Source organism: Stenella coeruleoalba, assembly GCF_951394435.1.
Source record: "Stenella coeruleoalba genome assembly, chromosome: 7".
Lineage (NCBI taxonomy): Eukaryota > Metazoa > Chordata > Mammalia > Artiodactyla > Delphinidae > Stenella > Stenella coeruleoalba.
The window spans coordinates 122,988,026-123,122,820 of NC_137153.1; positions in this window are offsets into that span (position 1 = coordinate 122,988,026).

Genomic DNA, 134,795 nt, shown 5'->3' on the forward strand with positions numbered 1-134,795 from the left:
TTAGGATTAGGGGACGGGTGAGGGTCAGGCTTCGGGGAAGGGTTAGGGTTAGGGTTCGGGCTAGGGTTAGTCTTAGGGGATGGGGACGGTTTAGGGTCCAGGTGAGGGTACGGCAACGCTTTAGGGGGAGCATGCGTGTGAATGCGCCGGTTAGTGTTAGCGTACGGGTTAGGATTAGGGCAAGGGTGAAGGTCAGTCTTCGGGGAAGGGTTAGGGTTTGGGTTCGGACTAGGGTTAGGGTTAGGGGACGGGGACTGTTCAGGGTCCAGGTGAGGGTACGGCAACGCTTTAGGAGGAGCGTGCGTGTGAGGGCGCGGGTTAGTGTTAGCGTACGGGTTAGGATTAGGGGACGGGTGAGGGTCAGGCTTCGGGGAAGGTTTACGGTTAGGGTTCGGGCTAGGGTTAGGGTTAGGGGACGGGGACGGTTCAGGGTCCAGGTGAGGGTACGGCAACGCTTTAGGGGGAGCGTGCGTGTGAGGGCGCGGGTTAGTGTTAGCGTACGGGTTAGGATTAGGGGACGGGTGAGGGTCAGGTTTCGGGGAAGGGTTAGGGTTAGGGTTCGGGCTAGGGTTAGGGTTAGGGGACGGGGACGGTTTAGGGTTCAGGTGAGGGTACGGCAACGCTTTAGGGTAACGTGCGTGTGAGGGCGCGGGTTAGTGTTAGCGTACGGGTTATGATTAGGGGACGGGTGAGGGTCAGGCTTCGGGGAAGGGTTAGGGTTAGGGTTCGGGCTAGGGTTAGGGTTAGGGGACGGGGACGGTTCAGGGTCCAGGTGAGGGTACGGCAACGCTTTACTGGGAGAGTGCGTGTGAGGGCGCGGGTTAGTGTTAGCGTACGGGTTAGGATTAGGGGACGGGTGAGGGTCAGGCTTCGGGGAAGGGTTAGGGTTAGGGTTCGGGCTAGGGTTAGGGTTAGGGTTAGGGGACGGTTTAGGGTCCAGGTGAGGGTACGGCAACGCTTTAGGGGGAGCGTGCATGTCAGGGCGCGGGTTAGTGTTAGCGTACGGGTTAGGATTAGGGGACGGGTGAGGGTCAGGCTTCGGGGAAGGGTCAGGGTTAGGGTTCGGGCTAGGGTTGGGGTTAGGGGACGGGGACGGTTTAGGGTCCAGGTGAGGGTACGGCAACGCTTTAGGGGGAGCGTGCGTGTGAGGGCGCGGGTTAGTGTTAGCGTACGAGTTAGGATTAGGGGACGGGTGAGGGTCAGGCTTCGGGGAAGGGTCAGGGTTAGTGTTCGGGCTAGGGTTAGGGTTAGGGGACGGGGACGGTTTAGGGTCCAGGTGAGGGTATGGCAACGCTTTAGGGGGAGCGTGCGTGTGAGGGCGCGGGTTAGTGTTAGCGTACGGGTTAGGATTAGGGCAAGGGTGAGTGTCAGGCTTCGGGGAAGGATTAGGGTTAGGGTTCGGGCTAGGGTTAGGGTTAGGGGACGGGGATGGTTCAGGGTCCAGGTGAGGGTACGGCAACGCTTTAGGGGGAGCGTGCGTGTGAGGGCGCGGGTTAGTGTTAGCGTACGGGTTAGGATTAGGGGACGGGTGAGGGTCAGGCTTCGGGGAAAGGTTAGGGTTAGGGTTCGGGCTAGGGTTAGGGTTAGGGGACGGGGACGGTTCAGGGTCCAGGTGAGGGTACGGCAACGCTTTAGGGGGAGCGTGCGTGTGAGGGCGCGGGTTAGTGTTAGCGTACGGGTTAGGATTAGGGGACGGGTGAGGGTCAGGCTTCGGGGAAGGGTTAGGGTTAGGGTTCGGGCTAGGGTTAGGGTTAGGGGACGGGGACGGTTTAGGGTCCAGGTGAGGGTACGGCAATGCTTTAGGGGGAGCGTGCGTGTGAGGGCGCAGGTTAGTGTTAGCGTACGGGTTAGGATTAGGGGACGGGGAGGGTCAGGCTTCGGGGAAGGGTTAGGGTTAGGGTACGGGCTAGGGTTAGGGTTAGGGGACGGGGACGGTTCAGGATCCAGGTGAGGGTACGGCAACGCTTTAGGGGGAGCGTGCGTGTGAGGGCGCAGGTTAGTGTTAGCGTACGGGTTAGGATTAGGGGACGGGTGAGGGTCAGGCTTCGGGGAAGGTTTAGGGTTAGGGTTCGGGCTAGGGTTAGGGTTAGGGCACGGTGACGGTCCAGGGTCCAGGTGAGGGTACGGCAACGCTTTAGGGGGAGCGTGCGTGTGAGGGCGTGGGTTAGTGTTAGCGTACGGATTAGGATTAGGGGACGGGTGAGGGTCAGGCTTCGGGGAAGGGTTAGGGTTAGGTTTCGGGCTACGGTTAGGGTTAGGGGACGGGGACCGTTTAGGGTCCAGGTGACGGTACGGCAACGCTTTAGGGGGAGCGTACGTGTGAGGGCGCGGGTTAGTGTTAGCGTACGGGTTAGGATTAGGGGACGGGTGAGGGTCAGGCTTCGGGGAAGTGTCATTGTTAGGGTTCGGGGTAGGGTTAGGGTTAGGGGACGGGGACGGTTTAGGGTCCAGGTGAGGGTACGGCAACGCTTTAGGGGGAGCGTGCGTGTGAGGGCGCGGGTTAGTGTTAGCGTACGGGTTAGGATTAGGGGACGGGTGAGGGTCAGGCTTCGGGGAAGGGTCAGGGTTAGGGTTCGGGCTAGGGTTAGGGTTAGGGGACGGGGACGGTTTAGGGTCCAGGTGAGGGTACGGCAACGCTTTAGGGGGAGCGTGCGTGTGAGGGCGCGGGTTAGTGTTAGCGTACGGGTTAGGATTAGGGGACGGGTGAGGGTCAGGCTTCGGGGAAGGGTTAGGGTTAGTGTTCAGGCTAGGGTTAGGGTTAGGGGACGGGGACGGTTTAGGGTCCAGGTGAGGGTACGGCAACGCTTTAGGGGGAGCGTGCGTGTGAGGGCGCGGGTTAGTGTTAGCGTACGTGTTAGGATTAGGGGACGGGTGAGGGTCAGGCTTCGGGGAAGGGTTAGGATTAGGGTTCGGGCTAGGGTTAGGGTTAGGGGACGGGGACGGTTTAGGGTCCAGGTGAGGGTACGGCAACTCTTTAGGGGGAGCGTGCGTGTGAGGGCATGGGTTAGTGTTAGCGTACGGGTTAGGATTAGGGGACGGGTGAGGGTCAGGCTTCGGGGAAGGGTTCGGGTTAGGGATCGGGCTAGGGTTAGGGTTAGGGTTAGGGGACGGGGACGGTTTAGGGTCCAGGTGAGGGTACGGTAACGCTTTAGGGGGAGCGTGCGTGTGAGGGCGCGGGTTAGTGTTAGCGTACGGGTTAGGATTAGGGGACGGGTGAGGGTCAGGCTTCGGGGAAGGGTTAGGGTTAGGGTTCGGGCTAGGGTTAGGGTTAGGGTTAGGGGACGGTTCTGGGTCCAGGTGATGGTACGGCAACGCTTTAGGGGGAGCGTGCGTGTGAGGGCGCGGGTTAGTGTGAGCGTACGGGTTAGGATTAGGGGACGGGTGAGGGTCAGGCTTCGGGGAAGGGTTAGGGTTAGGGTTCGGGCTAGGGTTAGGGTTAGGGTTAGGGGACGGTTCTGGGTCCAGGTGAGGGTACGGCAACGCTTTAGGGGGAGCGTGCGTGTGAGGGCGCGGGTTAGTGTTAGCGTACGGGTTAGGATTAGGGGACGGGTGAGGGTCAGGCTTCGGGGAAGGGTTAGGGTTAGGGTTCGGGCTAGTGTTAGCGTTAGGGACGGGGACGGTTCTTGGTCCAGGTGAGGGTATGGCAACGCGTTAGGGGGAGCGTGCATGTGAGGGCGCGGGTTAGTGTTAGCGTACGGGTTAGGATTAGGGGACGGGTGAGGGTCAGGCTTCGGGGAAGGGTTAGGGTTAGGCTTCGGGCTAGGGTTAGGGTTAGGGGACGGGGACGGTTCAGGGTCCAGGTGAGGGTACGGCAACGCTTTAGGGGGAGCGTGCGTGTGAGGGCGCGGGTTAACGTTAGCTTACGGGTTAGGATTAGGGGACGAGTGAGGGTCAGGCTTCGGGGAAGGGTTAGGGTTAGGGTTCGGGCTAGGGTTAGGGTTAGGGGACGGGGACGGTTTAGGGTCCAGGTGAGGGTACGGCAACGCCTTAGGGGGAGCGTGCGTGTGAGAGCGCGGGTTAGTGTTAGCGTACGGGTTAGGATTAGGGGACGGGTGAGGGTCAGGCTTCGGGGAAGGGTTAGGGTTAGGGTTCAGGCTAGGGTTAGGGTTAGGGGACGGGGACGGTTTTGGGTCCAGGTGAGTGTACGGCAAAGCTTTAGGGGGAGCGTGCGTGTGAGGGCGCTGGTTAGTGATAGCGTACGGGTTAGGATTAGGGGACGGGTGAGGGTCAGGCTTCGGGGAAGGGTTAGGGTTAGGGTTCGGGCTAGGGTTAGGGTTAGGGGATGGGGACGGTTTAGGGTCCAGGTGAGGGTACGGCAACGCTTTAGGGGGAGCGTGCGTGTGAGGGCGCGGGTTAGTGTTAGCGTACGGGTTAGGATTAGGGGACGGGTGAGAGTCAGGCTTCGGGGAATGGTTAGAGTTAGGGTTCCGGCTAGGGTTAGGGTTAGGAGACGCGGACGGTTTAGGGTCCAGGTGAGGGTACGGCAACGCTTTAGGGGGAGCGTGCGTGTGAGGGCGCGGGTTAGTGTTAGCGTACGGGTTATGATTAGGGGACGGGTGAGGGTCAGGCTTCGGGGAAGGGTTAGGGTTAGGGTTCGGGCTAGGGTTAGGGTTAGGGGACGGGGACGGTTTAGGGTCCAGGTGAGGGTACGGCAACGCTTTAGGGGGAGCGTGCGTGTGAGGGCGCGGGATAGTGTTAGAGTACGGGTTAGGATTAGGGGACGGGGTGGGTCAGGCTTCGGGGAAGGGTTAGGGTTAGGGTACGGGCTAGGGTTAGGGTTAGGGGACGGGGACGGTTTAGGGTCCAGGAGAGGGTACGGCAACGCTTTAGGGGGAGCGTGCGTGTGAGGTCGCGGGTTAGTGTTAGCGTACGGGTTAGGATTAGGGGACGGGTGAGTGTCAGGCTTCGGGGAAGGGTTAGGGTTAGGGTTCGGGCTAGGGTTAGGGTTAGGGTACGGGGACGGTTTAGGGTCCAGGTGAGGGTACGGCACCGCTTTAGGGGGAGCGTGCGTGTGAGGGCGTGGGTAGGTGTTAGCGTACGGGTTAGGATTAGGGGACGGGTGAGGGTCAGGCTTCGGGGAAGGGTTAGGGTTAGGGTTCGGGCTAGGGTTAGGGTTAGGGGACGGGGACGCTTTAGGGTCCAGGTGAGGGTACGGCAACGCTTTAGGGGGAGCGTGCGTGTGAGGGCGCGGGTTAGTGTTAGCGTACTGGTTAGGATTAGGGGACGGGTGAGGGTCAGGCTTCGGGGAAGGGTTAGGGTTAGGGTTCGGGCTAGGGTTAGGGTTAGGGGACGGGGACGGTTTAGGGTCCAGGAGAGGGTACGGCAACGCTTTAGGGGGAGCGTGCGTGTGAGGGCGCGGGTTAGTGTTAGCGTACGGGTTAGGATTAGGGGACGGGTGAGGGTCAGGCTTCGGGGAAGGGTTAGGGTTAGGGTTCGGGCTAGGGTTAGGGTTAGGGTACGGGGACGGTTTAGGGTCCAGGTGAGGGTCCGGCAACGCTTTAGGGGGAGCGTGCGTGTGAGGGCGCGGGTTAGTGTTAGCGTACGGGTTAGGATTAGGGGACGGGTGAGGGTCAGGCTTCGGGGAAGGGTTAGGGTTAGGGTTCGGGGTAGGGTTAGAGTTAGGGGACGGGGACGGTTTAGGGTCCAGGTGAGGGTACGGCAACACTTTAGGGGGAGCGTGCGTGTGAGGGCGCGGTTTAGTGTTAGCGTACGGGTTAGGATTAGGGGACGGGTGAGGGTCAGGCTTCGGGGAAGGGTCAGGGTTAGGGTTCGGGCTAGGGTTAGGGTTAGGGGACGGGGACGGTTTAGGGTCCAGGTGAGGGTACGGCAACGCTTTAGGGGGAGCGTGCGTGTGAGGGCGCGGGTTAGTGTTAGCGTACGGGTTAGGATTAGGGGACGGGTGAGGGTCAGGCTTCGGGGAAGGGTCAGGGTTAGGGTTCGGGCTAGGGTTAGGGTTAGGGGACGGGTACGGTTTAGGGTCCAGGTGAGGGTACGGCAACGCTTTAGGGGGAGCGTGCGTGTGAGGGCGCGGGTTAGTGTTAGCGTACGGGTTATGATTAGGGGACAGGTGAGGGTCAGGCTTCGGGGAAGGGTTAGGGTTAGTGTTCAGGCTAGGGTTAGGGTTAGGGGACGGGGACGGCTTAGGGTCCAGGTGAGGGTACGGTAACGCTTTAGGGGGAGCGTGCGTGTGAGGGCGCGGGTTAGTGTTAGCGTACGGGTTAGGATTAGGAGACGGTTGAGGGTCAGGCTTCGGGGAAGGGTTAGGATTAGGGTTCGGGCTAGGGTTAGGGTTAGGGGACGGGGACGGTTTAGGGTCCAGGTGAGGGTACGGCAACTCTTTAGGGGGAGCGTGCGTGTGAGGGCATGGGTTAGTTTTAGTGTACGGGTTAGGATTAGGGGACGGGTGAGGGTCAGGCTTCGGGGAAGGGTTCGGGTTAGGGATCGGGCTAGGGTTAGGGTTAGGGTTAGGGGACGGGGACGGTTTAGGGTCCAGGTGAGGGTACGGTAACGCTTTAGGGGGAGCGTGCGTGTGAGGGCGCGGGTTAGTGTTAGCGTACGGGTTAGGATTAGGGGACGGGTGAGGGTCAGGCTTCGGGGAAGGGTTAGGGTTAGGGTTCGGGCTAGGGTTAGGGATAGGGGACGGGGACGGTATAGGGTCCAGGTGAGGGTACGGCAACGCTTTAGGGGGAGCGTGCGTGTGAGGGCGTGGGTTAGTGTTAGCGTACTGATTAGGATTAGGGGCGGGTGAGGGTCAGGCTTCGGGGAAGGGTTAGGGTTAGGGTTCGGGCTAGGGTTAGGTTTAGGGGATGGGGACGGTTTAGGGTCCAGGTGAGGGTATGGCAACGCTTTATGGGGAGTGTGCGTGTGAGGGCGCGGGTTAGTGTTAGCGTACGGGTTAGGATTAGGGGACGGGTGAGGGTCAGGCTTCGGGGAAGGGTTAGGGTTAGGGTTCGGGCTAGGGTTAGGGTTAGGGGATGGGGATGGTTTAGTGTCCAGGTGAGGGTACGGCAACGCTTTAGGGGGAGCGTCCATGTGAGGGCGCGGGTTAGTGTTAGCGTACGGGTTAGGATTAGGGATCGGGTGAGGGTCAGGCTTCGGGGAAGGGTTCGGGTTAGGGATCGGGCTAGGGTTAGGGTTAGGGTTAGGGGACGGGGACGGTTTAGGGTCCAGGTGAGGGTACGGTAACGCTTTAGGGGGAGCGTGCGTGTGAGGGCGCGGGTTAGTGTTAGCGTACGGGTTAGGATTAGGGGACGGGTGAGGGTCAGGCTTCGGGGAAGGGTTAGGGTTAGGGTTCGGGCTAGGGTTAGGGTTAGGGTTAGGGGACGGTTCTGGGTCCAGGTGATGGTACGGCAACGCTTTAGGGGGAGCGTGCGTGTGAGGGCGCGGGTTAGTGTGAGCGTACGGGTTAGGATTAGGGGACGGGTGAGGGTCAGGCTTCGGGGAAGGGTTAGGGTTAGGGTTCGGGCTAGGGTTAAAGTTAGGGTTAGGGGACGGTTCTGGGTCCAGGTGAGGGTACGGCAACGCTTTACGGGGAGCGTGCGTGTGAGGGCGCGGGTTAGTGTTAGCGTACGGGTTAGGATTAGGGGACGGGTGAGGGTCAGGCTTCGGGGAAGGGTTAGGGTTAGGGTTCGGGCTAGTGTTAGCGTTAGGGGACGGGGACGGTTCTTGGTCCAGGTGAGGGTATGGCAACGCGTTAGGGGGAGCGTGCGTGTGAGGGCGCGGGTTAGTGTTAGCGTACGGGTTAGGATTAGGGGACGGGTGAGGGTCAGGCTTCGGGGAAGGGTTAGGGTTAGGCTTCGGGCTAGGGTTAGGGTTAGGGGACGGGGACGGTTCAGGGTCCAGGTGAGGGTACGGCAACTCTTTAGGGGGAGCGTGCGTGTGAGGGCGCGGTTTAGTGTTGGCGTACGGGTTAGGATTAGGGGACGGGTGAGGGTCAGGCTTCGGGGAAGGGTTAGGGTTAGGGTTCGGGCTAGGGTTAGGGTTAGGGGACGGGGACTGTTCAGGGTCTAGGTGAGGGTACGGCAACGCTTTAGGGGGAGCGTGCGTGTGAGGGCGCGGGTTAGTGTTAGCGCACGGGTTAGGATTAGGGGACGGGTGAGGGTCAGGATTCTGGGAAGGGTTAGGGTTAGGGTTCCGGCTAGGGTTAGGGTTAGGGGACGGGGACGGTTTAGGGTCCAGGTGAGGGTACGGTAACGCTTTAGGGGGAGCGTGCGTGTGAGGGCGCGGGTTAACGTTAGCTTACGGGTTAGGATTAGGGGACGAGTGAGGGTCAGGCTTCGGGGAAGGGTTAGGGTTAGGGTTCGGGCTAGGGTTAGGGTTAGGGGACGGGGACGGTTTAGGGTCCAGGTGAGGGTACGGCAACGCCTTAGGGGGAGCGTGCGTGTGAGAGCGCGGGTTAGTGTTAGCGTACGGGTTAGGATTAGGGGACGGGTGAGGGTCAGGCTTCGGGGAAGGGTTAGGGTTAGGGTTCGGTCTAGGGTTAGGGTTAGGGGACGGGGACGGTTTTGGGTCCAGGTGAGTGTACGGCAAAGCTTTAGGGGGAGCGTGCGTGTGAGGGCGCTGGTTAGTGATAGCGTACGGGTTAGGATTAGGGGACGGGTGAGGGTCAGGCTTCGGGGAAGGGTTAGGGTTAGGGTTCGGGCTAGGGTTAGGGTTAGGGGACGGGGACGGTTCTGGGTCCAGGAGAGGGTACGGCAACGCTTTAGGGGGAGCGTGCGTGTGAGGGCGCCGGTTAGTGTTAGCGTACGGGTTAGGATTAGGGGACGGGTGAGGGTCAGGCTTCGGGGAAGGGTTAGGGTTAGGGTTCGGGCTAGGGTTAGGGTTAGGGGATGGGGATGGTTTAGTGTCCAGGTGAGGGTACGGCAACGCTTTAGGGGGAGCGTCCATGTGAGGGCGCGGGTTAGTGTTAGCGTACGGGTTAGGATTAGGGCTCGGGTGAGGGTCAGGCTTCGGGGAAGGGTTCGGGTTAGGGATCGGGCTAGGGTTAGGGTTAGGGTTAGGGGACGGGGACGGTTTAGGGTCCAGGTGAGGGTACGGTAACGCTTTAGGGGGAGCGTGCGTGTGAGGGCGCGGGTTAGTGTTAGCGTACGGGTTAGGATTAGGGGACGGGTGAGGGTCAGGCTTCGGGGAAGGGTTAGGGTTAGGGTTCGGGCTAGGGTTAGGGTTAGGGTTAGGGGACGGTTCTGGGTCCAGGTGATGGTACGGCAACGCTTTAGGGGGAGCGTGCGTGTGAGGGCGCGGGTTAGTGTGAGCGTACGGGTTAGGATTAGGGGACGGGTGAGGGTCAGGCTTCGGGGAAGGGTTAGGGTTAGGGTTCGGGCTAGGGTTAAAGTTAGGGTTAGGGGACGGTTCTGGGTCCAGGTGAGGGTACGGCAACGCTTTACGGGGAGCGTGCGTGTGAGGGCGCGGGTTAGTGTTAGCGTACGGGTTAGGATTAGGGGACGGGTGAGGGTCAGGCTTCGGGGAAGGGTTAGGGTTAGGGTTCGGGCTAGTGTTAGCGTTAGGGGACGGGGACGGTTCTTGGTCCAGGTGAGGGTATGGCAACGCGTTAGGGGGAGCGTGCGTGTGAGGGCGCGGGTTAGTGTTAGCGTACGGGTTAGGATTAGGGGATGGGTGAGGGTCAGGCTTCGGGGAAGGGTTAGGGTTAGGCTTCGGGCTAGGGTTAGGGTTAGGGGACGGGGACGGTTCAGGGTCCAGGTGAGGGTACGGCAACTCTTTAGGGGGAGCGTGCGTGTGAGGGCGCGGTTTAGTGTTGGCGTACGGGTTAGGATTAGGGGACGGGTGAGGGTCAGGCTTCGGGGAAGGGTTAGGGTTAGGGTTCGGGCTAGGGTTAGGGTTAGGGGACGGGGACTGTTCAGGGTCTAGGTGAGGGTACGGCAACGCTTTAGGGGGAGCGTGCGTGTGAGGGCGCGGGTTAGTGTTAGCGCACGGGTTAGGATTAGGGGACGGGTGAGGGTCAGGATTCTGGGAAGGGTTAGGGTTAGGGTTCCGGCTAGGGTTAGGGTTAGGGGACGGGGACGGTTTAGGGTCCAGGTGAGGGTACGGTAACGCTTTAGGGGGAGCGTGCGTGTGAGGGCGCGGGTTAACGTTAGCTTACGGGTTAGGATTAGGGGACGAGTGAGGGTCAGGCTTCGGGGAAGGGTTAGGGTTAGGGTTCGGGCTAGGGTTAGGGTTAGGGGACGGGGACGGTTTAGGGTCCAGGTGAGGGTACGGCAACGCCTTAGGGGGAGCGTGCGTGTGAGAGCGCGGGTTAGTGTTAGCGTACGGGTTAGGATTAGGGGACGGGTGAGGGTCAGGCTTCGGGGAAGGGTTAGGGTTAGGGTTCGGTCTAGGGTTAGGGTTAGGGGACGGGGACGGTTTTGGGTCCAGGTGAGTGTACGGCAAAGCTTTAGGGGGAGCGTGCGTGTGAGGGCGCTGGTTAGTGATAGCGTACGGGTTAGGATTAGGGGACGGGTGAGGGTCAGGCTTCGGGGAAGGGTTAGGGTTAGGGTTCGGGCTAGGGTTAGGGTTAGGGGACGGGGACGGTTCTGGGTCCAGGAGAGGGTACGGCAACGCTTTAGGGGGAGCGTGCGTGTGAGGGCGCCGGTTAGTGTTAGCGTACGGGTTAGGATTAGGGCACGGGTGAGGGTCTGGCTTCGGGGAAGGGTTAGGGTTAGGGTTCGGGCTAGGGTTAGGGTTAGGGTACGGGGACGGTTTAGGGTGCAGGTGAGGGTCCGGCAACGCTTTAGGGGGAGCGTGCGTGTGAGGGCGCGGGTTAGTGTTAGCGTACGGGTTAGGATTAGGGGACGGGTGAGGGTCAGGCTTCGGGGAAGGGTTAGGGTTAGGGTTCGGGCTAGGGTTAGGGTTAGGGGACGGGGACGGTTTAGGGTCCAGGTGAGGGTACGGCAACGCTTTAGGGGGAGCGTGCGTGTGAGGGCGCGGTTTAGTGTTAGCGTACGGGTTAGGATTAGGGGACGGGTGAGGGTCAGGCTTCGGGGAAGGGTCAGGGTTAGGGTTCGGGCTAGGGTTAGGTTTAGGGGACGGGGACGGTTTAGGGTCCAGGTGAGGGTACGGCAACGCTTTAGGGGGAGCGTCCGTGTGAGGGCGCAGGTTAGTGTTAGCGTACGGGTTAGGATTAGGGGACGGGTGAGGGTCAGGCTTCGGGGAAGGGTTAGGATTAGGGTTCGGGCTAGGGTTAGGGTTAGGGGACGGGGACGGTTTAGGGTCCAGGTGAGGGTACGGCAACGCTTTAGGGGGAGCGTGCGTGTGAGGGCGCGGGTTAGTGTTAGCTTACGGGTTATGATTAGGGGACGGGTGAGGGTCAGGCTTCGGGGAAGGGTTAGGGTTAGTGTTCAGGCTAGGGTTAGGGTTAGGGGACGGGGACAGTTTAGGGTCCAGGTGAGGGTACGGCAACGCTTTAGGGGGAGCGTCCGTGTGAGGGCGCGGGTTAGTGTTAGCGTACGGGTTAGGATTAGGGGACGGGTGAGGGTCAGGCTTCGGGGAAGGGTTAGGATTAGGGTTCGGGCTAGGGTTAGGGTTAGGGGACGGGGACGGTTTAGGGTCCAGGTGAGGGTACGGCAACTCTTTAGGGGGAGCGTGCGTGTGAGGGCATGGGTTAGTGTTAGTGTACGGGTTAGGATTAGGGGACGGGTGAGGGTCAGGCTTCGGGGAAGGGTTCGGGTTAGGGATCGGGCTAGGGTTAGGGTTAGGGTTAGGGGACGGGGACGGTTTAGGGTCCAGGTGAGGGTACGGTAACGCTTTAGGGGGAGCGTGCGTGTGAGGGCGCGGGTTAGTGTTAGCGTACGGGTTAGGATTAGGGGACGGGTGAGGGTCAGGCTTCGGGGAAGGGTTAGGGTTAGGGTTCGGGCTAGGGTTAGGGTTAGGGTTAGGGGACGGTTCTGGGTCCAGGTGATGGTACGGCAACGCTTTAGGGGGAGCGTGCGTGTGAGGGCGCGGGTTAGTGTTAGCGTACGGGTTAGGATTAGGGGACGGGTGAGGGTCAGGCTTCGGGGAAGGGTTAGGGTTAGGGTTCGGGCTAGTGTTAGCGGTAGGGGTCGGGGACGGTTCTTGGTCCAGGTGAGGGTATGGCAACGCGTTAGGGGGAGCGTGCATGTGAGGGCGCGGGTTAATGTTAGCGTACGGGTTAGGATTAGGGGACGGGTGAGGGTCAGGCTTCGGGGAAGGGTTAGGGTTAGGCTTCGGGCTAGGGTTAGGGTTAGGGGACGGGGACGGTTCAGGGTCCAGGTGAGGGTACGGCAACTCTTTAGGGGGAGCGTGCGTGTGAGGGCGCGGTTTAGTGTTGGCGTACGGGTTAGGATTAGGGGACGGGTGAGGGTCAGGCTTCGGGGAAGGGTTAGGGTTAGGGTTCGGGCTAGGGTTAGGGTTAGGGGACGGGGACTGTTCAGGGTCTAGGTGAGGGTACGGCAACGCTTTAGGGGGAGCGTGCGTGTGAGGGCGCGGGTTAGTGTTAGCGCACGGGTTAGGATTAGGGGACGGGTGAGGGTCAGGATTCTGGGAAGGGTTAGGGTTAGGGTTCCGGCTAGGGTTAGGGTTAGGGGACGGGGACGGTTTAGGGTCCAGGTGAGGGTACGGTAACGCTTTAGGGGGAGCGTGCGTGTGAGGGCGCGGGTTAACGTTAGCTTACGGGTTAGGATTAGGGGACGAGTGAGGGTCAGGCTTCGGGGAAGGGTTAGGGTTAGGGTTCGGGCTAGGGTTAGGGTTAGGGGACGGGGACGGTTTAGGGTCCAGGTGAGGGTACGGCAACGCCTTAGGGGGAGCGTGCGTGTGAGAGCGCGGGTTAGTGTTAGCGTACGGGTTAGGATTAGGGGACGGGTGAGGGTCAGGCTTCGGGGAAGGGTTAGGGTTAGGATTCAGGCTAGGGTTAGGTTTAGGGGACGGGGACGGTTTTTGGTCCAGGTGAGTGTACGGCAAAGCTTTAGGGGGAGCGTGCGTGTGAGGGCGCTGGTTAGTGATAGCGTACGGGTTAGGATTAGGGGACGGGTGAGGGTCAGGCTTCGGGGAAGGGTTAGGGTTAGGGTTCGGGCTAGGGTCAGGGTTAGGGGATGGGGACGGTTTAGGGTCCAGGTGAGGGTACGGCAACGCTTTAGGGGGAGCGTGCGTGTGAGGGCGCGGGTTAGTGTTAGCGTACGGGTTAGGATTAGGGGACGGGTGAGAGTCAGGCTTCGGGGAATGGTTAGAGTTAGGGTTCCGGCTAGGGTTAGGTTTAGGAGACGGGGACGGTTTAGGGTCCAGGTGAGGGTACGGCAACGCTTTAGGGGGAGCGTGCGTGTGAGGGCGCGGGTTAGTGTTAGCGTACGGGTTATGATTAGGGGACGGGTGAGGGTCAGGCTTCGGGGAAGGGTTAGGGTTAGGGTTCGGGCTAGGGTTAGGGTTAGGGGACGGGGACGGTTTAGGGTCCAGGTGAGGGTACGGCAACGCTTTAGGGGGAGCGTGCGTGTGAGGGCGTGGGATAGTGTTAGAGTACGGGTTAGGATTAGGGGACGCGGTGGGTCAGGCTTCGGGGAAGGGTTAGGGTTAGGGTACGGGCTAGGGTTAGGGTTAGGGGACGGGGACGGTTTAGGGTCCAGGAGAGGGTACGGCAACGCTTTAGGGGGAGCGTGCGTGTGAGGTCGCGGGTTAGTGTTAGCGTACGGGTTAGGATTAGGGGACGGGTGAGTGTCAGGCTTCGGGGAAGGGTTAGGGTTAGGGTTCGGGCTAGGGTTAGGGTTAGGGTACGGGGACGGTTTAGGGTCCAGGTGAGGGTACGGCACCGCTTTAGGGGGAGCGTGCGTGTGAGGGCGTGGGTAGGTGTTAGCGTACGGGTTAGGATTAGGGGACGGGTGAGGGTCAGGCTTCGGGGAAGGGTTAGGGTTAGGGTTCGGGCTAGGGTTAGGGTTAGGGGACGTGGACGGTTTAGGGTCCAGGTGAGGGTACGGCACCGCTTTAGGGGGAGCATGCGTGTGAGGGTGCGGGTTAGTGTTAGCGTACTGGTTAGGATTAGGGGACGGGTGAGGGTCAGGCTTCGGGGAAGGGTTAGGGTTAGGGTTCGGGCTAGGGTTAGGGTTAGGGGATGGGGACGGTTTAGGGTCCAGGAGAGGGTACGGCAACGCTTTAGGCGGAGCGTGCGTGTGAGGGCGCGGGTTAGTGTTAGCGTACGGGTTAGGATTAGGGGACGGGTGAGGGTCAGGCTTCGGGGAAGGGTTAGGGTTAGGGTTCGGGCTAGGGTTAGGGTTAGGGTACGGGGACGGTTTAGGGTCCAGGTGAGGGTACGGTAATGCTTTAGGGGGAGCGTGCGTGTGAGGGCGCGGGTTAACGTTAGCTTACGGGTTAGGATTAGGGGACGAGTGAGGGTCAGGCTTCGGGGAAGGGTTAGGGTTAGGGTTCGGGCTAGGGTTAGGGTTAGGGGACGGGGACGGTTTAGGGTCCAGGTGAGGGTACGGCAACGCCTTAGGGGGAGCGTGCGTGTGAGAGCGCGGGTTAGTGTTAGCGTCCGGGTTAGGATTAGGGGACGGGTGAGGGTCAGGCTTCGGGGAAGGGTTAGGGTTAGGGTTCAGGCTAGGGTTAGGGTTAGGGGACGGGGACGGTTTTGGGTCCAGGTGAGTGTACGGCAAAGCTTTAGGGGGAGCGTGCGTGTGAGGGCGCTGGTTAGTGATAGCGTACGGGTTAGGATTAGGGGACGGGTGAGGGTCAGGCTTCGGGGAAGGGTTAGGGTTAGGGTTCGGGCTAGGGTTAGGGTTAGGGGACGGGGACGGTTTAGGGTCCAGGTGAGGGTACAGTAACGCTTTAGGGGGAGCGTGCGTGTGAGGGCGCGGGTTAGTGTTAGCGTACGGGTTAGGATTAGGGGACGGGTGAGAGTCAGGCTTCGGGGAATGGTTAGAGTTAGGGTTCCGGCTAGGGTTAGGGTTAGGAGACGGGGACGGTTTAGGTTCCAGGTGAGGGTACGGCAACGCTTTAGGGGGAGCGTGCGTGTGAGGGCGCGGGTTAGTGTTAGCGTACGGGTTATGATTAGGGGACGGGTGAGGGTCAGGCTTCGGGGAAGGGTTAGGGTTAGGGTTCGGGCTAGGGTTAGGGTTAGGGGACGGGGACGGTTTAGGGTCCAGGTGAGGGTACGGCAACGCTTTAGGGGGAGCGTGCGTGTGAGGGCGCGGGATAGTGTTAGAGTACGGGTTAGGATTATGGGACGGGGTGGGTCAGGCTTCGGGGAAGGGTTAGGGTTAGGGTACGGGCTAGGGTTAGGGTTAGGGGACGGGGACGGTTTAGGGTCCAGGAGAGGGTACGGCAACGCTTTAGGGGGAGCGTGCGTGTGAGGTCGCGGGTTAGTGTTAGCGTACGGGTTAGGATTAGGGGACGGGTGAGTGTCAGGCTTCGGGGAAGGGTTAGGGTTAGGGTTCGGGCTAGGGTTAGGGTTAGGGTACGGGGACGGTTTAGGGTCCGGGTGAGGGTACGGCAACGCTTTAGGGGGAGCGTGCGTGTGAGGGCGTGGGTAGGTGTTAGCGTACGGGTTAGGATTAGGGGACGGGTGAGGGTCAGGCTTCGGGAAAGGGTTAGGGTTAGGGTTCGGGCTAGGGTTAGGGTTAGGGGACGGGGACGGTTTAGGGTCCAGGTGAGCGTACGGCAACGCTTTAGGGGGAGCGTGCGTGTGAGGGCGCGGGTTAGTGTTAGCGTACTGGTTAGGATTAGGGGACGGGTGAGGGTCAGGCTTCGGGGAAGGGTTAGGGTTAGGGTTCGGGCTAGGGTTAGGGTTAGGGGACGGGGACGGTTTAGGGTCCAGGAGAGGGTACGGCAACGCTTTAGGGGGAGCGTGCGTGTGAGGGCGCGGGTTAGTGTTAGCGTATGGGTTAGGATTAGGGGACGGGTGAGGGTCAGGCTTCGGGGAAGGGTTAGGGTTAGGGTTCGGGCTAGGGTTAGGGTTAGGGTACGGGGACGGTTTAGGGTCCAGGTGAGGGTCCGGCAACGCTTTAGGGGGAGCGTGCGTGTGAGGGCGCGGGTTAGTGTTAGCGTACGGGTTAGGATTAGGGGACGGGTGAGGGTCAGGCTTCGGGGAAGGGTTAGGGTTAGGGTTCGGGCTAGGGTTAGGGTTAGGGGACGGGGACGGTTCAGGGTCCAGGTGAGGGTACGGCAACGCTTTAGGGGGAGCGTGCGTGTGAGGGCGCGGTTTAGTGTTAGCGTACGGGTTAGGATTAGGGGACGGGTGAGGGTCAGGCTTCGGGGAAGGGTCAGGGTTAGGGTTCGGGCTAGGGTTAGGGTTAGGGGACGGGGACGGTTTAGGGTCCAGGTGAGGGTACGGCAACGCTCTAGGGGGAGCGTGCGTGTGAGGGCGCGGGTTAGTGTTAGCGTACGGGTTAGGATTAGGGGACGGGTGAGGGTCAGGCTTCGGGGAAGGGTCAGGGTTAGGGTTCGGGCTAGGGTTAGGGTTAGGGGACGGGGACGGTTTAGGGTCCAGGTGAGGGTACGGCAACGCTTTAGGGGGAGCGTGCGTGTGAGGGCGCGGGTTAGTGTTAGCGTACGGGTTAGGATTAGGGGACGGGTGAGGGTCAGGCTTCGGGGAAGGGTTAGGGTTAGTGTTCAGGCTAGGGTTAGGGTTAGGGGACGGGGACGGTTTAGGGTCCAGGTGAGGGTACGGCAACGCTTTAGGGGGAGCGTGCGTGTGAGGGCGCGGGTTAGTGTTAGCGTACGGGTTAGGATTAGGGGACGGGTGAGGGTCAGGCTTCGGGGAAGGGTTAGGATTAGGGTTCGGGCTAGGGTTAGGGTTAGGGGACGGGGACGGTTTAGGGTCCAGGTGAGGGTACGGCAACGCTTTAGGGGGAGCGTGCGTGTGAGGGCATGGGTTGGTGTTAGTGTACGGGTTAGGATTAGGGGACGGGTGAGGGTCAGGCTTCGGGGAAGGGTTCGGGATAGGGATCGGGCTAGGGTTAGGGTTAGGGTTAGGGGACGGGGACGGTTTAGGGTCCAGGTGAGGGTACGGTAACGCTTTAGGGGGAGCGTGCGTGTGAGGGCGCGGGTTAGTGTTAGCGTACGGGTTAGGATTAGGGGACGGGTGAGGGTCAGGCTTCGGGGAAGGGTTAGGGTTAGGGTTCGGGCTAGGGTTAGGGTTAGGGTTAGGGGACGGTTCTGGGTCCAGGTGATGGTACGGCAACGCTTTAGGGGGAGCGTGCGTGTGAGGGCGCGGGTTAGTGTGAGCGTACGGGTTAGGATTAGGGGACGGGTGAGGGTCAGGCTTCGGGGAAGGGTTAGGGTTAGGGTTCGGGCTAGGGTTAGGGTTAGGGTTAGGGGACGGTTCTGGGTCCAGGTGAGGGTAAGGCAACGCTTTAGGGGGAGCGTGCGTGTGAGGGCGCGGGTTAGTGTGAGCGTACGGGTTAGGATTAGGGGACGGGTGAGGGTCAGGCTTCGGGGAAGGGTTAGGGTTAGGGTTCGGGCTAGGGTTAGGGTTAGGGGACGGGGACGGTTCAGGGTCCAGGTGAGGGTACGGCACCGCTTTAGGGGGAGCGTGCGTGTGAGGGCGCGGGTTAGTGTTAGCGTACGGGTTAGGATTAGGGCACGGGTGAGGGTCAGGCTTCAGCGAAGGGTTCGGGCTAGTGTTAGGGTTAGGGGACGGGGACGGTTTAGTGTCCAGGTGAGGGTACGGCAACGCTTTAGGGGGGAGTGCGTGTTAGGGCGCGGGTTAGTGTTAGCGTACGGGTTAGGATTAGGGGACGGGTGAGGGTCAGGCTTCGGGGAAGTGTTAGGGTTAGGGTTCGGGCTAGGGTTAGGGTTAGGGGACGGGGACGGTTTAGGGTCCAGGTGAGGGTACGGCAACGCTTTTGGGGGAGTGTGCGTGTGAGGGCGCGGGTTAGTGTTAGCGTACGGGTTAGGATTAGGGGACGGGTGAGGGTCAGGCTTCGGGGAAGGGTTAGGGTTAGGGTTCGGGCTAGGGTTAGGGTTAGGGGACGGGGACGGTTCAGGGTCCAGGTGAGGGTACGGCAACGCTTTAGGGGGAGCGTGCGTGTGAGGGCGCGGGTTAGTGTTAGCGTACGGGTTAGGATTAGGGGACGGGTGAGGGTCAGGCTTCGGGGAAGGATTAGGGTTAGGGTTCGGGCTAGGGTTAAGGTTAGGGGACGGGGACGGTTCAGGGTCCAGGTGAGGGTACGGCAACGCTTTAGGGGGAGCGTGCGTGTGAGGGCGTGGGTTAGTGTTAGCGTACGGGTTAGGATTAGGGGACGGGTGAGGGTCGGGCTTCGGGGAAGGGTTAGGGTTAGGGTTCGGGCTAGGGTTAGGGTTAGGGGACGAGGACGGTTTAGGGTCCAGGTGAGGGTACGGCAACGCTTTAGGGGGAGCGTGCGTGTGAGGGCGCGGGTTAGTGTTAGCGTACGGGTTAGGATTAGGGGACGGGTGAGGGTCAGGCTTCGGGGAAGGGTTAGGGTTAGGGTTCGGTCTAGGGTTAGGGTTAGGGGACGGGGACGGTTTAGGGTCCAGGTGAGGGTACGGCAACGCTTTAGGGGGAGCGTGCGTGTGAGAGCGCGGGTTAGTGTTAGCGTACGGGTTAGGATTAGGGGACGGGTGAGGGTCAGGCTTCGGGGAAGGGTTAGGGTTAGGGTTCGGGCTAGGGTTAGGGTTAGGGGACGGGGACGGTTTAGGGTCCAGATGAGGGTACGGCAACGCTTTAGGGGGAGCGTGCGTGTGAGGGCGCGGGTTAGTGTTAGCGTACGGGTTAGGATTAGGGGACGGGTGAGGGTCAGGCTTCGGGGAAGGGTTAGGGTTAGGGTTCGGGCTAGGGTTAGGGTTAGGGGACGGGGACGGTTTAGGGTCCAGGTGAGGGTACGGCAATGCTTTAGGGGGAGCGTGCGTGTGAGGGCGCGGGTTAGTGTTAGCGTACGGGTTAGGATTAGGGGACGGGGAGGGTCAGGCTTCGGGGAAGGGTTAGGGTTAGGGTACGGGCTAGGGTTAGGGTTAGGGGACGGGGACGGTTCAGGATCCAGGTGAGGGTACGGCAACGCTTTAGGGGGAGCGTGCGTGTGAGGGCGCAGGTTAGTGTTAGCGTACGGGTTAGGATTAGGGGACGGGTGAGGGTCAGGCTTCGGGGAAGGGTTAGGGTTAGGGTTCGGGCTAGGGTTAGGGTTAGGGCACGGTGACGGTCCAGGGTCCAGGTGAGGGTACGGCAACGCTTTAGGGGGAGCGTGCGTTTGATGGCGTGGGTTAGTGTTAGCGTACGGATTAGGATTAGGGGACGGGTGAGGGTCAGGCTTCGGGGAAGGGTTAGGGTTAGGTTTCGGGCTACGGTTAGGGTTAGGGGACGGGGACCGTTTAGGGTCCAGGTGACGGTACGGCAACGCTTTAGGGGGAGCGTACGTGTGAGGGCGCGGGTTAGTGTTAGCGTACGGGTTAGGATTAGGGGACGGGTGAGGGTCAGGCTTCGGGGAAGTGTCATTGTTAGGGTTCGGGGTAGGGTTAGGGTTAGGGGACGGGGACGGTTTAGGGTCCAGGTGAGGGTACGGCAACGCTTTAGGGGGAGCGTGCGTGTGAGGGCGCGGGTTAGTGTTAGCGTACGGGTTAGGATTAGGGGACGGGTGAGGGTCAGGCTTCGGGGAAGGGTCAGGGTTAGGGTTCGGGCTAGGGTTAGGGTTAGGGGACGGGGACGGTTTAGGGTCCAGGTGAGGGTACGGCAACGCTTTAGGGGGAGCGTGCGTGTGAGGGCGCGTGTTAGTGTTAGCGTACGGGTTAGGATTAGGGGACGGGTGAGGGTCAGGCTTCGGGGAAGGGTTAGGGTTAGTGTTCAGGCTAGGGTTAGGGTTAGGGGACGGGGACGGTTTAGGGTCCAGGTGAGGGTACGGCAACGCTTTAGGGGGAGCGTGCGTGTGAGGGCGCGGGTTAGTGTTAGCGTACGTGTTAGGATTAGGGGACGGGTGAGGGTCAGGCTTCGGGGAAGGGTTAGGATTAGGGTTCGGGCTAGGGTTAGGGTTAGGGGACGGGGACGGTTTAGGGTCCAGGTGAGGGTACGGCAACTCTTTAGGGGGAGCGTGCGTGTGAGGGCATGGGTTAGTGTTAGCGTACGGGTTAGGATTAGGGGACGGGTGAGGGTCAGGCTTCGGGGAAGGGTTCGGGTTAGGGATCGGGCTAGGGTTAGGGTTAGGGGACGGGGACGGTTTAGGGTCCAGGTGAGGGTACGGTAACGCTTTAGGGGGAGCGTGCGTGTGAGGGCGCGGGTTAGTGTTAGCGTACGGGTTAGGATTAGGGGACGGGTGAGGGTCAGGCTTCGGGGAAGGGTTAGGGTTAGGGTTCGGGCTAGGGTTAGGGTTAGGGTTAGGGGACGGTTCTGGGTCCAGGTGATGGTACGGCAACGCTTTAGGGGGAGCGTGCGTGTGAGGGCGCGGGTTAGTGTGAGCGTACGGGTTAGGATTAGGGGACGGGTGAGGGTCAGGCTTCGGGGAAGGGTTAGGGTTAGGGTTCGGGCTAGGGTTAGGGTTAGGGTTAGGGGACGGTTCTGGGTCCAGGTGAGGGTACGGCAACGCTTTAGGGGGAGCGTGCGTGTGAGGGCGCGGGTTAGTGTTAGCGTACGGGTTAGGATTAGGGGACGGGTGAGGGTCAGGCTTCGGGGAAGGGTTAGGGTTAGGGTTCGGGCTAGTGTTAGCGTTAGGGACGGGGACGGTTCTTGGTCCAGGTGAGGGTATGGCAACGCGTTAGGGGGAGCGTGCATGTGAGGGCGCGGGTTAGTGTTAGCGTACGGGTTAGGATTAGGGGACGGGTGAGGGTCAGGCTTCGGGGAAGGGTTAGGGTTAGGCTTCGGGCTAGGGTTAGGGTTAGGGGACGGGGACGGTTCAGGGTCCAGGTGAGGGTACGGCAACGCTTTAGGGGGAGCGTGCGTGTGAGGGCGCTGGTTAGTGATAGCGTACGGGTTAGGATTAGGGGACGGGTGAGGGTCAGGCTTCGGGGAAGGGTTAGGGTTAGGGTTCGGGCTAGGGTTAGGGTTAGGGGATGGGGACGGTTTAGGGTCCAGGTGAGGGTACGGCAACGCTTTAGGGGGAGCGTGCGTGTGAGGGCGCGGGTTAGTGTTAGCGTACGGGTTAGGATTAGGGGACGGGTGAGAGTCAGGCTTCGGGGAATGGTTAGAGTTAGGGTTCCGGCTAGGGTTAGGGTTAGGAGACGCGGACGGTTTAGGGTCCAGGTGAGGGTACGGCAACGCTTTAGGGGGAGCGTGCGTGTGAGGGCGCGGGTTAGTGTTAGCGTACGGGTTATGATTAGGGGACGGGTGAGGGTCAGGCTTCGGGGAAGGGTTAGGGTTAGGGTTCGGGCTAGGGTTAGGGTTAGGGGACGGGGACGGTTTAGGGTCCAGGTGAGGGTACGGCAACGCTTTAGGGGGAGCGTGCGTGTGAGGGCGCGGGATAGTGTTAGAGTACGGGTTAGTATTAGGGGACGGGGTGGGTCAGGCTTCGGGGAAGGGTTAGGGTTAGGGTACGGGCTAGGGTTAGGGTTAGGGGACGGGGACGGTTTAGGGTCCAGGAGAGGGTACGGCAACGCTTTAGGGGGAGCGTGCGTGTGAGGTCGCGGGTTAGTGTTAGCGTACGGGTTAGGATTAGGGGACGGGTGAGTGTCAGGCTTCGGGGAAGGGTTAGGGTTAGGGTTCGGGCTAGGGTTAGGGTTAGGGTACGGGGACGGTTTAGGGTCCAGGTGAGGGTACGGCACCGCTTTATGGGGAGCGTGCGTGTGAGGGCGTGGGTAGGTGTTAGCGTACGGGTTAGGATTAGGGGACGGGTGAGGGTCAGGCTTCGGGGAAGGGTTAGGGTTAGGGTTCGGGCTAGGGTTAGGGTTAGGGGACGGGGACGGTTTAGGGTCCAGGTGAGGGTACGGCAACGCTTTAGGGGGAGCGTGCGTGTGAGGGCGCGGGTTAGTGTTAGCGTACTGGTTAGGATTAGGGGACGGGTGAGGGTCAGGCTTCGGGGAAGGGTTAGGGTTAGGGTTCGGGCTAGGGTTAGGGTTAGGGGACGGGGACGGTTTAGGGTCCAGGAGAGGGTACGGCAACGCTTTAGGGGGAGCGTGCGTGTGAGGGCGCGGGTTAGTGTTAGCGTACGGGTTAGGATTAGGGGACGGGTGAGGGTCAGGCTTCGGGGAAGGGTTAGGGTTAGGGTTCGGGCTAGGGTTAGGGTTAGGGTACGGGGACGGTTTAGGGTCCAGGTGAGGGTCCGGCAACGCTTTAGGGGGAGCGTGCGTGTGAGGGCGCGGGTTAGTGTTAGCGTACGGGTTAGGATTAGGGGACGGGTGAGGGTCAGGCTTCGGGGAAGGGTTAGGGTTAGGGTTCGGGGTAGGGTTAGGGTTAGGGGACGGGGACGGTTTAGGGTCCAGGTGAGGGTACGGCAACACTTTAGGGGGAGCGTGCGTGTGAGGGCGCGGTTTAGTGTTACCGTACGGGTTAGGATTAGGGGACGGGTGAGGGTCAGGCTTCGGGGAAGGGTCAGGGTTAGGGTTCGGGCTAGGGTTAGGGTTAGGGGACGGGGACGGTTTAGGGTCCAGGTGAGGGTACGGCAACGCTTTAGGGGGAGCGTGCGTGTGAGGGCGCGGGTTAGTGTTAGCGTACGGGTTAGGATTAGGGGACGGGTGAGGGTCAGGCTTCGGGGAAGGGTCAGGGTTAGGGTTCGGGCTAGGGTTAGGGTTAGGGGACGGGTACGGTTTAGGGTCCAGGTGAGTGTACGGCAACGCTTTAGGGGGAGCGTGCGTGTGAGGGCGCGGGTTAGTGTTAGCGTACGGGTTAGGATTAGGGGACAGGTGAGGGTCAGGCTTCGGGGAAGGGTTAGGGTTAGTGTTCAGGCTAGGGTTAGGGTTAGGGGACGGGGACGGTTTAGGGTCCAGGTGAGGGTACGGTAACGCTTTAGGGGGAGCGTGCGTGTGAGGGCGCGGGTTAGTGTTAGCGTACGGGTTAGGATTAGGAGACGGTTGAGGGTCAGGCTTCGGGGAAGGGTTAGGATTAGGGTTCGGGCTAGGGTTAGGGTTAGGGGACGGGGACGGTTTAGGGTCCAGGTGAGGGTACGGCAACTCTTTAGGGGGAGCGTGCGTGTGAGGGCATGGGTTAGTTTTAGTGTACGGGTTAGGATTAGGGGACGGGTGAGGGTCAGGCTTCGGGGAAGGGTTCGGGTTAGGGATCGGGCTAGGGTTAGGGTTAGGGTTAGGGGAAGGGGACGGTTTAGGGTCCAGGTGAGGGTACGGTAACGCTTTAGGGGGAGCGTGCGTGTGAGGGCGCGGGTTAGTGTTAGCGTACGGGTTAGGATTAGGGGACGGGTGAGGGTCAGGCTTCGGGGAAGGGTTAGGGTTAGGGTTCGGGCTAGGGTTAGGGATAGGGGACGGGGACGGTTTAGGGTCCAGGTGAGGGTACGGCAACGCTTTAGGGGGAGCGTGCGTGTGAGGGCGTGGGTTAGTGTTAGCGTACTGATTAGGATTAGGGGCGGGTGAGGGTCAGGCTTCGGGGAAGGGTTAGGGTTAGGGTTCGGGCTAGGGTTAGGTTTAGGGGATGGGGACGGTTTAGGGTCCAGGTGAGGGTATGGCAACGCTTTATGGGGAGTGTGCGTGTGAGGGCGCGGGTTAGTGTTAGCGTACGGGTTAGGATTAGGGGACGGGTGAGGGTCAGGCTTCGGGGAAGGGTTAGGGTTAGGGTTCGGGCTAGGGTTAGGGTTAGGGGATGGGGATGGTTTAGTGTCCAGGTGAGGGTACGGCAACGCTTTAGGGGGAGCGTCCATGTGAGGGCGCGGGTTAGTGTTAGCGTACGGGTTAGGATTAGGGCTCGGGTGAGGGTCAGGCTTCGGGGAAGGGTTCGGGTTAGGGATCGGGCTAGGGTTAGGGTTAGGGTTAGGGGACGGGGACGGTTTAGGGTCCAGGTGAGGGTACGGTAACGCTTTAGGGGGAGCGTGCGTGTGAGGGCGCGGGTTAGTGTTAGCGTACGGGTTAGGATTAGGGGACGGGTGAGGGTCAGGCTTCGGGGAAGGGTTAGGGTTAGTGTTCGGGCTAGGGTTAGGGTTAGGGTTAGGGGACGGTTCTGGGTCCAGGTGATGGTACGGCAACGCTTTAGGGGGAGCGTGCGTGTGAGGGCGCGGGTTAGTGTGAGCGTACGGGTTAGGATTAGGGGACGGGTGAGGGTCAGGCTTCGGGGAAGGGTTAGGGTTAGGGTTCGGGCTAGGGTTAAAGTTAGGGTTAGGGGACGGTTCTGGGTCCAGGTGAGGGTACGGCAACGCTTTACGGGGAGCGTGCGTGTGAGGGCGCGGGTTAGTGTTAGCGTACGGGTTAGGATTAGGGGACGGGTGAGGGTCAGGCTTCGGGGAAGGGTTAGGGTTAGGGTTCGGGCTAGTGTTGGCGTTAGGGGACGGGGACGGTTCTTGGTCCAGGTGAGGGTATGGCAACGCGTTAGGGGGAGCGTGCGTGTGAGGGCGCGGGTTAGTGTTAGCGTACGGTTTAGGATTAGGGGACGGGTGAGGGTCAGGCTTCGGGGAAGGGTTAGGGTTAGGCTTCGGGCTAGGGTTAGGGTTAGGGGACGGGGACGGTTCAGGGTCCAGGTGAGGGTACGGCAACTCTTTAGGGGGAGCGTGCGTGTGAGGGCGCGGTTTAGTGTTGGCGTACGGGTTAGGATTAGGGGACGGGTGAGGGTCAGGCTTCGGGGAAGGGTTAGGGTTAGGGTTCGGGCTAGGGTTAGGGTTAGGGGACGGGGACTGTTCAGGGTCTAGGTGAGGGTACGGCAACGCTTTAGGGGGAGCGTGCGTGTGAGGGCGCGGGTTAGTGTTAGCGTACGGGTTAGGATTAGGGGACGGGTGAGGGTCAGGATTCTGGGAAGGGTTAGGGTTAGGGTTCCGGCTAGGGTTAGGGTTAGGGGACGGGGACGGTTTAGGGTCCAGGTGAGGGTACGGTAACGCTTTAGGGGGAGCGTGCGTGTGAGGGCGCGGGTTAACGTTAGCTTACGGGTTAGGATTAGGGGACGAGTGAGGGTCAGGCTTCGGGGAAGGGTTAGGGTTAGGGTTCGGGCTAGGGTTAGGGTTAGGGGACGGGGACGGTTTAGGGTCCAGGTGAGGGTACGGCAACGCCTTAGGGGGAGCGTGCGTGTGAGAGCGCGGGTTAGTGTTAGCGTACGGGTTAGGATTAGGGGACGGGTGAGGGTCAGGCTTCGGGGAAGGGTTAGGGTTAGGGTTCGGTCTAGGGTTAGGGTTAGGGGACGGGGACGGTTTTGGGTCCAGGTGAGTGTACGGCAAAGCTTTAGGGGGAGCGTGCGTGTGAGGGCGCTGGTTAGTGATAGCGTACGGGTTAGGATTAGGGGACGGGTGAGGGTCAGGCTTCGGGGAAGGGTTAGGGTTAGGGTTCGGGCTAGGGTTAGGGTTAGGGGACGGGGACGGTTTAGGGTCCAGGTGAGGGTACGGCAACGCTTTAGGGGGAGCGTGCGTGTGAGGGCGCGGGATAGTGTTAGAGTACGGGTTAGGATTAGGGGACGGGGTGGGTCAGGCTTCGGGGAAGGGTTAGGGTTAGGGTACGGGCTAGGGTTAGGGTTAGGGGACGGGGACGGTTTAGGGTCCAGGTGAGGGTACGGCAACGCTTTAGGGGGAGCGTGCGTGTGAGGGCGCGGGTTAGTGTTAGCGTACTGGTTAGGATTAGGGGACGGGTGAGGGTCAGGCTTCGGGGAAGGGTTAGGGTTAGGGTTCGGGCTAGGGTTAGGGTTAGGGGACGGGGACGGTTCTGGGTCCAGGAGAGGGTACGGCAACGCTTTAGGGGGAGCGTGCGTGTGAGGGCGCCGGTTAGTGTTAGCGTACGGGTTAGGATTAGGGGACGGGTGAGGGTCAGGCTTCGGGGAAGGGTTAGGGTTAGGGTTCGGGCTAGGGTTAGGGTTAGGGTACGGGGACGGTTTAGGGTCCAGGTGAGGGTCCGGCAACGCTTTAGGGGGAGCGTGCGTGTGAGGGCGCGGGTTAGTGTTAGCGTACGGGTTAGGATTAGGGGACGGGTGAGGGTCAGGCTTCGGGGAAGGGTTAGGGTTAGGGTTCGGGCTAGGGTTAGGGTTAGGGGACGGGGACGGTTTAGGGTCCAGGTGAGGGTACGGCAACGCTTTAGGGGGAGCGTGCGTGTGAGGGCGCGGTTTAGTGTTAGCGTACGGGTTAGGATTAGGGGACGGGTGAGGGTCAGGCTTCGGGGAAGGGTCAGGGTTAGGGTTCGGGCTAGGGTTAGGTTTAGGGGACGGGGACGGTTTAGGGTCCAGGTGAGGGTACGGCAACGCTTTAGGGGGAGCGTCCGTGTGAGGGCGCGGGTTAGTGTTAGCGTACGGGTTAGGATTAGGGGACGGGTGAGGGTCAGGCTTCGGGGAAGGGTTAGGATTAGGGTTCGGGCTAGGGTTAGGGTTAGGGGACAGGGACGGTTTAGGGTCCAGGTGAGGGTACGGCAACGCTTTAGGGGGAGCGTGCGTGTGAGGGCGCGGGTTAGTGTTAGCGTACGGGTTATGATTAGGGGACGGGTGAGGGTCAGGCTTCGGGGAAGGGTTAGGGTTAGTGTTCAGGCTAGGGTTAGGGTTAGGGGACGGGGACAGTTTAGGGTCCAGGTGAGGGTACGGCAACGCTTTAGGGGGAGCGTCCGTGTGAGGGCGCGGGTTAGTGTTAGCGTACGGGTTAGGATTAGGGGACGGGTGAGGGTCAGGCTTCGGGGAAGGGTTAGGATTAGGGTTCGGGCTAGGGTTAGGGTTAGGGGACGGGGACGGTTTAGGGTCCAGGTGAGGGTACGGCAACTCTTTAGGGGGAGCGTGCGTGTGAGGGCATGGGTTAGTGTTAGTGTACGGGTTAGGATTAGGGGACGGGTGAGGGTCAGGCTTCGGGGAAGGGTTCGGGTTAGGGATCGGGCTAGGGTTAGGGTTAGGGTTAGGGGACGGGGACGGTTTAGGGTCCAGGTGAGGGTACGGTAACGCTTCAGGGGGAGCGTGCGTGTGAGGGCACGGGTTAGTGTTAGCGTACGGGTTAGGATTAGGGGACGGGTGAGGGTCAGGCTTCGGGGAAGGGTTAGGGTTAGGGTTCGGGCTAGGGTTAGGGTTAGGGTTAGGGGACGGTTCTGGGTCCAGGTGATGGTACGGCAACGCTTTAGGGGGAGCGTGCGTGTGAGGGCGCGGGTTAGTGTGAGCGTACGGGTTAGGATTAGGGGACGGGTGAGGGTCAGGCTTCGGGGAAGGGTTAGGGTTAGGGTTCGGGCTAGGGTTAGTGTTAGGGTTAGGGGACGGTTCTGGGTCCAGGTGAGGGTACGGCAACGCTTTAGGGGGAGCGTGCGTGTGAGGGCGCGGGTTAGTGTTAGCGTACGGGTTAGGATTAGGGGACGGGTGAGGGTCAGGCTTCGGGGAAGGGTTAGGGTTAGGGTTCGGGCTAGTGTTAGCGGTAGGGGTCGGGGACGGTTCTTGGTCCAGGTGAGGGTATGGCAACGCGTTAGGGGGAGCGTGCATGTGAGGGCGCGGGTTAATGTTAGCGTACGGGTTAGGATTAGGGGACGGGTGAGGGTCAGGCTTCGGGGAAGGGTTAGGGTTAGGCTTCGGGCTAGGGTTAGGGTTAGGGGACGGGGACGGTTCAGGGTCCAGGTGAGGGTACGGCAACTCTTTAGGGGGAGCGTGCGTGTGAGGGCGCGGTTTAGTGTTGGCGTACGGGTTAGGATTAGGGGACGGGTGAGGGTCAGGCTTCGGGGAAGGGTTAGGGTTAGGGTTCGGGCTAGGGTTAGGGTTAGGGGACGGGGACTGTTCAGGGTCTAGGTGAGGGTACGGCAACGCTTTAGGGGGAGCGTGCGTGTGAGGGCGCGGGTTAGTGTTAGCGCACGGGTTAGGATTAGGGGACGGGTGAGGGTCAGGATTCTGGGAAGGGTTAGGGTTAGGGTTCCGGCTAGGGTTAGGGTTAGGGGACGGGGACGGTTTAGGGTCCAGGTGAGGGTACGGTAACGCTTTAGGGGGAGCGTGCGTGTGAGGGCGCGGGTTAACGTTAGCTTACGGGTTAGGATTAGGGGACGAGTGAGGGTCAGGCTTCGGGGAAGGGTTAGGGTTAGGGTTCGGGCTAGGGTTAGGGTTAGGGGACGGGGACGGTTTAGGTTCCAGGTGAGGGTACGGCAACGCCTTAGGGGGAGCGTGCGTGTGAGAGCGCGGGTTAGTGTTAGCGTACGGGTTAGGATTAGGGGACGGGTGAGGGTCAGGCTTCGGGGAAGGGTTAGGGTTAGGGTTCAGGCTAGGGTTAGGGTTAGGGGACGGGGACGGTTTTTGGTCCAGGTGAGTGTACGGCAAAGCTTTAGGGGGAGCGTGCGTGTGAGGGCGCTGGTTAGTGATAGCGTACGGGTTAGGATTAGGGGACGGGTGAGGGTCAGGCTTCGGGGAAGGGTTAGGGTTAGGGTTCGGGCTAGGGTCAAGGTTAGGGGATGGGGACGGTTTAGGGTCCAGGTGAGGGTACGGCAACGCTTTAGGGGGAGCGTGCGTGTGAGGGCGCGGGTTAGTGTTAGCGTACGGGTTAGGATTAGGGGACGGGTGAGAGTCAGGCTTCGGGGAATGGTTAGAGTTAGGGTTCCGGCTAGGGTTAGGGTTAGGAGACGGGGACGGTTTAGGGTCCAGGTGAGGGTACGGCAACTCTTTAGGGGGAGCGTGCGTGTGAGGGCGCGGGTTAGTGTTAGCGTACGGGTTATGATTAGGGGACGGGTGAGGGTCAGGCTTCGGGGAAGGGTTAGGGTTAGGGTTCGGGCTAGGGTTAGGGTTAGGGGACGGGGACGGTTTAGGGTCCAGGTGAGGGTACGGCAACGCTTTAGGGGGAGCGTGCGTGTGAGGGCGTGGGATAGTGTTAGAGTACGGGTTAGGATTAGGGGACGGGGTGGGTCAGTCTTCGGGGAAGGGTTAGGGTTAGGGTACGGGCTAGGGTTAGGGTTAGGGGACGGGGACGGTTTAGGGTCCAGGAGAGGGTACGGCAACGCTTTAGGGGGAGCGTGCGTGTGAGGTCGCGGGTTAGTGTTAGCGTACGGGTTAGGATTAGGGGACGGGTGAGTGTCAGGCTTCGGGGAAGGGTTAGGGTTAGGGTTCGGGCTAGGGTTAGGGTTAGGGTACGGGGACGGTTTAGGGTCCAGGTGAGGGTACGGCACCGCTTTAGGGGGAGCGTGCGTGTGAGGGCGTGGGTAGGTGTTAGCGTACGGGTTAGGATTAGGGGACGGGTGAGGGTCAGGCTTCGGGGAAGGGTTAGGGTTAGGGTTCGGGCTAGGGTTAGGGTTAGGGGACGTGGACGGTTTAGGGTCCAGGTGAGGGTACGGCACCGCTTTAGGGGGAGCATGCGTGTGAGGGTGCGGGTTAGTGTTAGCGTACTGGTTAGGATTAGGGGACGGGTGAGGGTCAGGCTTCGGGGAAGGGTTAGGGTTAGGGTTCGGGCTAGGGTTAGGGTTAGGGGATGGGGATGGTTTAGGGTCCAGGAGAGGGTACGGCAACGCTTTAGGCGGAGCGTGCGTGTGAGGGCGCGGGTTAGTGTTAGCGTACGGGTTAGGATTAGGGGACGGGTGAGGGTCAGGCTTCGGGGAAGGGTTAGGGTTAGGGTTCGGGCTAGGGTTAGGGTTAGGGTACGGGGACGGTTTAGGGTCCAGGTGAGGGTCCGGCAACGCTTTAGGGGGAGCGTGCGTGTGAGGGCGCGGGTTAGTGTTAGCGTACGGGTTAGGATTAGGGGACGGGTGAGGGTCAGGCTTCGGGGAAGGGTTAGGGTTAGGGTTCGGGCTAGGGTTAGGGTTAGGGGATGGGGACTGTTCAGGGTCTAGGTGAGGGTACGGCAACGCTTTAGGGGGAGCGTGCGTGTGAGGGCGCGGGTTAGTGTTAGCGCACGGGTTAGGATTAGGGGACGGGTGAGGGTCAGGATTCTGGGAAGGGTTAGGGTTAGGGTTCCGGCTAGGGTTAGGGTTAGGGGACGGGGACGGTTTAGGGTCCAGGTGAGGGTACGGTAACGCTTTAGGGGGAGCGTGCGTGTGAGGGCGCGGGTTAACGTTAGCTTACGGGTTAGGATTAGGGGACGAGTGAGGGTCAGGCTTCGGGGAAGGGTTAGGGTTAGGGTTCGGGCTAGGGTTAGGGTTAGGGGACGGGGACGGTTTAGGGTCCAGGTGAGGGTACGGCAACGCCTTAGGGGGAGCGTGCGTGTGAGAGCGCGGGTTAGTGTTAGCGTACGGGTTAGGATTAGGGGACGGGTGAGGGTCAGGCTTCGGGGAAGGGTTAGGGTTAGGGTTCAGGCTAGGGTTAGGGTTAGGGGACGGGGACGGTTTTGGGTCCAGGTGAGTGTACGGCAAAGCTTTAGGGGGAGCGTGCGTGTGAGGGCGCTGGTTAGTGATAGCGTACGGGTTAGGATTAGGGGACGGGTGAGGGTCAGGCTTCGGGGAAGGGTTAGGGTTAGGGTTCGGGCTAGGGTTAGGGTTAGGGGACGGGGACGGTTTAGGGTCCAGGTGAGGGTACAGTAACGCTTTAGGGGGAGCGTGCGTGTGAGGGCGCGGGTTAGTGTTAGCGTACGGGTTAGGATTAGGGGACGGGTGAGAGTCAGGCTTCGGGGAATGGTTAGAGTTAGGGTTCCGGCTAGGGTTAGGGTTAGGAGACGGGGACGGTTTAGGTTCCAGGTGAGGGTACGGCAACGCTTTAGGGGGAGCGTGCGTGTGAGGGCGCGGGTTAGTGTTAGCGTACGGGTTATGATTAGGGGACGGGTGAGGGTCAGGCTTCGGGGAAGGGTTAGGGTTAGGGTTCGGGCTAGGGTTAGGGTTAGGGGACGGGGACGGTTTAGGGTCCAGGTGAGGGTACGGCAACGCTTTAGGGGGAGCGTGCGTGTGAGGGCGCGGGATAGTGTTAGAGTACGGGTTAGGATTAGGGGACGGGGTGGGTCAGGCTTCGGGGAAGGGTTAGGGTTAGGGTACGGGCTAGGGTTAGGGTTAGGGGACGGGGACGGTTTAGGGTCCAGGAGAGGGTACGGCAACGCTTTAGGGGGAGCGTGCGTGTGAGGTCGCGGGTTAGTGTTAGCGTACGGGTTAGGATTAGGGGACGGGTGAGTGTCAGGCTTCGGGGAAGGGTTAGGGTTAGGGTTCGGGCTAGGGTTAGGGTTAGGGTACGGGGACGGTTTAGGGTCCAGGTGAGGGTACGGCAACGCTTTAGGGGGAGCGTGCGTGTGAGGGCGTGGGTAGGTGTTAGCGTACGGGTTAGGATTAGGGGACGGGTGAGGGTCAGGCTTCGGGGAAGGGTTAGGGTTAGGGTTCGGGCTAGGGTTAGGGTTAGGGGACGGGGACGGTTTAGGGTCCAGGAGAGGGTACGGCAACGCTTTAGGGGGAGCGTGCGTGTGAGGGCGCGGGTTAGTGTTAGCGTACGGGTTAGGATTAGGGGACGTGTGAGGGTCAGGCTTCGGGGAAGGGTTAGGGTTAGGGTTCGGGCTAGGGTTAGGGTTAGGGTACGGGGACGGTTTAGGGTCCAGGTGAGGGTCCGGCAACGCTTTAGGGGGAGCGTGCGTGTGAGGGCGCGGGTTAGTGTTAGCGTACGGGTTAGGATTAGGGGACGGGTGAGGGTCAGGCTTCGGGGAAGGGTTAGGGTTAGGGTTCGGGCTAGGGTTAGGGTTAGGGGACGGGGACGGTTCAGGGTCCAGGTGAGGGTACGGCAACGCTTTAGGGGGAGCGTGCGTGTGAGGGCGCGGTTTAGTGTTAGCGTACGGGTTAGGATTAGGGGACGGGTGAGGGTCAGGCTTCGGGGAAGGGTCAGGGTTAGGGTTCGGGCTAGGGTTAGGGTTAGGGGACGGGGACGGTTTAGGGTCCAGGTGAGGGTACGGCAACGCTCTAGGGGGAGCGTGCGTGTGAGGGCGCTGGTTAGTGTTAGCGTACGGGTTAGGATTAGGGGACGGGTGAGGGTCAGGCTTCGGGGAAGGGTCAGGGTTAGGGTTCGGGCTAGGGTTAGGGTTAGGGGACGGGGACGGTTTAGGGTCCAGGTGAGGGTACGGCAACGCTTTAGGGGGAGCGTGCGTGTGAGGGCGCGGGTTAGTGTTAGCGTACGGGTTAGGATTAGGGGACGGGTGAGGGTCAGGCTTCGGGGAAGGGTTAGGGTTAGTGTTCAGGCTAGGGTTAGGGTTAGGGGACGGGGACGGTTTAGGGTCCAGGTGAGGGTACGGCAACGCTTTAGGGGGAGCGTGCGTGTGAGGGCGCGGGTTAGTGTTAGCGTACGGGTTAGGATTAGGGGACGGGTGAGGGTCAGGCTTCGGGGAAGGGTTAGGATTAGGGTTCGGGCTAGGGTTAGGGTTAGGGGACGGGGACGGTTTAGGGTCCAGGTGAGGGTACGGCAACTCTTTAGGGGGAGCGTGCGTGTGAGGGCATGGGTTAGTGTTAGTGTACGGGTTAGGATTAGGGGACGGGTGAGGGTCAGGCTTCGGGGAAGGGTTCGGGTTAGGGATCGGGCTAGGATTAGGGTTAGGGTTAGGGGACGGGGACGGTTTAGGGTCCAGGTGAGGGTACGGTAACGCTTTAGGGGGAGCGTGCGTGTGAGGGCGCGGGTTAGTGTTAGCGTACGGGTTAGGATTAGGGGACGGGTGAGGGTCAGGCTTCGGGGAAGGGTTAGGGTTAGGGTTCGGGCTAGGGTTAGGGTTAGGGTTAGGGGACGGTTCTGGGTCCAGGTGATGGTACGGCAACGCTTTAGGGGGAGCGTGCGTGTGAGGGCGCGGGTTAGTGTGAGCGTACGGGTTAGGATTAGGGGACGGGTGAGGGTCAGGCTTCGGGGAAGGGTTAGGGTTAGGGTTCGGGCTAGGGTTAGGGTTAGGGTTAGGGGACGGTTCTGGGTCCAGGTGAGGGTAAGGCAACGCTTTAGGGGGAGCGTGCGTGTGAGGGCGCGGGTTAGTGTTAGCGTACGGGTTAGGATTAGGGGACGGGTGAGGGTCAGGCTTCGGGGAAGGGTTAGGGTTAGGGTTCGGGCTAGTGTTAGCGTTAGGGGACGGGGACGGTTCTTGGTCCAGGTGAGGGTATGGCAACACGTTAGGGGGAGCGTTCATGTGAGGGCGCGGGTTAGTGTTAGCGTACGGGTTAGGATTAGGGGACGGGTGAGGGTCAGGCTTCGGGGAAGGGTTAGGGTTAGGGTTCAGGCTAGGGTTAGGGTTAGGGGACGGGGACGGTTTTGGGTCCAGGTGAGTGTACGGCAAAGCTTTAGGGGGAGCGTGCGTGTGAGGGCGCTGGTTAGTGATAGCGTACGGGTTAGGATTAGGGGACGGGTGAGGGTCAGGCTTCGGGGAAGGGTTAGGGTTAGGGTTCGGGCTAGGGTTAGGGTTAGGGGACGGGGACGGTTCAGGGTCCAGGTGAGGGTACGGCAACGCTTTAGGGGGAGCGTGCGTGTGAGGGCGCGGGTTAGTGTTAGCGCACGGGTTAGGATTAGGGGACGGGTGAGGGTCAGGCTTCGGGGAAGGGTTACGGTTAGGGTTCGGGCTAGGGTTAGGGTTAGGGGACGGGGACGGTTCAGGGTCCAGGTGAGGGTACGGCACCGCTTTAGGGGGAGCGTGCGTGTGAGAGCGCGGGTTAGTGTTAGCGTACGGGTTAGGATTAGGGGACGGGTGAGGGTCAGGCTTCGGGGAAGGGTTAGGGTTAGGGTTCGGGCTAGGGTTAGGTTTAGGGTACGGGGACAGTTTAGGGTCCAGGTGAGGGTCCGGCAACGCTTTAGGGGGAGCGTGCGTGTGAGGGCGCGGGTTAGTGTTAGCGTACGGGTTAGGATTAGGGGACGGGTGAGGGTCAGGCTTCGGGGAAGGGTTAGGGTTAGGGTTCGGGCTAGGGTTAGGGTTAGGGTTAGGGGACGGTTCTGGGTCCAGGTGATGGTACGGCAACGCTTTAGGGGGAGCGTGCCTGTGAGGGCGCGGGTTAGTGTGAGCGTACGGGTTAGGATTAGGGGACGGGTGAGGGTCAGGCTTCGGGGAAGGGTTAGGGTTAGGGTTCGGGCTAGGGTTAGGGTTAGGGTTAGGGGACGGTTCTGGGTCCAGGTGAGGGTAAGGCAACGCTTTAGGGGGAGCGTGCGTGTGAGGGCGCGGGTTAGTGTTAGCGTACGGGTTAGGATTAGGGGACGGGTGAGGGTCAGGCTTCGGGGAAGGGTTAGGGTTAGGGTTCGGGCTAGTGTTAGCGTTAGGGGACGGGGACGGTTCTTGGTCCAGGTGAGGGTATGGCAACACGTTAGGGGGAGCGTTCATGTGAGGGCGCGGGTTAGTGTTAGCGTACGGGTTAGGATTAGGGGACGGGTGAGGGTCAGGCTTCGGGGAAGGGTTAGGGTTAGGGTTCAGGCTAGGGTTAGGGTTAGGGGACGGGGACGGTTTTGGGTCCAGGTGAGTGTACGGCAAAGCTTTAGGGGGAGCGTGCGTGTGAGGGCGCTGGTTAGTGATAGCGTACGGGTTAGGATTAGGGGACGGGTGAGGGTCAGGCTTCGGGGAAGGGTTAGGGTTAGGGTTCGGGCTAGGGTTAGGTTAGGGGACGGGGACGGTTCAGGGTCCAGGTGAGGGTACGGCAACGCTTTAGGGGGAGCGTGCGTGTGAGGGCGCTGGTTAGTGTTAGCGCACGGGTTAGGATTAGGGGACGGGTGAGGGTCAGGCTTCGGGGAAGGGTTACGGTTAGGGTTCGGGCTAGGGTTAGGGTTAGGGGACGGGGACGGTTCAGGGTCCAGGTGAGGGTACGGCACCGCTTTAGGGGGAGCGTGCGTGTGAGAGCGCGGGTTAGTGTTAGCGTACGGGTTAGGATTAGGGGACGGGTGAGGGTCAGGCTTCGGGGAAGGGTTAGGGTTAGGGTTCGGGCTAGGGTTAGGTTTAGGGTACGGGGACAGTTTAGGGTCCAGGTGAGGGTCCGGCAACGCTTTAGGGGGAGCGTGCGTGTGAGGGCGCGGGTTAGTGTTAGCGTACGGGTTAGGATTAGGGGACGGGTGAGGGTCAGGCTTCGGGGAAGGGTTAGGGTTAGGGTTCGGGCTAGGGTTAGGGTTAGGGTTAGGGGACGGTTCTGGGTCCAGGTGATGGTACGGCAACGCTTTAGGGGGAGCGTGCGTGTGAGGGCGCGGGTTAGTGTGAGCGTACGGGTTAGGATTAGGGGACGGGTGAGGGTCAGGCTTCGGGGAAGGGTTAGGGTTAGGGTTCGGGCTAGGGTTAGGGTTAGGGGATGGAGACGGTTTAGGGTCCAGGTGAGGGTACGGCAAAGCTTTAGGGGGAGCGTGCGTGTGAGGGCGCGGGTTAGTGTTAGCGTACGGGTTAGGATTAGGGCACGGGTGAGGGTCAGGCTTCAGCGAAGGGTTCGGGCTAGTGTTAGGGTTAGGGGACGGGGACGGTTTAGTGTCCAGGTGAGGGTACGGCAACGCTTTAGGGGGGAGTGCGTGTTAGGGCGCGGGTTAGTGTTAGCGTACGGGTTAGGATTAGGGGACGGGTGAGGGTCAGGCTTCGGGGAAGTGTTAGGGTTAGGGTTCGGGCTAGGGTTAGGGTTAGGGGACGGGGACGGTTTAGGGTCCAGGTGAGGGTACGGCAACGCTTTTGGGGGAGTGTGCGTGTGAGGGCGCGGGTTAGTGTTAGCGTACGGGTTAGGATTAGGGGACGGGTGAGGGTCAGGCTTCGGGGAAGGGTTAGGGTTAGGTTTCGGGCTAGGGTTAGGGTTAGGGGACGGGGACGGTTCAGGGTCCAGGTGAGGGTACGGCAACGCTTTAGGGGGAGCGTGCGTGTGAGGGCGCGGGTTACTGTTAGCGTACGGGTTAGGATTAGGGGACGGGTGAGGGTCAGGCTTCGGGGAAGGCTTAGGGTTAGGGTTCGGGCTAGGGTTAAGGTTAGGGGACGGGGACGGTTCAGGGTCCAGGTGAGGGTACGGCAACGCTTTAGGGGGAGCGTGCGTGTGAGGGCGTGGGTTAGTGTTAGCGTACGGGTTAGGATTAGGGGACGGGTGAGGGTCGGGCTTCGGGGAAGGGTTAGGGTTAGGGTTCGGGCTAGGGTTAGGGTTAGGGGACGAGGACGGTTTAGGTTCCAGGTGAGGGTACGGCAACGCTTTAGGGGGAGCGTGCGTGTGAGGGCGCGGGTTAGTGTTAGCGTACGGGTTAGGATTAGGGGACGGGTGAGGGTCAGGCTTCGGGGAAGGGTTAGGGTTAGGGTTCGGTCTAGGGTTAGGGTTAGGGTACGGGGACGGTTTAGGGTCCAGGTGAGGGTACGGCAACGCTTTAGGGGGAGCGTGCGTGTGAGAGCGCGGGTTAGTGTTAGCGTACGGGTTAGGATTAGGGGACGGGTGAGGGTCAGGCTTCGGGGAAGGGTTAGGGTTAGGGTTCGGGCTAGGGTTAGGGTTAGGGGACGGGGACGGTTTAGGGTCCAGGTGAGGGTACGGCAACGCTTTAGGGGGAGCGTGCGTGTGAGGGCGCGGGTTAGTGTTAGCGTACGGGTTAGGATTAGGGGACGGGTGAGGGTCAGGCTTCGGGGAAGGGTTAGGGTTAGTGTTCAGGCTAGGGTTAGGGTTAGGGGACGGGGACGGTTTAGGGTCCAGGTGAGGGTACGGCAACGCTTTCGGGGGAGCGTGCGTGTGAGGGCGCGGGTTAGTGTTAGCGTACGGGTTAGGATTAGGGGACGGGTGAGGGTCAGGCTTCGGGGAAGGGTTAGGGTTAGGGTTCGGGCTAGGGTTAGGGTTAGGGGACGGGGACGGTTTAGGATCCAGGTGAGGGTACGGCAACGCTTTAGGGGGAGCGTGCGTGTGAGGGCGCGGGTTAGTGTTAGCGTATGGGTTAAGATTACGGGACGGGTGAGGGTCAGGCTTCGGGGAAGGGTTAGGGCTAGGGTTCGGGCTAGGGTTAGGGTTAGGGGACGGGGACGGTTTAGGGTCCAGGTGAGGGTACGGCAACGCTTTAGGGGGAGCGTGCGTGTGAGGGCGCGGGTTAGTGTTAGCTTACGGGTTAGGATTAAGGGACGAGTGAGGGTCAGGCTTCGGGGAAGGGTTAGGGTTAGGGTTCGGGCTAGGGTTAGGGTTAGGGGACGGGGACGGTTTAGGGTCCAGGTGAGGGTACGGCAACGCCTTAGGGGGAGCGTGCGTGTGAGAGCGCGGGGTAGTGTTAGCGTACGGGTTAGGATTAGGGGACGGGTAGGGTCAGGCTTCGGGGAAGTGTTAGGGTTAGGGTTCGGGCTAGGGTTAGGGTTAGGGGACGGGGACGGTTTTGGGTCCAGGTGAGTGTACGGCAACGCTTTAGGGGGAGCGTGCGTGTGAGGGCGCTGGTTAGTGTTAGCGTACGGGTTAGGATTAGGGGACGGGTGAGGGTCAGGCTTCGGGGAAGGGTTAGGGTTAGGGTTCGGGCTAGGGTTAGGGTTAGGGGATGGGGACGGTTTAGGGTCCAGGTGAGGGTACGGCAACGCTTTAGGGGGAGCGTGCATGTGAGGGCGCGGGTTAGTGTTAGCGTACGGGTTAGGATTAGGGCACGGGTGAGGGTCAGGCTTCAGCGAAGGGTTCGGGCTAGGGTTAGGGTTAGGGGACGGGGACGGTTTAGCGTCCAGGTGAGGGTACGGCAACGCTTTAGGGGGGAGTGCGTGTGAGGGCGGGGGTTAGTGTTAGCATACGGGTTAGGATTAGGGGACGGGTGAGGGTCAGGCTTTGGGGAAGGGTTAGGGTTAGGGTTCGGGCTAGGGTTAGGGTTAGGGGACGGGTACGGTTCAGGGTCCAGGTGAGGGTATGGCAACGCTTTAGGGGATCGTGCGTGTGAGGGCGCGGGTTAGTGTTAGCGTACGGGTTAGGATTAGGGGACGGGTGAGGGTCAGGCTTCGGGGAAGGGTTAGGGTTAGGGTTCGGGCTAGGGTTAGGGTTAGGGGACGGGCACGGTTTAGGGTCCAGGTGAGGGTACAGCAACGCTTTAGGGGGAGCGTGCGTGTGAGGGCGCGGGTTAGTGTTAGCGTACAGGTTAGGATTAGGGGACGGGTGAGGGTCAGGCTTCGGGGAAGGGTTAGGGTTAGGGTTCGGGCTAGGGTTAGGGTTAGGGGACGGGGACGGTTTAGGGTCCAGGTGAGGGTACGGCAACGCTTTAGGGGGAGTGTGCGTGTGAGGGCGCGGGTTAGTGTTAGCGTACGGGTTAGGATTAGGGGACGGGTGAGGGTCAGGCTTCGGGGAAGGGTTAGGGTTAGGGTTCGGGCTAGGGTTAGGTTTAGGGTACGGGGACAGTTTAGGGTCCAGGTGAGGGTCCGGCAACGCTTTAGGGGGAGCGTGCGTGTGAGGGCGCGGGTTAGTGTTAGCGTACGGGTTAGGATTAGGGGACGGGTGAGGGTCAGGCTTCGGGGAAGGGTTAGGGTTAGGGTTCGGGCTAGGGTTAGGGTTAGGGTTAGGGGACGGTTCTGGGTCCAGGTGATGGTACGGCAACGCTTTAGGGGGAGCGTGCGTGTGAGGGCGCGGGTTAGTGTGAGCGTACGGGTTAGGATTAGGGGACGTGTGAGGGTCAGGCTTCGGGGAAGGGTTAGGGTTAGGGTTCGGGCTAGGGTTAGGGTTAGGGTTAGGGGACGGTTGTGGGTCCAGGTGAGGGTAAGGCAACGCTTTAGGGGGAGCGTGCGTGTGAGGGCGCGGGTTAGTGTTAGCGTACGGGTTAGGATTAGGGGACGGGTGAGGGTCAGGCTTCGGGGAAGGGTTAGGGTTAGGGTTCGGGCTAGTGTTAGCGTTAGGGGACGGGGACGGTTCTTGGTCCAGGTGAGGGTATGGCAACACGTTAGGGGGAGCGTTCATGTGAGGGCGCGGGTTAGTGTTAGCGTACGGGTTAGGATTAGGGGACGGGTGAGGGTCAGGCTTCGGGGAAGGGTTAGGGTTAGGGTTCAGGCTAGGGTTAGGGTTAGGGGACGGGGACGGTTTTGGGTTCAGGTGAGTGTACGGCAAAGCTTTAGGGGGAGCGTGCGTGTGAGGGCGCTGGTTAGTGATAGCGTACGGGTTAGGATTAGGGGACGGGTGAGGGTCAGGCTTCGGGGAAGGGTTAGGGTTAGGGTTCGGGCTAGGGTTAGGGTTAGGGGACGGGGACGGTTCAGGGTCCAGGTGAGGGTACGGCAACGCTTTAGGGGGAGCGTGCGTGTGAGGGCGCGGGTTAGTGTTAGCGCATGGGTTAGGATTAGGGGACGGGTGAGGGTCAGGCTTCGGGGAAGGGTTACGGTTAGGGTTCGGGCTAGGGTTAGGGTTAGGGGACGGGGACGGTTCAGGGTCCAGGTGAGGGTACGGCACCGCTTTAGGGGGAGCGTGCGTGTGAGAGCGCGGGTTAGTGTTAGCGTACGGGTTAGGATTAGGGGACGGGTGAGGGTCAGGCTTCGGGGAAGGGTTAGGGTTAGGGTTCGGGCTAGGGTTAGGTTTAGGGTACGGGGACAGTTTAGGGTCCAGGTGAGGGTCCGGCAACGCTTTAGGGGGAGCGTGCGTGTGAGGGCGCGGGTTAGTGTTAGCGTACGGGTTAGGATTAGGGGACGGGTGAGGGTCAGGCTTCGGGGAAGGGTTAGGGTTAGGGTTCGGGCTAGGGTTAGGGTTAGGGTTAGGGGACGGTTTTGGGTCCAGGTGATGGTACGGCAACGCTTTAGGGGGAGCGTGCGTGTGAGGGCGCGGGTTAGTGTGAGCGTACGGGTTAGGATTAGGGGACGGGTGAGGGTCAGGCTTCGGGGAAGGGTTAGGGTTAGGGTTCGGGCTAGGGTTAGGGTTAGGGGATGGAGACGGTTTAGGGTCCAGGTGAGGGTACGGCAAAGCTTTAGGGGGAGCGTGCGTGTGAGGGCGCGGGTTAGTGTTAGCGTACGGGTTAGGATTAGGGCACGGGTGAGGGTCAGGCTTCAGCGAAGGGTTCGGGCTAGTGTTAGGGTTAGGGGACGGGGACGGTTTAGTGTCCAGGTGAGGGTACGGCAACGCTTTAGGGGGGAGTGCGTGTTAGGGCGCGGGTTAGTGTTAGCGTACGGGTTAGGATTAGGGGACGGGTGAGGGTCAGGCTTCGGGGAAGTGTTAGGGTTAGGGTTCGGGCTAGGGTTAGGGTTAGGGGACGGGGACGGTTTAGGGTCCAGGTGAGGGTACGGCAACGCTTTTGGGGGAGTGTGCGTGTGAGGGCGCGGGTTAGTGTTAGCGTACGGGTTAGGATTAGGGGACGGGTGAGGGTCAGGCTTCGGGGAAGGGTTAGGGTTAGGGTTCGGGCTAGGGTTAGGGTTAGGGGACGGGGACGGTTCAGGGTCCAGGTGAGGGTACGGCAACGCTTTAGGGGGAGCGTGCGTGTGAGGGCGCGGGTTAGTGTTAGCGTACGGGTTAGGATTAGGGGACGGGTGAGGGTCAGGCTTCGGGGAAGGCTTAGGGTTAGGGTTCGGGCTAGGGTTAAGGTTAGGGGACGGGGACGGTTCAGGGTCCAGGTGAGGGTACGGCAACGCTTTAGGGGGAGCGTGCGTGTGAGGGCGTGGGTTAGTGTTAGCGTACAGGTTAGGATTAGGGGACGGGTGAGGGTCGGGCTTCGGGGAAGGGTTAGGGTTAGGGTTCGGGCTAGGGTTAGGGTTAGGGGACGAGGACGGTTTAGGGTCCAGGTGAGGGTACGGCAACGCTTTAGGGGGAGCGTGCGTGTGAGGGCGCGGGTTAGTGTTAGCGTACGGGTTAGGATTAGGGGACGGGTGAGGGTCAGGCTTCGGGGAAGGGTTAGGGTTAGGGTTCGGTCTAGGGTTAGGGTTAGGGGACGGGGACGGTTTAGGGTCCAGGTGAGGGTACGGCAACGCTTTAGGGGGAGCGTGCGTGTGAGAGCGCGGGTTAGTGTTAGCGTACGGGTTAGGATTAGGGGACGGGTGAGGGTCAGGCTTCGGGGAAGGGTTAGGGTTAGGGTTCGGGCTAGGGTTAGGGTTAGGGGACGGGGACGGTTTAGGGTCCAGGTGAGGGTACGGCAACGCTTTAGGGGGAGCGTGCGTGTGAGGGCGCGGGTTAGTGTTAGCGTACGGGTTAGGATTAGGGGACGGGTGAGGGTCAGGCTTCGGGGAAGGGTTAGGGTTAGGGTTCGGTCTAGGGTTAGGGTTAGGGGACGGGGACGGTTTAGGGTCCAGGTGAGGGTACGGCAACGCTTTCGGGGGAGCGTGCGTGTGAGGGCGCGGGTTAGTGTTAGCGTACGGGTTAGGATTAGGGGACGGGTGAGGGTCAGGCTTCGGGGAAGGGTTAGGGTTAGGGTTCGGGCTAGGGTTAGGGTTAGGGGACGGGGACGGTTTAGGATCCAGGTGAGGGTACGGCAACGCTTTAGGGGGAGCGTGCGTGTGAGGGCGCGGGTTAGTGTTAGCGTATGGGTTAAGATTACGGGACGGGTGAGGGTCAGGCTTCGGGGAAGGGTTAGGGCTAGGGTTCGGGCTAGGGTTAGGGTTAGGGGACGGGGACGGTTTAGGGTCCAGGTGAGGGTACGGCAACGCTTTAGGGGGAGCGTGCGTGTGAGGGCGCGGGTTAGTGTTAGCTTACGGGTTAGGATTAAGGGACGAGTGAGGGTCAGGCTTCGGGGAAGGGTTAGGGTTAGGGTTCGGGCTAGGGTTAGGGTTAGGGGACGGGGACGGTTTAGGGTCCAGGTGAGGGTACGGCAACGCCTTAGGGGGAGCGTGCGTGTGAGAGCGCGGGTTAGTGTTAGCGTACGGGTTAGGATTAGGGGACGGGTAGGGTCAGGCTTCGGGGAAGTGTTAGGGTTAGGGTTCGGGCTAGGGTTAGGGTTAGGGGACGGGGACGGTTTTGGGTCCAGGTGAGTGTACGGCAACGCTTTAGGGGGAGCGTGCGTGTGAGGGCGCTGGTTAGTGTTAGCGTACGGGTTAGGATTAGGGGACGGGTGAGGGTCAGGCTTCGGGGAAGGGTTAGGGTTAGGGTTCGGGCTAGGGTTAGGGTTAGGGGATGGGGACGGTTTAGGGTCCAGGTGAGGGTACGGCAACGCTTTAGGGGGAGCGTGCATGTGAGGGCGCGGGTTAGTGTTAGCGTACGGGTTAGGATTAGGGCACGGGTGAGGGTCAGGCTTCAGCGAAGGGTTCGGGCTAGGGTTAGGGTTAGGGGACGGGGACGGTTTAGCGTCCAGGTGAGGGTACGGCAACGCTTTAGGGGGGAGTGCGTGTGAGGGCGCGGGTTAGTGTTAGCATACGGGTTAGGATTAGGGGACGGGTGAGGGTCAGGCTTTGGGGAAGGGTTAGGGTTAGGGTTCGGGCTAGGGTTAGGGTTAGGGGATGGGTACGGTTCAGGGTCCAGGTGAGGGTATGGCAACGCTTTAGGGGGATCGTGCGTGTGAGGGCGCGGGTTAGTGTTAGCGTACGGGTTAGGATTAGGGGACGGGTGAGGGTCAGGCTTCGGGGAAGGGTTAGGGTTAGGGTTCGGGCTAGGGTTAGGGTTAGGGGACGGGCACGGTTTAGGGTCCAGGTGAGGGTACAGCAACGCTTTAGGGGGAGCGTGCGTGTGAGGGCGCGGGTTAGTGTTAGCGTACAGGTTAGGATTAGGGGACGGGTGAGGGTCAGGCTTCGGGGAAGGGTTAGGGTTAGGGTTCGGGCTAGGGTTAGGGTTAGGGGACGGGGACGGTTTAGGGTCCAGGTGAGGGTACGGCAACGCTTTAGGGGGAGTGTGCGTGTGAGGGCGCGGGTTAGTGTTAGCGTACGGGTTAGGATTAGGGGACGGGTGAGGGTCAGGCTTCGGGGAAGGGTTAGGGTTAGGGTTCGGGCTAGGGTTAGGTTTAGGGTACGGGGACAGTTTAGGGTCCAGGTGAGGGTCCGGCAACGCTTTAGGGGGAGCGTGCGTGTGAGGGCGCGGGTTAGTGTTAGCGTACGGGTTAGGATTAGGGGACGGGTGAGGGTCAGGCTTCGGGGAAGGGTTAGGGTTAGGGTTCGGGCTAGGGTTAGGGTTAGGGGACGGGGATGGTTTAGGGTCCAGGTGAGGGTACGGCAACGCTTTAGGGGGAGCGTGTGTGTGAGGGCGCGGGTTAGTGTTAGCGTACGGTTTAGGATTAGGGCACGGGTGAGGGTCAGGCTTCGGGGAAGGGTTAGGGTTAGGGTTCGGGCTAGGGTTAGGGTTTGGGGACGGGGACGCTTTAGGGTCCAGGTGAGGGTACGGCAACGCTTTAGGGGGAGCGTGCGTGTGAGGGCGCGGGTTAGTGTTAGCGTACGGGTTAGGATTAGGGGACGGGTGAGGGTCAGGCTTCGGGGAAGGGTTAGGGTTAGGGTTCGGGCTAGGGTTAGGGTTAGGGGACGGGGACGGTTTAGGGTCCAGGTGAGGGTACGGCAACGCTTTAGGGGGAGCGTGCGTGTGAGGGCGCGGTTTAGTGTTAGCGTACGGGTTAGGATTAGTGGACGGGTGAGGGTCAGGCTTCGGGGAAGGGTTAGGGTTAGGGTTCGGGCTAGGGTTAGGGTTAGGGGACGGGGACGGTTTAGGGTCCAGGTGAGGGTACGGCAACGCTTTAGGGGGAGCGTGCGTGTGAGGGCGTGTGTTAGTGTTAGCGTACGGGTTAGGATTAGGGGACGGGTGAGGGTCAGGCTTCGGGGAAGGGTTAGGGTTAGGGTTCGGGCTAGGGTTAGGGTTAGGGGACGGGGACGGTTTAGGGTCCAGGTGAGGGTACGGCAACGCTTTAGGGGGAGCGTGCGTGTGAGGGCGCGGGTTAGTGTTAGCGTACGGGTTAGGATTAGGGGACGGGTGAGGGTCAGGCTTCGGGGAAGGGTTAGGGTTAGGGTTCGGGCTAGGGTTAGGGTTAGGGGACGGGGATGGTTTATTGTCCAGGTGAGGGTACGGCAACGCTTTAGGGGGAGCGTGCGTGTGACGGCGCGGGTTAGTGTTAGCATAAGGTTTAGGATTAGGGCACGGGTGAGGGTCACGCTTCGGGGAAGGGTTAAGGTTAGGGTTAGGGCTAGGGTTAGGGTTAGGGGACGGGGACGGTTTAGGGTCCAGGTGAGGGTACGGCAACGCTTTAGGGGGAGCGTGCGTGTGAGGGCGCGGGTTAGTGTTAGCGTAGGGGTTAGGATTAGGGGACTGGGAGGGTCAGGCTTCGGGGAAGAGTTAGGGTTAGGGTTCGGGCTAGGGTTAGGGTTAGGGGACGGGGACGGTTCAGGGTCCAGGTGAGGGTACGTCAACGCTTTAGGGGGAGCGTGCGTGTGAGGGCGCGGGTTAGTGTTAGCGTACGGGTTAGGATTAGGGGACGGGTGAGGGTCAGGCTTCGGGGAAGGGTTAGGGTTAGGGTTCGGGCTAGGGTTAGGGTTAGGAGACGGGGACGGTTTAGGGTCCAGGTGAGGGTACGGCAACGCTTTAGGGGGAGCGTGCGTGTGAGGGCGTGGGTTAGTGTTAGCGTACGGGTTAGGATTAGGGGACGGGTGAGGGTCAGGCTTCGGGGAAGTATTAGGGTTAGGGTTCGGGCTAGGGTTAGGGTTAGGGGACGGGGACGGTTCAGGGTCCAGGTGAGGGTACGGTACCGCTTTAGGGGGAGCGTGCGTGCGAGGGCGCGGGTTAGTGTTAGCGTACGGGTTAGGATTAGGGGACGGGTGAGGGTCAGGCTTCGGGGAAGGGTTTTGGTTAGGGTTCGGGCTAGGGTTAGGGTTAGGGGATGGGGACGGTTTAGGGTCCAGGTGAGGGTACGGCATCGCTTTAGGGGGAGCGTGCGTGTGAGGGCGCGGGTTAGTGTTAGCGTACGGGTTAGGATTAGGGGACGGGTGAGGGTCAGGCTTCGGGGAAGGGTTAGGGTAGGGTTCGGGCTAGGGTTAGGGTTAGGGGACGGGGACGGTTTAGGGTCCAGGTGAGGGTACAGCAATGCTTTAGGGGGAGCGTGCGTGTGAGGGCGCGGGTTAGTGTTAGCGTACGGGTTAGGATTAGGGGACGGGTGAGGGTCAGGCTTCGGGGAAGGGTTAGGGTTAGGGTTCGGGCTAGGGTTAGGGTTAGGGGACGGGGACGGTTTAGGGTCCAGGTGAGGGTACGGCAACGCTTTAGGGGGAGCGTGCGTGTGAGGGCGCGGGTTAGTGTTAGCGTACGGGTTAGGATTAGGGGACGGGTGAGTGTCAGGCTTCGGGGAAGGGTTAGGGTTAGGGTTCGGTCTAGGGTTAGGGTTAGGGGACGGGGACGGTTTAGGGTCCAGGTGAGGGTACGGCAACGCTTTAGGGGGAGCGTGCGTGTGAGGGCGCGGGTTAGTGTTAGCGTACGGGTTAGGATTAGGGGACGGGTGAGGGTCAGGCTTCGGGGAAGGGTTAGGGTTAGGGTTCGGGCTAGGGTTAGGGTTAGGGGACGGGGACGGTTTAGGATCCAGGTGAGGGTACGGCAACACTTTAGGGGGAGCGTGCGTGTGAGGGCGCGGGTTAGTGTTAGCGTATGGGTTAAGATTACGGGACGGGTGAGGGTCAGGCTTCGGGGAAGCGTTAGGGTTAGGGTTCGGGCTAGGGTTAGGTTTAGGGGACGGGGACGATTTAGGGTCCAGGTGAGGGTACGGCAACGCTTTAGGGGGAGCGTGCGTGTGAGGGCGCGGGTTAGTGTTAGCGTACGGGTTAGGATTAGGGGACGGGTGAGGGTCAGGCTTCGGGGAAGGGTTAGGGTTAGGGTTCGGGCTAGGGTTAGGGTTAGGGGACGGGGACGGTTTAGGGTCCAGGTGAGGGTACGGCCACGCTTTAGAGGGAGCGTGCGTGTGAGGGCGCGGGTTAGTGTTAGCGTACGGGTTAGGATTAGGGGACGGGTGAGGGTCAGACTTCGGGGAAGGGTTAGGGTTAGGGTTCGGGCTAGGGTTAAGGTTAGGGGATGGGGACGGTTCTGGGTCCAGGTGAGGGTACGGCAATGCTTTAGGGGGAGCGTGCGTGTGAGGGCGCGGGTTAGTGTTAGCGTACGGGTTAGGATTAGGGGACGGGTGAGGGTCAGGCTTCGGGGAAGGGTTAGGGTTAGGGTTCGGTCTAGGGTTAGGGTTAGGGGACGGGGACGGTTTAGGGTCCAGGTGAGGGTACGGCAACGCTTTAGGGGGAGCGTGCGTGTGAGGGCGCGGGTTAGTGTTAGCGTACGGGTTAGGATTAGGGGACGGGTGAGGGTCAGGCTTCAGGGAAGGGTTAGGGTAGGGTTCGGGCTAGGGTTAGGGTTAGGGGACGGGGACGGTTTAGGGTCCAGGTGAGGGTACAGCAATGCTTTAGGGGGAGCGTGCGTGTGAGGGCGCAGGTTAGTGTTAGCGTACGGGTTAGGATTAGGGGACGGGTGAGGGTCAGGCTTCGGGGAAGGGTTAGGGTTAGGGTTCGGGCTAGGGTTAGGGTTAGGGGACGGGGACGGTTTAGGGTCCAGGTGAGGGTACGGCAACGCTTTAGGGGGAGCGTGCGTGTGAGGGCGCGGGTTAGTGTTAGCGTACGGGTTAGGATTAGGGGACGGGTGAGGGTCAGGCTTCGGGGAAGGGTTAGGGTTAGGGTTCGGTCTAGGGTTAGGGTTAGGGGACGGGGACGGTTTAGGGTCCAGGTGAGGGTATGGCAACGCTTTAGGGGGAGCGTGCGTGTGAGGGCGCGGGTTAGTGTTAGCGTACGGGTTAGGATTAGGGGATGGGTGAGGGTCAGGCTTCGGGGAAGGGTTAGGGTTAGGGTTCGGGCTAGGGTTAGGGTTAGGGGACGGGGACGGTTTAGGATCCAGGTGAGGGTACGGCAACACTTTAGGGGGAGCGTGCGTGTGAGGGCGCGGGTTAGTGTTAGCGTATGGGTTAAGATTACGGGACGGGTGAGGGTCAGGCTTCGGGGAAGGGTTAGGGTTAGGGTTCGGGCTAGGGTTAGGTTTAGGTGACGGGGACGGTTTAGGGTCCAGGTGAGGGTACGGCAACGCTTTAGGGGGAGCGTGCGTGTGAGGGCGCGGGTTAGTGTTAGCGTACGGGTTAGGATTAGGGGACGGGTGAGGGTCAGGCTTCGGGGAAGGGTTAGGGTTAGGGTTCGGGCTAGGGTTAGGGTTAGGGGACGGGGACGGTTTAGGGTCCAGGTGAGGGTACGGCCACGCTTTAGAGGGAGCGTGCGTGTGAGGGCGCGGGTTAGTGTTAGCGTACGGGTTAGGATTAGGGGACGGGTGAGGGTCAGGCTTCGGGGAAGGGTTAGGGTTAGGGTTCGAGCTAGGGTTCGGGTTAGGGGACGGGGACGGTTCTGGGTCCAGGTGAGGGTACGGCAATGCTTTAGGGGGAGCGTGCGTGTGAGGGCGCGGGTTAGTGTTAGCGTACGGGTTAGGATTAGGGGACGGGTGAGGGTCAGGCTTCGGGGAAGGGTTAGGGTTAGGGTTCGGTCTAGGGTTAGGGTTAGGGGACGGGGACGGTTTAGGGTCCAGGTGAGGGTACGGCAACGCTTTAGGGGGAGCGTGCGTGTGAGGGCGCGGGTTAGTGTTAGCGTACGGGTTAGGATTAGGGCACGGGTGAGGGTCAGGCTTCGGGGAAGGGTTAGGGTTAGGGTTCGGGCTAGGGTTAGGGTTAGGGGACGGGGACGGTTTAGGGTCCAGGTGAGGGTACGGCAACGCTTTAGGGGGAGCGTGCGTGTGAGGGCGCGGGTTAGTGTTAGCGTACGGGTTAGGATTAGGGGACGGGTGAGGGTCAGGCTTCGGGGAAGGGTTAGGGTTAGGGTTCGGGCTAGGGTTAGGGTTAGGGGACGGGGACGGTTTAGGGTCCAGGTGAGGGTACGGCAACGCTTTAGGGGGAGCGTGCGTGTGAGGGCGCGGGTTAGTGTTAGCGTACGGGTTAGGATTAGGGGACGGGTGAGGGTCAGGCTTCGGGGAAGGGTTAGGGTTAGGGTTCGGTCTAGGGTTAGGGTTAGGGGACGGGGACGGTTTAGGGTCCAGGTGAGGGTACGGCAACGCTTTAGGGGGAGCGTGCGTGTGAGGGCGCGGGTTAGTGTTAGCATACGGGTTAGGATTAGGGCACGGGTGAGGGTCAGGCTTCGGGGAAGGGTTAGGGTTAGGGTTCGGGCTAGTGTTAGGGTTAGGGGACGGGGACGGTTTAGGGTCCAGGTGAGGGTACGGCAACGCTTTAGGGGGAGCGTGCGTGTGAGGGCGCGGGTTAGTGTTAGCGTACCGGTTAGGATTAGGGGACGGGTGAGGGTCAGGCTTCGGGGAAGGGTTAGGGTTAGGGTTCGGGCTAGGGTTAGGGTTAGGGGACGGGGACGGTTTAGGGTCCAGGTGAGGGTACGGCAACGCTTTAGGGGGAGCGTGCGTGTGAGGGCGCGGGTTAGTGTTAGCGTACGGGTTAGGATTAGGGGACAGGTGAGGGTCAGGCTTTGAGGAAGGGTTAGGGTTAGGGTTCGGGCTAGGGTTAGGTTTAGGGGACGCGGACGCTTTAGGGTCCAGGTGAGGGTACGGCAACGCTTTAGGGGGAGCGTGCGTGTGAGGGCGCGGGTTAGTGTTAGCGTACGGGTTAGGATTAGGGGACGGGTGAGGGTCAGGCTTCGGGGAAGTGTTAGGGTTAGGGTTCGGGCTAGGGTTAGGGTTAGGGGACGGGGACGGTTTTGGGTCCAGGTGAGGGTACGGCAACGCTTTAGGGGGAGCGTGCGTGTGAGGGCGCGGGTTAGTGTTAGCGTACCGGTTAGGATTAGGGGACGGGTGAGGGTCAGGCTTCGGGGAAGGGTTAGGGTTAGGGTTCGGGCTAGGGTTAGGGTTAGGGGATGGGGACGGTTTAGGGTCCAGGTGAGGGTACGGCAACGCTTTAGGGGGAGCGTGCGTGTGAGGGCGCGGGTTAGTGTTAGCGTACCGGTTAGGATTAGGGCACGGGTGAGGGTCAGGCTTCAGCGAAGGGTTCGGGCTAGGGTTAGGGTTAGGGGACGGGGACGGTTTAGGGTCCAGGTGAGGGTACGGCAACGCTTTAGGGGGGAGTGCGTGTGAGGGCGCGGGTTAGTGTTAGCGTACCGGTTAGGATTAGGGGACAGTTGAGGGTCAGGCTTCGGGGAAGGGTTAGGGTTAGGGTTCGGGCTAGGGTTAGGGTTAGGGTTAGGGGACGGTTCAGGGTCCAGGTGAGGGTACGGCAACGCTTTAGGGGGAGCGTGCGTGTGAGGGCGCGGGTTAGTGTTAGCGTACGGGTTAGGATTAGGGGACGGGTGAGGGTCAGGCTTTGGGGAAGGGTTAGGGTTAGGGTTCGGGCTAGGGTTAGGGTTAGGAGACGGGGACGGTTCAGGGTCCAGGTGAGGGTACGGCAACGCTTTAGGGGGAACGTGCGTGTGAGGGCGCGGGTTAGTGTTAGCGTACGGGTTAGGATTAGGGGACGGGTGAGGGTCAGGCTTCGGGAAGGGTTAGGGTTAGGGTTCGGGCTAGGGTTAGGGTTAGGGGACGGGGACGGTTCAGGGTCCAGGTGAGGGTACGGGAACGCTTTAGGGGGAGCGTGCGTGTGAGGGCGCGGGTTAGTGTTAGCGTGCGGGTTAGGATTAGGGGACGGGTGAGGGTCAGGCTTCGGGGAAGGGTTAGGGTTAGGGTTCCGGCTAGGGTTAAGGTTAGGGAACGGGGACGGTTTAGGGTCCAGGAGAGGGTACGGCAACGCTTTAGGGGGAGCGTGCGTGTGAGTTCGCTGGTTAGTGTTAGCGTACGGGTTAGGATTAGGGGACGGGTGAGTGTCAGGCTTCGGGGAAGGGTTAGGGTTAGGGTTCGGGCTAGTGTTAGGGTTAGGGGACGGGGACGGTTCTGGTTCCAGGTGAGGGTACGGCAACGCTTTAGGGGGAGCGTGCGTTTGAGGGCGCGGGTTAGTGTTAGCGTACGGGTTAGGATTAGGGGACGGGTGAGGGTCAGGCTTCGGGGAAGGGTTAGGGTTAGGGTTCGGGCTAGGGTTAGGGTTAGGGGACGGGGACGGTTTAGGGTCCAGGTGAGGGTACGGCAACGCTTTAGGGGGAGCGTGCGTGTGAGGGCGCGGGTTAGTGTTAGCGTACGGGTTAGGATTAGGGGACGGTTGAGGGTCAGGCTTCGGGGAAGGGTTAGGGTTAGGGTTCGGGCTAGGGTTATGGTTAGGGGACGGGGAGGGTTTAGGGTCCAGGTGAGGGTACGGCAACGCTTTAGGGGGAGCATGCGTGTGAGGGCGCGGGTTAGTGTTAGCGTACGGGTTAGGATTAGGGGACGGGTGAGGGTCAGGCTTCGGGGAAGGGTTAGGGTTAGGGTTCGGGCTAGGGTTAGGGTTAGGGGACGGGGACGGTTTAGGGTCCAAGTGAGGGTACGGCAACACTTTAGGGGGTGCGTGCGTGTGAGGGCGCGGGTTAGTGTTAGCGTACGGGTTAGGATTAGGGGACGGGTGAGGGTCAGGCTTCGGGGAAGGGTTAGGGTTAGGGTTCGGGCTAGGGTTAGGGTTAGGGGACGGGGACGGTTTAGGGTCCAGGTGAGCGTACCGCAACGCTTTAGGGGGAGCGTGCGTGTGAGGGCGCGGGTTAGTGTGAGCGTACGGGTTAGGATTAGGGGACGGGTGAGGGTCAGGCTTCGGGAAGGGTTAGGGTTAGGGTTCGGGCTAGGGTTAGGGTTAGGGGACGGGGACGCTTTAGGGTCCAGGTGAGGGTACGGCAACGCTTTAGGGGGAGCGTGCGTGTGAGGGCGCGGGTTAGTGTTAGCGTACGGGTTAGGATTAGGGGACGGGTGAGGGTCAGGCTTCGGGGAAGGGTTAGGGTTAGGGTTCGGGCTAGGGTTAGGGTTAGGGGACGGGGACGGTTTAGGGTCCAGGTGAGGGTATGTCAACGCTTTAGGGGGAGCGTGTGTGTGAGGGCGCGGGTTAGTGTTAGCGCACGGTGTAGGATTAGGGCAGGGGGAGGGTCAGGCTTCGGGGAAGGGTTAGGGTTAGGGTTCGGGCTAGGGTTAGGGTTAGGGGACGGGGACGGTTTAGGGTCCAGGTGAGGGTACGGCAACGCCTTAGGGTTAGGGTTAGGGTTAGGGTTAGGGGATGGGGACGGTTTAGGGTCCAGGTGAGTGTACGGCAACGCTTTAGGGGGAGCGTGCGTGTGAGGGCGCGGGTTAGTGTTAGCGTACCGGTTAGGATTAGGGCACGGGTGAGGGTCAGGCTTCAGCGAAGGGTTCGGGCTAGGGTTAGGGTTAGGGGACGGGGACGGTTTAGGGTCCAGGTGAGGGTACGGCAACGCTTTAGGGGGGAGTGCGTGTGAGGGCGCGGGTTAGTGTTAGCGTACCGGTTAGTATTAGGGGACAGTTGAGGGTCAGGCTTCGGGAAGGGTTAGGGTTAGGGTTCGGGCTAGGGTTAGGGTTACGGTTAGGGGACGGTTCAGGGTCCAGGTGAGGGTACGGCAACGCTTTAGGGGGAGCGTGCGTGTGAGGGCGCGGGTTAGTGTTAGCGTACGGGTTAGGATTAGGGGACGGGTGAGGGTCAGGCTTTGGGGAAGGGTTAGGGTTAGGGTTCGGGCTAGGGTTAGGGTTAGGGGACGGGGACGGTTCAGGGTCCAGGTGAGGGTACGGCAACGCTTTAGGGGGAACGTGCGTGTGAGGGCGCGGGTTAGTGTTAGCGTACGGGTTAGGATTAGGGGACGGGTGAGGGTCAGGCTTCGGGGAAGGGTTAGGGTTAGGGTTCGGGCTAGGGTTAGGGTTAGGGGACGGGGACGGTTCAGGGTCCAGGTGAGGGTACGGGAACGCTTTAGGGGGAGCGTGCGTGTGAGGGCGCGGGTTAGTGTTAGCGTACGGGTTAGGATTAGGGGACGGGTGAGGGTCAGGCTTCGGGGAAGGGTTAGGGTTAGGGTTCGGGCTAGGGTTAGGGTTAGGGGACACGGACGGTTTAGGGTCCAGGTGAGGGTACGGCAACGCTTTAGGGGGAGCGTGCGTGTGAGGGCGCGGGTTAGTGTTAGCGTACGGGTTAGGATTAGGGGCCGGGTGGGGGTCAGGCTTCGGGTAAGGGTTAGGGTTAGGGTTCGGGCTAGGGTTAGGGTTGGGGACGGGGACGGTTTAGGGTCCAGGTGAGGGTACGGCAACGCTTTAGGGGGAGCGTGCGTGTGAGGCGCGGGCGGGTTAGTGTTAGCGTACGGGTTAGGATTAGGGGACGGGTGAGGGTCAGGCTTCGGGGAAGGGTTAGGGTTAGGGTTCGGGCTAGGGTTAGGGTTAGGGGACGGGGACGGTTTAGGGTCCAGGTGAGCGTACCGCAACGCTTTAGGGGGAGCGTGCGTGTGAGGGCGCGGGTTAGTGTGAGCGTACGGGTTAGGATTAGGGGACGGGTGAGGGTCAGGCTTCGGGGAAGGGTTAGGGTTAGGGTTCGGGCTAGGGTTAGGGTTAGGGGACGGGGACGCTTTAGGGTCCAGGTGAGGGTACGGCAACGCTTTAGGGGGAGCGTGCGTGTGAGGGCGCGGGTTAGTGTTAGCGTACGGGTTAGGATTAGGGGACGGGTGAGGGTCAGGCTTCGGGGAAGGGTTAGGGTTAGGGTTCGGGCTAGGGTTAGGGTTAGGGGACGGGGACGGTTTAGGGTCCAGGTGAGGGTATGTCAACGCTTTAGGGGGAGCGTGTGTGTGAGGGCGCGGGTTAGTGTTAGCGCACGGTGTAGGATTAGGGCAGGGGGAGGGTCAGGCTTCGGGGAAGGGTTAGGGTTAGGGTTCGGGCTAGGGTTAGGGTTAGGGGACGGGGACGGTTTAGGGTCCAGGTGAGGGTACGACAACGCTTTAGGGGGAGCGTGCGTGTGAGGGCGCGGGTTAGTGTTAGCGTACGGGTTAGGATTAGGGCACGGGTGAGGGTCAGGCTTCGGGGAAGGGTTAGGGTTAGGGTTCGGGCTAGGGTTAGGGTTAGGGGACGGGGACGGTTTAGCGTCCAGGTGAGGGTACGGCAACGCTTTAGGGGGAGCGTGCGTGTGAGGGCGCGGGTTAGTGTGAGCGTACGGGTTAGGATTAGGGGACGGGTGAGGGTCAGGCTTCGCGGAAGGGTTAGGGTTAGGGTTCAGGCTAGGGTTAGGGTTAGGGTACGGGGACGGTTCAGGGTCCAGGTGAGGGTACGGCTACGCTTTAGGGGGAGCATGCGTGTAAGGGCGCGAGTTAGTGTTAGCGTACGGGTTAGGATTAGGGGACGGGTGAGGGTCAGGCTTCGGAGAAGGATTAGGGTTAGGGTTCGGGATAGGGTTAGGGTTAGGGGACGGGGACGGTTCAGGGTCCAGGTGAGGGTACGGCACCGCTTTAGGGGGAGCGTGCGTGTGAGGGCGCGGGTTAGTGTTAGCGTACGGGTTAGGATTAGGGCACGGGTGAGGGTCAGGCTTCAGGGAAGGGTTAGGGTTAGGGTTCGGGCTAGGGTTAGGGTTAGGGGACGGGGACGGTTTAGGGTCCAGGTGAGGGTACGGCAACGCTTTAGGGGGAGCGTACGTGTGAGGGCGCGGGTTAGTGTTAGCGTACGGGTTAGGATTAGGGGACGGGTGAGGGTCAGGCTTCAGGGAAGGGTTAAGGTAGGGTTCGGGCTAGGGTTAGGGTTAGGGGACGGGGACGGTTTAGGGTCCAGGTGAGGGTACAGCAATGCTTTAGGGGGAGCGTGCGTGTGAGGGCGTGGGTTAGTGTTAGCGTACGGGTTAGGATTAGGGGACGGGTGAGGGTCAGGCTTCGGGGAAGGGTTAGGGTTAGGGTTCGGGCTAGGGTTAGGGTTAGGGGACGGGGACGGTTTTGGGTCCAGGTTAGTGTACGGCAACGCTTTAGGGGGAGCGTGCGTGTGAGGGCGCTGGTTAGTGTTAGCGTACGGGTTAGGATTAGGGGACGGGTGAGGGTCAGGCTTCGGGGAAGTGTTAGGGTTAGGATTCGGGCTAGGGTTAGGATTAGGGGATGGGGACGGTTTAGGGTCCAGGTGAGGGTACGGCAACGCTTTAGGGGGAGCGTGCATGTGAGGGCGCGGGTTAGTGTTAGCGTACGGGTTAGGATTAGGGTACGGGTGAGGGTCAGGCTTCAGCGAAGGATTCGGGCTAGGGTTAGGGTTAGGGGACGGGGACGGTTTAGGGTCCAGGTGAGGGTACGGCAACGCTTTAGGGAGGAGTGCGTGTGAGGGCGCGGGTTAGTGTTAGCGTACCGGTTAGGATTAGGGGACAGTTGAGGGTCATGCTTCGGGGAAGGGTTAGGGTTAGGGTTCGGGCTAGGGTTAGGGTTAGGGTTAGGGGACGGTTCAGGGTCCAGGTGAGGGTATGGCAACGCTTTAGGGGGAGCGTGCGTGTGAGGGCGCAGGTTAGTGTTAGCGTACGGGTAAGGATTAGGGGAGGGGTGAGGGTCAGGCTTCGGGGAAGGGTTAGGGTTAGGGTTCGGGCTAGGGTTAGGGTTAGGGGACGGGGACGGTTCAGGGTCCAGGTGAGGGTACGGCAACGCTTTAGGGGGAACGTGCGTGTGAGGGCGCGGGTTAGTGTTAGCGTACGGGTTAGGATTAGGGGACGGGTGAGGGTCAGGCTTCGGGGAAGGGTTAGGGTTAGGGTTCGGGCTAGGGTTAGGGTTAGGGGACGGGGACGGTTTACGGTCCAGGAGAGGGTACGGCAACGCTTTATGGGGAGCGTGTGTGTGAGGGCGCGGGTTAGTGTTAGCGTACGGGTTAGGATTAGGGGACGGGTGAGGGTCAGGCTTCGGGGAAGGGTTAGGGTTAGGGATCGGGCTAGGGTTAGGGTTAGGGGACGGGGACGGTTCTGGGTCCAGGTGAGGGTATGGCAACGCTTCAGGGGGAGCGTGCGTGTGAGGGCATGGGTTAGTGTTAGCGTACGGGTCAGGATTAGGGGACGGGTGAGGGTCAGGCTTCGGGGAAGGGTTAGGGTTAGGGTTCGGGCTAGTGTTAGGGTTAGCGGACGGTGACGGTTCTGTGTCCAGGTGAGGGTACAGCAACGCTTTAGGGGGAGCGTGCGTGTGAGGGCGCGGGTTAGTGTTAGCGTACGGGTTAGGATTAGGGGACGGGTGAGGGTCAGGCTTCGGGGAAGGGTTAGGGTTAGGGTTCGGGCTAGGGTTAGGTTTAGGGGACGGGGACGGTTTAGGGTCCAGGTGAGGGTACGGCAACGCTTTAGGGGGAGCGTGCGTGTGAGGGCGCGGTTTAGTGTTAGCGTACGGGTTAGGATTAGGGGACGGGTGAGGGTCAGACTTCGGGGAAGGGTTAGGGTTAGGGTTCGGGCTAGGGTTAGGGTTAGGGGACGGGGACGGTTTAGGGTCCAGGTGAGGGTACGGCAACGCTTTAGGGGGAGCGTGCGTGTGAGGGCGCGGGTTAGTGTTAGCGTACGGGTTAGGATTAGGGGACGGGTGAGGGTCAGGCTTCGGGGAAGGGTTTTGGTTAGGGTTCGGGCTAGGGTTAGGGTTAGGGGACGGGGACGGTTTAGGGTCCAGGTGAGGGTACGGCATCGCTTTAGGGGGAGCGTGCGTGTGAGGGCGCGGGTTAGTGTTAGCGTACGGGTTAGGATTAGGGAACGGGTGAGGGTCAGGCTTCAGGGAAGGGTAAGGGTAGGGTTCGGGCTAGGGTTAGGGTTAGGGGACGGGGACGGTTTAGGGTCCAGGTGAGGGTACAGCAATGCTTTAGGGGGAGCGTGCGTGTGAGGGCGCGGGTTAGTGTTAGCGTACGGGTTAGGATTAGGGGACGGGTGAGGGTCAGGCTTCGGGGAAGGGTTAGGGTTAGGGTTCGGGCTAGGGTTAGGGTTAGGGGACGGGGACGGTTTAGGGTCCAGGTGAGGTTTCGGCAACGATTTAGGGGGAGCGTGCGTGTGAGGGCGCGGGTTAGTGTTAGCGTACGGGTTAGGATTAGGGGACGGGTGAGGGTCAGGCTTCGGGGAAGGGTTAGGGTTAGGGTTCGGGCTAGGGTTAGGGTTAGGGGACGGGGACGGTTTAGGGTCCAAGTGAGGGTACGGCAACACTTTAGGGGGTGCGTGCGTGTGAGGGCGCGGGTTAGTGTTAGCGTACGGGTTAGGATTAGGGGACGGGTGAGGGTCAGGCTTCGGGGAAGGGTTAGGGTTAGGGTTCGGGCTAGGGTTAGGGTTAGGGGACGGGGACGGTTTAGGGTCCAAGTGAGGGTACGGCAACACTTTAGGGGGTGCATGCGTGTGAGGGCACGGGTTAGTGTTAGCGTACGGGTTAGGATTAGGGGACGGGTGAGGGTCAGGCTTCAGGGAAGGGTTAGGGTTAGGGTTCGGGCTAGGGTTAGGGTTAGGGGACACGGACGGTTTAGGGTCCAGGTGAGGGTACGGCAACGCTTTAGGGGGAGCGTGCGTGTGAGGGCGCGGGTTAGTGTTAGCGTACGGGTTAGGATTAGGGGACGGGTGAGGGTCAGGCTTCGGGTAAGGGTTAGGGTTAGGGTTCGGGCTAGGGTTAGGGTTAGGGGACGGGGACGGTTTAGGGTCCAGGTGAGGGTACGGCAACGCTTTAGGGGGAGCGTGCGTGTGAGGGCGCGGGTTAGTGTTAGCGTACGGGTTAGGATTAGGGGACGGGTGAGGGTCAGGCTTCGGGGAAGGGTTAGGGTTAGGGTTCGGGCTAGGGTTAGGGTTAGGGTTAGGGGACGGTTTAGGGTCCAGGTGAGCGTACCGCAACGCTTTAGGGGGAGCGTGCGTTTGAGGGCGCGGGTTAGTGTGAGCGTACGGGTTAGGATTAGGGGACGGGTGAGGGTCAGGCTTCGGGGAAGGGTTAGGGTTAGGGTTCGGGCTAGGGTTAGGGTTAGGGGACGGGGACGATTTAGGGTCCAGGTGAGGGTACGGCAACGCTTTAGGGGGAGCGTGCGTGTGAGGGCGCGGGTTAGTGTTAGCGTACGGGTTAGGATTAGGGGACGGGTGAGGGTCAGGCTTCGGGGAAGGGTTAGGGTTAGGGTTCGGGCTAGGGTTAGGGTTAGGGGACGGGGACGGTTTAGGGTCCAGGTGAGGGTATGTCAACGCTTTAGGGGGAGCGTGTGTGTGAGGGCGCGGGTTAGTGTTAGCGCACGGTGTAGGATTAGGGCAGGGGGAGGGTCAGGCTTCGGGGAAGGTTTAGGGTTAGGGTTCGGGCTAGGGTTAGGGTTAGGGGACGGGGACGGTTTAGGGTCCAGGTGAGGGTACGGCAACGCCTTAGGGGGAGCGTGCGTGTGAGAGCGTGGGTTAGTGTTAGCGTAAGGTTTAGGATTAGGGGACGGGTGAGGGTCAGGCTTCGGGGAAGGGTTAGGGTTAGGGTTCGGGCTAGGGTTAGGGTTAGGGGATGGGGACGGTTTACGGTCCAGGTGAGGGTACGGCAACGCTTTAGGGGGAGCGTGCGTTTGAGGGCGCGGGTTAGTGTTAGCGTTTGGGTTAGGATTAGGGGACGGGTGAGGGTCAGGCTTCGGGGAATTGTTAGTGTTAGGGTTCGGGCTAGGGTTAGGGTTAGGGGACGGGGACGGTTTAGGGTCCAGGTGAGGGTACGACAACGCTTTAGGGGGAGCGTGCGTGTGAGGGCGCGGGTTAGTGTTAGCGTACGGGTTAGGATTAGGGCACGGGTGAGGGTCAGGCTTCGGGGAAGGGTTAGGGTTAGGGTTCGGGCTAGGGTTAGGGTTAGGGGACGGGGACAGTTTAGCGTCCAGGTGAGGGTACGGCAACGCTTTAGGGGGAGCGTGCGTGTGAGGGCGCGGGTTAGTGTTAGCGTACGGGTTAGGATTAGGGGACGGGTGAGGGTCAGGCTTCAGGGAAGGGTTAAGGTAGGGTTCGGGCTAGGGTTAGGGTTAGGGGACGGGGACGGTTTAGGGTCCAGGTGAGGGTACAGCAATGCTTTAGGGGGAGCGTGCGTGTGAGGGCGTGGGTTAGTGTTAGCGTACGGGTTAGGATTAGGGGACGGGTGAGGGTCAGGCTTCGGGGAAGGGTTAGGGTTAGGGTTCGGGCTAGGGTTAGGGTTAGGGGACGGGGACGGTTTTGGGTCCAGGTTAGTGTACGGCAACGCTTTAGGGGGAGCGTGCGTGTGAGGGCGCTGGTTAGTGTTAGCGTACGGGTTAGGATTAGGGGACGGGTGAGGGTCAGGCTTCGGGGAAGTGTTAGGGTTAGGATTCGGGCTAGGGTTAGGGTTAGGGGATGGGGACGGTTTAGGGTCCAGGTGAGGGTACGGCAACGCTTTAGGGGGAGCGTGCATGTGAGGGCGCGGGTTAGTGTTAGCGTACGGGTTAGGATTAGGGTACGGGTGAGGGTCAGGCTTCAGCGAAGGGTTCGGGCTAGTGTTAGGGTTAGGGGACGGGGACGGTTTAGGGTCCAGGTGAGGGTACGGCAACGCTTTAGGGGGGAGTGCGTGTGAGGGCGCGGGTTAGTGTTAGCGTACGGGTTAGGATTAGGGGACGGGTGAGGGTCAGGCTTCGGGGAAGGGTTAGGGTTAGGGTTCGGGCTAGGGTTAGGGTTAGGGGACGGGGACGGTTTAGCGTCCAGGTGAGGGTACGGCAACGCTTTAGGGGGAGCGTGCGTGTGAGGGCGCGGGTTAGTGTTAGCGTACGGGTTAGGATTAGGGGACGGGTGAGGGTCAGGCTTCGCGGAAGGGTTAGGGTTAGGGTTCGGGCTAGGGTTAGGGTTAGGGTACGGGGACGGTTCAGGGTCCAGGTGAGGGTACGGCTACGCTTTAGGGGGAGCGTGCGTGTAAGGGCGCAGGTTAGTGTTAGCGTACGGGTTAGGATTAGGGGACGGGTGAGGGTCAGGCTTCGGAGAAGGATTAGGGTTAGGGTTCGGGATAGGGTTAGGGTTAGGGGACGGGGACGGTTCAGGGTCCAGGTGAGGGTACGGCACCGCTTTAGGGGGAGCGTGCGTGTGAGGGCGCGGGTTAGTGTTAGCGTACGGGTTAGGATTAGGGCACGGGTGAGGGTCAGGCTTCGGGGAAGGGTTAGGGTTAGGGTTCGGGCTAGGGTTAGGGTTAGGGGACGGGGACGCTTTAGGGTCCAGGTGAGGGTACGGCAACGCTTTAGGGGGAGCGTGCGTGTGAGGGCGCGGGTTAGTGTTAGCGTACGGGTTAGGATTAGGGGACGGGTGAGGGTCAGGCTTCGGGGAAGGGTTAGGGTTAGGGTTCGGGCTAGGGTTAGGGTTAGGGGACGGGGACGGTTTAGGGTCCAGGTGAGGGTATGTCAACGCTTTCGGGGGAGCGTGTGTGTGAGGGCGCGGGTTAGTGTTAGCGCACGGTGTAGGATTAGGGCAGGGTGAGGGTCAGGCTTCGGGGAAGGGTTAGGGTTAGGGTTCGGGCTAGGGTTAGGGTTAGGGGACGGGGACGGTTTAGGGTCCAGGTGAGGGTACGGCAACGCCTTAGGGGGAGCGTGCGTGTGAGAGCGTGGGTTAGTGTTAGCGTACGGGTTAGGATTAGGGGACGGGTGAGGGTCAGGCTTCGGGGAAGGGTTAGGGTTAGGGTTCGGGCTAGGGTTAGGGTTAGGGGATGGGGACGGTTTACGGTCCAGGTGAGGGTACGGCAACGCTTTAGGGGGAGCGTGCGTTTGAGGGCGCGGGTTAGTGTTAGCGTTTGGGTTAGGATTAGGGGACGGGTGAGGGTCAGGCTTCGGGGAATTGTTAGGGTTAGGGTTCGGGCTAGGGTTAGGGTTAGGGGACGGGGATGGTTTAGGGTCCAGGTGAGGGTACGACAACGCTTTAGGGGGAGCGTGCGTGTGAGGGCGCGGATTAGTGTTAGCGTACGGGTTAGGATTAGGGCACGGGTGAGGGTCAGGCTTCGGGGAAGGGTTAGGGTTAGGGTTCGGGCTAGGGTTTGGGTTAGGGGACGGGGACGGTTTAGGGTCCAGGTGAGGGTACGGCAACGCTTTAGGGGAGCGTGCGTGTGAGGGCGCGGGTTAGTGTTAGCGTACGGGTTAGGATTAGGGGACGGGTGAGGGTCAGGCTTCGGGGAACGGTTAGGGTTAGGGTTCGGGCTAGGGTTAGGGTTAGGGGATGGGGACGGTTTAGAGTCCAGGTGAGGGTACGGCAAAGCTTTAGGGGGAGCGTGTGTGTGAGGGCGCGGGTTAGTGTTAGCGTAAGGGTTAGGATTAGGGCACTGGTGAGGGTCAGGCTTCAGCGAAGGGTTCGGGCTAGTGTTAGGTTTAGAGGACGGGGACGGTTTAGGGTCCAGGTGAGGGTACGGCAACGCTTTAGGGGGGAGTGCGTGTGAGGGCGCGGGTTAGTGTTAGCGTACGGGTTAGGATTAGGGGACGGGTGAGGGTCAGGCTTCGGGGAAGGGTTAGGGTTAGGGTTCGGGCTAGGGTTAGGGTTAGGGGACGGGGACGGTTTAGCGTCCAGTTGAGGGTACGGCAACGCTTTAGGGGGAGCGTGCGTGTGAGGGCGCGGGTTAGTGTTAGCGTACGGGTTAGGATTAGGGGACGGGTGAGGGTCAGGCTTCGCGGAAGGGTTAGGGTTAGGGTTCGGGCTAGGGTTAGGGTTAGGGTACGGGGACGGTTCAGGGTCCAGGTGAGGGTACGGCTACGCTTTAGGGGGAGCGTGCGTGTAAGGGCGCAGGTTAGTGTTAGCGTACGGGTTAGGATTAGGGGACGGGTGAGGGTCAGGCTTCGGAGAAGGATTAGGTTTAGGGTTCGGGATAGGGTTAGGGTTAGGGGACGGGGACGGTTCAGGGTCCAGGTGAGGGTACGGCACCGCTTTAGGGGGAGCGTGCGTGTGAGGGCGCAGGTTAGTGTTAGCGTACGGGTTAGGATTAGGGGACGGGTGAGGGTCAGGCTTCAGGGAAGGGTTAGGGTAGGGTTCGGGCTAGGGTTAGGGTTAGGGGACGGGGACGGTTTAGGGTCCAGGTGAGGGTACAGCAATGCTTTAGGGGGAGCGTGCGTGTGAGGGCGTGGGTTAGTGTTAGCGTACGGATTAGGATTAGGGGACGGGTGAGGGTCAGGCTTCGGGGAAGGGTTAGGGTTAGGGTTCGGGCTAGGGTTAGGGTTAGGGGACGGGGACGGTTTTGGGTCCAGGTGAGTGTACGGCAACGCTTTAGGGGGAGCGTGCGTGTGAGGGCGCGGGTTAGTGTTAGCGTACGGGTTAGGATTAGGGGACGGGTGAGGGTCAGGCTTCGGGGAAGGGTTAGGGTTAGGATTCGGGCTAGGGTTAGGGTTAGGGGACGGGGACGGTTTAGGGTCCAGGTGAGGGTACGGCAACGCCTTAGGGGGAGCGTGCGTGTGAGAGCGTGGGTTAGTGTTAGCGTAAGGGTTAGGATTAGGGGACGGGTGAGGGTCAGGCTTCGGGGAAGGGTTAGGGTTAGGGTTCGGGCTAGGGTTAGGGTTAGGGGATGGGGACGGTTTACGGTCCAGGTGAGGGTACGGCAACGCTTTAGGGGGAGCGTGCGTTTGAGGGCGCGGGTTAGTGTTAGCGTTTGGGTTAGGATTAGGGGACGGGTGAGGGTCAGGCTTCGGGGAATTGTTAGTGTTAGGGTTCGGGCTAGGGTTAGGGTTAGGGGACGGGGACGGTTTAGGGTCCAGGTGAGGGTACGACAACGCTTTAGGGGGAGCGTGCGTGTGAGGGCGCGGGTTAGTGTTAGCGTACGGGTTAGGATTAGGGCACGGGTGAGGGTCAGGCTTCGGGGAAGGGTTAGGGTTAGGGTTCGGGCTAGGGTTAGGGTTAGGGGACGGGGACAGTTTAGCGTCCAGGTGAGGGTACGGCAACGCTTTAGTGGGAGCGTGCGTGTGAGGGCGCGGGTTAGTGTTAGCGTACGGGTTAGGATTAGGGGACGGGTGAGGGTCAGGCTTCGCGGAAGGGTTAGGGTTAGGGTTCGGGCTAGGGTTAGGGTTAGGGTACGGGGACGGTTCAGGGTCCAGGTGAGGGTACGGCTACGCTTTAGGGGGAGCGTGCGTGTAAGGGCGCAGGTTAGTGTTAGCGTACGGGTTAGGATTAGGGGACGGGTGAGGGTCAGGCTTCGGAGAAGGATTAGGGTTAGGGTTCGGGATAGGGTTAGGGTTAGGGGACGGGGACTGTTCAGGGTCCAGGTGAGGGTACGGCACCGCTTTAGGGGGAGCGTGCGTGTGAGGGCGCGGGTTAGTGTTAGCGTACGGGTTAGGATTAGGGCACGGGTGAGGGTCAGGCTTCAGGGAAGGGTTAGGGTTAGGGTTCGGGCTAGGGTTAGGGTTAGGGGACGGGGACGGTTTAGGGTCCAGGTGAGGGTACGGCAACGCTTTAGGGGGAGCGTACGTGTGAGGGCGCGGGTTAGTGTTAGCGTACGGGTTAGGATTAGGGGACGGGTGAGGGTCAGGCTTCAGGGAAGGGTTAAGGTAGGGTTCGGGCTAGGGTTAGGGTTAGGGGACGGGGACGGTTTAGGGTCCAGGTGAGGGTACAGCAATGCTTTAGGGGGAGCGTGCGTGTGAGGGCGTGGGTTAGTGTTAGCGTACGGGTTAGGATTAGGGGACGGGTGAGGGTCAGGCTTCGGGGAAGGGTTAGGGTTAGGGTTCGGGCTAGGGTTAGGGTTAGGGGACGGGGACGGTTTTGGGTCCAGGTTAGTGTACGGCAACGCTTTAGGGGGAGCGTGCGTGTGAGGGCGCTGGTTAGTGTTAGCGTACGGGTTAGGATTAGGGGACGGGTGAGGGTCAGGCTTCGGGGAAGTGTTAGGGTTAGGATTCGGGCTAGGGTTAGGGTTAGGGGATGGGGACGGTTTAGGGTCCAGGTGAGGGTACGGCAACGCTTTAGGGGGAGCGTGCATGTGAGGGCGCGGGTTAGTGTTAGCGTACGGGTTAGGATTAGGGTACGGGTGAGGGTCAGGCTTCAGCGAAGGGTTCGGGCTAGTGTTAGGGTTAGGGGACGGGGACGGTTTAGGGTCCAGGTGAGGGTACGGCAACGCTTTAGGGGGGAGTGCGTGTGAGGGCGCGGGTTAGTGTTAGCGTACGGGTTAGGATTAGGGGACGGGTGAGGGTCAGGCTTCGGGGAAGGGTTAGGGTTAGGGTTCGGGCTAGGGTTAGGGTTAGGGGACGGGGACGGTTTAGCGTCCAGGTGAGGGTACGGCAACGCTTTAGGGGGAGCGTGCGTGTGAGGGCGCGGGTTAGTGTTAGCGTACGGGTTAGGATTAGGGGACGGGTGAGGGTCAGGCTTCGCGGAAGGGTTAGGGTTAGGGTTCGGGCTAGGGTTAGGGTTAGGGTACGGGGACGGTTCAGGGTCCAGGTGAGGGTACGGCTACGCTTTAGGGGGAGCGTGCGTGTAAGGGCGCAGGTTAGTGTTAGCGTACGGGTTAGGATTAGGGGACGGGTGAGGGTCAGGCTTCGGAGAAGGATTAGGGTTAGGGTTCGGGATAGGGTTAGGGTTAGGGGACGGGGACGGTTCAGGGTCCAGGTGAGGGTACGGCACCGCTTTAGGGGGAGCGTGCGTGTGAGGGCGCGGGTTAGTGTTAGCGTACGGGTTAGGATTAGGGCACGGGTGAGGGTCAGGCTTCGGGGAAGGGTTAGGGTTAGGGTTCGGGCTAGGGTTAGGGTTAGGGGACGGGGACGCTTTAGGGTCCAGGTGAGGGTACGGCAACGCTTTAGGGGGAGCGTGCGTGTGAGGGCGCGGGTTAGTGTTAGCGTACGGGTTAGGATTAGGGGACGGGTGAGGGTCAGGCTTCGGGGAAGGGTTAGGGTTAGGGTTCGGGCTAGGGTTAGGGTTAGGGGACGGGGACGGTTTAGGGTCCAGGTGAGGGTATGTCAACGCTTTCGGGGGAGCGTTTGTGTGAGGGCGCGGGTTAGTGTTAGCGCACGGTGTAGGATTAGGGCAGGTGGAGGGTCAGGCTTCGGGGAAGGGTTAGGGTTAGGGTTCGGGCTAGGGTTAGGGTTAGGGGACGGGGACGGTTTAGGGTCCAGGTGAGGGTACGGCAACGCCTTAGGGGGAGCGTGCGTGTGAGAGCGTGGGTTAGTGTTAGCGTACGGGTTAGGATTAGGGGACGGGTGAGGGTCAGGCTTCGGGGAAGGGTTAGGGTTAGGGTTCGGGCTAGGGTTAGGGTTAGGGGATGGGGACGGTTTACGGTCCAGGTGAGGGTACGGCAACGCTTTAGGGGGAGCGTGCGTTTGAGGGCGCGGGTTAGTGTTAGCGTTTGGGTTAGGATTAGGGGACGGGTGAGGGTCAGGCTTCGGGGAATTGTTAGGGTTAGGGTTCGGGCTAGGGTTAGGGTTAGGGGACGGGGATGGTTTAGGGTCCAGGTGAGGGTACGACAACGCTTTAGGGGGAGCGTGCGTGTGAGGGCGCGGATTAGTGTTAGCGTACGGGTTAGGATTAGGGCACGGGTGAGGGTCAGGCTTCGGGGAAGGGTTAGGGTTAGGGTTCGGGCTAGGGTTTGGGTTAGGGGACGGGGACGGTTTAGGGTCCAGGTGAGGGTACGGCAACGCTTTAGGGGAGCGTGCGTGTGAGGGCGCGGGTTAGTGTTAGCGTACGGGTTAGGATTAGGGGACGGGTGAGGGTCAGGCTTCGGGGAACGGTTAGGGTTAGGGTTCGGGCTAGGGTTAGGGTTAGGGGATGGGGACGGTTTAGAGTCCAGGTGAGGGTACGGCAAAGCTTTAGGGGGAGCGTGCGTGTGAGGGCGCGGGTTAGTGTTAGCGTAAGGGTTAGGATTAGGGCACTGGTGAGGGTCAGGCTTCAGCGAAGGGTTCGGGCTAGTGTTAGGTTTAGGGGACGGGGACGGTTTAGGGTCCAGGTGAGGGTACGGCAACGCTTTAGGGGGGAGTGCGTGTGAGGGCGCGGGTTAGTGTTAGCGTACGGGTTAGGATTAGGGGACGGGTGAGGGTCAGGCTTCGGGGAAGGGTTAGGGTTAGGGTTCGGGCTAGGGTTAGGGTTAGGGGAAGGGGACGGTTTAGCGTCCAGTTGAGGGTACGGCAACGCTTTAGGGGGAGCGTGCGTGTGAGGGCGCGGGTTAGTGTTAGCGTACGGGTTAGGATTAGGGGACGGGTGAGGGTCAGGCTTCGGGGAAGGGTTAGGGTTAGGGTTCGGGCTAGGGTTAGGGTTAGGGTACGGGGACGGTTCAGGGTCCAGGTGAGGGTACGGCTACGCTTTAGGGGGAGCGTGCGTGTAAGGGCGCAGGTTAGTGTTAGCGTACGGGTTAGGATTAGGGGACGGGTGAGGGTCAGGCTTCGGAGAAGGATTAGGTTTAGGGTTCGGGATAGGGTTACGGTTAGGGGACGGGGACGGTTCAGGGTCCAGGTGAGGGTACGGCACCGCTTTAGGGGGAGCGTGCGTGTGAGGGCGCAGGTTAGTGTTAGCGTACGGGTTAGGATTAGGGCACGGGTGAGGGTCAGGCTTCGGGGAAGGGTTAGGGTTAGGGTTCGGGCTAGGGTTAGGGTTAGGGGACGGGGACGGTTTAGGGTCCAGGTGAGGGTACGGCAACGCTTTAGGGGGAGCGTGCGTGTGAGGGCACGGGTTAGTGTTAGCGTAGGGGTTAGGATTAGGGGACGGGTGAGGGTCAGGCTTCAGGGAAGGGTTAGGGTAGGGTTCGGGCTAGGGTTAGGGTTAGGGGACGGGGACGGTTTAGGGTCCAGGTGAGGGTACAGCAATGCTTTAGGGGGAGCGTGCGTGTGAGGGCGTGGGTTAGTGTTAGCGTACGGGTTAGGATTAGGGGACGGGTGAGGGTCAGGCTTCGGGGAAGGGTTAGGGTTAGGGTTCGGGCTAGGGTTAGGGTTAGGGGACGGGGACGGTTTTGGGTCCAGGTGAGTGTACGGCAACGCTTTAGGTGGAGCGTGCGTGTGAGGGCGCGGGTTAGTGTTAGCGTACGGGTTAGGATTAGGGGACGGGTGAGGGTCAGGCTTCGGGGAAGGGTTAGGGTTAGGATTCGGGCTAGGGTTAGGGTTAGGGGATGGGGACGGTTTAGGGTCCAGGTGAGGGTACGGCAACGCTTTAGGGGGAGCGTGCATGTGAGGGCGCGGGTTAGTGTTAGCGTACGGGTTAGGATTAGGGCACGGGTGAGGGTCAGGCTTCAGCGAAGGGTTCGGGCTAGGGTTAGGGTTAGGGGACGGGGACGGTTTAGGGTCCAGGTGAGGGTACGGCAACGCTTTAGGGGGGAGTGCGTGTGAGGGCGCGGGTTAGTGTTAGCGTACCGGTTAGGATTAGGGGACAGTTGAGGGTCAGGCTTCGGGGAAGGGTTAGGGTTAGGGTTCGGGCTAGGGTTAGGGTTAGGGTTAGGGGACGGTTCAGGGTCCAGGTGAGGGTATGGCAACGCTTTAGGGGGAGCGTGCGTGTGAGGGCGCGGGTTAGTGTTAGCGTACGGGTAAGGATTAGGGGAGGGGTGAGGGTCAGGCTTCGGGGAAGGGTTAGGGTTAGGGTTCGGGCTAGGGTTAGGGTTAGGGGACGGGGACGGTTTAGGGTCCAGGTGAGGGTACGGCAACGCTTTAGGGGGAGCGTGCGTGTGAGGGCGCGGGTTAGTGTTAGCGTACGGGTTAGGATTAGGGGACGGGTGAGGGTCAGGCTTCGGAGAAGGGTTAGGGTTAGGGTTCGGGCTAGGGTTAGGGTTAGGGGACGGGGACGGTTTAGGGTCCAGGTGAGGGTACGGCAACGCTTTAGGGGGAGCGTGCGTGTGAGGGCGCGGGTTAGTGTTAGCGTACGGGTTAGGATTAGGGGACGGGTGAGGGTCAGGCTTTGAGGAAGGGTTAGGGTTAGGGTTCGGGCTAGGGTTAGGGTTAGGGGACGCGGACGCTTTAGGGTCCAGGTGAGGGCTCGGCAACGCTTTAGGGGGAGCGTGCGTGTGAGGGCGCGGGTTAGTGTTAGCGTACGGGTTAGGATTAGGGGACGGGTGAGGGTCAGGCTTCGGCGAAGGGTTAGGGTTAGGGTTCGGGCTAGGGTTAGGGTTAGGGGACGGGGACGGTTTAGGGTCCAGGTGAGGGTACGGCAATGCTTTAGGGGTAGTGTGCGTGTGAGGGCGCGGGTTAGTGTGAGCGTACGGGTTAGGATTAGGGGACGGTTGAGGGTCAGGCTTCGGGGAAGGGTTAGGGTTAGGGTTCGGGCTAGGGTTAGGGTTAGGGGACGGGGATGGTTTAGGGTCCAGGAGAGGGTACGGCAACGCTTTAGGGGGAGCGTGCGTGTGAGGGCGCGGGTTAGTGTTAGCGTACGGGTTAGGATTAGGGGACGGGTGAGGGTCAGGCTTCGGGGAAGGGTTAGGGTTAGGGTTCGGGCTAGGGTTAGGGTTAGGGGACGGGGACGGTTTAGGGTCCAGGTGAGCGTACCGCAACGCTTTAGGGGGAGCGTGCGTGTGAGGGCGCGGGTTAGTGTGAGCGTACGGGTTAGGATTAGGGGACGGGTGAGGGTCAGGCTTCGGGGAAGGGTTAGGGTTAGGGTTCGGGCTAGGGTTAGGGTTAGGGGACGGGGACGCTTTAGGATCCAGGTGAGGGTACGGCAACGCTTTAGGGGGAGCGTGCGTGTGAGGGCACGGGTTAGTGTTAGCGTACGGGTTAGGATTAGGGGACGGGTGAGGGTCAGGCTTCGGGGAAGGGTTAGGGTTCGGGCTAGGGTTAGGGTTAGGGGATGGGGACGGTTTACGGTCCAGGTGATGGTACGGCAACGCTTTAGGGGGAGCGTGCATTTGAGGGCGCGGGTTAGTGTTAGCGTTTGGGTTAGGATTAGGGGACGGGTGAGGGTCAGGCTTCGGGGAATTGTTAGGGTTAGGGTTCGGGCTAGGGTTAGGGTTAGGGGACGGGGATGGTTTAGGGTCCAGGTGAGGGTACGACAACGCTTTAGGGGGAGCGTGCGTGTGAGGGCGCGGGTTAGTGTTAGCGTACGGGTTAGGATTAGGGCACGGGTGAGGGTCAGGCTTCGGGGAAGGGTTAGGGTTAGGGTTCGGGCTAGGGTTTGGGTTAGGGGACGGGGACGGTTTAGGGTCCAGGTGAGGGTACGGCAACGCTTTAGGGGAGCGTGCGTGTGAGGGCGCGGGTTAGTGTTAGCGTACGGGTTAGGATTAGGGGACGGGTGAGGGTCAGGCTTCGGGGAACGGTTAGGGTTAGGGTTCGGGCTAGGGTTAGGGTTAGGGGATGGGGACGGTTTAGGGTCCAGGTGAGGGTACGGCAAAGCTTTAGGGGGAGCGTGCGTGTGAGGGCGCGGGTTAGTGTTAGCGTACGGGTTAGGATTAGGGCACTGGTGAGGGTCAGGCTTCAGCGAAGGGTTCGGGCTAGTGTTAGGTTTAGGGGACGGGGACGGTTTAGGGTCCAGGTGAGGGTACGGCAACGCTTTAGGGGGGAGTGCGTGTGAGGGCGCGGGTTAGTGTTAGCGTACGGGTTAGGATTAGGGGACGGGTGAGGGTCAGGCTTCGGGGAAGGGTTAGGGTTAGGGTTCGGGCTAGGGTTAGGGTTAGGGGATGGGGACGGTTTAGCGTCCAGTTGAGGGTACGGCAACGCTTTAGGGGGAGCGTGCGTGTGAGGGCGCGGGTTAGTGTTAGCGTACGGGTTAGGATTAGGGGACGGGTGAGGGTCAGGCTTCGCGGAAGGGTTAGGGTTAGGGTTCGGGCTAGGGTTAGGGTTAGGGTACGGGGACGGTTCAGGGTCCAGGTGAGGGTACGGCTACGCTTTAGGGGGAGCGTGCGTGTAAGGGCGCAGGTTAGTGTTAGCGTACGGGTTAGGATTAGGGGACGGGTGAGGGTCAGGCTTCGGAGAAGGATTAGGTTTAGGGTTCGGGATAGGGTTAGGGTTAGGGGACGGGGACGGTTCAGGGTCCAGGTGAGGGTACGGCACCGCTTTAGGGGGAGCGTGCGTGTGAGGGCGCAGGTTAGTGTTAGCGTACGGGTTAGGATTAGGGGACGGGTGAGGGTCAGGCTTCGGGGAAGGGTTAGGGTTAGGGTTCGGGCTAGGGTTAGGGGTAGGGGACGGGGACGGTTTAGGGTCCAGGTGAGGGTACGGCAACGCTTTAGGGGGAGCGTGCGTGTGAGGGCGCGGGTTAGTGTTAGCGTAGGGGTTAGGATTAGGGGACGGGTGAGGGTCAGGCTTCAGGGAAGGGTTAGGGTAGGGTTCGGGCTAGGGTTAGGGTTAGGGGACGGGGACAGTTTAGGGTCCAGGTGAGGGTACAGCAATGCTTTAGGGGGAGCGTGCGTGTGAGGGCATGGGTTAGTGTTAGCGTACGGGTTAGGATTAGGGGACGGGTGAGGGTCAGGCTTCGGGGAAGGGTTAGGGTTAGGGTTCGGGCTAGGGTTAGGGTTAGGGGACGGGGACGGTTTTGGGTCCAGGTGAGTGTACGGCAACGCTTTAGGGGGAGCGTGCGTGTGAGGGCGCTAGTTAGTGTTAGCGTACGGGTTAGGATTAGGGGACGGGTGAGGGTCAGGCTTCGGGGAAGGGTTAGGGTTAGGATTCGGGCTAGGGTTAGGGTTAGGGGATGGGGACGGTTTAGGGTCCAGGTGAGGGTACGGCAATGCTTTAGGGGGAGCGTGCGTGTGAGGGCGCGGGTTAGTGTGAGCGTACGGGTTAGGATTAGGGGACGGTTGAGGGTCAGGCTTCGGGGAAGGGTTAGGGTTAGGGTTCGGGCTAGGGTTAGGGTTAGGGGACGGGGATGGTTTAGGGTCCAGGAGAGGGTACGGCAACGCTTTAGGGGGAGCGTGCGTGTGAGGGCGCGGGTTAGTGTTAGCGTACGGGTTAGGATTAGGGGACGGGTGAGGGTCAGGCTTCGGGGAAGGGTTAGGGTTAGGGTTCGGGCTAGTGTTAGGGTTAGGGGACGGGGACGGTTCTGGGTCCAGGTGAGGGTACGGCAACGCTTTAGGGGGAGTGTGCGTGTGAGGGCGCGGGTTAGTGTTAGCGTACGGGTTAGGATTAGGGGACGGGTGAGGGTCAGGCTTCGGGGAAGGGTTAGGGTTAGGGTTCGGGCTAGGGTTAGGGTTAGGGGACGGGGACGCTTTAGGGTCCAGGTGAGGGTACGGCAACGCTTTAGGGGGAGCGTGCGTGTGAGGGCGCGGGTTAGTGTTAGCGTACGGGTTAGGATTAGGGGACGGGTGAGGGTCAGGCTTCGGGGAAGGGTTAGGGTTAGGGTTCGGGCTAGGGTTAGGGTTAGGGGACGGGGACGGTTTAGGGTCAAGGTGAGGGTATGTCAACGCTTTAGGGGGAGCGTGTGTGTGAGGGCGCGGGTTAGTGTTAGCGCACGGTTTACGATTAGGGCAGAGGGAGAGTCAGGCTTCGGGGAAGGGTTAGGGTTAGGGTTCGGGCTAGGGTTAGGGTTAGGGGACGGGGACGGTTTAGGGTCCAGGAGAGGGTACGGCAACGCTTTAGGGGGAGCGTGCGTGTGAGGGCGCGGGTTAGTGTTAGCGTACGGGTTAGGATTAGGGGACGGGTGAGGGTCAGGTTTCGGGGAAGGGTTAGGGTTAGGGTTCGGGCTAGGGTTAGGGTTAGGGGACGGGGACGGTTCTGCGTCCAGGTGAGGGTATGGCAACGCTTTAGGGGGAGCGTGCGTGTGAGGGCACGGGTTAGTGTTAGCGTACGGGTTAGGATTAGGGGACGGGTGAGTGTCAGGCTTCGGGGAAGGGTTAGGGTTAGGGTTCGGGCTAGTGTTAGGGTTAGGGGACGGGGACGGTTCTGGGTCCAGGTGAGGGTACGGCATTGCTTTAGCGGGAGCGTGCGTGTGAGGGCGCAGGTTAGTGTTAGCGTACGGGTTAGGATTAGGGGACGGGTGAGGGTCAGGCTTCGGGGAAGGGTTAGGGTTAGGGTTCGGGCTAGGGTTAGGGTTAGGGGACGGGGACGGTTTAGGGTCCAGGTGAGGGTACGGCAACGCTTTAGGGGGAGCGTGCGTGTGAGGGCGCGGGTTAGTGTTAGCGTACGGGTTAGGATTATGGGACGGGTGAGGGTCAGGCTTCGGGGAAGGGTGAGGGTTAGGGTTCGGGCTAGGGTTAGGGTTAGGGGAGGGGACTGTTTAGGGTCCAGGTGAGGGTACGGCAACGCTTTAGGGGGAGCGTGCGTGTGACGGCGCGGGTTAGTGTTAGCATACGGGTTAGGATTAGGGGACGGGTGAGGGTCAGGCTTCGGGGAAGGGTTAGGGTTAGGGTTCGGGCTAGGGTTAGGGTTAGGGGACGGGGACGGTTTAGGGTCCAGGTGAGGGTACGGCAGCGCTTTAGGGGGAGCGTGTGTGTGAGGGCGCGGGTTAGTGTGAGCGTACGGGTTAGGATTAGGGGACGGTTGAGGGTCAGGCTTCGGGGAAGGGTTAGGGTTAGGGTTCGGGCTAGGGTTAGGGTTAGGGGACGGGGACGGTTTAGGGTCCAGGAGAGGGTACGGCAACGCTTTAGGGGGAGCTTGCGTGTGAGGGCGCGAGTTAGTGTTAGCGTACGGGTTAGGATTAGGGGACGGTTGAGTGTCAGGCTTCGGGGAAGTGTTAGGGTTAGGGTTCGGGCTAGTGTTAGGGTTAGGGGACGGGGACGGTTCTGGGTCCAGGTGAGGGTACGGCAACGCTTTAGGGGGAGCGTGCGTGTGAGGGCGCGGGTTAGTGTTAGCGTACGGGTTAGGATTAGGGGACGGGTGAGGGTCAGGCTTCGGGGAAGGGTTAGGGTTAGGGTTCGGGCTAGGGTTAGGGTTAGGGGATGGGGACGGTTTAGGGTCCAGGTGAGGGTACGGCAACGCTTTAGGGGGAGCGTGCGTGTGAGGGCGCGGGTTAGCGTTAGCGTACGGGTTAGGATTAGGGGACGGGTTAGGGTCAGGCTTCGGGGAAGGTTTAGGGTTAGGGTTCGGGCTAGGGTTAGGGTTAGGGGACGGGGACGGTTTAGGGTTCAGGTGAGGGTATGTCAACGCTTTAGGGGGAGCGTGTGTGTGAGGGCTCGGGTTAGTGTTAGCGCACGGTTTAGGATTAGGGCACGGGGAGGGTCAGGCTTCGGGGAAGGGTTAGGGTTAGGGTTCGGGCTAGGGTTAGGGTTAGGGGACGGGGACGGTTTAGGGTCCAGGAGAGGGTACGGCAACGCTTTAGGGGGAGCGTGCGTGTGAGGGCGCGGGTTAGTGTTAGCGTACGGGTTAGGATTAGGGGACGGGTGAGGGTCAGGTTTCGGGGAAGGGTTAGGGTTAGGGTTCGGGCTAGGGTTAGGGTTAGGGGACGGGGAAGGTTCTGGGTCCAGGTGAGGGTATGGCAACGCTTTACGGGGAGCGTGCGTGTGAGGACACGGGTTAGTGTTAGCGTACGGGTTAGGATTAGGGGATGGGTGAGTGTCAGGCTTCGGGGAAGGGTTAGGGTTAGGTTTCGGGCTAGTGTTAGGGTTAGGGGACGGGGACGGTTCTGGGTCCAGGTGAGGGTATGGCAACGCTTTAGGGGGAGCGTGCGTGTGAGGGCGCGGGTTAGTGTTAGCGTACGGGTTAGGATTAGGGGACGGGTGAGGGTCAGGCTTCGGGGAAGGGTTAGGGTTAGGGTTCGGGCTAGGGTTAGGGTTCGGGGACGGGGACGGTTTAGGGTCCAGGTGAGGGTACGGCAACGCTTTAGGGGGAGCGTGCGTGTGAGGGTGCGGGTTAGTGTTAGCGTACGGGTTAGGATTAGGGGACGGGTGAGGGTCAGGCTTCGGGGAAGGGTTAGGGTTAGGGTTCGGGCTAGGGTTAGGGTTAGGGGACGGGGACGGTTTAGGGTCCAGGTGAGGGTACGGCAACGCTTTAGGGGGAGCGTGCGTGTGAGGGCGCGGGTTAGTGTTAGCGTACGGATTAGGATTAGGGGACGGGTGAGGGTCAGGCTTCGGGGAAGGGTTAGGGTTAGGGTTCGGGCTAGGGTTAGGGTTAGGGGACGGGGACTGTTTAGGGTCCAGGTGAGGTTACGTCAACGCTTTAGGGGGAGCGTGTGTGTGAGGGCGCGGGTTAGTGTTAGCGCACGGGTTAGGATTAGGGCACGGGGAGGGTCAGGCTTCGGGGAAGGGTTAGGGTTAGGGTTCGGGCTAGGGTTAGCGTTAGGGGATGGGGACGGTTTAGGGTCCCGGTGAGGGTACAGCAACGCTTTAGGGGGAGCGTGCGTGTGAGGGCGCGGGTTAGTGTTAGCGTACGGGTTAGGATAGGGGACGGGTGAGGGTCAGGCTTCGGGGAAGTGTTAGGGTTAGGGTTCGGGCTAGGGTTAGGGTTAGGGGACGGGGACGGTTTAGGGTCCAGGTGAGCGTACGTCAACGCTTTAGGGGGAGCGTGCGTGTGAGGGCGCAGGTTAGTGTTAGCGTACGGGTTAGGATTAGGGGACGGGTGAGGGTCAGGCTTCGGGGAAGGATTAGGGTTAGGGTTCGGGCTAGGGTTAGGGTTAGGGGACGGGGACGGTTTAGGGTCCAGGTGAGGGTACGGCAACGCTTTAGGGGGAGCGAGCGTGTGAGGGCGCGGGTTAGTGTTAGCGTACGGGTTAGGTATTGGGGACGGGTGAGGGTCAGGCTCCGGGGAAGGGTTTTGGTTAGGGTTCGTGCTAGGGTTAGGGTTAGGGGACGGGGATGGTTTAGGGTCCAGGTGAGGGTACGGCAACGCTTTAGGGGGAGCGTGCGTGTGAGGGCGCGAGTTAGTGTGAGCGTACGGGTTAGGATTAGGGGACGGGTGAGGGTCAGGCTTCGGGGAAGGGTTAGGGTTAGGGTTCGGGCTAGGGTTAGGGTTAGGGGACGGGGACGGTTTAGGGTACAGGTGAGGCTACGGCAACGCTTTAGGGGGAACGTACGTGTGATGGCGCGGGTTTGTGTTAGCGCACGGGTTAGGATTAGTGGACGGGTGAGTGTCAGGCTTCGGGGAAGGGTTAGGGTTAGGTTTCGGGCTAGGGTTAGGGTTAGGGGACGGGGAAGGTTTAGGGTCCAGGTGAGGGTACGGCAACGCTTTAGGGAGAGCGTGCGTGTGAGGGCGCGGTTTAGTGTTAGCGTACGGGTTAGGATTAGGGGACGGGTGAGGGTCAGGCTTCGGGGAAGGGTGAGGGCTAGGGTTCGGCCTAGGTTTAGGGTTAGGGGAGGGGACGGTTTAGGGTCCAGGTGAGGGTACGGCAAAGCTTTAGGGGGAGCGTGCGTGTGAGGGCGCGGGTTAGTGTGAGCGTACGGGTTAGGATTAGGGGACGGGTGAGGGTCAGGCTTCGGGGAAGTGTGAGGGTTAGGGTTCGGGCTAGGGTTAGGGTTAGGGGACGGGGACGGTTTAGGGTCCAGGTGAGGGTACGGCAACGCTTTAGGGGGAGCGTGCGTGTGAGGGCGCGGGTTAGTGTTAGCGTACGGGTTAGGATTAGGGGACGGGTGAGGGTCAGGCTTCGGGGAAGGGTTAGGGTTAGGGTTCGGGCTAGGGTTAGGGTTAGGGGACGGGGACGGTTTAGGGTCCAGGTGAGGGTACGGCAACGCTTTAGGAGGAGCGTGCGTGTGAGGGCGCGGGTTAGTGTGAGCGTACGGGTTAGGATTAGGGGACGGGTGAGAGTCAGGCTTCGGGGAAGGGTTAGGGTTAGGGTTCGGGCTAGGGTTAGGGTTAGGGGACGGGGACGGTTTAGGGTCCAGGTGAGGGTACGGCAACGCTTTAGGGGGAGCGTGCGTGTGAGGGCGCGGGTTAGTGTTAGCGTACGGGTTAGGATTAGGGGACGGGTGACGGTCAGGCTTCGGGGAAGTGTTAGGGTTAGGGTTCGGGCTATGGTTAGGGTTAGGGGACGGGGACGGTTTAGGGTCCAGGTGAGGGTATGGCAATGCTTTAGGGGGAGCGTGCGTGTGAGGGCGCGGGTTAGTGTGAGCGTACGGGTTAGGATTAGGGGACGGGTGAGGGTCAGGCTTCGGGGAAGGGTTAGGGTTAGGGTTCGGGCTAGGGTTAGGGTTAGGGGACGGGGACGGTTTAGGGTCCAGGTGAGGGTACGGCAACTCTTTAGGGGGAGCGTGCGTGTGAGGGCGCGGGTTAGTGTGAGCGTACGGGTTAGGATTAGGGGACGGGTGAGTGTCAGGCTTCGGGGAAGTATTAGGGTTAGGGTTCGGGCTAGGGTTAGGGTTAGGGGACGGGGACGGTTTAGGGTCCAGGTGAGGGTACGTCAACGCTTTAGGGGGAGCGTGTGTGTGAGGGCGCGGGTTAGTGTAAGCGCACGGGTTAGGATTAGGGGACGGGTGAGGGTCAGGCTTCGGGGAAGGGTTAGGGTTAGGGTTCGGGCTAGGGTTAGGGTTAGGGGACGGGGAGGGTTTAGGGTCCAGGTGAGGGTACAGCAACGCTTTAGGGGGAGCGTGCGTGTGAGGGCGCGGGTTAGTGTTAGCGTACGGGTTAGGATTAGGGGACCGGTGAGGGCCAGGCTTCGGGGAAGGGTTAGGGTTAGGGTCCGGGCTAGGGTTAGGTTTAGGGGACGGGGACGGTTTAGGGTCCAGGTGAGGGTATGGCAACGCTTTAGGGGGAGCGTGCGTGTGAGGGCGCGGGTTAGTGTTAGCGTACGGGTTAGCATTAGGGGACAGGTGAGGGTCAGGCTTCGGGGAAGGGTTAGGGTTAGGGTTCGGGCTAGGGTTAGGGTTAGGGGACGGGGACGGTTTAGGGTCCAGGTGAGGGTACGGCAACGCTTTAGGGGGAGCGTGCGTGTGAGGGCGCGGGTTAGTGTTAGCGTACGGGTTAGGATTAGGGGACGGGTGAGGGTCAGGCTTCGGGGAAGGGTTAGGGTTAGGGTTCGGGCTAGGGTTAGGGTTAGGGGACGGGGACGGTTTAGGGTCCAGGTGAGGGTACGGCAACGCTTTAGGGGGAGCGTGCGTGTGAGGGCGCAGGTTAGTGTTAGCGTACGGGTTAGGATTAGGGCACGGGTGAGGGTCAGGCTTCGGGGAAGGGTTAGGGTTAGGGTCCGGGCTAGGGTTATGGTTAGGGGACGGGGACGGTTTAGGGTCCAGGTGAGGGTACGGCAACGCTTTAGGGGGAGCGTGCGTGTGAGGGCGCGGGTTAGTGTTAGCGTACGGGTTAGGATTAGGGGACGGGTGAGGGTCAGGCTTTGGGGAAGGGTTAGGGTTAGGGTGCGGGCTAGGGTTAGGGTTAGGGGACGGGGACGGTTTAGGGTCCAGGTGAGGGTACGGCAACGCTTTAGGGGGAGCGTGCGTGTGAGGGCGTGGGTTAGTGTTAGCGTACGGGTTAGGATTAGGGGACGGGTGAGGGTCAGGCTTCGGGGAAGGGTTAGGTTTAGGGTTCGGGCTAGGGTTAGGGTTAGGGAACAGGGACGGTTTAGGGTCCAGGTGAGGGTATGGCAACGCTTTAGGGGGAGCGTGCGTGTGAGGGCGCGGTTTAGTGTTAGCGTACGGGTTAGGATTAGGGGACAGCTGAGGGTCAGGCTTCGGGGAAGGGTTAGGGTTAGGGTTCGGGCTAGGGTTAGGGTTAGGGGACGGGGACGGTTTAGGGTCCAGGTGAGGGTACGGCAACGCTTTAGGGGGAGCGTGCGTGTGAGGGCGCGGGTTAGTGTTAGCGTACGGGTTAGGATTAGGGGACGGGTGAGGGTCAGGCTTCGGGGAAGGGTTAGGTTTAGGGTTCGGGCTAGGGTTAGGGTAAGGGGACGGGGACGGTTTAGGGTCCAGGTGAGGGTACGGCAACGCTTTAGGTGGAGCGTGCGTGTGAGGGCGCGGGTTAGTGTTAGCGTACGGGTTAGGATTAGGGGACGGGTGAGGGTCAGGCTTCGGGGAAGGGTTTTGGTTAGGGTTCGGCCTAGGGTTAGGGTTAGGGGACGGGGACTGTTTAGGGTCCAGGTGAGGGTACGGCAACGCTTTAGGGGGAGCGTGCGTGTGAGGGCGCGGGTTAGTGTGAGCGTACGGGTTAGGATTAGGGGATGGGTGAGGGTCAGGCTTCGGGGAAGTGTTAGGGTTAGGATTCGGGCTAGGGTTATGGTTAGGGGACGGGGACGGTTTAGTGTCCAGGTGAGGGTACGGCAACGCTTTAGGGGGAGCGTGCGTGTGAGGGCGCGGGTTAGTGTTAGCGTACGGGTTAGGATTAGGGGACGGGTGAGGGTCAGGCTTCGGGGAAGGGTTAGGGTTAGGGTTCGGGCTAGGGTTAGGGTTAGGGGACGGGGACGGTTTAGGGTCCAGGTGAGGGTACGGCAACGCTTTAGGGGGAGCGTGCGTGTGAGGGTGCGGGTTAGTGTTAGCGTACGGGTTAGGATTAGGGGACGGGTGAGGGTCAGGCTCGGGGAAGGGTTAGGGTTAGGGTTCGGGCTAGGGTTAGGGTTAGGGGACGGGGAAGGTTTAGGGTCCAGGTGAGGGTACGGCAACGCTGTAGGGGGAGCGTGCGTGTGAGGGCGCGGGTTAGTGTTAGCGTACGGGTTAGGATTAGGGGACGGGTGACGGTCAGGCTTCGGGGAAGTGTTAGGGTTAGGGTTCGGGCTATGGTTAGGGTTAGGGGACGGGGACGGTTTAGGGTCCAGGTGAGGGTATGGCAACGCTTTAGGGGGAGCGTGCGTGTGAGGGCGCGGGTTAGTGTGAGCGTACGGGTTAGGATTAGGGGACGGGTGAGGGTCAGGCTTCGGGGAAGGGTTAGGGTTAGGGTTCGGGCTAGGGTTAGGGTTAGGGGACGGGGACGGTTTAGGGTCCAGGTGAGGGTACGGCAACTCTTTAGGGGGAGCGTGCGTGTGAGGGCGCGGGTTAGTGTGAGCGTACGGGTTAGGATTAGGGGACGGGTGAGTGTCAGGCTTCGGGGAAGTATTAGGGTTAGGGTTCAGGCTAGGGTTAGGGTTAGGGGACGGGGACGGTTTAGGGTCCAGGTGAGGGTACGTCAACGCTTTAGGGGGAGCGTGTGTGTGAGGGCGCGGGTTAGTGTAAGCGCACGGGTTAGGATTAGGGGACGGGTGAGGGTCAGGCTTCGGGGAAGGGTTAGGGTTAGGGTTCGGGCTAGGGTTAGGGTTAGGGGACGGGGAGGGTTTAGGGTCCAGGTGAGGGTACAGCAACGCTTTAGGGGGAGCGTGCGTGTGAGGGCGCGGGTTAGTGTTAGCGTACGGGTTAGGATTAGGGGACCGGTGAGGGCCAGGCTTCGGGGAAGGGTTAGGGTTAGGGTCCGGGCTAGGGTTAGGTTTAGGGGACGGGGACGGTTTAGGGTCCAGGTGAGGGTATGGCAACGCTTTAGGGGGAGCGTGCGTGTGAGGGCGCGGGTTAGTGTTAGCGTACGGGTTAGCATTAGGGGACAGGTGAGGGTCAGGCTTCGGGGAAGGGTTAGGGTTAGGGTTCGGGCTAGGGTTAGGGTTAGGGGACGGGGACGGTTTAGGGTCCAGGTGAGGGTACGGCAACGCTTTAGGGGGAGCGTGCGTGTGAGGGCGCGGGTTAGTGTTAGCGTACGGGTTAGGATTAGGGGACGGGTGAGGGTCAGGCTTCGGGGAAGGGTTAGGGTTAGGGTTCGGGCTAGGGTTAGGGTTAGGGGACGGGGACGCTTTAGGGTCCAGGTGAGGGTACGGCAACGCTTTAGGGGGAGCGTGCGTGTGAGGGCGCAGGTTAGTGTTAGCGTACGGGTTAGGATTAGGGCACGGGTGAGGGTCAGGCTTCGGGGAAGGGTTAGGGTTAGGGTCCGGGCTAGGGTTATGGTTAGGGGACGGGGACGGTTTAGGGTCCAGGTGAGGGTACGGCAACGCTTTAGGGGGAGCGTGCGTGTGAGGGCGCGGGTTAGTGTTAGCGTACGGGTTAGGATTAGGGGACGGGTGAGGGTCAGGCTTTGGGGAAGGGTTAGGGTTAGGGTGCGGGCTAGGGTTAGGGTTAGGGGACGGGGACGGTTTAGGGTCCAGGTGAGGGTACGGCAACGCTTTAGGGGGAGCGTGCGTGTGAGGGCGTGGGTTAGTGTTAGCGTACGGGTTAGGATTAGGGGACGGGTGAGGGTCAGGCTTCGGGGAAGGGTTAGGTTTAGGGTTCGGGCTAGGGTTAGGGTTAGGGGACGGGGACGGTTTAGGGTCCAGGTGAGGGTATGGCAACGCTTTAGGGGGAGCGTGCGTGTGAGGGCGCGGTTTAGTGTTAGCGTACGGGTTAGGATTAGGGGACGGGTGAGGGTCAGGCTTCGGGGAAGGGTTAGGGTTAGGGTTCGGGCTAGGGTTAGGGTTAGGGGACGGGGACGGTTTAGGGTCCAGGTGAGGGTACGGCAACGCTTTAGGGGGAGCGTGCGTGTGAGGGCGCGGGTTAGTGTTAGCGTACGGGTTAGGATTAGGGGACGGGTGAGGGTCAGGCTTCGGGGAAGGGTTAGGTTTAGGGTTCGGGCTAGGGTTAGGGTAAGGGGACGGGGACGGTTTAGGGTCCAGGTGAGGGTACGGCAACGCTTTAGGTGGAGCGTGCGTGTGAGGGCGCGGGTTAGTGTTAGCGTACGGGTTAGGATTAGGGGACGGGTGAGGGTCAGGCTTCGGGGAAGGGTTTTGGTTAGGGTTCGGCCTAGGGTTAGGGTTAGGGGACGGGGACTGTTTAGGGTCCAGGTGAGGGTACGGCAACGCTTTAGGGGGAGCGTGCGTGTGAGGGCGCGGGTTAGTGTGAGCGTACGGGTTAGGATTAGGGGATGGGTGAGGGTCAGGCTTCGGGGAAGTGTTAGGGTTAGGATTCGGGCTAGGGTTATGGTTAGGGGACGGGGACGGTTTAGTGTCCAGGTGAGGGTACGGCAACGCTTTAGGGGGAGCGTGCGTGTGAGGGCGCGGGTTAGTGTTAGCGTACGGGTTAGGATTAGGGGACGGGTGAGGGTCAGGCTTCGGGGAAGGGTTAGGGTTAGGGTTCGGGCTAGGGTTAGGGTTAGGGGACGGGGACGGTTTAGGGTCCAGGTGAGGGTACGGCAACGCTTTAGGGGGAGCGTGCGTGTGAGGGTGCGGGTTAGTGTTAGCGTACGGGTTAGGATTAGGGGACGGGTGAGGGTCAGGCTCGGGGAAGGGTTAGGGTTAGGGTTCGGGCTAGGGTTAGGGTTAGGGGACGGGGAAGGTTTAGGGTCCAGGTGAGGGTACGGCAACGCTGTAGGGGGAGCGTGCGTGTGAGGGCGCGGGTTAGTGTTAGCGTACGGGTTAGGATTAGGGCACGGGTGAGGGTCAGGCTTCGGGGAAGGGTTAGGGTTAGGGTTCGGGCTAGGGTTAGGGTTAGGGGACGGGGTCGGTTTAGGGTCCAGGTGAGGGTACGGCAACGCTTTAGGGGGAGCGTGCGTGTGAGGGCGCGGGTTAGTGTGAGCGTACGGGTTAGGATTAGGGGACGGGTGAGGGTCAGGCTTCGGGGAAGGGTTAGGGTTAGGGTTCGGGCTAGGGTTAGGGTTAGGGGACGGGGACGGTTTAGGGTCCAGGTGAGGGTACGGCAACGCTTTAGGGGGAGCGTGCGTGTGAGGGCGCGGGTTAGTGTTAACGTACGGGTTAGGATTAGGGGACGGGTGAGGGTCAGGCTTCGGGGAAGGGTTAGGGTTAGGGTTCGGGCTAGGGTTAGGGTAAGGGGACGGGGACGGTTTAGGGTCCAGGTGAGGGTACGGCAACGCTTTAGGTGGAGCGTGCGTGTGAGGGCGCGGGTTAGTGTTAGCGTACGGGTTAGGATTAGGGGACGGGTGAGGGTCAGGCTTCGGGGAAGGGTTTTGGTTAGGGTTCGGCCTAGGGTTAGGGTTAGGGGACGGGGACTGTTTAGGGTCCAGGTGAGGGTACGGCAACGCTTTAGGGGGAGCGTGCGTGTGAGGGCGCGGGTTAGTGTGAGCGTACGGGTTAGGATTAGGGGATGGGTGAGGGTCAGGCTTCGGGGAAGTGTTAGGGTTAGGATTCGGGCTAGGGTTATGGTTAGGGGACGGGGACGGTTTAGTGTCCAGGTGAGGGTACGGCAACGCTTTAGGGGGAGCGTGCGTGTGAGGGCGCGGGTTAGTGTTAGCGTACGGGTTAGGATTAGGGGACGGGTGAGGGTCAGGCTTCGGGGAAGGGTTAGGGTTAGGGTTCGGGCTAGGGTTAGGGTTAGGGGACGGGGACGGTTTAGGGTCCAGGTGAGGGTACGGCAACGCTTGAGGGGGAGCGTGCGTGTGAGGGTGCGGGTTAGTGTTAGCGTACGGGTTAGGATTAGGGGACGGGTGAGGGTCAGGCTCGGGGAAGGGTTAGGGTTAGGGTTCGGGCTAGGGTTAGGGTTAGGGGACGGGGAAGGTTTAGGGTCCAGGTGAGGGTACGGCAACGCTTTAGGGGGAGCGTGCGTGTGAGGGCGCGGGTTAGTGTTAGCGTACGGGTTAGGATTAGGGCACGGGTGAGGGTCAGGCTTCGGGGAAGGGTTAGGGTTAGGGTTCGGGCTAGGGTTAGGGTTAGGGGACGGGGTCGGTTTAGGGTCCAGGTGAGGGTACGGCAATGCTTTAGGGGGAGCGTGCGTGTGAGGGCGCGGGTTAGTGTGAGCGTACGGGTTAGGATTAGGGGACGGGTGAGGGTCAGGCTTCGGGGAAGGGTTAGGGTTAGGGTTCGGGCTAGGGTTAGGGTTAGGGGACGGGGACGGTTTAGGGTCCAGGTGAGGGTACGGCAACGCTTTAGGGGGAGCGTGCGTGTGAGGGCGCGGGTTAGTGTTAACGTACGGGTTAGGATTAGGGGACGGGTGAGGGTCAGGCTTCGGGGAAGGGTTAGGGTTAGGGTTCGGGCTAGGGTTAGGGTTAGGGGATGGGGACGGTTTAGAGTCCACGTGAGGGTACGGCAACGCTTTAGGGGGAGCGTGCATGTGAGGGCGCGGGTTAGTGTGAGCGTACGGGTTAGGATTAGGGGACGGGTGAGGGTCAGGCTTCGGGGAAGGGTTAGGGTTAGGGTTCGGGCTAGGGTTAGGGTTAGGGGACGGGGACGCTTTAGGGTCCAGGTGAGGGTACGGCAACGCTTTAGGGGGAGCGTGCGTGTGAGGGCGCGGGTTAGTGTTAGCGTACGGGTTAGGATTAGGGCAGGGGTGAGGGTCAGGCTTCGGGGAAGGGTTAGGGTTAGGGTTCGGGCTAGGGTTAGGGTTAGGGGACGGGGACGGTTTAGGGTCCAGGTGAGGTTACGGCAACGCTTTAGGGGGAGCGTGCGTGTGAGGGCGCGGGTTAGTGTTAGCGTACGGGTTAGGATTAGGGCACGGGTGAGGGTCAGGCTTCAGCGAAGGGTTAGGGCTAGGGTTAGGGTTAGGGGACGGGGACGGTTTAGGGTCCAGGTGAGGGTACGGCAACGCTTTAGGGGGAGCGTGCGTGTGAGGGCGCGGGTTAGTGTTAGCGTACGGGTTAGGATTAGGGGACGGGTGAGGGTCAGGCTTCGGGGAAGGGTTAGGGCTAGCGTTCGGGCTAAGGTTAGAGTTAGGGGACGGGGACGGTTTAGGGTCCAGGTGAGGGTACGGCAACGCTTTAGGGGGAGCGTGCGTGTGAGGGCGCGGTTTAGTGTTAGCGTACGGGTTAGGATTAGGGGACGGGTGAGGGTCAGGCTTCGGGGAAGGGTTAGGGTTAGGGTTCGGGCTAGGGTTAGGGTTAGGGGACGGGGACGGTTTAGGGTCCAGGTGAGGGTACGGCAACGCTTTAGGGGGAGCATGCGTGTGAGGGCGCGGGTTAGTGTTAGCGTACGTGTTAGGATTAGGAGACGGGTAAGGGTCAGGCTTCGGGGAAGGGTTAGGGTTAGGGTTCGGGCTAGGGTTAGGGTTAGGGGACGGGGACGGTTTAGGGTCCAGGTGACGGTACGGCAACGCTTTAGGGGGAGCGTGCGTGTGAGGGCGCGGGTTAGTTTTAGCGTACGGGTTAGGTTTAGGGGAATGGGGAGGGTCAGGCTTCGGGGAAGGGTTAGGGTTAGGGTTCGGGCTAGGGTTAGGGTTAGGGGACGGGGACGGTTTAGGGTCCAGGTGAGGGTACGGCAACGCTTTAGGGGGAGCGTGCGTGTGAGGGCGCGGGTTAGTGTTAGCGTACGGGTTAGGATTAGGGGCCGGTGAGGGTCAGGCTTCGGGGAAGGGTTAGGGTTAGGGTTCGGGCTAGGGTTAGGGTTAGGGGACGGGGACGGTTTAGGGTCCAGGTGAGGGTACGGCAACGCTTTAGGGGGAGCGTGCGTGTGAGGGCGCGGGTTAGTGTTAGCGTACGGGTTAGGATTAGGGGACGGGTGAGGGTCAGGCTTCGGGGAAGGGTTAGGGTTAGGGTTCGGGCTAGGGTTAGGGTTAGGGGACGGGGACGGTTTAGGGTCCAGGTGAGGGTATGACAACTCTTTAGGGGTAGCGTGCGTGTGAAGGCGTGGGTTAGTGTTAGCGTAGGGGTTAGGATTAGGGGACGGGTGAGGGTCAGGCTTCGGGGAAGGGTTAGGTTTAGGGTTAGGGCTAGGGTTAGGGTTAGGGCACGGGGACGGTTTAGGGTCCAGGTGAGGGTACGGCAACGCTTTATGGGGAGCGTGCGTGTGAGGGTGCGGGTTAGTGTTAGCGTACGGATTAGGTTTAGGGGACGGGTGAGGGTCAGGCTTCGGGGATGTGTTAGGGTTAGGGTTCGGGCTAGGGTTAGGGTTAGGGGACGGGGACGGTTTAGGGTCCAGGTGAGGGTACGGCAACGCTTTAGGGGGAGAATGCGTGTGAGGGCGCGGGTTAGTGTTAGCGTACGGGTTAGGATTAGGGGACGGGTGAGGGTCAGGCTTCGGGGAAGGCTTAGGGTTAGGGTTCGGGCTAGGGTTAGGGTTAGGGGACGGGGACGGTTTAGGGTCCAGGTGAGGGTACGGCAACGCTTTAGGGGGAGCGTGCGTGTGAGGGCGCGGGTTAGAGTTAGCGTACGGGTTAGGATTAGGGGACGGGTGAGGGTCAGGCTTCGGGGAAGGGTTAGGGTTAGGGTTCGGGCTAGGGTTAGGGTTAGGGGACGGGGACGGTTTAGGGTCCAGGTGAGGGTACGGCAACGCTTTAGGGGGAGCGTGCGTGTGAGGGCGCGGGTTAGTGTTAGCGTACGGGTTAGGATTAGGGGACGGTTGAGGGTCAGGCTTCGGGGAAAGATTTGGGTTAGGGTTCGGGCTAGGGTTAGGGTTAGGGGACGGGGACGGTTTAGGGTCCAGGTGAGGGTACGGCAACGTTTTAGGCGGAGCGTGCGTGTGAGGGCGCGGTTTAGTGTTAGCGTACGGGTTAGGATTAGGGGACGGGTGAGGGTCAGGCTTCGGGGAAGGGTTAGGGTTAGGGTTCGGGCTAGGGTTAGGGTTAGGGGACGGGGACGGTTTAGGGTCCAGGTGAGGGTACGGCAACGCTTTAGGGGGAGTGTGCGTGTGAGGGCGCGGGTTAGTGTTAGCGTACGGGTTAGGATTAGGGGACGGGTGAGGGTCAGGCTTCGGGGAAGGGTTAGGGTTAGGGTTCGGGCTAGGGTTAGGGTTAGGGGACGGGGACGGTTTAGGGTCCAGGTGAGGGTTCGGCAACGCTTTAGGGGGAGCGTGCGTGTGAGGGCGCGGGTTAGTGTTAGCGTACGGGTTAGGATTAGGGGACGGGTGAGGGTCAGGCTTCGGGGAAGGGTTAGGGTTAGGGTTCGGGCTAGGGTTAGGGTTAGGGGACGGGGACGGTTTAGGGTCCAGGTGAGGGTACGGCAACGCTTTAGGGGGAGCGTGCGTGTGAGGGCGCGGGTTAGTGTTAGCGTACGGGTTAGGATTAGGGGACGGTTGAGGGTCAGGCTTCGGGGAAAGGTTTGGGTTAGGGTTCGGGCTAGGGTTAGGGTTAGGGGACGGGGACGGTTTAGGGTCCAGGTGAGGGTACGGCAACGCTTTAGGGGGAGCGTGCGTGTGAGGGCGCGGGTTAGTGTTAGCGTACGGGTTAGGATTAGGGGACGGGTGAGGGTCAGGCTTCGGGGAAGGGTTAGGGTTAGGGTTCGGGCTAGGGTTAGGGTTAGGGGACGGGGACGGTTTAGGGTCCAGGTGAGGGTACGGCAACGCTTTAGGGGGAGCGTGCGTGTGAGGGCGCGGGTTAGTGTTAGCGTACGGGTTAGGATTAGGGGACGGGTGAGGGTCAGGCTTCGGGGAAGGGTTAGGGTTAGGGTTCGGGCTAGGGTTAGGGTTAGGGGACGGGGATGGTTTAGGGTCCAGGTGAGGGTACGGCAACGCTTTAGGGGGAGCGTGCGTGTGAGGGCGTGGGTTAGTGTTAGCGTACGGGTTAGGATTAGGGGACGGGTGAGGGTCAGACTTGGGGGAAGTGTTAGGGTTAGGGTTCGGGCTAGGGTTAGGGTTAGGGGACGGGGACGGTTTAGGGTCCAGGTGAGGGTACGGCAACGCTTTAGGGGGAGCGTGTGTGTGAGGGCTCGGGTTAGAGTTAGCGTATGGGTTAGGATTAGGGGACGGGTGAGGGTCAGGCTTCGGGGAAGGGTTAGGGTTAGGGTTCGGTCTAAGGTTAGGGTTAGGGGACGGGGACGGTTTAGGGTCCAGGTGAGGGTACAGCAACGCTTTAGGGGGAGCGTGCGTGTGAGGGCGCGGGTTAGTGTTAGCGTACGGGTTAGGATTAGGGGACGGGTGAGGGTAAGGCTTCGGGGAAGGGTTAGGGTTAGGGTTCGGGCTAGGGTTAGGGTTAGGGGACGGGGACCGTTTAGGGTCCAGGTGAGGGTACGGCAACGCTTTAGGGGGAGCGTGCGTGTGAGGGCGCGGGTTAGTGTTAGCGTACGGATTAGGTTTAGGGGACGGGTGAGGGTCAGGCTTCGGGGAAGGCTTAGGGTTAGGTTTCGGGCTAGGGTTAGGGTTAGGGGTCGGGGACGGTTTAGGGTCCAGGTGAGGGTACGGCAACGCTTTAGGGTGAGCGTGCGTGTGAGGGCGCGGGTTAGTGATAGCGTATGGTTTAGGATTAGGGGACGGGTGAGGGTTAGGCTTCGGGGAAGGCTTAGGGTTAGGGTTCGGGCTAGGGTTACGGTTAGGGTTAGGGGACGGGGACGGTTTAGGTTCCAGGTGAGGGTACGGCAACGCTTTAGGATGAGCGTGCGTGTGAGGGCGCGGGTTAGTGTTAGCGTACGGGTTAGGATTAGGGGACGGGTGAGGGTCAGGCTTCGGGGAAGGGTTAGGGTTAGGGTTCGGGCTAGGGTTAGGGTTAGGGGACGGGGACGGTTTAGGGTCCAGGTGAGGGTACGGCAACGCTTTAGGGGGAGCGTGCGTGTGAGGGCGCGGATTAGTGTTAGCGTACGGGTTAGGATTAGGGGACGGGTGAGGGTCAGGCTTCGGGGAAGGGTTAGGGTTAGGGTTCGGGCTAGGGTTAGGGGACGGGGACGGGGACGGTTTAGGGTCCAGGTGAGGGTACGGCAACGCTTTGGGGGAGCGTGCGTGTGAGGGCGCGGGTTAGTGTTAGCGTACGGGTTAGGATTAGGGGAAGGGTGAGGGTCAGGCTTTGGGGAAGAGTTAGGGTTAGGGTTCGGGCTAGGGTTAGGGTTAGGGGACGGGGACGGTTCTGCGTCCAGGTGAGGGTACGGCAACGCTTTAGGGGGAGCGTGCGTGTGAGGGCGCGGGTTAGTGTTAGCGTACGGGTTGGATTAGGGGACGGGTGAGGGTCAGGCTTCGGGGAAGGGTTAGGGTTAGGGTTCGGGCTAGGGTTAGGGTTAGGGGACGGGGACGGTTTAGGGTCCAGGTGAGGGTACGGCAACGCTTTAGGGGGAGCGTGCGTGTGAGGGTGCGGGTTAGTGTTAGCGTACGGGTTAGGTTTAGGGGACGGGTGAGGTTCAGGCTTCGCGGAAGGTTAGGGTTAGGGTTCGGGCTAGGGTTAGGGTTAGGGGACGGGGACGGTTTAGGGTCCAGGTGAGGGTACGGCAACGCTTTAGGGGGAGCGTGCGTGTGAGGGCGCGGGTTAGTGTTAGCGTACGGGTTAGGATTAGGGGACGGGTGAGGGTCAGGCTTCGGGGAAGGGTTAGGGTTAGGGTTCGGGCTAGGGTTAGGGTTAGGGGACGGGGACGGCTTAGGGTCCAGGTGAGGGTACGGCAACGCTTCAGGGGGAGCGTGCGTGTGAGGGCGCGTGTTAGTGTTAGCGTACGGGTTAGGATTAGGGGACGTGTGAGGGTCAGGCTTCGGGGAAAGGTTTGGGTTAGGGTTCGGGCTAGGGTTAGGGTTAGGGGACGGGGACGGTTTAGGGTCCAGGTGAGGGTATGGCAACGCTTTAAGGGGAGCGTGCGTGTGAGGGCGCGGATTAGTGTTAGCGTACTGGTTAGGATTTGGGGACGGGTGAGGGTCAGGCTTCGGGGAAGGGTTAGGGTTAGGGTTCGGGCTAGGGTTAGGGTTAGGGGACGGGGACGGTTTAGGGTCCAGGTGAGGGTACGGCAACGCTTTAGGGGGAGCGTGCGTGTGAGGGCGCGGGTTAGTGTTAGCGTACGGGTTAGGATTAGGGGACGGGTGAGGGTCAGGCTTCGGGGAAGGGTTAGGGTTAGGGTTCGGGCTAGGGTTAGGGTTAGGGCACGGGGACGGTTTAGGGTCCAGGTGAGGGTACAGCAACGTTTAGGGGGAGCGTGCCTGTGAGGGCGCGGGTTAGTGTTAGCGTACAGGTTAGGATTAGGGGACGGGTGAGGGTCAGGCTTCGGGGAAGTGTTAGGGTTAGGGTTCGGGCTAGGGTTAGGGTTAGGGGACGGGGACGGCTTAGGGTCCAGGTGAGGGTACGGCAACGCTTTAGGGGGAGCGTGCGTTTGAGGGCGCGTGTTAGTGTTAGCGTACGGGTTAGGATTAGGGGACGTGTGAGGGTCAGGCTTCGGGGAAAGGTTTGGGTTAGGGTTCGGGCTAGGGTTAGGGTTAGGGGACGGGGACGGTTTAGGGTCCAGGTGAGGGTACGGCAACGCTTTAGGGGGAGCGTGCGTGTGAGGGTGCGGGTTAGTGTTAGCGTACGGGTTAGGTTTAGGGGACGGGTGAGGTTCAGGCTTCGCGGAAGGTTAGGGTTAGGGTTCGGGCTAGGGTTAGGGTTAGGGGACGGGGACGGTTTAGGGTCCAGGTGAGGGTACGGCAACGCTTTAGGGGGAGCGTGCGTGTGAGGGCGCGGGTTAGTGTTAGCGTACGGGTTAGGATTAGGGGACGGGTGAGGGTCAGGCTTCGGGGAAGGGTTAGGGTTAGGGTTCGGGCTAGGGTTAGGGTTAGGGGACGGGGACGGCTTAGGGTCCAGGTGAGGGTACGGCAACGCTTCAGGGGGAGCGTGCGTGTGAGGGCGCGTGTTAGTGTTAGCGTACGGGTTAGGATTAGGGGACGTGTGAGGGTCAGGCTTCGGGGAAAGGTTTGGGTTAGGGTTCGGGCTAGGGTTAGGGTTAGGGGACGGGGACGGTTTAGGGTCCAGGTGAGGGTATGGCAACGCTTTAAGGGGAGCGTGCGTGTGAGGGCGCGGATTAGTGTTAGCGTACTGGTTAGGATTTGGGGACGGGTGAGGGTCAGGCTTCGGGGAAGGGTTAGGGTTAGGGTTCGGGCTAGGGTTAGGGTTAGGGGACGGGGACGGTTTAGGGTCCAGGTGAGGGTACGGCAACGCTTTAGGGGGAGCGTGCGTGTGAGGGCGCGGGTTAGTGTTAGCGTACGGGTTAGGATTAGGGGACGGGTGAGGGTCAGGCTTCGGGGAAGGGTTAGGGTTAGGGTTCGGGCTAGGGTTAGGGTTAGGGCACGGGGACGGTTTAGGGTCCAGGTGAGGGTACAGCAACGTTTAGGGGGAGCGTGCCTGTGAGGGCGCGGGTTAGTGTTAGCGTACAGGTTAGGATTAGGGGACGGGTGAGGGTCAGGCTTCGGGGAAGTGTTAGGGTTAGGGTTCGGGCTAGGGTTAGGGTTAGGGGACGGGGACGGCTTAGGGTCCAGGTGAGGGTACGGCAACGCTTTAGGGGGAGCGTGCGTTTGAGGGCGCGTGTTAGTGTTAGCGTACGGGTTAGGATTAGGGGACGTGTGAGGGTCAGGCTTCGGGGAAAGGTTTGGGTTAGGGTTCGGGCTAGGGTTAGGGTTAGGGGACGGGGACGGTTTAGGGTCCAGGTGAGGGTACGGCAACGCTTTAAGGGGAGCGTGCGTGTGAGGGCGCGGGTTAGTGTTAGCGTACGGGTTAGGATTAGGGGACGGGTGAGGGTCAGGCTTCGGGGAAGGGTTAGGGTTAGGGTTCGGGCTAGGGTTAGGGTTAGGGGACGGGGACGGTTTAGGGTCCAGGTGAGGGTACGACAACTCTTTAGGGGGAGCGAGCGTGTGAGGGCGCGGGTTAGTGTTAGCGTACGGGTTAGGATTAGGGGACGGGTGAGGGTCAGGCTTCGGGGAAGGGTTAGGGTTAGGGTTCGGGCTAGGGTTAGGGTTAGGGCACGGGGACGGTTTAGGGTCCAGGTGAGTGTACGGCAACGCTTTAGGGGGAGCGTGCGTGTGAGGGTGCGGGTTAGTGTTAGCGTACGGATTAGGTTTAGGGGACGGGTGAGGGTCAGGCTTCGGGGAAGGGTTAGGGTTAGGGTTCGGGCTAGGGTTAGGGTTAGGGGACGGGGACGGTTTAGGGTCCAGGTGAGGGTACGGCAACGCTTTAGGGGGAGCATGCGTGTGAGGGCGCGGGTTAGTGTTAGCGTACGGGTTAGGATTAGGGGACGTGTGAGGGTCAGGCTTCGGGGAAGGCTTAGGTTTAGGGTTCGGGCTAGGGTTAGGGTTAGGGGACGGGGACGGTTTAGGGTCCAGGTGAGGGTATGGCAACGCTTTAGGGGGAGCGTGCGTGTGAGGGCGCGGGTTAGTGTTAGCGTACGGGTTAGGATTAGGGGACGGGTGAGGGTCAGGCTTCGGGGAAGGGTTAGGGTTAGGGTTCGGGCTAGGGTTAGGGTTAGGGGACGGGGACGGTTTAGGGTCCAGGTGAGGTTACGGCAACACTTTAGGGGGAGCGTGCGTGTGAGGGCGCGGGTTAGTGTTAGCGTACGGGTTAGGATTAGGGGACGGTTGAGGGTCAGGCTTCGGGGAAAGGTTTGGGTTAGGGTTCGGGCTAGGGTTAGGGTTAGGGGACGGGGACGGTTTAGGGTCCAGGTGAGGGTACGGCAACGCTTTAGGGGGAGCGTGCGTGTGAGGGCGCGGGTTAGTGTTAGCGTACGGGTTAGGATTAGGGGACGGGTGAGGGTCAGGCTTCGGGGAAGGGTTAGGGTTAGGATTCGGGCTAGGGTTAGGGTTAGGGGACGGGGACGGTTTAGGGTCCAGGTGAGGGTACGGCAACGCTTTAGGGGGAGCGTGCGTGTGAAGGCACGGGTTAGTGTTAGCGTACGGGTTAGGATTATGGGACGGGTGAGGGTCAGGCTTCGGGGAAGGGTTAGGGTTAGGGTTCGGGCTAGGGTTAGGGTTAGGGGACGGGGACGGTTTAGGGTCCAGGTGAAGGTACGGCAACGCTTTATGGGGAGCGTGCGTGTGAGGGCGCGGGTTAGTGTTAGCGTACGGGTTAGGATTAGGGGACGGGTGAGGGTCAGACTTCGGGGAAGAGTTAGGGTTAGGGTTCGGGCTAGGGTTAGGGTTAGGGGACGGGGACGGTTTAGGGTCCAGGTGAGGGTATGGCAACGCTTTAGGGGGAGCGTGCGTGTGAGGGCGCGGGTTAGAGTTAGCGTATGGGTTAGGATTAGGGGACGGGTGAGGGTCAGGCTTCGGGGAAGGGTTAGGGTTAGGGTTCGGTCTAAGGTTAGGGTTAGGGGACGGGGACGGTTTAGGGTCCAGGTGAGGGTACGGCAGCGCTTTAGGGGGAGCGTGCGTGTGAGGGCGCGGGTTAGTGTTAGCGTACGGGTTAGGATTAGGGGACGGGTGAGGGTCAGGCTTCGGGGAAGGGTTAGGGTTAGGGTTCGGGCTAGGGTTAGGGTTAGGGGTCGGGGACGGTTTAGGGTCCAGGTGAGGGTACGGCAACGCTTTAGGGGGAGCGTGCGTGTGAGGGCGCGGGTTAGTGTTAGCGTACGGATTAGGTTTAGGGGACGAGTGAGGGTCAGGCTTCGGGGAAGGGTTAGGGTTAGGGTTCGGGCTAGGGTTAGGGTTAGGGGTCGGGGACGGTTTAGGGTCCAGGTGAGGGTACGGCAACGCTTTAGGGGGAGCGTGCGTGTGAGGGCGCGGGTTAGTGTTAGCGTACGGGTTAGGATTAGGGCACGGGTGAGGGTCAGGCTTCAGCGAAGGGTTAGGGCTAGGGTTAGGGTTAGGGGACGGGGACGGCTTAGGGTCCAGGTGAGGGTACGGCAACGCTTCAGGGGGAGCGTGCGTGTGAGGGCGCGTGTTAGTGTTAGCGTACGGGTTAGGATTAGGGGACGTGTGAGGGTCAGGCTTCGGGGAAAGGTTTGGGTTAGGGTTCGGGCTAGGGTTAGGGTTAGGGGACGGGGACGGTTTAGGGTCCAGGTGAGGGTATGGCAACGCTTTAAGGGGAGCGTGCGTGTGAGGGCGCGGATTAGTGTTAGCGTACTGGTTAGGATTTGGGGACGGGTGAGGGTCAGGCTTCGGGGAAGGGTTAGGGTTAGGGTTCGGGCTAGGGTTAGGGTTAGGGGACGGGGACGGTTTAGGGTCCAGGTGAGGGTACGGCAACGCTTTAGGGGGAGCGTGCGTGTGAGGGCGCGGGTTAGTGTTAGCGTACGGGTTAGGATTAGGGGACGGGTGAGGGTCAGGCTTCGGGGAAGGGTTAGGGCTAGCGTTCGGGCTAAGGTTAGAGTTAGGGGACGGGGACGGTTTAGGGTCCAGGTGAGGGTACGGCAACGCTTTAGGGGGAGCGTGCGTGTGAGGGCGCGGTTTAGTGTTAGCGTACGGGTTAGGATTATGGGACGGGTGAGGGTCAGGCTTCGGGGAAGGGTTAGGGTTCGGGTTCGGGCTAGGGTTAGGGTTAGGGGACGGGGACGGTTTAGGGTCCAGGTGAGGGTACGGCAACGCTTTAGGGGGAGCATGCGTGTGAGGGCGCGGGTTAGTGTTAGCGTACGTGTTAGGATTAGGAGACGGGTAAGGGTCAGGCTTCGGGGAAGGGTTAGGGTTAGGGTTCGGGCTAGGGTTAGGGTTAGGGGACGGGGACGGTTTAGGGTCCAGGTGACGGTACGGCAACGCTTTAGGGGGAGCGTGCGTGTGAGGGCGCGGGTTAGTTTTAGCGTACGGGTTAGGTTTAGGGGAATGGGGAGGGTCAGGCTTCGGGGAAGGGTTAGGGTTAGGGTTCGGGCTAGGGTTAGGGTTAGGGGACGGGGACGGTTTAGGGTCCAGGTGAGGGTACGGCAACGCTTTAGGGGGAGCGTGCGTGTGAGGGCGCGGGTTAGTGTTAGCGTACGGGTTAGGATTAGGGGCCGGTGAGGGTCAGGCTTCGGGGAAGGGTTAGGGTTAGGGTTCGGGCTAGGGTTAGGGTTAGGGGACGGGGACGGTTTAGGGTCCAGGTGAGGGTACGGCAACGCTTTAGGGGGAGCGTGCGTGTGAGGGCGCGGGTTAGTGTTAGCGTACGGGTTAGGATTAGGGGACGGGTGAGGGTCAGGCTTCGGGGAAGGGTTAGGGTTAGGGTTCGGGCTAGGGTTAGGGTTAGGGGACGGGGACGGTTTAGGGTCCAGGTGAGGGTATGACAACTCTTTAGGGGTAGCGTGCGTGTGAAGGCGTGGGTTAGTGTTAGCGTAGGGGTTAGGATTAGGGGACGGGTGAGGGTAAGGCTTCGGGGAAGGGTTAGGTTTAGGGTTAGGGCTAGGGTTAGGGTTAGGGCACGGGGACGGTTTAGGGTCCAGGTGAGGGTACGGCAACGCTTTATGGGGAGCGTGCGTGTGAGGGTGCGGGTTAGTGTTAGCGTACGGATTAGGTTTAGGGGACGGGTGAGGGTCAGGCTTCGGGGAAGGGTTAGGGTTAGGGTTCGGGCTAGGGTTAGGGTTAGGGGACGGGGACGGTTTAGGGTCCAGGTGAGGGTACGGCAACGCTTTAGGGGCAGAATGCGTGTGAGGGCGCGGGTTAGTGTTAGCGTACGGGTTAGGATTAGGGGACGGGTGAGGGTCAGGCTTCGGGGAAGGCTTAGGGTTAGGGTTCGGGCTAGGGTTAGGGTTAGGGGACGGGGACGGTTTAGGGTCCAGGTGAGGGTACGGCAACGCTTTAGGGGGAGCGTGCGTGTGAGGGCGCGGGTTAGAGTTAGCGTACGGGTTAGGATTAGGGGACGGGTGAGGGTCAGGCTTCGGGGAAGGGTTAGTGTTAGGGTTCGGGCTAGGGTTAGGGTTAGGGGACGGGGACGGTTTAGGGTCCAGGTGAGGGTACGGCAACGCTTTAGGGGGAGCGTGCGTGTGAGGGCGCGGGTTAGTGTTAGCGTACGGGTTAGGATTAGGGGACGGTTGAGGGTCAGGCTTCGGGGAAAGATTTGGGTTAGGGTTCGGGCTAGGGTTAGGGTTAGGGGACGGGGACGGTTTAGGGTCCAGGTGAGGGTACGGCAACGTTTTAGGGGGAGCGTGCGTGTGAGGGCGCGGTTTAGTGTTAGCGTACGGGTTAGGATTAGGGGACGGGTGAGGGTCAGGCTTCGGGGAAGAGTTAGGGTTAGGGTTCGGGCTAGGGTTAGGGTTAGGGGACGGGGACGGTTTAGGGTCCAGGTGAGGGTACGGCAACGCTTTAGGGGGAGCGTGCGTGTGAAGGCACGGGTTAGTGTTAGCGTACGGGTTAGGATTATGGGACGGGTGAGGGTCAGGCTTCGGGGAAGGGTTAGGGTTAGGGTTCGGGCTAGGGTTAGGGTTAGGGGACGGGGACGGTTTAGGGTCCAGGTGAAGGTACGGCAACGCTTTATGGGGAGCGTGCGTGTGAGGGCGCGGGTTAGTGTTAGCGTACGGGTTAGGATTAGGGGACGGGTGAGGGTCAGACTTCGGGGAAGAGTTAGGGTTAGGGTTCGGGCTAGGGTTAGGGTTAGGGGACGGGGACGGTTTAGGGTCCAGGTGAGGGTACGGCAACGCTTTAGGGGGAGCGTGCGTGTGAGGGCGCGGGTTAGAGTTAGCGTATGGGTTAGGATTAGGGGACGGGTGAGGGTCAGGCTTCGGGGAAGGGTTAGGGTTAGGGTTCGGTCTAAGGTTAGGGTTAGGGGACGGGGACGGTTTAGGGTCCAGGTGAGGGTACGGCAGCGCTTTAGGGGGAGCGTGCGTGTGAGGGCGCGGGTTAGTGTTAGCGTACGGGTTAGGATTAGGGGACAGGTGAGGGTCAGGCTTCGGGGAAGGGTTAGGGTTAGGGTTCGGGCTAGGGTTAGGGTTAGGGGTCGGGGACGGTTTAGGGTCCAGGTGAGGGTACAGCAACGCTTTAGGGGGAGCGTGCGTGTGAGGGCGCGGGTTAGTGTTAGCGTACGGATTAGGTTTAGGGGACTTGTGAGGGTCAGGCTTCGGGGAAGGGTTAGGGTTAGGGTTCGGGCTAGGGTTAGGGTTAGGGGTCGGGGACGGTTTAGGGTCCAGGTGAGGGTACGGCAACGCTTTAGGGGGAGCGTGCGTGTGAGGGCGCGGGTTAGTGTTAGCGTACGGGTTAGGATTAGGGCACGGGTGAGGGTCAGGCTTCAGCGAAGGGTTAGGGCTAGGGTTAGGGTTAGGGGACGGGGACGGCTTAGGGTCCAGGTGAGGGTACGGCAACGCTTCAGGGGGAGCGTGCGTGTGAGGGCGCGTGTTAGTGTTAGCGTACGGGTTAGGATTAGGGGACGTGTGAGGGTCAGGCTTCGGGGAAAGGTTTGGGTTAGGGTTCGGGCTAGGGTTAGGGTTAGGGGACGGGGACGGTTTAGGGTCCAGGTGAGGGTATGGCAACGCTTTAAGGGGAGCGTGCGTGTGAGGGCGCGGATTAGTGTTAGCGTACTGGTTAGGATTTGGGGACGGGTGAGGGTCAGGCTTCGGGGAAGGGTTAGGGTTAGGGTTCGGGCTAGGGTTAGGGTTAGGGGACGGGGACGGTTTAGGGTCCAGGTGAGGGTACGGCAACGCTTTAGGGGGAGCGTGCGTGTGAGGGCGCGGGTTAGTGTTAGCGTACGGGTTAGGATTAGGGGACGGGTGAGGGTCAGGCTTCGGGGAAGGGTTAGGGCTAGCGTTCGGGCTAAGGTTAGAGTTAGGGGACGGGGACGGTTTAGGGTCCAGGTGAGGGTACGGCAACGCTTTAGGGGGAGCGTGCGTGTGAGGGCGCGGTTTAGTGTTAGCGTACGGGTTAGGATTATGGGACGGGTGAGGGTCAGGCTTCGGGGAAGGGTTAGGGTTCGGGTTCGGGCTAGGGTTAGGGTTAGGGGACGGGGACGGTTTAGGGTCCAGGTGAGGGTACGGCAACGCTTTAGGGGGAGCATGCGTGTGAGGGCGCGGGTTAGTGTTAGCGTACATGTTAGGATTAGGAGACGGGTAAGGGTCAGGCTTCGGGGAAGGGTTAGGGTTAGGGTTCGGGCTAGGGTTAGGGTTAGGGGACGGGGACGGTTTAGGGTCCAGGTGACGGTACGGCAACGCTTTAGGGGGAGCGTGCGTGTGAGGGCGCGGGTTAGTTTTAGCGTACGGGTTAGGTTTAGGGGAATGGGGAGGGTCAGGCTTCGGGGAAGGGTTAGGGTTAGGGTTCGGGCTAGGGTTAGGGTTAGGGGACGGGGACGGTTTAGGGTCCAGGTGAGGGTACGGCAACGCTTTAGGGGGAGCGTGCGTGTGAGGGCGCGGGTTAGTGTTAGCGTACGGGTTAGGATTAGGGGCCGGTGAGGGTCAGGCTTCGGGGAAGGGTTAGGGTTAGGGTTCGGGCTAGGGTTAGGGTTAGGGGACGGGGACGGTTTAGGGTCCAGGTGAGGGTACGGCAACGCTTTAGGGGGAGCGTGCGTGTGAGGGCGCGGGTTAGTGTTAGCGTACGGGTTAGGATTAGGGGACGGGTGAGGGTCAGGCTTCGGGGAAGGGTTAGGGTTAGGGTTCGGGCTAGGGTTAGGGTTAGGGGACGGGGACGGTTTAGGGTCCAGGTGAGGGTATGACAACTCTTTAGGGGTAGCGTGCGTGTGAAGGCGTGGGTTAGTGTTAGCGTAGGGGTTAGGATTAGGGGACGGGTGAGGGTCAGGCTTCGGGGAAGGGTTAGGTTTAGGGTTAGGGCTAGGGTTAGGGTTAGGGCACGGGGACGGTTTAGGGTCCAGGTGAGGGTACGGCAACGCTTTAGGGGCAGAATGCGTGTGAGGGCGCGGGTTAGTGTTAGCGTACGGGTTAGGATTAGGGGACGGGTGAGGGTCAGGCTTCGGGGAAGGCTTAGGGTTAGGGTTCGGGCTAGGGTTAGGGTTAGGGGACGGGGACGGTTTAGGGTCCAGGTGAGGGTACGGCAACGCTTTAGGGGGAGCGTGCGTGTGAGGGCGCGGGTTAGAGTTAGCGTAAGGGTTAGGATTAGGGGACGGGTGAGGGTCAGGCTTCGGGGAAGGGTTAGGGTTAGGGTTCGGGCTAGGGTTAGGGTTAGGGGACGGGGACGGTTTAGGGTCCAGGTGAGGGTACGGCAACGCTTTAGGGGGAGCGTGCGTGTGAGGGCGCGGGTTAGTGTTAGCGTACGGGTTAGGATTAGGTGACGGTTGAGGGTCAGGCTTCGGGGAAAGATTTGGGTTAGGGTTCGGGCTAGGGTTAGGGTTAGGGGACGGGGACGGTTTAGGGTCCAGGTGAGGGTACGGCAACGTTTTAGGGGGAGCGTGCGTGTGAGGGCGCGGTTTAGTGTTAGCGTACGGGTTAGGATTAGGGGACGGGTGAGGGTCAGGCTTCGGGGAAGGGTTAGGGTTAGGGTTCGGGCTAGGGTTAGGGTTAGGGGACGGGGACGGTTTAGGGTCCAGGTGAGGGTACGGCAACGCTTTAGGGGGAGTGTGCGTGTGAGGGCGCGGGTTAGTGTTAGCGTACGGGTTAGGATTAGGGGACGGGTGAGGGTCAGGCTTCGGGGAAGGGTTAGGGTTAGGGTTCGGGCTAGGGTTAGGGTTAGGGGACGGGGACGGTTTAGGGTCCAGGTGAGGGTTCGGCAACGCTTTAGGGGGAGCGTGCGTGTGAGGGCGCGGGTTAGTGTTAGCGTACGGGTTAGGATTAGGGGACGGGTGAGGGTCAGGCTTCGGGGAAGGGTTAGGGTTAGGGTTCGGGCTAGGGTTAGGGTTAGGGGACGGGGACGGTTTAGGGTCCAGGTGAGGGTACGGCAACGCTTTAGGGGGAGCGTGCGTGTGAGGGCGCGGGTTAGTGTTAGCGTACGGGTTAGGATTAGGGGACGGTTGAGGGTCAGGCTTCGGGGAAAGGTTTGGGTTAGGGTTCGGGCTAGGGTTAGGGTTAGGGGACGGGGACGGTTTAGGGTCCAGGTGAGGGTACGGCAACGCTTTAGGGGGAGCGTGCGTGTGAGGGCGCGGGTTAGTGTTAGCGTACGGGTTAGGATTAGGGGACGGGTGAGGGTCAGGCTTCGGGGAAGGGTTAGGGTTAGGGTTCGGGCTAGGGTTAGGGTTAGGGGACGGGGACGGTTTAGGGTCCAGGTGAGGGTACGGCAACGCTTTAGGGGGAGCGTGCGTGTGAGGGCGCGGGTTAGTGTTAGCGTACGGGTTAGGATTAGGGGACGGGTGAGGGTCAGGCTTCGGGGAAGGGTTAGGGTTAGGGTTCGGGCTAGGGTTAGGGTTAGGGGACGGGGATGGTTTAGGGTCCAGGTGAGGGTACGGCAACGCTTTAGGGGGAGCGTGCGTGTGAGGGCGTGGGTTAGTGTTAGCGTACGGGTTAGGATTAGGGGACGGGTGAGGGTCAGACTTGGGGGAAGTGTTAGGGTTAGGGTTCGGGCTAGGGTTAGGGTTAGGGGACGGGGACGGTTTAGGGTCCAGGTGAGGGTACGGCAACGCTTTAGGGGGAGCGTGCGTGTGAGGGCTCGGGTTAGAGTTAGCGTATGGGTTAGGATTAGGGGACGGGTGAGGGTCAGGCTTCGGGGAAGGGTTAGGGTTAGGGTTCGGTCTAAGGTTAGGGTTAGGGGACGGGGACGGTTTAGGGTCCAGGTGAGGGTACAGCAACGCTTTAGGGGGAGCGTGCGTGTGAGGGCGCGGGTTAGTGTTAGCGTACGGGTTAGGATTAGGGGACGGGTGAGGGTAAGGCTTCGGGGAAGGGTTAGGGTTAGGGTTCGGGCTAGGGTTAGGGTTAGGGGACGGGGACGGTTTAGGGTCCAGGTGAGGGTACGGCAACGCTTTAGGGGGAGCGTGCGTGTGAGGGCGCGGGTTAGTGTTAGCGTACGGATTAGGTTTAGGGGACGGGTGAGGGTCAGGCTTCGGGGAAGGCTTAGGGTTAGGGTTCGGGCTAGGGTTAGGGTTAGGGGTCGGGGACGGTTTAGGGTCCAGGTGAGGGTACGGCAACGCTTTAGGGTGAGCGTGCGTGTGAGGGCGCGGGTTAGTGATAGCGTATGGTTTAGGATTAGGGGACGGGTGAGGGTTAGGCTTCGGGGAAGGCTTAGGGTTAGGGTTCGGGCTAGGGTTACGGTTAGGGTTAGGGGACGGGGACGGTTTAGGTTCCAGGTGAGGGTACGGCAACGCTTTAGGATGAGCGTGCGTGTGAGGGCGCGGGTTAGTGTTAGCGTACGGGTTAGGATTAGGGGACGGGTGAGGGTCAGGCTTCGGGGAAGGGTTAGGGTTAGGGTTCGGGCTAGGGTTAGGGTTAGGGGACGGGGACGGTTTAGGGTCCAGGTGAGGGTACGGCAACGCTTTAGGGGGAGCGTGCGTGTGAGGGCGCGGATTAGTGTTAGCGTACGGGTTAGGATTAGGGGACGGGTGAGGGTCAGGCTTCGGGGAAGGGTTAGGGTTAGGGTTCGGGCTAGGGTTAGGGTTAGGGGACGGGGACGGTTTAGGGTCCAGGTGAGGGTACGGCAACGCTTTGGGGGAGCGTGCGTGTGAGGGCGCGGGTTAGTGTTAGCGTACGGGTTAGGATTAGGGGAAGGGTGAGGGTCAGGCTTTGGGGAAGAGTTAGGGTTAGGGTTCGGGCTAGGGTTAGGGTTAGGGGACGGGGACGGTTTAGGGTCCAGGTGAGGGTACGGCAACGCTTTAGGGGGAGCGTGCGTGTGAGGGCGCGGGTTAGTGTTAGCGTACGGGTTGGATTAGGGGACGGGTGAGGGTCAGGCTTCGGGGAAGGGTTAGGGTTAGGGTTCGGGCTAGGGTTAGGGTTAGGGGACGGGGACGGTTTAGGGTCCAGGTGAGGGTACGGCAACGCTTTAGGGGGAGCGTGCGTGTGAGGGTGCGGGTTAGTGTTAGCGTACGGGTTAGGTTTAGGGGACGGGTGAGGTTCAGGCTTCGGGGAAGGTTAGGGTTAGGGTTCGGGCTAGGGTTAGGGTTAGGGGACGGGGACGGTTTAGGGTCCAGGTGAGGGTACGGCAACGCTTTAGGGGGAGCGTGCGTGTGAGGGCGCGGGTTAGTGTTAGCGTACGGGTTAGGATTAGGGGACGGGTGAGGGTCAGGCTTCGGGGAAGGGTTAGGGTTAGGGTTCGGGCTAGGGTTAGGGTTAGGGGACGGGGACGGCTTAGGGTCCAGGTGAGGGTACGGCAACGCTTCAGGGGGAGCGTGCGTGTGAGGGCGCGTGTTAGTGTTAGCGTACGGGTTAGGATTAGGGGACGTGTGAGGGTCAGGCTTCGGGGAAAGGTTTGGGTTAGGGTTCGGGCTAGGGTTAGGGTTAGGGGACGGGGACGGTTTAGGGTCCAGGTGAGGGTATGGCAACGCTTTAAGGGGAGCGTGCGTGTGAGGGCGCGGATTAGTGTTAGCGTACTGGTTAGGATTTGGGGACGGGTGAGGGTCAGGCTTCGGGGAAGGGTTAGGGTTAGGGTTCGGGCTAGGGTTAGGGTTAGGGGACGGGGACGGTTTAGGGTCCAGGTGAGGGTACGGCAACGCTTTAGGGGGAGCGTGCGTGTGAGGGCGCGGGTTAGTGTTAGCGTACGGGTTAGGATTAGGGGACGGGTGAGGGTCAGGCTTCGGGGAAGGGTTAGGGTTAGGGTTCGGGCTAGGGTTAGGGTTAGGGCACGGGGACGGTTTAGGGTCCAGGTGAGGGTACAGCAACGCTTTAGGGGGAGCGTGCCTGTGAGGGCGCGGGTTAGTGTTAGCGTACAGGTTAGGATTAGGGGACGGGTGAGGGTCAGGCTTCGGGGAAGTGTTAGGGTTAGGGTTCGGGCTAGGGTTAGGGTTAGGGGACGGGGACGGTTTAGGGTCCAGGTGAGGGTACGGCAACGCTTTAGGGGGAGCGTGCGTGTGAGGGCGCGGGTTAGTGTTAGCGTACGGGTTAGGATTAGGGCACGGGTGAGTGTCAGGCTTCGGGGAAGGGTTAGGGCTAGGGTTCGGGCTAGGGTTAGTGTTAGGGGACGGGGACGGTTTAGGGTCCAGGTGAGGGTACGGCAACGCTTTAGGGGGAGCGTGCGTGTGAGGGCGCGGGTTAGTGTTAGCGTACGGGTTAGGATTAGGGGACGGGTGAGGGTCAGGCTTCGGGGAAGGGTTAGGGTTAGGGTTCGGGCTAGGGTTAGGGTTAGGGGACGGGGACGGCTTAGGGTCCAGGTGAGGGTACGGCAACGCTTTAGGGGGAGCGTGCGTGTGAGGGCGCGTGTTAGTGTTAGCGTACGGGTTAGGATTAGGGGACGTGTGAGGGTCAGGCTTCGGGGAAAGGTTTGGGTTAGGGTTCGGGCTAGGGTTAGGGTTAGGGGACGGGGACGGTTTAGGGTCCAGGTGAGGGTACGGCAACGCTTTAAGGGGAGCGTGCGTGTGAGGGCGCGGGTTAGTGTTAGCGTACGGGTTAGGATTAGGGGACGGGTGAGGGTCAGGCTTCGGGGAAGGGTTAGGGTTAGGGTTCGGGCTAGGGTTAGGGTTAGGGGACGGGGACGGTTTAGGGTCCAGGTGAGGGTACGACAACTCTTTAGGGGGAGCGAGCGTGTGAGGGCGCGGGTTAGTGTTAGCGTACGGGTTAGGATTAGGGGACGGGTGAGGGTCAGGCTTCGGGGAAGGGTTAGGGTTAGGGTTCGGGCTAGGGTTAGGGTTAGGGCACGGGGACGGTTTAGGGTCCAGGTGAGTGTACGGCAACGCTTTAGGGGGAGCGTGCGTGTGAGGGTGCGGGTTAGTGTTAGCGTACGGATTAGGTTTAGGGGACGGGTGAGGGTCAGGCTTCGGGGAAGGGTTAGGGTTAGGGTTCGGGCTAGGGTTAGGGTTAGGGGACGGGGATGGTTTAGGGTCCAGGTGAGGGTACGGCAACGCTTTAGGGGGAGCATGCGTGTGAGGGCGCGGGTTAGTGTTAGCGTACGGGTTAGGATTAGGGGACGTGTGAGGGTCAGGCTTCGGGGAAGGCTTAGGTTTAGGGTTCGGGCTAGGGTTAGGGTTAGGGGACGGGGACGGTTTAGGGTCCAGGTGAGGGTATGGCAACGCTTTAGGGGGAGCGTGCGTGTGAGGGCGCGGGTTAGTGTTAGCGTACGGGTTAGGATTAGGGGACGGGTGAGGGTCAGGCTTCGGGGAAGGGTTAGGGTTAGGGTTCGGGCTAGGGTTAGGGTTAGGGGTCGGGGACGGTTTAGGGTCCAGGTGAGGGTACGGCAACGCTTTAGGGGGAGCGTGCGTGTGAGGGCGCGGGTTAGTGATAGCGTATGGGTTAGGATTAGGGGACGGGTGAGGGTTAGGCTTCGGGGAAGGCTTAGGGTTAGGGTTCGGGCTAGGGTTAGGGTTAGGGGACGGGGACGGTTTAGGGTCCAGGTGAGGGTACGGCAACGCTTTAGGATGAGCGTGCGTGTGAGGGCGCGGGTTAGTGTTAGCGTACGGGTTAGGATTAGGGGACGGGTGAGGGTCAGGCTTCGGGGAAGGGTTAGGGTTAGGGTTCGGGCTAGGGTTAGGGTTAGGGGACGGGGACGGTTTAGGGTCCAGGTGAGGGTACGACAACGCTTTAGGGGGAGCGTGCGTGTGAGGGCGCGGATTAGTGTTAGCGTACGGGTTAGGATTAGGGGACGGGTGAGGGTCAGGCTTCGGGGAAGGGTTAGGGTTAGGGTTCGGGCTAGGGTTAGGGTTAGGGGACGGGGACGGTTTAGGGTCCAGGTGAGGGTATGGCAACGCTTTGGGGGAGCGTGCGTGTGAGGGCGCGGGTTAGTGTTAGCGTACGGGTTAGGATTAGGGGACGTGTGAGGGTCAGGCTTTGGGGAAGAGTTAGGGTTAGGGTTCGGGCTAGGGTTAGGGTTAGGGGACGGGGACGGTTTAGGGTCCAGGTGAGGGTACGGCAACGCTTTAGGGGGAGCGTGCGTGTGAGGGCGCGGGTTAGTGTTAGCGTACGGGTTAGGATTAGGGGACGGGTGAGGGTCAGGCTTCGGGGAAGGGTTAGGGTTAGGGTTCGGGCTAGGGTTAGGGTTAGGGGACGGGGACGGTTTAGGGTCCAGGTGAGGGTACGGCAACGCTTTAGGGGGAGCGTGCGTGTGAGGGTGCGGGTTAGTGTTAGCGTACGTGTTAGGTTTAGGGGACGGGTGAGGGTCAGGCTTCGGGGAAGGGTTAGGGTTAGGGTTCGGGCTAGGGTTAGGGTTAGGGGACGGGGACGGTTTAGGGTCCAGGTGAGGGTACGGCAACGCTTTAGGGGTAGCGTGCGTGTGAGGGCGCGAGTTAGTGTTAGCGTACGGGTTAGGATTAGGGCACGGGTGAGGGTCAGGCTTCGGGAAAGGGTTAGGGTTAGGGTTCGGGCTAGGGTTAGGGTAGGGGACGGGGACGGTTTAGGGTCCAGGTGAGGGTAAGGCAACGCTTTAGGGGGAAGTGCGTGTGAGGGTGCGGGTTATTGTTAGCGTACGGGTTAGGATTAGGGCACGGGTGAGGGTCAGGCTTCGGGGAAGGGTTAGGGTTAGGGTTCCGGCTAGGGTTAGGGTTAGGGGACGGGGACGGTTAGGGTCCAGGTGAGGGTACGGCAACGCTTTAGGGGGAGCGTGCGTGTGAGGGCGCGGGTTAGTGTTAGCGTACGGGTCACGATTAGGGGACGGGTGAGGGTCAGGCTTCGGGGAAGGGCTAGGGTTAGGGTTCGGGCTAGGGTTAGGGTTAGGGGACGGGGACGGTTTAGGGTCCAGGTGAGGGTACGGCAACGCTTTATGGGGAGCGTGCGTGTGAGGGCGCGGGTTAGTGTTAGCGTACGGGTTAGGATTAGGGGACGGGTGAGGGTCAGGGTTCGGGGAAAGGTTAGGGTTAGGGTTCGGGCTAGGGTTAGGGTTAGGGGACGGGGACGGTTTAGTGTCCAGGTGAGGTTACGGCAACGCTTTAGGGGGAGCGTGCGTGTGAGGGCGCGGGTTAGTGTTAGCGTACGGGTTAGGATTAGGGGACGGGTGAGGGTCAGGCTTCGGGTAAGTGTTAGGGCTAGAGTTCGGACTAGGGTTAGGGTTAGGGGACGGGGACGGTTTAGTGTCCAGGTGAGGGTACGGCAACGATTTAGGGGTAGCCTGCGTGTGAGGGTGCGAGTTAGTGTTAGCGTACGGGTTAGGATTAGGGCACAGGTGAGGGTCAGGCTTCGGGAAAGGGTTAGGGTTAGGGTTCGGGCTAGGGTTAGGGTTAGGGGACGGGGACGGTTTAGGGTCCAGGTGAGGGTAAGGCAACGCTTTAGGGGGAAGTGCGTGTGAGGGTGCGGGTTATTGTTAGCGTACGGGTTAGGATTAGGGCACGGGTGAGGGTCAGGCTTCGGGGAAGGGTTAGGGTTAGGGTTCGGGCTAGGGTTAGGGTTAGGGGACGGGGACGGTTAGGGTCCAGGTGAGGGTACGGCAACGCTTTAGGGGGAGCGTGCGTGTGAGGGCGCGGGTTAGTGTTAGCGTACGGGTTACGATTAGGGGACGGGTGAGGGTCAGGCTTCGGGGAAGGGCTAGGGTTAGGGTTCGGGCTAGGGTTAGGGTTAGGGGACGGGGACGGTTTAGGGTCCAGGTGAGGGTACGGCAACGCTTTAGGGGGATGGTGCGTGTGAGGGCGCGGGTTAGTGTTAGCGTACGGGTTAGGATTAGGGGACGGGTGAGGGTCAGGGTTCGGGGAAAGGTTAGGGTTAGGGTTCGGGCTAGGGTTAGGGTTAGGGGACGGGGACGGTTTAGTGTCCAGGTGAGGTTACGGCAACGCTTTAGGGGGAGCGTGCGTGTGAGGGCGCGGGTTAGTGTTAGCGTACAGGTTAGGATTAGGGGACGGGTGAGGGTCAGGCTTCGGGGAAGGGTTAGGGTTAGGGTTCGGGCTAGGGTTAGGGTTAGGGGACGGGGACGGTTTAGGGTCCAGGTGAGGGTATGGCAACGCTTTAGGGGGAGCGTGCGTGTGAGGGCGCGGGTTAGTGTTAGCGTACGGGTTAGGATTAGGGGACGGGTGAGGGTCAGGCTTCGGGGAAGGGTTAGGGTTAGGGTTCGGGCTAGGGTTAGGGTTAGGGGTCGGGGACGGTTTAGGGTCCAGGTGAGGGTACGGCAACGCTTTAGGGGGAGCGTGCGTGTGAGGGCGCGGGTTAGTGATAGCGTATGGGTTAGGATTAGGGGACGGGTGAGGGTTAGGCTTCGGGGAAGGCTTAGGGTTAGGGTTCGGGCTAGGGTTAGGGTTAGGGGACGGGGACGGTTTAGGGTCCAGGTGAGGGTACGGCAACGCTTTAGGATGAGCGTGCGTGTGAGGGCGCGGGTTAGTGTTAGCGTACGGGTTAGGATTAGGGGACGGGTGAGGGTCAGGCTTCGGGGAAGGGTTAGGGTTAGGGTTCGGGCTAGGGTTAGGGTTAGGGGACGGGGACGGTTTAGGGTCCAGGTGAGGGTACGACAACGCTTTAGGGGGAGCGTGCGTGTGAGGGCGCGGATTAGTGTTAGCGTACGGGTTAGGATTAGGGGACGGGTGAGGGTCAGGCTTCGGGGAAGGGTTAGGGTTAGGGTTCGGGCTAGGGTTAGGGTTAGGGGACGGGGACGGTTTAGGGTCCAGGTGAGGGTATGGCAACGCTTTGGGGGAGCGTGCGTGTGAGGGCGCGGGTTAGTGTTAGCGTACGGGTTAGGATTAGGGGACGTGTGAGGGTCAGGCTTTGGGGAAGAGTTAGGGTTAGGGTTCGGGCTAGGGTTAGGGTTAGGGGACGGGGACGGTTTAGGGTCCAGGTGAGGGTACGGCAACGCTTTAGGGGGAGCGTGCGTGTGAGGGCGCGGGTTAGTGTTAGCGTACGGGTTAGGATTAGGGGACGGGTGAGGGTCAGGCTTCGGGGAAGGGTTAGGGTTAGGGTTCGGGCTAGGGTTAGGGTTAGGGGACGGGGACGGTTTAGGGTCCAGGTGAGGGTACGGCAACGCTTTAGGGGGAGCGTGCGTGTGAGGGTGCGGGTTAGTGTTAGCGTACGTGTTAGGTTTAGGGGACGGGTGAGGGTCAGGCTTCGGGGAAGGGTTAGGGTTAGGGTTCGGGCTAGGGTTAGGGTTAGGGGACGGGGACGGTTTAGGGTCCAGGTGAGGGTACGGCAACGCTTTAGGGGTAGCGTGCGTGTGAGGGCGCGAGTTAGTGTTAGCGTACGGGTTAGGATTAGGGCACGGGTGAGGGTCAGGCTTCGGGAAAGGGTTAGGGTTAGGGTTCGGGCTAGGGTTAGGGTAGGGGACGGGGACGGTTTAGGGTCCAGGTGAGGGTAAGGCAACGCTTTAGGGGGAAGTGCGTGTGAGGGTGCGGGTTATTGTTAGCGTACGGGTTAGGATTAGGGCACGGGTGAGGGTCAGGCTTCGGGGAAGGGTTAGGGTTAGGGTTCCGGCTAGGGTTAGGGTTAGGGGACGGGGACGGTTAGGGTCCAGGTGAGGGTACGGCAACGCTTTAGGGGGAGCGTGCGTGTGAGGGCGCGGGTTAGTGTTAGCGTACGGGTCACGATTAGGGGACGGGTGAGGGTCAGGCTTCGGGGAAGGGCTAGGGTTAGGGTTCGGGCTAGGGTTAGGGTTAGGGGACGGGGACGGTTTAGGGTCCAGGTGAGGGTACGGCAACGCTTTATGGGGAGCGTGCGTGTGAGGGCGCGGGTTAGTGTTAGCGTACGGGTTAGGATTAGGGGACGGGTGAGGGTCAGGGTTCGGGGAAAGGTTAGGGTTAGGGTTCGGGCTAGGGTTAGGGTTAGGGGACGGGGACGGTTTAGTGTCCAGGTGAGGTTACGGCAACGCTTTAGGGGGAGCGTGCGTGTGAGGGCGCGGGTTAGTGTTAGCGTACGGGTTAGGATTAGGGGACGGGTGAGGGTCAGGCTTCGGGTAAGTGTTAGGGCTAGAGTTCGGACTAGGGTTAGGGTTAGGGGACGGGGACGGTTTAGTGTCCAGGTGAGGGTACGGCAACGATTTAGGGGTAGCCTGCGTGTGAGGGTGCGAGTTAGTGTTAGCGTACGGGTTAGGATTAGGGCACAGGTGAGGGTCAGGCTTCGGGAAAGGGTTAGGGTTAGGGTTCGGGCTAGGGTTAGGGTTAGGGGACGGGGACGGTGTAGGGTCCAGGTGAGGGTAAGGCAACGCTTTAGGGGGAAGTGCGTGTGAGGGTGCGGGTTATTGTTAGCGTACGGGTTAGGATTAGGGCACGGGTGAGGGTCAGGCTTCGGGGAAGGGTTAGGGTTAGGGTTCGGGCTAGGGTTAGGGTTAGGGGACGGGGACGGTTAGGGTCCAGGTGAGGGTACGGCAACGCTTTAGGGGGAGCGTGCGTGTGAGGGCGCGGGTTAGTGTTAGCGTACGGGTTACGATTAGGGGACGGGTGAGGGTCAGGCTTCGGGGAAGGGCTAGGGTTAGGGTTCGGGCTAGGGTTAGGGTTAGGGGACGGGGACGGTTTAGGGTCCAGGTGAGGGTACGGCAACGCTTTAGGGGGATGGTGCGTGTGAGGGCGCGGGTTAGTGTTAGCGTACGGGTTAGGATTAGGGGACGGGTGAGGGTCAGGGTTCGGGGAAAGGTTAGGGTTAGGGTTCGGGCTAGGGTTAGGGTTAGGGGACGGGGACGGTTTAGTGTCCAGGTGAGGTTACGGCAACGCTTTAGGGGGAGCGTGCGTGTGAGGGCGCGGGTTAGTGTTAGCGTACAGGTTAGGATTAGGGGACGGGTGAGGGTCAGGCTTCGGGGAAGGGTTAGGGTTAGGGTTCGGGCTAGGGTTAGGGTTAGGGGACGGGGACGGTTTAGGGTCCAGGTGAGGGTATGGCAACGCTATAGGGGGAGCGTGCGTGTGAGGGCGCGGGTTAGTGTTAGCGTACGGGTTAGGATTAGGGGACGGGTGAGGGTCAGGCTTCGGGGAAGGGTTAGGGTTAGGGTTCGGGCTAGGGTGAGGGTTAGGGGACGGGGACGGTTTAGGGTCCAGGTGAGGGTACGGCAACGCTTTAGGGGGAGCGTGCGTGTGAGGGCGCGGGTTAGTGTTAGCGTACGGGTTAGGATTAGGGGACGGGTGAGGGTCAGGGTTCGGGGAAAGGTTAGGGTTAGGGTTCGGGCTAGGGTTAGGGTTAGGGGACGGGGACGGTTTAGTGTCCAGGTGAGGTTACGGCAACGCTTTAGGGGGAGCGTGCGTGTGAGGGCGCGGGTTAGTGTTAGCGTACAGGTTAGGATTAGGGGACGGGTGAGGGTCAGGCTTCGGGGAAGGGTTAGGGTTAGGGTTCGGGCTAGGGTTAGGGTTAGGGGACGGGGACGGTTTAGGGTCCAGGTGAGGGTATGGCAACGCTTTAGGGGGAGCGTGCGTGTGAGGGCGCGGGTTAGTGTTAGCGTACGGGTTAGGATTAGGGGACGGGTGAGGGTCAGGCTTCGGGGAAGGGTTAGGGTTAGGGTTCGGGCTAGGGTTAGGGTTAGGGGACGGGGACGGTTTAGGGTCCAGGTGAGGGTACGGCAACGCTTTAGGGGGAGCGTGCGTGTGAGGGCACGGGTTAGTGTTAGCGTACGGGTTAGGATTAGGGGACGGGTGAGGGTCAGGCTTCGGGGAAGGGTTAGGGTTAGGGTTCGGGCTAGGGTTAGGGTTAGGGGACGGGGACGGTTTCGGGTCCAGGTGAGGGTACGGCAACGCTTTAGGGGGAGCGTGCGTGTGAGGGCGCGGGTTAGTGTTAGCGTACGGGTTAGGATTAGGGGACGGGTGAGGGTCAGGCTTCGGGGAAGGGTTAGGGTTAGGGTTCGGTCTAGGGTTAGGGTTAGGGGACGGGGACGGTTTAGTGTCCAGGTGAGGGTACGGCAACGCTTTAGGGGTAGCGTGCGTGTGAGGGCGCGAGTTAGTGTTAGCGTACGGGTTAGGATTAGGGCACGGGTGAGTGTCAGGCTTCGGGAAAGGGTTAGGGTTAGGGTTCGGGCTAGGGTTAGGGTAGGGGACGGGGACGGTTTAGGGTCCAGGTGAGGGTAAGGCAATGCTTTAGGGGCAAGTGCGTGTGAGGGTGCGGGTTATTGTTAGCGTACGGGTTAGGATTAGGGGACGGGTGAGGGTCAGTCTTCGGGGAAGGGTTAGGGTTAGGGTTCGGGCTAGGGTTAGGGTTAGGGGACGGGGACGGTTAGGGTCCAGGTGAGGGTACGGCAACGCTTTAGGGGGAGCGTTCGTGTGAGGGCGCGGGTTAGTGTTAGCGTACGGGTTAGGATTAGGGGACGGGTGAGGGTCAGGCTTCGGGGAAGGGCTAGGGTTAGGGTTCGGGCTAGGGTTAGGGTTAGGGGACGGGGACGGTTTAGGGTCCAGGTGAGGGTACGGCAACGCTTTAGGGGGAGCGTGCGTGTGAGGGCGCGGGTTAGTGTTAGCGTACGGGTTAGGATTAGGGCACGTGTGAGGGTCAGGCTTCGGGGAAGGGTTAGGGTTAGGGTTCGGGCTAGGGTTAGGGTTAGGGGACGGGGACGGTTTAGGGTCCAGGTGAGGGTAAGGCAACGCTTTAGGGGGAAGTGCGTGTGAGGGTGCGGGTTACTGTTAGCGTACGGGTTAGGATTAGGGGACCGGTGAGGGTCAGGCTTCGGGGAAGGGTTAGAGTTAGCGTTCGGACTAGGGTTAGGGTTAGGGGACGGGGACGGTTTAGGGTCCAGGTGAGGGTACGGCAACGCTTTAGGGGGAGCGTGCGTGTGAGGGTGCGGGTTAGTGTTAGCGTACGGGTTAGGATTAGGGGACGGGTGAGGGTCAGGCTTCGGGGAAGGGTTAGGGTTAGGGTTCGGGCTAGGGTTAGGGTTAGGGGACGGGGACGGTTTAGTGTCCAGGTGAGGGTACGGCAACGCTTTAGGGGTAGCGTGCGTGTGAGGGCGCGAGTTAGTGTTAGCGTACGGGTTAGGATTAGGGCACGGGTGAGGGTCAGGCTTCGGGAAAGGGTTAGGGTTAGGGTTCGGTCTAGGGTTAGGGTTAGGGGACGGGGACGGTTTAGGGTCCAGGTGAGGGTAAGGCAACGCTTTAGGGGGAAGTGCGTGTGAGGGTGCGGGTTATTGTTAGCGTACGGGTTAGGATTAGGGCACGGGTGAGGGTCAGGCTTCGGGGAAGGGTTAGGGTTAGGGTTCGGGCTAGGGTTAGGGTTAGGGGACGGGGACGGTTAGGGTCCAGGTGAGGGTACGGCAACGCTTTAGGGGGAGCGTGCGTGTGAGGGCGCGGGTTAGTGTTAGCGTACGGGTTAGGATTAGGGGACGGGTGAGGGTCAGGGTTCGGGGAAGGGCTAGGGTTAGGGTTCGGGCTAGGGTTAGGGTTAGGGGACGGGGACGGTTTAGGGTCCAGGTGAGGGTATGGCAACGCTATAGGGGGAGCGTGCGTGTGAGGGCGCGGGTTAGTGTTAGCGTACGGGTTAGGATTAGGGGACGGGTGAGGGTCAGGCTTCGGGGAAGGGTTAGGGTTAGGGTTCGGGCTAGGGTGAGGGTTAGGGGACGGGGACGGTTTAGGGTCCAGGTGAGGGTACGGCAACGCTTTAGGGGGAGCGTGCGTGTGAGGGCGCGGGTTAGTGTTAGCGTACGGGTTAGGATTAGGGGACGGGTGAGGGTCAGGCTTCGGGGAAGGGTTAGGGCTAGGGTTCGGACTAGGGTTAGGGTTAGGGGATGGGGACGGTTTAGGGTCCAGGTGAGGGTACGGCAACGCTTTAGGGGGAGCGTGCGTGTGAGGGCGCGGGTTAGTGTTAGCGTATGGGTTAGGATTAGGGGACGGGTGAGGGTCAGGCTCCGGGGAAGGGTTAGGGCTAGGGTTCGGACTAGGGTTAGGGTTAGGGGACGGGGACGGTTTAGGGTCCAGGTGAGGGTACGGCAACGCTTTAGGGGGAGCGTGCGTGTGAGGGCGCGGGTTAGTGTTAGCGTATGGGTTAGGATTAGGGGACGGGTGAGGGTCAGGCTTCGGGGAAGGGTTAGGGTTAGGGTTCGGGCTAGGGTTAGGGTTATGGGACGGGGACGGTTTGGTGTCCAGGTGAGGGTACGGCAACGCTTTAGGGGGAGCGTGCGTGTGAGGGCGCGGGTTAGTGTTAGCGTACGGGTTAGGATTAGGGCACGGGTGAGGGTCAGGCTTCGGGAAAGGGTTAGGGTTAGGGTTCGGGCTAGGGTTAGGGTTAGGGGACGGGGACGGTTTAGGGTCCAGGTGAGGGTAAGGCAACGCTTTAGGGGGAAATGCGTGTGAGGGTGCGGGTTAGTGTTAGCGTACGGGTTAGGATTAGGGCACGGGTGAGGGTCAGGCTTTGGGGAAGGGTTAGGGTTAGGGTTTGGGCTAGGGTTAGGGTTAGGGGACGGGGACGTTTAGGGTCCAGGTGAGGGTACGGCAACGCTTTAGGGGGAGCGTGCGTGTGAGGGCGCGGGTTAGTGTTAGCGTACGGGTTAGGATTAGGGGACGGGTGAGGGTCAGGCTTCGGGGAAGGGTCAGGGTTAGGGTTCGGGCTAGGGTTAGGGTTAGGGGATGGGGACTGTTTAGGGTCCAGGTGAGGGTACGGCAACGCTTTAGGGGGAGCGTGCGTGTGAGGGCGCGGGTTAGTGTTAGCGTACGGGTTAGGATTAGGGGACGGGTGAGGGTCAGCCTTCGGGGAAGGGTTAGGGTTAGGGTTCGGGCTAGGGTTAGGGTTAGGGGACGGGGACGGTTTAGGGTCCAGGTGAGGGTACGGCAACGCTTTAGGGGGAGCGTGCGTGTGAGGGCGCGGGTTAGTGTTAGCATACGGGTTAGAATTAGGGGACGGGTGAGGGTCAGGCTTCGGGGAAGGGTTAGGGTTAGGGTTCGGGCTAGGGTTAGGGTTAGGGGACGGGGACGGTTTAGGGTCCAGGTGAGGGTACAGCAACGCTTTAGGGGGAGCGTGCGTGTGAGGGCGCGGGTTAGTGTTAGCGTACGGGTTAGGATTAGGGCACGGGTGAGGGTCAGGCTTCGGGGAAGGGTTAGGGTTAGGGGACGGGGACTGTTTAGGGTCCAGGAGAGGGTACGGCAACGTTTTAGGGGGAGCGTGCGTGTGAGGGCGCGGGTTAGTGTTAGCGTACGGGTTAGGATTAGGGGACGGGTGAGGGTCAGGCTTCGGGGAAGTGTCAGGGTTAGGGTTCAGGCTAGGGTTAGGGTTAGGGGACGGGGACGGTTTAGGGTCCAGGTGCGGGTACGGTAACGCTTTAGGGGGAGCGTGCGTGTGAGGGCGCGGGTTAGTGTTAGCATACGGGTTAGAATTAGGGGACGGGTGAGGGTCAGGCTTCGGGGAAGGGTTAGGGTTAGGGTTCGGGCTAGGGTTAGGTTAGGGGACGGGGACGGTTTAGGGTCCAGGTGAGGGTACGGCAACGCTTTAGGGGGAGCGTGCGTGTGAGGGCGCGGGTTAGTGTTAGCGTACGGGTTAGGATTAGGGGACGGGTGAGGGTCAGGCTTCGGGGAAGTGTCAGGGTTAGGGTTCAGGCTAGGGTTAGGGTTAGGGGACGGGGACGGTTTAGGGTCCAGGTGAGGGTACGGCAACGCTTTAGGGGGAGCGTGCGTGTGAGGGCGCGGGTTAGTGTTAGCATACGGGTTAGAATTAGGGGACGGGTGAGGGTCAGGCTTCGGGGAAGGGTTAGGGTTAGGGTTCGGGCTAGGGTTAGGGTTAGGGGACGGGGACGGTTTAGGGTCCAGGTGAGGGTACGGCAACGCTTTAGGGGGAGCGTGCGTGTGAGGGCGCGGGTTAGTGTTAGCATACGGGTTAGAATTAGGGGACGGGTGAGGGTCAGGCTTCGGGGAAGGGTTAGGGTTAGGGTTCGGGCTAGGGTTAGGGTTAGGGGACGGGGATGGTTTAGGGTCCAGGTGAGGGTACGGCAACGCTTTAGGGGGAGCGTGCGTGTGAGGGCGCGGGTTAGTGTTAGCGTATGGGTTAGGATTAGGGGACGGGTGAGGGTCAGGCTCCGGGGAAGGGTTAGGGCTAGGGTTCGGACTAGGGTTAGGGTTAGGGGACGGGGACGGTTTAGGGTCCAGGTGAGGGTACGGCAACGCTTTAGGGGGAGCGTGCGTGTGAGGGCGCGGGTTAGTGTTAGCGTATGGGTTAGGATTAGGGGACGGGTGAGGGTCAGGCTTCGGGGAAGGGTTAGGGTTAGGGTTCGGGCTAGGGTTAGGGTTATGGGACGGGGACGGTTTGGTGTCCAGGTGAGGGTACGGCAACGCTTTAGGGGGAGCGTGCGTGTGAGGGCGCGGGTTAGTGTTAGCGTACGGGTTAGGATTAGGGCACGGGTGAGGGTCAGGCTTCGGGAAAGGGTTAGGGTTAGGGTTCGGGCTAGGGTTAGGGTTAGGGGACGGGGATGGTTTAGGGTCCAGGTGAGGGTAAGGCAACGCTTTAGGGGGAAATGCGTGTGAGGGTGCGGGTTAGTGTTAGCGTACGGGTTAGGATTAGGGCACGGGTGAGGGTCAGGCTTTGGGGAAGGGTTAGGGTTAGGGTTTGGGCTAGGGTTAGGGTTAGGGGACGGGGACGTTTAGGGTCCAGGTGAGGGTACGGCAACGCTTTAGGGGGAGCGTGCGTGTGAGGGCGCGGGTTAGTGTTAGCGTACGGGTTAGGATTAGGGGACGGGTGAGGGTCAGGCTTCGGGGAAGGGTCAGGGTTAGGGTTCGGGCTAGGGTTAGGGTTAGGGGACGGGGACTGTTTAGGGTCCAGGTGAGGGTACGGCAACGCTTTAGGGGGAGCGTGCGTGTGAGGGCGCGGGTTAGTGTTAGCGTACGGGTTAGGATTAGGGGACGGGTGAGGGTCAGCCTTCGGGGAAGGGTTAGGGTTAGGGTTCGGGCTAGGGTTAGGGTTAGGGGACGGGGACGGTTTAGGGTCCAGGTGAGGGTACGGCAACGCTTTAGGGGGAGCGTGCGTGTGAGGGCGCGGGTTAGTGTTAGCATACGGGTTAGAATTAGGGGACGGGTGAGGGTCAGGCTTCGGGGAAGGGTTAGGGTTAGGGTTCGGGCTAGGGTTAGGGTTAGGGGACGGGGACGGTTTAGGGTCCAGGTGAGGGTACAGCAACGCTTTAGGGGGAGCGTGCGTGTGAGGGCGCGGGTTAGTGTTAGCGTACGGGTTAGGATTAGGGCACGGGTGAGGGTCAGGCTTCGGGGAAGGGTTAGGGTTAGGGGACGGGGACTGTTTAGGGTCCAGGAGAGGGTACGGCAACGTTTTAGGGGGAGCGTGCGTGTGAGGGCGCGGGTTAGTGTTAGCGTACGGGTTAGGATTAGGGGACGGGTGAGGGTCAGGCTTCGGGGAAGTGTCAGGGTTAGGGTTCAGTCTAGGGTTAGGGTTAGGGGACGGGGACGGTTTAGGGTCCAGGTGAGGGTACGGCAACGCTTTAGGGGGAGCGTGCGTGTGAGGGCGCGGGTTAGTGTTAGCATACGGGTTAGAATTAGGGGACGGGTGAGGGTCAGGCTTCGGGGAAGGGTTAGGGTTAGGGTTCGGGCTAGGGTTAGGGTTAGGGGACGGGGACGGTTTAGGGTCCAGGTGAGGGTACGGCAACGCTTTAGGGGGAGCGTGCGTGTGAGGGCGCGGGTTAGTGTTAGCGTACGGGTTAGGATTAGGGGACGGGTGAGGGTCAGGCTTCGGGGAAGTGTCAGGGTTAGGGTTCAGGCTAGGGTTAGGGTTAGGGGACGGGGACGGTTTAGGGTCCAGGTGAGGGTACGGCAACGCTTTAGGGGGAGCGTGCGTGTGAGGGCGCGGGTTAGTGTTAGCATACGGGTTAGAATTAGGGGACGGGTGAGGGTCAGGCTTCGGGGAAGGGTTAGGGTTAGGGTTCGGGCTAGGGTTAGGGTTAGGGGACGGGGACGGTTTAGGGTCCAGGTGAGGGTACGGCAACGCTTTAGGGGGAGCGTGCGTGTGAGGGCGCGGGTTAGTGTTAGCGTATGGGTTAGGATTAGGGGACGGGTGAGGGTCAGGCTTCGGGGAAGGGTTAGGGTTAGGGTTCGGGCTAGGGTTAGGGTTAGGGGACGGGGAAGGTTTGGTGTCCAGGTGAGGGTACGGCAACGCTTTAGGGGGAGCGTGCATGTGAGGGCGCGGGTTAGTGTTAGCGTACGGGTTAGGATTAGGGCACGGGTGAGGGTCAGGCTTCGGGAAAGGGTTAGGGTTAGGGTTCGGGCTAGGGTTAGGGTTAGGGGACGGGGACGGTTTAGGGTCCAGGTGAGGGTAAGGCAACGCTTTAGGGGGAAATGCGTGTGAGGGTGCGGGTTATTGTTAGCGTACGGGTTAGGATTAGGGCACGGGTGAGGGTCAGGCTTCGGGGAAGGGTTAGGGTTAGGGTTCGGGCTAGGGTTAGGGTTAGGGGACGGGGACGGTTTAGGGTCCAGGTGAGGGTACGGCAACGCTTTAGGGGGAGCGTGCGTGTGAGGGCGCGGGTTAGTGTTAGCGTACGGGTTAGGATTAGGGGACGGGTGAGGGTCAGCCTTCGGGGAAGGGTTAGGGTTAGGGTTCGGGCTAGGGTTAGGGTTAGGGGACGGGGACGGTTTAGGGTCCAGGTGAGGGTACGGCAACGCTTTAGGGGGAGCGTGCGTGTGAGGGCGCGGGTTAGTGTTAGCATACGGGTTAGAATTAGGGGACGGGTGAGGGTCAGGCTTCGGGGAAGGGTTAGGGTTAGGGTTCGGGCTAGGGTTAGGGTTAGGGGACGGGGATGGTTTAGGGTCCAGGTGAGGGTACGGCAACGCTTTAGGGGGAGCGTGCGTGTGAGGGCGCGGGTTAGTGTTAGCGTACGGGTTAGGATTAGGGGACGGGTGAGGGTCAGGCTTCGGGGAAGGGTTAGGGTTAGGGTTCGGGCTAGGGTTAGGGTTAGGGGACGGGGACGGTTTAGGGTCCAGGTGAGGGTACGGCAACGCTTTAGGGGGAGCGTGCGTGTGAGGGCGCGGGTTAGTGTTAGCGTACGGGTTAGGATTAGGGGACGGGTGAGGGTCAGGCTTCGGGGAAGGGTCAGGGTTAGGGTTCGGGCTAGGGTTAGGGTTAGGGGACGGGGACTGTTTAGGGTCCAGGTGAGGGTACGGCAACGCTTTAGGGGGAGCGTGCGTGTGAGGGCGCGGGTTAGTGTTAGCGTACGGGTTAGGATTAGGGGACGGGTGAGGGTCAGGCTTCGGGGAAGTGTCAGGGTTAGGGTTCAGGCTAGGGTTAGGGTTAGGGGACGGGGACGGTTTAGGGTCCAGGTGAGGGTACAGCAACGCTTTAGGGGGAGCGTGCGTGTGAGGGCGTGGGTTAGTGTTAGCGTACGGGTTAGGATTAGGGCAAGGGTGAGGGTCAGGCTTCGGGGAAGGGTTAGGGTTAGGGTTCGGGCTAGGGTTAGGGTTAGGGGATGGGGACGGTTTAGGCTCCAGGTGAGCGTACGGCAACGCTTTACGGGGAGCGTGCGTGTGAGGGCGCGGGTTAGTGTTAGCGTACGGGATAGGATTAGGGGACGGGGAGGGTCAGGCTTCGGGGAAGGGTTAGGGTTAGGTTACGGGCTAGGGTTAGGGTTAGGGGACGGGGACGGTTCAGGGTCCAGGTGAGGGTACGGCAACGCTTTAGGGGGAGCGTGCGTGTGAGGGCGCGGGTTAGTGTTAGCGAACGGGTTAGGATAGGCGGACGGGTGAGGGTCAGGCTTCGGGGAAGGGTTAGGGTTAGGGTTCGGGCTAGGGTTAGGGTTAGGGGACGGGGACGGTTCAGGGTCCAGGTGAGGGTACGGCAACTCTTTAGGGGGAGCGTGCGTGTGAGGGCGCGGGTTAGTGTTGGCGTACGGGTTAGGATTAGGGCACCGGTGAGGGTCAGGCTTCAGCGAAGGGTTCGGGCTAGGGTTAGGTTTACGGGACGGGGACGGTTTAGGGTCCAGGTGAGGGTACGGCAATGCTTTAGGGGGAGCGTGCGTGTGAGGGCGCGGGTTAGTGTTAGCGTACGGGTTAGGATTAGGGGACGGGTGAGGGTCAGGCTTCGGGGAAGTGTTAGGGTTACGGTTCGGGCTAGGGTTAGGGTTAGGGGACGGGAACGGTTCTGGGTCCAGGTGAGGGTACGGCAACGCTTTAGGGGGAGCGTGCGTGTGAGGGCGCGGGTTAGTGTTAGCGTACGGGTTAGGATTAGGGGACGGGTGAGGGTCAGGCTTCGGGGAAGGGTTAGGGTTAGGGTTCGGGCTAGTGTTAGGGTTAGGGGACGGGGACGGTTCATGGTCCAGGTGAGCGTATGGCAACGCTTTAGGGGGAGCGTGCGAGTGAGGGCGCGGGTTAGTGTTAGCGTACGGGTTAGGACTAGGGGACGGGTGAGGGTCAGGCTTCGGGGAAGGGTCAGGGTTAGGGTTCGGGCTAGGGTTAGGGTTAGGGGACGGGGACGGTTCAGGGTCCAGGTGAGGGTACGGCAACTCTTTAGGGTGAGCGTGCGTGTGAGGGCGCGGGTTAGTGTTGGCGTACGGGTTAGGATTAGGGCACGCGTGAGGGTCAGGCTTCAGCGAATGGTTCGGGCTAGGGTTAGGGTTAGGGGACGGGGATGGTTTAGGGTCCAGGTGAGGGTACGGCAACGCTTTAGGGGGGAGTGCGTGTGACGGCGCGTGTTAGTGTTAGCTTATTGGTTAGGATTAGGGGACGGGTGAGGGTCAGGCTTCGGGGAAGGGTTAGGGTTAGGGTTCGGGCTAGGGTTAGGGTTAGGGGACGGGGACGGTTTAGGGTCCAGGTGAGGGTACGGCAACGCTTTAGGGTGAGCGTTCGTGTGAGGGCGCGGGTTAGTGTTAGCGTACGGGTTAGGATTAGGGGACGGGTGAGGGTCGGGCTTCGGGGAAGGGTTAGGGTTAGGGTTCGGGCTAGGGTTAGGGTTAGGGGACGGGGACGGTTTAGGGTCCAGGTGAGGGTACGGCAACGCTTTAGGGGGAGCGTGCGTGTTAGGGCGCGGGTTAGTGTTAGTGTACGGGTTAGGATTAGGGGAATGGTGAGGGTCAGGCTTCGGGGAAGGGTTAGGGTTAGGGTTCCGGCTAGGGTTAGGGTTAGGGGACGGGGACGGTTCAGGGTCCAGGTGAGGGTACGGCACCGCGTTAGGGGGAGCGTGCGTGTGAGGGTGCGGGTTAGTGTTAGCGTACGGGTTAGGATTAGGGGACGGGTGAGGGTCAGGCTTCGGGGAAGGGTTAGGGTTAGGGTTCGGGCTAGGGTTAGGGTTAGGGGACGGGGACGGTTTAGGGTCCAGGTGAGGGTACGGCAACGCTTCTGGGGGAGTGTGCGTGTGAGGGCGCAGGTTAGTGTTAGCGTACGGGTTAGGATTAGGGGACGGGTGAGGGTCAGGCTTCGGGGAAGGGTTAGGGTTAGGGTTCGGGCTAGGGTTAGGGTTAGGAGACGGGGACGGTTTAGGGTCCAGGTGAGGGTACGGCAACGCTTTAGGGGGAGCGTGCATGTGAGGGCGCGGGTTAGTGTTAGCGTACTGGTTAGGATTAGGGGACGGGTGAGGGTCAGGCTTCGGGGAAGGGTTAGGGTTAGGGTTCGGGCTAGGGTTAGGGTTAGGGGACGGGGACGGTTTAGGGTCCAGGTGAGGGTACGGCAACGCTTTAGGGGGAGCGTGCGTGTGAGGGCGCGGGTTAGTGTTAGCGTACGGGTTAGGATTAGGGGACGGGTGAGGGTCAGCCTTCGGGGAAGGGTTAGGGTTAGGGTTCGGGCTAGGGTTAGGGTTAGGGGACGGGGACGGTTTAGGGTCCAGGTGAGGGTACGGCAACGCTTTAGGGGGAGCGTGCGTGTGAGGGCGCGGGTTAGTGTTAGCATATGGGTTAGAATTAGGGGACGGGTGAGGGTCAGGCTTCGGGGAAGGGTTAGGGTTAGGGTTCGGGCTAGGGTTAGGGTTAGGGGACGGGGACGGTTTAGGGTCCAGGTGAGGGTACGGCAACGCTTTAGGGGGAGCGTGCGTGTGAGGGCGCGGGTTAGTGTTAGCGTACGGGTTAGGATTAGGGCACGGGTGAGGGTCAGGCTTCGGGGAAGGGTTAGGGTTAGGGTTCGGGCTAGGGTTAGGGTTAGGGGACGGGGACGGTTTAGGGTCCAGGTGAGGGTACGGCAACGCTTTAGGGGGAGCGTGCGTGTGAGGGCGCGGGTTAGTGTTAGCATACGGGTTAGAATTAGGGGACGGGTGAGGGTAAGGCTTCGGGGAAGGGTTAGGGTTAGGGTTCGGGCTAGGGTTAGGGTTAGGGGACGGGGACGGTTTAGGGTCCAGGTGAGGGTACGGCAACGCTTTAGGGGGAGCGTGCGTGTGAGGGCGCGGGTTAGTGTTAGCGTATGGGTTAGGATTAGGGGACGGGTGAGGGTCAGGCTTCGGGGAAGGGTTAGGGTTAGGGTTCGGGCTAGGGTTAGGGTTAGGGGACGGGGACGGTTTGGTGTCCAGGTGAGGGTACGGCAACGCTTTAGGGGGAGCGTGCGTGTGAGGGCGCGGGTTAGTGTTAGCGTACGGGTTAGGATTAGGGCACGGGTGAGGGTCAGGCTTCGGGAAAGGGTTAGGGTTAGGGTTCGGGCTAGGGTTAGGGTTAGGGGACGGGGACGGTTTAGGGTCCAGGTGAGGGTAACGCAACGCTTTAGGGGGAAATGCGTGTGAGGGTGCGGATTATTGTTAGCGTACGGGTTAGGATTAGGGCACGGGTGAGGGTCAGGCTTCGGGGAAGGGTTAGGGTTAGGGTTCGGGCTAGGGTTAGGTTTAGGGGACGGGGACGTTTAGGGTCCAGGTGAGGGTACGGCAACGCTTTAGGGGGAGCGTGCGTGTGAGGGCGCGGGTTAGTGTTAGCGTACGGGTTAGGATTAGGGGACGGGTGAGGGTCAGGCTTCGGGGAAGGGTTAGGGTTAGGGTTCAGGCTAGGGTTAGGGTTAGGGGACGGGGACGGTTTAGGGTCCAGGTGAGGGTACAGCAACGCTTTAGGGGGAGCGTGCGTGTGAGGGCGCAGGTTAGTGTTAGCGTACGGGTTAGGATTAGGGCAAGGGTGAGGGTCAGGCTTCGGGGAAGGGTTAGGGTTAGGGTTCGGGCTAGGGTTAGGGTTAGGGGATGGGGACGGTTTAGGTTCCAGGTGAGGGTACGGCAACGCTTTAGGGGGAGCGTGCGTGTGAGGGCGCGGGTTAGTGTTAGCGTACGGGTTAGGATTAGGGGACGGGGAGGGTCAGGCTTCGGGGAAGGGTTAGGGTTAGGTTACGGGCTAGGGTTAGGGTTAGGGGACGGGGACGGTTCAGGGTCCAGGTGAGGGTACGGCAACGCTTTAGGGGGAGCGTGCGTGTGAGGGCGCGGGTTAGTGTTAGCGTACGGGTTAGGATTAGGGCAAGGGTGAGGGTCAGGCTTCGGGGAAATGTTAGGGTTAGGGTTCGGGCTAGGGTTAGGGTTAGGGGACGGGGATGGTTCAGGGTCCAGGTGAGGGTACGGCAACGCTTTAGTTGGAGCGTGCGTGTGAGGGCGCGGGTTAGTGTTAGCGTACGGGTTAGGATTAGGGGACGGGTGAGGGTCAGACTTCGGGAAAGGGTTAGGGTTAGGGTTCGGGCTAGGGTTAGGGTTAGGGGACGGGGACGGTTCAGGGTCCAGGTGAGGATACGGCAACGCTTTAGGGGGAGCGTGCGTGTGAGGGCGCGGGTTAGTGTTAGCGTACGGGTTAGGATTAGGGGACGGGTGAGGGTCAGGCTTCGGGGAAGGGTTACGTTTAGGGTTCGGGCTAGAGTTAGGGTTAGGTGACAGGGACGGTTCAGGGTCCAGGTGAGGGTATGGCAACGCTTTAGGGGGAGCGTGCGTGTGAGGGCGCGGGTTAGTGTTAGCGTACAGGTTAGGATTAGGGGACGGGTGAGGGTCAGGCTTCGGGGAAGGGTTAGGGCTAGGGTTCGGACTAGAGTTACGGTTAGGGGACATGCACGGTTTAGGGTCCAGGTGAGGGTACGGCAACGCTTTAGGGGGAGCGTGCGTGTGAGGGCGCGGGTTAGTGTTAGCGTATGGGTTAGGATTAGGGGACGGGTGAGGGTCAGGCTTCGGGGAAGGGTTAGGGTTAGGGTTCAGGCTAGGGTTAGGGTTAGGGGACGGGGACGGTTTAGTGTCCAGGTGAGGGTACGGCAACGCTTTAGGGGGAGCGTGCGTGTGAGGGCGCGGGTTAGTGTTAGCGTACGGGTTAGGATTAGGGGACGGGTGAGGGTCAGGCTTCGGGGAAGGGTTACGGTTAGGGTTCGGGCTAGGGTTAGGGTTAGGTGACAGGGACGGTTCAGGGTCCAGGTGAGGGTATGCCAACGCTTTAGGGGGAGCGTGCGTGTGAGGGCGCGGGTTAGTGTTAGCGTACGGGTTAGGATTAGGGGACGGGTGAGGGTCAGCCTTCGGGGAAGGGTTAGGGTTAGGGTGCGGGCTAGGGTTAGGGTTAGGGGACGGGGACGGTTTAGGGTCCAGGTGAGGGTATGGCAACGCTTTAGGGTAGCGTGCGTGTGAGGGCGCGGGTTAGTGTTAGCGTACGGGTTAGGATTAGGGGACGGGTGAGGGTCAGGCTTCGGGGAAGGGTTAGGGTTAGGGTTCGGGCTAGGTTTAGGGTTAGGGGACGGGGACGGTCCAGGGTCCAGATGAGGGTACGGCAACGCTTTAGGGGGAGCGTGCGTGTGAGGGCGTGGGTTAGTGTTAGCGTACTGATTAGGATTAGGGGACGGGTGAGGGTCAGGCTTCGGGGAAGGGTTAGGGTTAGGGTTCGGGCTAGGGTTAGGTTTAGGGGACGGGGACGGTTCAGGGTCCAGGTGAGGGTACGGCAACGCTTTAGTGGGAGCGTGCGTGTGAGGGCGCGGGTTAGTGTTAGCGTACGGGTTAGGATTAGGGGACGGGTGAGGGTCAGGCTTCGGGGAAGGGTTAGGGTTAGGGTTCGGGCTAGGGTTAGGGTTAGGGGACGGGGACGGTTTAGGGTCCAGGTGAGGGTACGGCAACGCTTTAGGGGGAGCGTGCGTGTGAGGGCGTGGGTTAGTGTTAGTGTACGGGTTAGGATTAGGGGACGGGTGAGGGTCAGGCTTCGGGGAAGGGTTAGGGTTAGGGTTCGGGCTAGGGTTAGGGTTAGGGGACGGGGACGGTTTAGGGTCCAGGTGAGGGTACGGCAACGCTTTAGGGGGAGCGTGCGTGTGAGGGCGCGGGTTAGTGTTAGCGTACGGGTTAGGATTAGGGGACGGGTGAGGGTCAGGCTTCGGGGAAGGGTTAGGGTTAGGGTTCGGGCTAGGGTTAGGGTTAGGGGACGGGGACGGTTTAGGGTCCAGGTGAGGGTACGGCAACGCTTTAGGGGGAGCATGCGTGTGAGGGCTCGGGTTACTGTTAGCGTACGGGTTAGGATTAGGGGACGGGTGAGGGTCAGGCTTCGGGGAAGGATTAGGGTTACGGTTTGGGCTAGGGTTAGGGTTAGGGGACGGGGACGGTTCTGGGTCCAGGTGAGGGTACGGCAACGCTTTAGGGGGAGCGTGCGTGTGAGGGCGCGGGTTAGTTTTAGCGTACGGATTAGGATTAGGGGACGGGTGAGGGTCAGGCTTCGGGGAAGTGTTAGGGTTAGGGTTCGGGCTAGTGATAGGGTTAGGGGACGGGGACGGTTCTTGGTCCAGGTGAGGGTACGGCAACGCTTTAGGGGGAGCGTGCGTGTGAGGGCGCGGGTTAGTGTTAGCGAACGGGTTAGGATTAGCGGACGGGTGAGGGTCAGGCTTCGGGGAAGGGTTAGGGTTAGGGTTTGGGCTAGGGTTAGGGTTAGGGGACGGGGACGGTTCAGGGTCCAGGTGAGGGTACGGCAACTCTTTAGGGGGAGCGTGCGTGTGAGGGCGCGGGTTAGTGTTGGCGTACGGGTTAGGATTAGGGCACCGGTGAGGGTCAGGCTTCAGCGAAGGGTTCGGGCTAGGGTTAGGGTTAGGGGACGGGGATGGTTTAGGGTCCAGGTGAGGGTACGGCAACGCTTTAGGGGGGAGTGCGTGTGAGGGCGCGGGTTAGTGTTAGCTTATGGGTTAGGATTAGGGGACGGGTGAGGGTCAGGCTTCGGGGAAGGGTTAGGGTTAGGGTTCGGGCTAGGGTTAGGGTTAGGGGACAGGGACGGTTTAGGGTCCAGGTGAGGGTACGGCAACGCTTTAGGGGGAGCGTGCGTGTGAGGGCGCGGGTTAGTGTTAGCGTACGGGTTAGGATTAGGGGACGGGTGAGGGTCAGGCTTCGGGGAAGGGTTAGGGTTAGGGTTCGGGCTAGGGTTAGGGTTAGGGGACGGGGACGGTTTAGGGTCCAGGTGAGGGTACGGCAACGCTTTAGGGGGAGCGTGCGTGTTAGGGCGCGGGTTAGTGTTAGTTTACGGGTTAGGATTAGGGGACGGGTGAGGGTCAGGCTTCGGGGAAGGGTTAGGGTTAGGGTTCCGGCTAGGGTTAGGGTTAGGGGACGGGGACGGTTCAGGGTCCAGGTGAGGGTACGGCACCGCGTTAGGGGGAGCGTGCGTGTGAGGGTGCGGGTTAGTGTTAGCGTACGGGTTAGGATTAGGGGACGGGTGAGGGTCAGGCTTCGGGGAAGGGTTAGGGTTAGGGTTCGGGCTAGGGTTAGGGTTAGGGGACGGGGACGGTTCAGGGTCCAGGTGAGGGTACGGCAACGCTTTTGGGGGAGCGTGCGTGTGAGGGCGCGGGTTAGTGTTAGCGTACGGGTTAGGATTAGGGGACGGGTGAGGGTCAGGCTTCGGGGTAGGGTTAGGGTTAGGGTTCGGGCTAGGGTTAGGGTTAGGAGACGGGGACAGTTTAGGGTCCAGGTGAGGGTACGGCAACGCTTTAGGGGGAGCGTGCATGTGAGGGCGCGGGTTAGTGTTAGCGTACTGGTTAGGATTAGGGGACGGGTGAGGGTCAGGCTTCGGGGAAGGGTTAGGGTTAGGGTTCGGGCTAGGGTTAGGGTTAGGGGACGGGGACGGTTTAGGGTCCAGGTGAGGGTACGGCAACGCTTTAGGGGGAGCGTGCGTGTGAGGGCGCGGGTTAGTGTTAGCGTACGGGTTAGGATTAGGGCACGGGTGAGGGTCAGGCTTCGGGGATGGGTTAGGGTTAGGGTTCGGGCTAGGGTTAGGGTTAGGGGACGGGGACGGTTTAGGGTCCAGGTGAGGGTACGGCAACGCTTTAGGGGGAGCGTGCGTGTGAGGGCGCGGTTTAGTGTTAGCGTACAGGTTAGGATTAGGGGACGGGTGAGGGTCAGGCTTCGGGGAAGGGTTAGGGTTAGGGTTCGGGCTAGGGTTAGGGTTAGGGGACGGGGACGGTTTAGGGTCCAGGTGAGGGTACGGCAACGCTTTAGGGGGAGCGTGCGTGTGAGGGCGCGGGTAAGTGTTAGCGTACGGGTTAGCATTAGGGGACGGGTGAGGGTCAGGCTTCGGGGAAGGGTTAGGTTTAGGGTTCGGGCTAGGGTTAGGGTTAGGGGACGGGGACGGTTTAGGATCCAGGTGAGGGTAAGGCAACGCTTTAGGGGGAGCGTGCGTGTGAGGGCGCGGGTTAGTGTTAGCGTACGGGTTAGGATTAGGGGACGGGTGAGGGTCAGGCTTCGGGGAAGGGTTAGGGTTAGGGTTCGGGCTAGGGTTAGGGTTAGGGGACGGGGACGGTTCAGGATCCAGGTGAGGTTACGGCAACGCTTTAGGGGGAGCGTGCGTGTGACGGCGCTGGTTAGTGTTAGCGTACGGGTTCGGATTAGGGGACGGGTGAGGGTCAGGCTTCGGGGAAGGGTTAGGGTTAGGGTTCGGGCTAGGGTTAGGGTTAGGGGACGGGGCGGTTCAGGGTCCAGGTGAGGGTACGGCACCGCTTTAGGGGGAGCGTGCGTGTGAGGGCGCGGGTTAGTGTTAGCGTACGGGTTAGGTTTAGGGGACGGTTGAGGGTCAGGCTTCGGGGAAGGGTTAGGGTAGGGTTCGGGCTAGGGTTAGGGTTAGGGGACGGGGACGGTTTAGGGTCCAGGTGAGGGTACGGCAACGCTTTAGGGGGAGCGTGCGTGTGAGGGCGCGGGTTAGTGTTAGCGTACGGGTTAGGATTACGGGACGGGTGAGGGTCAGGCTTCGGGGAAGGGTTAGGGTTAGCGTTCGGGCTAGGGTTAGGGTTAGGGGACGGGGACGGTTTAGGGTCAAGGTGAGGGTACGGCAACGCTTTAGGGGGAGCGTGCGTGTGAGGGCGCGGGTTAGTGTTAGCGTACGGGTTAGGATTAGGGGAAGGGTGAGGGTCAGGCTTCGGGGAAGGGTTAGGGTTAGGGTTCGGGCTAGGGTTAGGGTTAGGGGACGGGGACGGTTTAGGGTCCAGGTGAGGGTACGGCAACGCTTTAGGGGGAGCGTGCGTGTGAGGGTGCGGGTTAGTGTTAGCGTACGTATTAGGTGTAGGGGACGGGTGAGGGTCAGGCTTCGGGGCAGGGTTAGGGTTAGGGTTCGGGCTAGGGTTAGGGTTAGGGGACGGGGAGGGTTTAGGGTCCAGGTGATGGTACGGCAACGCTTTAGGGGGAGCGTGCGTGTGAGGGCGCGGGTTAGTGTTAGCGTATGGGTTAGGATTAGGGGACGGGTGAGGGTCAGGCTTCGGGGAAGGGTTAGGGTTAGGGTTCGGACTAGGGTTAGGGTTAGGGGACGGGGACGGTTTAGGGTCCAGGTGAGGGTACGGCAACGCTTTAGGGGGAGCGTGCGTGTGAGGGCGCGCGTTAGTTTTAGTGTACGGGTTAGGATTAGGGCACGGGTGAGGGTTAGGCTTCAGCGAAGGGTTCGGGCTAGGGTTAGGGTTAGGGGACGGGGACGGTTTAGGGTCCTGGTGAGGGTACGGCAACGCCTTAGGAGGGATTGCGTGTGAGGGCGCGGGTTAGTGTTAGCGTACGGGTTAGGATTAGGGGACGGGTGAGGGTCAGGCTTCGGGGAAGGGTTAGGGTTAGGGTTCGGGCTAGGGTTAGGTTTAGGGGACGGGGACGATTTAGGGTCCAGGTGAGGGTACGGCAACGCTTTAGGGGGAGCGTGCGTGTGAGGGCGCCGGTTAGTGTTAGCGTACGGGTTAGGATTAGGGGACGGGTGAGGGTCAGGCTTCGGGGAAGGGTTAGGGTTAGGGTTCGGGCTAGGGTTAGTGTTAGGGGACGGGGACGGTTTAGGGTCCAGGTGAGGGTACGGCAACGCTTTAGGGGGAGCGTGCGTGTGAGGTCGCGGGTTAGTGTTAGCGTACAGGTTAGGATTAGGGGACGGGTGAGGGTCAGGCTTCGGGGAAGAGTTAGGGTTAGGGTTCGGGCTAGGGTTAGGGTTAGGGGACGGGGACGGTTTAGGGTCCAGGTGAGGGTACGGCAACGCTTTAGGGGGAGTGTGCGTGTGAGGGCGCGGGTTAGTGTTAGTGTACGGGTTAGGATTAGGGGACGGGTGAGGGTCAGTCTTCGGGGAAGGGTTAGGGTTAGGGTGCGGGCTAGGGTTAGGGTTAGGGTACAGGGACGGTTTAGGGTCCAGGTGAGGGTATGGCAACGCTTTAGGGGGAGCGTGCGTGTGAGGGCGCGGGTTAGTGTTAGCGTACGGGTTAGGATTAGGGGACGGGTGAGGGTCAGGCTTCGGGGAAGGGTTAGGGTTAGGGTTCGGGCTAGGGTTAGGGTTAGGGGACGGGGACGGTTTAGGATCCAGGTGAGGGTACGGCAACGCCTTACGGGGAGCGTGCGTGTGAGGGCGCGGGTTAGTGTTAGCGTACGGGTTAGGATTAGGGGACGGGTGAGGGTCAGGCTTCGGGGAAGTGTTAGGGTTAGGGTTCGGGCTAGGGTTAGGGTTAGGGGACGGGGACGGTTTAGGTACCAGGTGAGGGTACGGCAACGCTTTAGGGGGAGCGTGCGTGTGAGGGCGCGGGTTAGTGTTAGCGTACGGGTTAGGATTAGGGGACGGGTGAGGGTCAGGCTTCGGGGAAGGGTTAGGGTTAGTGTTCGGGCTAGGGTTAGGGTTAGGGCACGGGGATGGTTTAGTGTCCAGGTGAGGTTACGGTAACGCTTTAGGGGGAGCGTGCGTGTGAGGGCGCGGGTTAGTGTTAGCGTACGGGTTAGGATTAGGGGAGGGGTGAGGGTCAGGCTTCGGGGAAGGGTTACGGTTAGGGTTCCGGCTAGGGTTAGGGTTAGGGGACGGGGACGGTTTAGGGTCCAGGTGAGGGTACGGCAACGCTTTAGGGGGAGCGTGCGTGTGAGGGCGCGGGTTAGTGTTAGCGTACGGGTTATGATTAGGGGACGGGTGAGTGTCAGGCTTCGGGGAAGGGTTAGGTTTAGGGTTCGGGCTAGGGTTAGGGTTAGGGGACGGGGACGGTTTAGGATCCAGGTGAGGGTAAGGCAACGCTTTAGGGGGAGCGTGCGTGTGAGGGCGCGGGTTAGTGTTAGCGTACGGGTTAGGATTAGGGGACGGGTGAGGGTCAGGCTTCGGGGAAGGGTTAGGGTTAGGGTTCGGACTAGGGTTAGGGTTAGGGGACGGGGACGGTTCAGGGTCCAGGTGAGGTTACGGCAACGCTTTAGGGGGAGCGTGCGTGTGACGGCGCTGGTTAGTGTTAGCGTACGGGTTAGGATTAGGGGACGGGTGAGGGTCAGGCTTCGGGGAAGGGTTAGGGTTAGGGTTCGGGCTAGGGTTAGGGTTAGGGGACGGGGACGGTTCAGGGTCCAGGTGAGGGTACGGCACCGCTTGAGGGGGAGCGTGCGTGTGAGGGCGCGGGTTAGTGTTAGCGTACGGGTTAGGTTTAGGGGACGGTTGAGGGTCAGGCTTCGGGGAAGGGTTAGGGTAGGGTTCGGGCTAGGGTTAGGGTTAGGAGACGGGGACGGTTTAGGGTCCAGGTGAGGGTACGGCAACGCTTTAGGGGGAGCGTGTGTGTGAGGGCGCGGGTTAGTGTTAGCGTACGGTTTAGGATTACGGGACGGGTGAGGGTCAGGCTTCGGGGAAGGGTTAGGGTTAGGGTTCGGGCTAGGGTTAGGGTTAGGGGACGGGGACGGTTTAGGGTCCAGGTGAGGGTACGGCAACGCTTTAGGGGGAGCGTGCGTGTGAGGGCGCGGGTTAGTGTTAGCGTACGGGTTAGGATTAGGGCACGGGTGAGGGTCAAGCTTCGGGGATGGGTTAGGGTTAGGGTTCGGGCTAGGGTTAGGGTTAGGGGACGGGGACGGTTTAGGGTCCAGGTGAGGGTACGGCAACGCTTTAGGGGGAGCGTGCGAGTGAGGGCGCGGTTTAGTGTTAGCGTACAGGTTAGGATTAGGGGACGGGTGAGGGTCAGGCTTCGGGGAAGGGTTAGGGTTAGGGTTCGGGCTAGGGTTAGGGTTAGGGGACGGGGACGGTTTAGGGTCCAGGTGAGGGTACGGCAACGCTTTAGGGGGAGCGTGCGTGTGAGGGCGCGGGTAAGTGTTAGCGTACGGGTTAGGATTAGGGGACGGGTGAGGGTCAGGCTTCGGGGAAGGGTTAGGTTTAGGGTTCGGGCTAGGGTTAGGGTTAGGGGACGGGGACGGTTTAGGATCCAGGTGAGGGTAAGGCAACGCTTTAGGGGGAGCGTGCGTGTGAGGGCGCGGGTTAGTGTTAGCGTACGGGTTAGGATTAGGGGACGGGTGAGGGTCAGGCTTCGGGGAAGGGTTAGGGTTAGGGTTCGGGCTAGGGTTAGGGTTAGGGGACGGGGACGGTTCAGGGTCCAGGTGAGGGTACGGCAACGCTTTAGGGGGAGCGTGCGTGTGAGGGCGCGGGTTAGTGTTAGCGTACGGGTTAGGATTAGGGGACGGGTGAGGGTCAGGCTTCGGGGAAGGGTTAGGGTTAGGGTTCGGGCTAGGGTTAGGGTTAGGGGACGGGGACGGTTCAGGGTCCAGGTGAGGGTATGGCACCGCTTTAGGGGGAGGGTGCGTGTGAGGGCGCGGGTTAGTGTTAGCGTACGGGTTAGGTTTAGGGGACGGTTGAGGGTCAGGCTTCGGGGAAGGGTTAGGGTAGGGTTCGGGCTAGGGTTAGGGTTAGGGGACGGGGACGGTTTAGGGTCCAGGTGAGGGTACGGCAACGCTTTAGGGGGAGCGTGCGTGTGAGGGCGCGGGTTAGTGTTAGCGTACGGTTTAGGATTACGGGACGGGTGAGGGTCAGGCTTCCGGGAAGGGTTAGGGTTAGGGTTCGGGCTAGGGTTAGGGTTAGGGGACGGGGACGGTTTAGGGTCAAGGTGAGGGTACGGCAACGCTTTAGGGGGAGCGTGCGTGTGAGGGCGCGGGTTAGTGTTAGCGTACGGGTTAGGATTAGGGGACGGGTGAGGGTCAGGCTTCGGGGAAGGGTTAGGGTTAGGGTTTGGGCTAGGGTTAGGGTTAGGGGACGGGGACAGTTTAGGGTCCAGGTGAGGGTACGGCAACGCTTTAGGGGGAGCGTGCGTGTGAGGGTGCGGGTTAGTGTTAGCGTACGGATTAGGTGTAGGGGACGGGTGAGGGTCAGGCTTCGGGGAAGGGTTAGGGTTAGGGTTCGGGCTAGGGTTAGGGTTAGGGGACGGGGACGGTTTAGGATCCAGGTGATGGTACGGCAACGATTTAGGGGGAGCGTGCGTGTGAGGGCGCGGGTTAGTGTTAGCGTACGGGTTAGGATTAGGGGACGGGTGAGGGTCAGGCTTCGGGGAAGGGTTAGGGATAGGGTTCGGGCTAGGGTTAGGGTTAGGGGACGGGGACGGTTTAGGGTCCAGGTGAGGGTATGGCAACGCTTTAGGGGGAGCATGCGTGTGAGGGCGCGGGTTAGTTTTATCGTACGGGTTAGGATTAGGGCACGGGTGAGGGTTAGGCTTCAGCGAAGGGTTCGGGCTAGGGTTAGGGTTAGGGGACGGGGACGGTTTAGGGTCCAGGTGAGGGTACGTCAACGTTTTAGGGGGAGTGTGCGTGTGAGGGCGCGGGTTAGTGTTAGCGTACGGGTTAGGATTAGGGGACGGGTGAGGGTCAGTCTTCGGGGAAGGGTTAGGGTTAGGGTGCGGGCTAGGGTTAGGGTTAGGGTACAGGGACGGTTTAGGGTCCAGGTGAGGGTATGGCAACGCTTTAGGGGGAGCGTGCGTGTGAGGGCGCGGGTTAGTGTTAGCGTACGGGTTAGGATTAGGGGACGGGTGAGGGTCAGGCTTCGGGGAAGGGTTAGGGTTAGGGTTCGGGCTAGGGTTAGGGCTAGGGGACGGGGACGGTTTAGGATCCAGGTGAGGGTACAGCAACGCCTTACGGGGAGCGTGCGTGTGAGGGCGCGGGTTAGTGTTAGCGTACGGGTTAGGATTAGGGGACGGGTGAGGGTCAGGCTTCGGGGAAGGGTTAGGGTTAGGGTTCGGGCTAGGGTTAGGGTTAGGGGACGGGGACGGTTTAGGGTCCAGGTGAGGGTACGGCAACGCTTTAGGGGGAGCGTGCATGTGAGGGCGCGGGTTAGTGTTAGCGTACGGGTTAGGATTAGGGGACGGGTGAGGGTCAGGCTTCGGGGAAGGGTTAGGGTTAGGGTTCGGGCTAGGGTTAGGGTTAGGGGACGGGGACGGTTTAGGGTCCAGGTGAGGGTACGGCAACGCTTTAGGGGGAGCGTGCGTTTGAGGGCGCGGGTTAGTGTTAGCGTACGGATTAGGTTTAGGGGACGGGTGAGGGTCAGGCTTCGGGGAAGAGTTAGGGTTAGGGTTCGGGCTAGGGTTAGGGTTAGGGGTCGGGGACGGTTTAGGGTCCAGGTGAGGGTACGGCAACGCTTTAGGGGGAGCGTGCGTGTGAGGGCGCGGGTTAGTGATAGCGTATGGTTTAGGATTAGGGGACGGGTGAGGGTTAGGCTTCGGGGAAGGGTTAGGGTTAGGGTTCGGGCTAGGGTTAGGGTTAGGGGACGGGGACGGTTTAGGGTCCAGGTGAGGGTACGGCAACGCTTTAGGATGAGCGTGCGTGTGACGGCGCGGGTTAGTGTTAGCGTACGGGTTAGGATTAGGGGACGGGTGAGGGTCAGGCTTCGGGGAAGGGTTAGGGTTAGGGTTCGGGCTAGGGTTAGGGTTAGGGGACGGGGACGGTTTAGGGTCCAGGTGAGGGTACGGCAACGCTTTAGGGGGAGCGTGCGTGTGAGGGCGCGGGTTAGTGTTAGCGTACGGGTTAGGATTAGGGGACGGGTGAGGGTCAGGCTTCGGGGAAGGGTTAGGGTTAGGGTTCGCGCTAGGGTTAGAGTTAGGGGACGGGGACGGTTTAGGGTCCAGGTGAGGGTACGGCAACGCTTTAGGGGGAGCGTGCGTGTGAGGGCGCGGGTTAGTGTTAGCGTACGGATTAGGTTTAGGGGACGGGTGAGGGTCAGGCTTCGGGGAAGGGTTAGGGTTAGGGTTCGGGCTAGGGTTAGGGTTAGGGGACGGGGACGGGGACGGTTTAGGGTCCAGGTGAGGGTACGGCAACGCTTTAGGATGAGCGTGCGTGTGAGGGCGCGGGTTAGTGTTAGCGTACGGGTTAGGATTAGGGGACGGGTGAGGGTCAGGCTTCGGGGAAGGGTTAGGGTTAGGGTTCGGGCTAGAGTTAGGGTTAGGGGACGGGGACGGTTTAGGGTCCAGGTGAGGGTACGGCAACGCTTTGGGGGAGCGTGCGTGTGAGGGCGCGGGTTAGTGTTAGCGTACGGGTTAGGATTAGGGGATGGGTGAGGGTCAGGCTTTGGGGAAGAGTTAGGGTTAGGGTTCGGGCTAGGGTTAGGGTTAGGGGACGGGGACGGTTGAGGGTCCAGGTGAGGGTACGGTAACGCTTTAGGGGGAGCGTGCGTGTGAGGGCGCGGGTTAGTGTTAGCGTACGGGTTAGGATTAGGGGACGGGTGAGGGTCAGGCTTCGGGGAAGGGTTAGGGTTAGGGTTCGGGCTAGGGTTAGGGTTAGGGGACGGGGACGGTTTAGAGTCCAGGTGAGGGTACGGCAACGCTTTAGGGGGAGCGTGCGTGTGAGGGTGCGGGGTAGTGTTAGCGTACGGGTTAGGTTTAGGGGACGTGTGAGGGTCAGGCTTCGGGGAAGGGTTAGGGTTAGGGTTCGGGCTAGGGTTAGGGTTAGGGGACGGGGACGGTTTAGGGTCCAGGTGAGGGTACGGCAACGCTTTAGGGGGAGCGTGCGTGTGAGGGCGCGGGTTAGTGTTAGAGTACGGGTTAGAATTAGGGGACGGGTGAGGGTCAGGCTTCGGGGAAGGGTTAGGGTTAGGGTTCGGGCTAGGGTTAGTGTTAGGGGACGGGGACGGTTTAGGGTCCAGGTGAGGGTACGGCAACGCTTTAGGGGGAGCGTGCGTGTGAGGGCGCGGGTTAGTGTTAGCGTACGGATTAGGTTTAGGGGACGGGTGAGTGTCAGGCTTCGGGGAAGGGTTAGGGTTAGGGTTCGGGCTAGGGTTAGGGTTAGGGGACGGGGACGGTTTAGAGTCCAGGTGAGGGTACGGCAACGCTTTAGGGGGAGCGTGCGTGTGAGGGCGCGGGTTAGTGTTAGCGTACGGGTTAGGATTAGGGGACGGGTGAGGGTCAGGCTTCGGGGAAGGGTTAGGGTTAGGGTTCGGGCTAGGGTTAGGGTTAGGGGACGGGGACGGTTTAGTGTCCAGGTGAGGGTACGGCAACGCTTTAGGGGTAGCGTGCGTGTGAGGGCGCGAGTTAGTGTTAGCGTACGGGTTAGGGTTAGGGCACGGGTGAGGGTCAGGCTTCGGGAAAGGGTTAAGGTTAGGGTTCGGGCTAGGGTTAGTGTTAGGGGACGGGGACGGTTTAGGGTCCAGGTGAGGGTAAGGCAACGCTTTAGGGGGAAGTGCGTGTGAGGGTGCGGGTTATTGTTAGCGTACGGGTTAGGATTAGGGCACGGGTGAGGGTCAGGCTTCGGGGAAGGGTTAGGGTTAGGGTTCGGGCTAGGGTTAGGGTTAGGGGACGGGGACGGTTAGGGTCCAGGTGAGGGTACGGCAACGCTTTAGGGGGAGCGTGCGTGTGAGGGCGCGGGTTAGTGTTAGCGTACGGGTTACGATTAGGGGACGGGTGAGGGTCAGGCTTCGGGGAAGGGCTAGGGTTAGGGTTCGGGCTAGGGTTAGGGTTAGGGGACGGGGACGGATTAGGGTCCAGGTGAGGGTATGGCAACGCTTTAGGGGGAGCGTGCGTGTGAGGGCGCGGGTTAGTGTTAGCGTACGGGTTAGGATTAGGGGACGGGTGAGGGTCAGGGTTCGGGGAAAGGTTAGGGTTAGGGTTCGGGCTAGGGTTAGGGTTAGGGGACGGGGACGGTTTAGTGTCCAGGTGAGGTTACGGCAACGCTTTAGGGGGAGCGTGCGTGTGAGGGCGCGGGTTAGTGTTAGTGTACGGGTTAGGATTAGGGGACGGGTGAGGGTCAGTCTTCGGGGAAGGGTTAGGGTTAGGGTGCGGGCTAGGGTTAGGGTTAGGGTACAGGGACGGTTTAGGGTCCAGGTGAGGGTACGGCAACGCTTTAGGGGGAGCGTGCGTGTGAGGGTGCGGGTTAGTGTTAGCGTACGGGTTACGATTAGGGGACGGGTGAGGGTCAGGCTTCGGGGAAGGGCTAGGGTTAGGGTTCGGGCTAGGGTTAGGGTTAGGGGACGGGGACGGATTAGGGTCCAGGTGAGGGTATGGCAACGCTTTAGGGGGAGCGTGCGTGTGAGGGCGCGGGTTAGTGTTAGCGTACGGGTTAGGATTAGGGGACGGGTGAGGGTCAGGGTTCGGGGAAAGGTTAGGGTTAGGGTTCGGGCTAGGGTTAGGGTTAGGGGACGGGGACGGTTTAGTGTCCAGGTGAGGTTACGGCAACGCTTTAGGGGGAGCGTGCGTGTGAGGGCGCGGGTTAGTGTTAGCGTACAGGTTAGGATAAGGGGACGGGTGAGGGTCAGGCTTCGGGGAAGGGTTAGGGTTAGGGTTCGGGCTAGGGTTAGGGTTAGGGGACGGGGACGGTTTAGGGTCCAGGTGAGGGTACGGCAACGCTTTAGGGGGAGCGTGCGTGTGAGGGCGCGGGTTAGTGTTAGCGTACGGGTTAGGATTAGGGGACGGGTGAGGGTCAGGCTTCGGGGAAGGGTTAGGGTTAGGGTTCGGGCTAGGGTTAGGGTTAGGGGACGGGGACGGTTTAGGGTCCAGGTGAGGGTACGGCAACGCTTTAGGGGGAGCGTGCGTGTGAGGGCACGGGTTAGTGTTAGCGTACGGGTTAGGATTAGGGGACGGGTGAGGGTCAGGCTTCGGGGAAGGGTTAGGGTTAGGGTTCGGGCTAGGGTTAGGGTTAGGGGACGGGGACGGTTTAGGGTCCAGGTGAGGGTACGGCAACGCTTTAGGGGGAGCGTGCGTGTGAGGGCGCGGGTTAGTGTTAGCGTACGGGTTAGGATTAGGGGACGGGTGAGGGTCAGGCTTCGGGGAAGGGTTAGGGCTAGGGTTCGGACTAGGGTTAGGGTTAGGGGACGGGGACGGTTTAGGGTCCAGGTGAGGGTACGGCAACGCTTTAGGGGGAGCGTGCGTGTGAGGGCGCGGGTTAGTGTTAGCGTACGGGTTAGGATTAGGGGACGGGTGAGGGTCAGGCTCCGGGGAAGGGTTAGGGCTCGGGTTCGGACTAGGGTTAGGGTTAGGGGACGGGGACGGTTTAGGGTCCAGGTGAGGGTACGGCAACGCTTTAGGGGGAGCGTGCGTGTGAGGGCGCGGGTTAGTGTGAGCGTATGGGTTAGGATTAGGGGACGGGTGAGGGTCAGCCTTCGGGGAAGTGTCAGGGTTAGGGTTCAGGCTAGGGTTAGGGTTAGGGGACGGGGACGGTTTAGGGTCCAGGTGAGGGTACAGCAACGCTTTAGGGGGAGCGTGCGTGTGAGGGCGCGGGTTAGTGTTAGCGTACGGGTTAGGATTAGGGCAAGGGTGAGGGTCAGGCTTCGGGGAAGGGTTAGGGTTAGGGTTCGGGCTAGGGTTAGGGTTAGGGGATGGGGACGGTTTAGGCTTCAGGTGAGGGTACGGCAATGCTTTAGGGGGAGCGTGCGTGTGAGGGCGCGGGTTAGTGTTAGCGTACGGGTTAGGATTAGGGGACGGGGAGGGTCAGGCTTCGGGGAAGGGTTAGGGTTAGGTTACGAGCTAGGGTTAGGGTTAGGGGAAGGGGACGGTTCAGGGTCTAGGTGAGGGTACGGCAACGCTTTAGGGGGAGCGTGCGTGTGAGGGCGCGGGTTAGTGTTAGCGTACGAGTTAGGATTAGGGCAAGTGTGAGGGTCAGGCTTCGGGGAAATGTTAGGGTTAGGGTTCGGGCTAGGGTTAGGGTTAGATGACAGGGCCGGTTCAGGGTCCAGGTGAGGGTATGCCAACGCTTTAGGGGGAGCGTGTGTTTGAGGGCGCGGGTTAGTGTTAGCGTACGGGTTAGGATTAGGGGACGGGTGAGGGTCAGGCTTCGGGGAAGGGTTAGGGTTAGGTTTCGGGCTAGGGTTAGGGTTAGGGGACGGAGACGGTTTAGGGTCCAGGTGAGGGTATGGCAACGCTTTAGGGTAGCGTGCGTGTGAGGGCGCGGGTTAGTGTTAGCGTACGGGTTAGGATTAGGGGACGGGTGAGGGTCAGGCTTCGGGGAAGGGTTAGGGTTAGGGTTCCGGCTAGGGTTAGGGTTAGGGGACGGGGACGGTCCAGGGTCCAGGTGAGGGTACGGCAACGCTTTAGGGGGAGCGTGCGTGTGAGGGCGTGGGTTAGTGTTAGCGTACTGATTAGGATTAGGGGACGGGTGAGGGTCAGGCTTCGGGGAAGGGTTAGGGTTAGGGTTCGGGGTAGGGTTAGGTTTAGGGGACGGGGACGGTTCAGGGTCCAGGTGAGGGTACGGCAACGCTTTAGTGGGAGCGTGCGTGTGAGGGCGCGGGTTAGTGTTAGCGTACGGGTTAGGATTAGGGGACGGGTGAGGGTCAGGCTTCGGGGAAGGGTTAGGGTTAGGGTTCGGGCTAGGGTTAGGGTTAGGGGACGGGGACGGTTTAGTGTCCAGGTGAGGGTACGGCAATGCTTTAGGGGGAGCGTCCGTGTGAGGGCGTGGGTTAGTGTTAGTGTACGGGTTAGGATTAGGGGACGGGTGAGGGTCAGGCTTCGGGGAAGGGTTAGGGTTAGGGTTCGGGCTAGGGTTAGGGTTAGGGGACGGGGACGGTTTAGGGTCCAGGTGAGGGTACGGCAACGCTTTAGGGGGAGAGTGCGTGTGAGGGCGCGGGTTAGTGTTAGCGTACGGGTTAGGATTAGGTGACGGGTGAGGGTCAGGCTTCGGGGAAGGGTTAGGGTTAGGGTTCGGGCTACGGTTAGGGTTAGGGGACGGGGACCGTTTAGGATCCAGGTGAGGGTACGGCAACGCTTTAGGGGGAGCGTGCGTGTGAGGGCGCAGGTTAGTGTTAGCGTACGGGTTAGGATTAGGGGAAGGGTGAGGGTCAGGCTTCGGGGAAGGGTCAAGGTTAGGGTTCGGGCTAGGGTTAGGGTTAGGGGACATGGATGGTTTAGGGTCCAGGTGAGGGTACGGCAACGCTTTAGGGGGAGCGTGTGTGTGAGGGTGCGGGTTAGTGTTAGCGTATGGGTTAGGATTAGGGGACGGGTGAGGGTCAGGCTTCGGGGAAGGGTTAGGGTTAGGGTTCGGGCTAGGGTTAGGGTTAGGGGACGGGGACGGTTTAGTGTCCAGGTGAGGGTATGGCAACGCTTTAGGGGGAGCGTGCGTGTGAGGGCGCGGGTTAGTGTTAGCGTACGGGTTAG